At 36.8% G+C, this 115,937-nt stretch overlaps 2 protein-coding genes and 1 long non-coding RNA gene across 5 annotated transcripts; 2 read left to right on the top strand and 1 right to left on the bottom strand.

The window, feature by feature from the left end:
• Positions 1-6,556: 6,556 nt before the first annotated feature.
• Positions 6,557-35,261, top strand: LOC131168698 (condensin-1 complex subunit CAP-D2). Of its 3 annotated transcripts, none has more exons than XM_058091749.1 (17): positions 6,557-6,753; positions 7,151-7,473; positions 7,573-7,733; positions 7,846-9,034; positions 9,216-9,407; positions 12,306-12,968; positions 13,119-13,295; positions 13,811-13,878; positions 14,030-14,252; positions 14,336-14,435; positions 14,827-14,942; positions 15,071-15,128; positions 15,910-16,061; positions 16,176-16,377; positions 32,443-32,613; positions 32,695-32,779; positions 35,023-35,261. In XM_058091749.1, the coding sequence occupies exons 1-17, from the start codon at positions 6,621-6,623 to the stop codon at positions 35,024-35,026; spliced, it is 4,017 nt and encodes a 1,338-aa protein (XP_057947732.1). In that variant the 5' UTR covers positions 6,557-6,620; the 3' UTR covers positions 35,027-35,261. The 3 variants fall into 3 exon arrangements, with proteins under 3 accessions (XP_057947732.1, XP_057984308.1, XP_057947733.1); XM_058128325.1 differs by having other exon boundaries at positions 13,116-13,295; XM_058091750.1 differs by lacking the exon at positions 32,695-32,779 and having other exon boundaries at positions 13,116-13,295.
• A 1,439-nt stretch (positions 35,262-36,700) lies between these two features.
• Positions 36,701-115,060, top strand: LOC131167999 (pyruvate kinase 2, cytosolic-like). The gene is made up of 16 exons (XM_058127122.1): positions 36,701-37,008; positions 37,774-37,870; positions 37,964-38,061; positions 39,116-39,271; positions 58,529-58,606; positions 58,696-58,827; positions 59,971-60,051; positions 87,642-87,710; positions 87,899-87,988; positions 99,555-99,699; positions 99,814-99,902; positions 104,718-104,813; positions 104,913-104,980; positions 105,065-105,164; positions 106,709-106,765; positions 114,787-115,060. Exons 1-16 carry the CDS (start codon positions 36,943-36,945, stop codon positions 114,937-114,939), a joined length of 1,575 nt encoding a protein of 524 aa, XP_057983105.1. The 5' UTR covers positions 36,701-36,942; the 3' UTR covers positions 114,940-115,060.
• LOC131168000 (uncharacterized) lies at positions 61,818-65,069 on the bottom strand. The gene is made up of 2 exons (XR_009140200.1): positions 64,904-65,069; positions 61,818-64,074 (listed from the first exon to the last, which is right to left on the bottom strand). It is a non-coding gene; the product is annotated as an uncharacterized LOC131168000 (long non-coding RNA).
• Positions 115,061-115,937: the final 877 nt, after the last annotated feature.

Raw genomic sequence — 115,937 nt, 5'->3', positions numbered from 1 at the left:
GAAAGGGTGTATCCAACTTAGAAATGCCAGAGGTATGGACAAAGAAATGATGTGGGTTATAATGAAGGCGAATCCCATAGGACCTAGGGAAAATGGATTTAAATTAATATTACTTAATGATTTAATGCTTCCTTAGATCCTAAGTTTAGGTTTAGGGGGTTGTGATGATTGTAGGCTTAGGAAGTGGTTTGTGCTTAAAATGAAAATTGGTAGTATATGTATCCACTATACACTTTTGCCATACTAAGAATCATAAGATTAGAAGGCCAATTCAAAAATTAAATAAAATCCACTTTCAAATGTACTAGGCATCTTTGTTAGGTAAATATTTCCAAATGCTTAACCCATGCTTAAAGATAAAACATCTTAAGTTAAGCAATTGTTGTCCATTGCACAGAGATGAGCTTTAAGAGTCTATCGTATTCTATATCTTTAACCCTAATCTCATTAATCAAAATTGAGTCATCACTCTAGGTATAAGCACCAGTAATCATAAATTTCATAACTACTAGTCGTTGTAAATCACAACACCAACTGGTCACTGCTCCGGTTTTAACCATCCTATATGGGGATAGTGGTTTTGTGATTTACAACGATGCATCGCTAAACGGGTTGGGATGTGTGCTGATGCAACAAGGTAGTGTAATTGTTTATGCTTTTCAGAAACTCAAGGAGTATGAGAAGAATTACCCCACACACGATTTAGAGTTGGCGGTAGTAGTATATGCGTTGAAGATCTGGAGACACTACTTGTATGGTGTACAATGTGAGATTTTCATAGACCACAAGAGCCTCATATACTTTTACACATAGAAGGAATTGAACATGAGGCAGAGAAGGTGGCTGGAACTGATCAAGGATTACGATTGCACGATTAGCTATTATCCGGGGAAAGCTAATGTGGTAGCTGATGCATCAAGTTGGAAGTCAGAGCACGCGTCAGTTTCTGCAGTGGTAGGTCAGCATTATATCAGATGAGATCAGGAGAGTCTTGGCGTGGAGTTGGTGGATGGTAATCATCAGGCTTTCATTGCTAGCTTGGCGATTTAGCAGACATTATTTGAGAGGATTAAAGCCATGCAGGCTAATGATGCAGAATTAGTTGAAATTATAAAGAAAGTGTAGCAAGGGTTGGCTGCAGATTTTAACATCTCCGAAGGAGGTGTGCTGAGATTTGGGACCAGATTGCGTGTTCCAAACGATGAGGGGATAAAGAGGATGATTCCGGAGGAGGCGCATCGTTCTTTGTATACGGTACATTAGGGTAATACGAAGATATATTGGGATTTGTGTGAATCTTTCTAGTGGAGTGGCATGAAGAGGGAGATTGCTCGGTTTGTGGAGCAATGTCTGACGTGTCAGTAGGTAAAGACTGAACATCAGAGGCCGGCATGGCTATTGTAGCCATTGAGTATTCCAGAGTGGAAATGGGAGCATATTTCCATGGACTTTGTCACTGAGTTACTACCAGCACTACATGAGCAGAATGGCATCTGGGTAATTGTGGACAAATTGACTAAATATGCTCACTTCATAATGATGAAAATTAGCTACTCTTTGAGTTGTTTAGTAGGTTTGTACGTGCAGAAGATAGTCAGAATGCACGAGATACTGGTGTCCATTGTTTTAGATCGAGACTCGAGATTCACTTCTTGATTATGGAAAAGTTTGTAGGAAGCACTGGGTGAAGCTTACTTTTAGTACATCGTTCTACCCCCAGACTGATGGATAGTCAGAGAGGACGATACAGATCTTTGAGGATATCTTACAGGCTTGTGTATTAGACTTCGGTGGTAATTGGATTCAGTTTCTACCATTGGTAGAGTTTGCCTATAACAATCGCTTCTAGGCTAGTATCAGGATGACACCGTTAAAGGAATTGTATGGTCAAAGGTGTCGGTCTCCTTTGTATTGGGATGAGGTCGGTGAACGGTAGATATTGGGTCTCGAACTCATATAACAAGCATCTAATAAGGTTAGGTTGATCAGGGATAGGATTAAATCAGCTCAGAATCGGTAGAAGAGTTACATGGATGTTCGCCATCGTGAGTTGGAATTCAAGGTTGGGGGTAAGATATTTATGAGAATCGCTCCGATGAAAGGACTGATGAGATTCGGGAAGAAGGGAAAGCTGAGCCCGAGGTATATCGGACCATTCAAGGTACTTTAACGAGTGGGTCTGGTGGCCTACGGGATTGCACTACCCCCAGCGCTCTCAAGGATCCATGATGTATTTCACGTATCCATGTTGAGGAGATACATGTCGGATCCGTCACATGTAATTAGTTACGAGTCCTTAGAAATTGGGGATGCTTTGGTGTATAAGGAGATACCTGTTCAGATTCTGAACCGTAAAGTTTAGATGTTGTGTACCAAGGAGATACCGTTAGTGAAGGTATTGTGGTGGAATCACGCAGTTGAGGAGACTTTTTAGGAGTTAGAGACAGAAATATGCCAGAAATATCCGCAATTGTTCTAAGTAGTAGTTTTGATAGTAGGGTCGGTATGGGTATGTATGTATGTATGTAATACTCTATTATCATAGCAGTATTGTGTGGTTAGTCTCTGGGAGAGTATGTGATATTGTGAGCTCCCGAGATAGTGTATGTATGTAACTGTGGTATTCCTCCGCCATAAGTGAGGGTATGTATGTATTTGGGACGAGACTACTATGTGGGTGTCCGTTGACTCTTCCTAGAGTCGGGTATGCATTTGGGTATGTAGTTTAGTTGGTAAGTGAGAGATAACAAATTTCAAAGACGAAATTTTTGTAAGGAGTAGAGGTTGTAAGAACCCGACTCGAGATATGTAGATTGAATAAATAACAAAAGGGTAAAAAGGTAAATTTTGTAGGCTTCGTCGACGAAGCCATTGTTCTTGTTAACGAAGGCCATCGTACTCTTCGTCGCTAAAATTTAGAGTCTCGTCGACGAAGAAATACCGAATATGTTGTGAAATATCGGAATAGGGTTTGTCACCAAAGGAGCCGGTTCGTCGACAAAATGCATGGACAATTTATCAACGAAGGCGCCATCTCGTCGACGAAGGCGCCATCTCGTTGACGAGGTTTGCCTGGTCAAATGGTTTATAAATATCCTATTTCATTGCTTTATGGCTAAGTAAGCTAAAATTCTCTCTCTCTCTCTCTCTCTAGAACCAACGAGATCTCTCTCTCTCTCTCTCTCTCTCTCTCTTCAATTCTTCGTTGTTCGTCGCCTGATTCAACAATCCGAGGTTACTGCATGGATCAGGGGAGGAATCTCTTCGAAAATAGTGGACCAAATCTTTGTTTCGGGGATTTTCGAGTTTTGACCCCAAAACCGAGGTAAGGGTCCGATTTTAGTTTCGTTTCGGTTTATATGTAGTAGTAAGAATTTTAGTGAAGTATAGTTCTTGGATGTTTAGGTTTTGGTGTCTCGATTCATAGTTTTGGAGCCGTAGAGTTTGTATTTTGGTATTTAGGAAAGGTAAGGGGATTCTGTTTATATCAGTTATTTTTGGAAATCGTAATCGGTAAACATGTAATTTACGACTGTATGTATGTTTTGGTTACTTATTTGAGAAAATCTATCGAGTGAAAATGCGGAATTTTTGGGTTACAACTTTTGGGAAAATTAGGGGTTTTAGGTATCATCTTTATTTCTATTGGAAAAATTGTATGTTGTATAAAACTGTAGTATTGAGATGACCGTACCTGTATTTGTATTAAACTTACTCAAATAAGTGTGGAATGAAATGTTGAATGTAAAATGTTCCAGGGTTTTGTAAAAACAGGTTTTGTAAAAACAAATAGGGGCAGCTAATTATCGTATGCTAATGAGTATAGAGACATGATTTCAAAATTGTTCTAGGTTTTGTAAATCAGTTAGGAGCGGCTAATTACCGTACGTTGATGTCATGTATCAACTAATTATCGTGGGCGAGAGTGTCCGACTTTATATCCAAGGGTGTGAAATATCATTTGTTTTTTCCGACTGGTCACTGATGGGTGTGAGCTACACTGTACTGGCAATGATATTGCTGTGAGGCTTTAGTTATTGTAGGGTATCGAATGTTTGAGTGTGACGACACTGACCGTATGTTTGGTATCGTATGTATTGGAAAGGATTTATGAAAAATACTAGAATTGTATTGAACTATATTGTATTATGTTATGTTTTACGCCGAAATAACACTTGTATGCCACACACTGATATAACTTACTTTCTTCCTTACTAAGAGGCATCTCACCCCGAATATACAAATATTTTTTAGGTCCTTCGGGTAGCCAAAACTAACATCCTAGCGTCTGGAAGCGAGGGTGTCGTTTAGCTACGTTTAGTACCTGTGTAGGTATGAGTTTTGTAACCAGGTTGTCAGTGTTGGGTTTTGTAGACACCCGGAGTATGTATTGTATTTTGGGATGTTATTTTCAGTTATGTATAGACTCTGGTATTATATGTTGTATGTATAGAAAGAACATTTCCGCTGCATATTTGATGAGTATGAATATGTATGTGAATGTGTATAGGGTGTACGTGTACCCCACGGGGTCGGACCCTCATTCAATGTAGTATCATGTATATTTTAATTGATACAAAGACAAATTAGGTTACTACATTCACACCTGGAACCCATCCGCGGGTTCGGGGCGTGACACGACAAATAGAAAAAGGAAGAGAAAAATGGAAAAGGAAGGGTAAGCTAGAAGAGGAAAAGGAAGAGGAAGATGGAAGGTGAGTCTCTTCTTGCATTGGAATGAGGGGAGAGTCAGGAGAGGCTGAAAATTTTTTCCCTCATTTTCCTTCAATTTCCTTACCATTTTTTTTTAGGAAATAAAATTTCTTTCTTCCATATTTATTTTCCCTACCTTTTTCCTTTTACTTGTTTCCTCTGTACCAAACATCCTAACAGTTCTCCTTATCAATTTTCAAGATCCAAACAAACCCTAAAAGAAAAATAATTTCATCAAAATTTCAACGCCCATCATCAAATTTCAAGATCCAAATAGACCCAAAAAGAAAAAAAGAATTTCATCAAAATTTCTACTCCTATTTTCTTTTTATTTTTTTACTCTTTCCAATTTCATCTACGAACCATAAGGAAAAAGACGGAACGAGGAATTCTCTGTAGAATCAGTGGCTAAAATTATTGCATATTATTCATTTGAGGCAATTTGTTACTATTACCTATCGATAGAGGACGATTAGAAGTAGAACATTTGATTTGCCTTGGGAGACCATGGAAAAGGGAAAAAAGGAGAAAGAGGAAGGTGGAAGGGAAAAAGGAAGACAAAAGAGAATGAGGTAGACGACATATAGAAGAGGGAGTGGAAGATAGAAGAGGAAGAGGAAGAGGAAAATGAAAGAGGGAGGGGTCTACAAAAGAGGAAAAGGAAAATGTAAGGCGAGTTTGTTCGTGCATTGGAGTGAGGGAGGACCCGGGAGGGCCCGCTAAAATTTTCCCTCATTTTCTTTCAATTTCCTTACCATTTTTTTAGGAAATAAAATTTTTCTCTTCCATCTTTATTTTACCTACATTTTTCCTTTTACTTTTTTTTTTCCTCTGTACCAAACATCCTAACAATTTCATCATTAATTTTCAACATCCAAACAGACCCTAAAAGAAAAAGAATTTCATCAAATTTTTTACTCCCATTTTTTTTTTTAACTCTTTCCAATCCCATCTACGAACCATGAGGAAAGAGAAGGAAGTTGAAACATAACATACACAAGCAAAAATAATACAGCAGCATTTTGGATTGTACCTACATTGATAAACAAACATATATTTTAAAAACTCAAAATAATGGTATTTTGATATACATCAAAAATGGTTTCAAGAAAAAAAAAAAACAAAAAACCCCCAGGGTGTGGTTCAGGTGGTAATGTGGGTCGCGGGAGTGCCTCTCATGAGGCCAGGTGTTCAAACCCTCCTGAGCTCATTTTCACCCCTGAACTCCTGAATTTACCCTCCCTTTGGAGTTGTGGGGTCAACTTCAAGGAACGCAGGATTAGTCACGTGGACCGTAAAACGGACACGTGGATACCTGGTGCGTAATAAAAAAAAAAAAACATGGAATATTTTTAATAATTTTTTTTTTTTTTTATATCTTTTAGTTTTCTTGAAAAGCTTAACCAAACAAGCCATTAGGAAACTTAAATTACCCTAATTTGAAAAATGGAATTGGATAAAAGGTTAATGTTTTTTAAATATAGTTATAATAGTTGAAGAAGAAAAATAGTGGTAATTATTAGACAAATGCTCATGCAAAAAATTGGTCATTTAGAAATAATATTCTTAAATATTTTTTTTAGAATAACAGAAAATTATTGTTTTAAAACACAACACAAAATTTACTTTATAAATTATACTCCTTGATAATTATTTTTTCTCATGTTATTTCTCTCTGCCAATCAATTATCTGGGCCGGGCTTCTGCCTTTCACAACTGGACCAAGTTCTGATGTTTTCGAGGGCCGAGTTTGGGCTTAAAATTTATTAAAGATCCATTAAAATGCTCGGGCCCGTGTTGATCCGAATGCCGTTTGTACATTCCCGCTTCTTTGAGTTTCAGTTTCATTTGAAATTTCCAGTTTGAACGCCTCCTTCTCTCTCTCTCTCTCTCTCTCTCGTTCTCTCATGGCTTCGCACTTCATCTTCCCGAAGAATCTTCGCGCCCTAGAAGAAGAGCCCGAGGATGGCCGTCTCTATGCTCAAAACCCCTTCGCTATCACCTCACTTCCTCCCTCCGAACTCGCTGAATTCGTCAAAGGTTAGTCTTATCTTTCCCTGTTCAGCCGTCTGCAAACCCTTGAAACTAAATCCCTAATTCTGTTTAGTTCCCGAGGAGTAGGAAGAGAAATTACATCGAACTGAACACTCGAATTTTCGTCTGTTTTTAGTTTTCTCAGTGAGTTTGTGACTTCAAGTCAATTACTGTGTCTGATTGGCTAGTTCTAGGTTGGAATTTTGGTCACTGGGGCATTGTTGCTTATAGAAACGAAAGGCGCAGTGATTCTAGCTCTTAAAAGCAGGAAAATTATTTCCAAAATGTTGAACAGTTCGCTGGGAACTAAGCAGCTGAAAATATGATTTCAAAAAATCCTGCCAGCCCCTTCTTACAATCGTGCTCTGTTTTATATTTATTTTGTAATTATTGTTTGAAACAGGTGTATCCTTTGATCTATCTGACAAGGAGCTTTTCTGCATCGAAGAGCAAGATGTGTTTGATCGTGTATATTCATTAGTAAGAGATTTTTCAAGTCTCGGCCCGCCTTCTAAATTCAATCTTGTAGAGAGTCTTCGTTCAAATTTCAGTGTTCTTATTCCAAATGTTGATTCCCTCTCGCGGGTCCCCCAAACTCCGGATGATGATCATCCCACATTGGACCGGGTTGCCTCCCATCGCAATGCTTTCAAAATCTATACTTTCTTCATCCTCAATATTGTTCTTGCTGAGGAGTCTAATGCTAGTTCCAACAACCATTCTAAGGTAACCATCTCTCTCTCTCTCTCTCTCTCTCTCTCTCTCTCTCTCTCTCTCTCGTATTAGCCACTATTAGTTTCTGAAGGTATTTATGCCTGAGCTTAGGTTTTGGTGGGTACCCGCAAGAAACAACCTATAAATTCATGGAGTTGGGAGTCACAGAGGGGCCGGATACTAAACCTGATTGCTAATTCACTAGAGATCAACCTTGCGTTGCTCTTTGGGTCATCGGATCCAGATGAAAATTATTTATCTTTCATTATGAAGTACGTTGTATGGTTTTTTAATCTTCAATTTTGCAGAAATTTATATGCTGAATGGTTTTTTTCCCCTTATTTAATGATTTTAACTTGAGTTTGTTCATTTGGATTATTTTAGAAACGCATTCTCTATGTTTGAGAATGCATATCTGTTAAAAGACTCAGAAGCAAAAGATGCTTTGTGCCGCATAATTGGGACTTGTGCCACAAAATACCATTACACACAGCAGTCATGTGCTTCAATCCTCCACCTAATTCACAAATATGATTTTGTTGTTACTCACATGGCTGATGCTGTGGCGGGTGCTGATAAGAAGTATGCTGATGGGAGTTTGGCCGCCTGCGTCATTAGAGAGATTGGAAGAACCAACCCAAAGGACTATGTGAAGGATACTGTTGGAGCTGAAAATATAGGGCGTTTTCTGGTAGAGCTTGCAGATTGTATGCCCAAATTAATTTCAACCAACATTGGACTATTGGTACCACACTTTGGTGGAGAATCTTATAAGATAAGGAATGCTCTTGTTGGGGTGTTGGGGAAGTTAGTCGCAAAAGCATTTAAGGACATTGAAGGTGAAGTGAATTCAAAATCTCTTCGTCTTCGAACCAAGCAAGCCATGTTGGAAATCTTGCTTGAACGATGCCGTGATGTTTCTGCATATACTAGGAGTCGGGTTCTTCAGGTTTGGGCTGAACTATGCGAAGAACATTCTATTACAATTGGTTTGTGGAATGAAGTTGCGGTGGTTGCAGCTGGGAGGTTGGAGGATAAGAGTGCAATTGTTAGAAAATCTGCATTAAATTTACTTATCATGATGTTGCAGCATAATCCATTTGGTCCACAACTTCGAGTAGCTTCTTTTGAAGCAACCTTGGAACAGTACAAGAAAAAGTTAAATGAACTTGAACCAGTCATCACTTCAGAGAGTGTCTTGGATGGGTTACCATCTGATAATGATAACTGCAATGAAGATGGTGAGGTTGTTCATACAAATGCCGAAGGAATGACCAATAACCCGCAAGAGAGTATAACAGATAGTTGTATACCTAATACTGAAGATGAGAATGTGCAGAAGGATAGTTCTGTGCCAGATGTTGGAAATTTGGAGCAGACAAGGGCCTTGGTTGCATCACTTGAGGCTGGCTTGAGGTTTTCAAAATGTGTTTCTGCCACAATGCCAGTTCTTGTTCAACTAATGGCTTCATCTTCTGCCACTGATGTTGAGAACACAATTCTTTTACTAATGAGGTGTAAACAGTTCCAAATTGACGGTGCAGAAGCTTGCCTCCGCAAGATGTTACCACTGGTAATGTTTTGATTTTGATAGGTTGTGTTAGGGCATAATCTTCCAAGCAAGAGAAGGGACACAATCCATTTTTTCTAGTAATATGAAGTTTTCATTTCTTCTTGGTTTTCTGCTTTGCAATTTTGGTTCTTTATATATATTTGACTTTTATGAGTGTCTTTCCTATGTTGTCTGTTTACAGGTGTTTTCACAGGACAAATCCATTTATGAAGCTGTTGAGAATGCATTTATTACGATATATGTCAGAAAAAATCCTACAGAAACTGCTAAAAATCTTTTAAATCTTGCCATAGATTCAAATATTGGAGATCTTGCAGCTTTGGAATCCATAGTTGCTGCATTGGTATCCAAAGGTGATATATCTATGAGCTTGGTATGTTAATTTTCTCTCTTTCCATATTTTCTCCCATAAGCCAGTTGAAAGATGTTAGGCTGTTATATACGCAAGTTTGGACTCACAAATATTCTGTATTTGATGTGAAAAAAACTGATAATTTGTACTGTTGCCTAAGCCAACCATTCTAAAAAATTATAACAGATATTTCAGATTGGAATATTTCAATTGTCTGCCTATACATGATGACAGCTATGGAGCTCAAGCTTTATAGGACACTTATGCTAGACTACATGGTTGGCACTGATAGAAAATATTCAAGGATGAATTGATGAAGTCCAAGTTCTTATTGCTTTAGAGACACTGGGTAAAGAATAGCATTATGCAAGATTGCTTTTGATTTTTGGTTCTCTTTATTATTTATATTATTTATTGATTGTTTGGTATGTTTTATCTGCAGAGTAGAGAACAATATTGTTGCTTCTAATATTCATTTGCTGCTAGGTTATAGAGCTTGTTTAGGGGCCGTTTGGTATCACTGTCAAAAAATTGAGAAACAAAAACTAAAAACTAGAAACAGAAACTAGAAACCTAGAAACCAGTTACCTGGTTGGTTAACATTTATAAAACTAATACAAATTAAAAACTTAATTAAAAAATGTTTATTTAAATCTTTAAATCAAATAATATTATAAAAATATTATTAAAATAATAAAATTACAAATAATATACATTAAAAATTACTATAATAGAAACAATTTTTTTTATATTTAATTGTTCTATTTTCAAAATTTACTTTACAATAAAAAAATTATTGGTCATGATAATGAATAATAGTAAAATTATTTTGAAATTGACTTTATTATTATTTTTTGAAATTTATATATATATATTTTCATTATATTTAAATTTATATGATCATTTAATTTTGATTTTAATTTAGAAGTGTATTAAATGAATAATTTAATAAGAAAAGAACCACTTCTGAATATTAAAAGTTCTAGCAGCAGGTTTTTAAAATAGCTGAAAACCATAAAATCTGGTTTCCTATTTTTTGGCAAACAGCTGAAAACCAGAAAGAGATACAGAAAACTGACAACATAACCAAATGCGTTTTTATATTATGTTTCTTCACTGTGTAGAAACATAAATTGAAAATAAAAAACAACAATGATACCAAACATGCCCTTAGATAAAGAGTTTTTTTTTTTTTTGGGTAAAATGCATAGGTAAAAAGTTAATCTTTTGAGGCTTACTGTTGTTATTTTACCATCTTCTTAGAAATGTGCAAATAGCATTGACTCAATGGGAATAGTGCGAAAGGTTCTAGGTTCAAATAACAGGAGCTTCATGGCTCATGCAGAGGTAAGACTCTGAAGTGCACAATATGCTCTTCCAAGACCTATAGTGGGGCATGGGAGCTTTATGCAATTTTGATATTTTGGAAATTTTGAAGGTGGTCTTTGGTTCAATTGTGAGTGTTACACCCAACTTTGAGGTCAAAGATTAAAATCTTGGGAACAATCTCTCCATGTATGGAAGTAAGGCTGCGAATATCTTGACCTCCCCAGACCCAAAATGTGGTGTGGGAGCATTTTGGACTTGGTGGGTTTTTCCTATATCTTTCATGAAATTGATGAACAGGTACCGTGAGAAAGGCATATTGTAGGCAGTGTGAGGGCAGAGACATTTTTTCAAAGGATTATAGAGTTCAACAATTAGCCATGAAAATAAAAAAGGAATTCTTAAAATGGTGCAAATATTTTCTCAACAATTTTTACTTAATTGCTAGTGCACCTTTAAACAAGTTCACTGTTACAGTTGTTTAGTCTCAGCTACTAAAGATTGATAACTTTAAATGCACTTTATTGAAAACTAAAATTTTAAACTTTACTTGCATCAATTGGAGGGCACTTTTGGAAATTGGAGTCTTAAAATTTGAATTTGAATTTCTACAGAGGTGTTCATTAAAGACTTATTATTATTATTATTATTATTATTTTTGTAATTATTATAGCTTCTTTCGAGGTTTCTGGTTAGATAAGAGTGGTTATAACTTGGCAGTGTTGAAATGTTTGTACTCGATTTACGATTGGTTTCTTGAATAGATTCTTTTGATCAAGAAAATTCAGTGAACTTTGATTAGATTTCAAATTTAATTGACATTTGAATTTTAATTCCTTATTGTGATATAGTCTAGCAACCTCTTTGGTTTTCATAATTGCCACTTGCTGAAGGGTTTCAAAGACTAAGAATGATCATAAGCTATCATGGGGCCTTGAAAAAGCATAGGTGAAACGTGAAATGTATTGTGAATTTGTGATGAATTTAACCTTGAATACACCCTACACTATCAGCTTTAAATTTCAGGAATATGTGGTGTCGGCATATGTTGCACGCATCAACTGACCATATATCTACACTTGTATTATTATGTGCTATTTCCACAAAGTACTATTATGTTCTAATTCCACAAAAAAATACTGCTAGAAAGACGCGAGGAGTAACAGCTTTTCGTATGTCTAGTGCTTTATTTACATTATTGTCTTATAAGTAAAAGCTTAAGCTGTTAATTGTTATATCAAGTGGTTGTTTCACAAGCTGTTATGCTCGACAAAACTTTTTTAAGGACAAAGCAATACATAATGAGAATTATGCCAAACTTCAAAGCTGAAGTTCTTCATTAAAGCAACAATTTATTGCGTTCATGATTTGTGACAACATCACAGTTAAAAAGTTTCAACTGCACCAAGATAGCTGTTCTGTTTATATCGACCATCTGTTTCATTCTATCATAACTCATAAGCATAAAATTGTTGCTTATACTAGATAATCTTTTATTTCAATTTTACTCCTATATAAACAATGTTCTAGTCTAAGTTCTTTTCTTCCCACACTGTGAGGACTGAGAGGGTCAAACAAATATTTGTTTCACAGATAGCAGCCTTATGGGATTTCTTCTGTTTTAACATCAATGGAACCACTGGAGAACAAAGTCGTGGTGCTTTATCTGTCCTTTGTATGGCAGCAAAATCATCTACTACGGTTCTTGGTTCTCATGTACAGGACATAATTGATATTGGGTTTGGTCGTTGGGCAAAATTGGAACCTCTGCTTGCCAGAACGGCATGCATTGCTCTTCAGAGATTGTCTGAAGAGGACAAGACTAAAATGTTGTCTAGTAATGGCAACCGGGTATTTGGCATTCTAGAAAGCCTAGTAACTGGCTTTTGGCTTCCAGAAAACATATGGTATTCTGCTGCTGAAAAAGCCATAGGTGCTATATATGCACTTCATCCCACTCCTGAAACCTTAGCTGCTGACCTGGTAAAACAATCTCTTAGTTCTGTATTTGATCGTAGTGAAGGGCATGAGTTGCAAAATGAAATCAACAGCAGCAGCGCTGCTGTCCTTACCACAGTCCAAGTATCAAAACTCAGTCGATTTTTATTTGTTGTAAGCCACGTTGCCATGAGCCAGTTGGTATATATTGAGTCCTGCCTACGGAAGATCCAGAAACAAAAAGTGAAAAAAGAGAAAATAGGTGCAGAGGGTCAAAATGTTCAGAGTAATGGTACAACTCCTGTTGATGCAGCAAAGGTGAGATGGATTTTGCATGGTGCTACTGTCATTATTATTTTTTCGTGGTCATCATCATTGTTGTTGTCATCATCATTATGTCTCTCATTTATTCATTCATTTTCTGCTAAAATTTCCCCACTGAATTCTTCCTTTGTTGATGTCTAGCAGGACGATGGTATCAATGCCGAGCTAGGTCTCGCTGCCTCAGACGATGCCATACTTGATATGCTTTCAGAAAGAGCTGAGAAAGAGATTGTTTCTTGTGTTTCTGCTGAGAAGAACTTGATTGCGCATTGTGCACCTTTCCTGTCAAAACTTTGCCGAAATTTTAGCTTGATGCAGAAGGTGATTGCTTCATTATGCCCATGTCCATAATCATCATTCTTTTTGAGACTGCAAACACAAATGAAATAGTATTTGTCCTATGTTTGGAAGAGGTCTTGGATTTGGATTTGTGTGGATTTGGACAAAATGTAATACAAAATTGTATTGAATTTTGTCCAAATCCATCCAAATCCAAATCTAATGCCCAAAATCCATTCACTCAAACATAGAATTAGTCTTGACTTCCTTTGTCGCTTTAACTATCTTTTTCATTAAATAACAGGACATTAAAATGAAAAATATTTGGAGCCATGGTGTGTGCCCATGGCCAGTATTTTTGAAAGGCATGAGCTAATTTCAGAAACTTTAAATTCTTAAATGATTGTCTCTACTTGACAATAATATATGACATTAGTAATGCAAAGGAATTTTTACCTCATTAATATTTAGTCTCCGTCTCTCTCTCTCTCTCTCTCTAGGTCTGTATGTCTGTCAAATTGGGCAAAAAACTAACATGAGATCTGTATTCTTTCTAGTATCCTGAACTGCAGGCATCTGGCATGCTTGCTCTATGTCAACTTATGATTATTGATGCAGATTTCTGGTGAGCTCCTTGATTCTCTCTCTCTCTCTCTCTCTCTCTCACGCACACACATACACTGAGTCACGCACATATGTGTTCAGCCTTACTCTCTCATTTATAAAAGAGGAACCAAATATTGTTACTAAAACCTTTAAACTAATTGCATTTTCAGCAATTCAAATCTCCAGCTTCTCTTCACGGTTGTAGACAGTGCACCATCAGACACTGTTCGTTCCAACTGCACAATTGCTCTTGGAGATTTGGCAGTTCGTTTTCCTAATCTGTTAGAACCATGGACTGAAAACATGTATGCTCGGTTACGGGATCCTTCAGTTTCTGTGAGGAAGAATGCAGTTTTGGTGCTATCTCATCTCATATTGAATGATATGATGAAGGTATGAGAGGTGGGTCAACATTCAATATCCCTCCTCTTTTGTTGCTATCCTTTTAAGTGTATGTGTCATCTCTGTTTGACCAGGTAAAGGGGTATATAAATGAAATGGCTGCGCGAATTGAAGATGAAGATGAAAGGATTTCAAATCTAGCCAAACTTTTCTTTCATGAGCTGTCAAAGAAAGGTAAACTGCTATGGTGCCTAAAATGATTTTGTAAATTTGTAAACAATTATCATGTGGACCAGTTGTTGACTTACCGCTTGTGTTTGCTTGTTTTTGACACTCAAATTGACAAGCACAAAATTTTCATCATTACTTAATTCAAAATCAACAAAAAAATGCCTATTTTAAAGCCATTACTAGTATCACCACTTCTTAACTCTGTAACATACTTCCAAATACCATCTGAAAGTTAAAATAAAGATGAATTTTTTATTTGAGAACGGAAATTTCCATTTCCTCATACATGGACAATAGGTGAAATGTGATGCATAACAGTTAATTTTTTGATGATTATTACATGCTAAAACTTTTTCTTTTTTTTATTTTAAATTTTTAATAATGTACTTTACAGGAAGCAATCCAATATATAATTTGCTTCCCGATATCCTTGGAAAATTATCCAACCAGAATCTGAAGGGGGAGTCTTTCTGCAACATCATGCAATTCTTAATTGGTTCCATCAAGAAGGTATCGATTGTTCAACATTTTTTTTTTGTTATAAATATTTTAATTGCTTGTTGTGCTGTTTGTTAATTAAGTTGCAATGGCTGGAATTTTCTCAGAAACTATTTTGCATTATTTATATACATTTATAGGACAAACAAATGGAAGCACTAGTTGAAAAGCTCTGCAATAGGTTTAGTGGAGTCACAGGTATGTGCTTTTGCAGTTAATTTTAATCATATCTCACCTTATTTTCATGCTAATCTGGTGCTTGTTTTACCATGTTAACTTTTATTTGTGTGTTTTTTGCATGAAATGAGACAAAATATTAGGTTTCCTTGCTTGTGTCAAACTTTAGCAGATGCTTGAAGCAAATTTGGTTTATATAACTGAATCTGTAACAAATCTAGAACATAATTTTGCTGAGAACTTTTAGGTTAACTGGTTTGCTATGCTTCAATTAGGGAGGTCTAAATTATAAGTTGCATTGATTTTTAAAAAAATTACTAAGTTACTATTTAAATTCTTGCTGACCATTTGTGTTAATCAAATCAATCTTGTGTCATTTGATCCAGTTGAAAAAACTATCTTCAGATAGAGAGTTAAACACTAAATCTGGTCATAATACTTTTTCTGTTCCATAAAAGAAACTAGTCCTTCTACATAGGACTTCTGCCTATGTTAACTTATGTTTATCTATGAGGCTTTCTAAGATTCCATGGGTTGTATGCTGTGGCTGCAATGTTGTTTTGGAAGAGTTTGTCATTTGTAACCTTTAGCATGGAATGAGATAGAAGCTGCTGTCAGTTTTTGGCTTTAAATCATTGCTTTCTGATTTTCAAGATATTTTTTTTTCCCTCCTGTGCTAATTGTTGTTTAGGTCATGGCATCTGCACAAATTTTGGTGTTTCATATTTGTATAAATTTTTCTTATTAAATTATGATTAAGGGCAGTTATTGGTTCTTTGTTGGGACTACCATCTTGCTGCAGATATCAGACAATGGGAGTGTCTTTCTTACTGCCTCTCTCAGCTGGCTTTCACTGAAAAAGGGATGAAGAAGCTCATGGATTTGTTTAAAACATACGAACATGCTTTATGTGAGGATACTGTGATGGATCATTTCAAAAGCATAATAAACAAGGTACAATTATCCTCTTCATTCATTTTTTTCTTTTTCTTTTTCTTTTTTGCACCACCTTTTTTATGATTAAATATCTAATACATGTATTTATTGTTTCATACCATTATAAACCAGAGCAAGAAGTTTGCGAAACCAGAACTTAAATCATGCATTGAGGAGTTTGAAGAAAAGCTCAACAAGTTCCACATGGAAAAGAAGGAGCAAGAAGCGACTACAAGAAATGCTGAAGTCCATCAACAAAAAATTGGTAACTTGGATGGTTTTATGGTGGATAAGAACCTTGTAGAAGAAAGAGCAGAGTCTGATATTGCTGAAGGTATTTGCACTCAGCTGTGCATGGTTTGGTTTACTCTTTCGGAGCTTTCAAGTTTCAATCAAATTTTTTGCCCTATTTCCTTTTATGGTGGGGGTGGTTACCGGTGGTATGGTTGATTTGCTGTTGATATTTGATAGATGGGTAATGGAGATTTTTATTGAGTTTTGCTTATTCATTGGTATGCATGAAATTATTTATTAGATGATGAATATATGATTCGATTGTCTGTTCAATTTGAATTAAGTTACACTAAACTGGGAGACCAATGTTACCAAACACGAAAAATTGTGGTTCAATGGGAACAGGATTGTAGTACAACATATACTTTAAAATGTGGAATTAGGGGTATGTAATTATATAGATATATTGGTGACCAATATATAATGGCACTTGTATATTTTGGAGATTATGTTGAGGTTTTTCTAAATCTAGAAGACATTTCTTTTGTCAAATTTATTAATAATGGTGATAATTCTCCCTTTAAGTATTAAAAGAATGTTATGTGAAAAATATTTGATTTAAAATTTTGGATCATTAGATCTAGTGTTTAGGAATGAAATGCACCATGTTTTGGAACATTTTTTTACCAATTTGTGGTTCACTAGGGTGTTAGTGTTTTTTGATAACTATGAGGAGAAGGATGCAGGTCTACACATCCAAAATGCTTTTGAGTTTGTTTATGCTGGGAATTGTTTGAGATGTGTTCAAAATTCAAAGGATAATGTTGGCTTTTGAGCTTTTGTAGATTTTGAGCCTTTGTAGATTCAATGTTGTTATGTGATCAAATGAAGGTTTCATGTTGATTGTTCAACTCATTTCTTATATGGTTAAAAAAAAAGGGCTGCTCGGTGCACAATGGTTGCCAACCATTTTTCCCGACTGCAAATGGTTGACATACTAGACACCCTGCGTTACTGTTGTGAACCACTCTAAAAATTATTGGGCAAGTTATATTAGCTTAGGAACATATTTGAATATCCTACAGAAATTAGATTGCTCCGCTGACTTCTCTTGGGTGTTGTTTGTGCATGCATACGTGTTTAGAATTCACTGCAATGAATGCTGACATTTGGGAAAGTTATTACTACTGCAAAATATAGTAAATTGTAATGAGTGGTTTTCTGCCATAAATCATGGTGAATCAGATGACTCCCAGCTAGGAGTGTATTCGAGTCAACTTGAGTTGACTTAGTGGGATACTCAAATTCAACTCTTCTTGAACTCGGTCAAGCTAATAATCTTTGAACTTGAGCATTGACTCAAATAAAAGTTCTTAGAACTTATGATCGACTTGACTATGCCCCTGTTTGAAACCACTTAAAAAACTATATCTATTCAAAAAAGTACTGTTTGGCTTGCACAAGTGCTTAAGACATGATTAGTTTAAATTGGTCCAAATTGTGGGATCATATGAGCGTATGATCTTTCGTTTCCAAAATGATTTGGGATTCTATGTATATAATTTCAAATTTACAATATACTGTAGGATCATAGTAAGGTCGAGAGATCCGATGAAATTTTATATATATTTTTAATTCTATTGCTAAATTATTTGAACAATTCACTTGTTCTTGTAGCACACAACTTGTACAAGAAATAGCAACCTCGAAAGTGATTTTGTTTATTTGGTTGAGATAGAGATTAGTACCCCAATATATGTGAAGATTTGATGATAAATAATGATTCATAGAGCGTAATGAAGACCTTGATAATCTCAATGATGTTGATGAAGCAAATTATGGATTAAATGATGACATTTATAAGCTGTTAGGAAATTTAATACAAATATACCAAAAAAAACTTAAAACACAAATCAAATACAAACATGATTCACAATTAGGTTGAGACACGAATATTTAACTTTCTTTAAGGAGATTCAAGCCCTCTGCAGTTTTTTGGCTTGGCCCACCAACCAGTGTAGAAAAACTCCACTTGACTTATTACTCCCAGGGTACAACAACCCGATTTGAATTGTATGACTCTCTCTAATTCTACACAAATGGAATGTTGGTAGATCTAGGAACAAAAATCACACACAAGCAAATATAAACAAACAAAAATGGAACACCAGATTTAACGTGGTTTGGTCCAATTCGACCTACGTCCACGGAGCACACCAATCTCACTATAACTAGGAGAAAAAATTACAAGGAGGAGCCACTACTCAACTCAACTCTCACTCTCAACACAGATTACACTCTGTTCCTCTCACTTCTTCCCACACTTCTTGCACACAGATTACACACACACATCTCATTTATATTGCCATGGATGGGGGTGAAATTCAGCAGTAGGCGGCTTAATTTCAATGAAGTTGGGCTGGGTTGGTGGCCGCCGGTCTCTAAATTCAACAGAAGCGGCTGGGTTGGTGGCTGTCGACGTCTCCACCTTCTGCAGCTCAACAATCTCCCACTTGAAGACGGAGACACCATCTCAACTAGTGTATAGTTAAATGATGTGCTCATATCTATCTTCAAGCATGAAGACCAACTAAAGTTGAACATAACTTCAACTTCTCTGTGGTCACCAACTTCATCAACATCTCTGCTAGATTCCAGCTACCTTGAATTTTTTCAAGTGCCAGCACTTCGTCCTCTAATAGAAATCTGACAAAATGATAATGAAGTCCAATATGTTTGGTTCTGGAATGAAATGCAGAGTTCTTTGCTAGATGTATCGCACTCTGACTGTCACTATGCAAAACATTCCTCTTCTGTTTTATTCCAAACTCTATCAACAAACCTTGAAGTCAAATCATCTCTTTACTGACTTCTGTCACTGCTACGTACTCAGCTTCTGTAGTGGATAGGGCAACAATTTTTTGTGTCTGTGACATCCAACTAACAACTATTGTGCTAATAGTGAACACATATCCGGTGGTGGTTTTGCGGTGATCAACTTCACCAGCAAAGTCGGCATCTACATACCCTTTAATTTTCAAGTCTTCTTTGCCGAAACATAGATACTTATCAATAGTGCCATTGAGGTGTTCTGTAGCTCAATTATCTCCCACTTGAAGATGGAGGCACCATCTCAACTAGTGTATAGATAAATGATGTGCTCATATCTGTCTTCAAGCATGAAGATCAACTGAAGTTGAGCACAACTTCAACTTCTTTGTAGTCACCACCTTCGTCAACATGTCTGCTGGATTCTTGCCACCTTGAATTTTTTTCAAGTGCCAGCATTCCGTCCTCTAATAGAGATCTGACAAAGTGATAACGAAGTCCAATGTGTTTGGTTCTGGAATGAAATGTAGAGTTCTTTGTCAGATTTATCGCACTCTGACTGTTGCTGTGCAAAACATTCCTCTCCTGCTTTATTCCAAACTCTGTCAACAAACCTTGAAGCCAAATCATCTCTTTGCTGGCTTCTGTCATTGCTACGTACTCAGCTTCTGTAGTGGATAAGGCAACAATCTTTTGTATCTATGACATGTGAGAAAGCCGTGAACCTACTGAAGTTAGTTAATTCAGTTATTTAGTTGAAAAGTCAGCAGACAACTTAGCTTACAGTAAGCAGAACATTCAGCAATAAAATTATTTAGTCAGCAAGTTGTAGCCAGTATGATTCTTATTCAAAGTTCTGTTCAGTTTTTCAAAGTGGAATACAACTGTCATCCATTAATAGCACAGAAGTGAGCTATTTAGTCTAGGAACTTGTCATATTATTTGCCTTGTTTCTAGGTTTATTTAATGAGTTGTTAAGTCCTTTGAATATTAAAATTTCCCATCTATTCCCCATGTACTCTGCCCTATAAATAGTGGCCTTATCCTAGTCATTTTAAGTAGTGAAAAAATAGAAAAGAATCTCAAAATCCAGCAAAAAGTGCTGCAGCACTGTAGATTTTTATATGTGTAATTTCTTCATCAAGTCAGTGCACTAAAGAGGCATTTTTCAGTATTTTTCTTCTCTATTTTTTCTTTTTTTCTATTCTTCTGTTCCAACAAAATTTGGTATCAGAGCCATGTCGCCCAACACCTCTTCCTCTGCTAGAATTATGTTCAATTAAACCAAGTACCCATCTTCGAAGGAGAAAATTATGGGTACTGGGCTGATCAAATGAAAATTTTATTCATTGCATGAGACTTATGGGAGATTATTGAAGAATGGTATGATGATTCAACTTCAGTAAATGATGATTCATCTTCTACAAACACAAGCACAACAACCTCTTCTTAGAGATCTGCCCATAACAAAGAAAAAATAAAATAATGCTCTTGCTTTGAGTTATCTTCATCAAGGGATCAGCACGACCATCTATCTCCGTATCTTTGGCATTCAAAAGGCTAAAGACGTATGGGAAACACTGCGGAAGGAATTTCAAGGAAACAATAAAATAGTCTCGATCTGACTACAATCTTTTTGGAAAAACTTTGATTGCTTGGCAAAGAAAGATTTTGAAAGCATCAGAGATTTTTTCTCCAAGGTTGCTGAAATAGTCAACCAAATCAGAGCTTATGGTGATTGGATAGAAGAGAAAAAGATCGTTGAAAAAATTCTCAGAAGTTTACCACCAAAATTTGATCATGTAGTTGCAGCAATTGAAGAATCAAAAGACCTCTCAATTATGACCATGTTTGACCTCTGTGGTTCTTTAGAATCACATGAGGAAAGAATTAAAAGATCTTCAGGTCAGCCCTTGGAGTAGGCTTTTCAATCAAAGCTCAATTTGAACCGGAAAAATCAAGAGAGGAAGGGAAATTTTCAGCAACAAGACCAGTCTCAAAGAGGCTAAAAAAATTAGTCCCGCGGTCGCGGAAGAGGCTGTGGCAGAGGTGGGAATTTTCAGCCTCAAATGTCCGGCAATCAAGGACAGAATTGCATCATATTCAAGAAGTCAAATCACACCTCAGCTGAATGCTATTTAAGGTGTAGAAGGTGTCGCATTCCAAACCATTCAGACCGGGATTGTTGCATAAGAAGAATGAAAGTTTGGAAGCAAATTTCAGTAAGAAAAATAATGAAGAGCAAGTGTTTCTCACTTATTTCAATGCTGAAAGCAACGATGACAAGGTTTTGGTACCTTGACAGTAGCTGCAGCAGTCATATGATAGGTAACCGTGAGTTATTTGTTAAAATGGATGAAAATGCTTCAAATTCCGTTATTCTTGGTTATGAGAGATTTTTAAAAGTTGAAGGAAAATGTGTAATAGCAGTGCAGTCCATATCAAGTGAGCAAAAATTCATCCATGATGTTCTTTATGTCCCAAGTCTTGCTCACAATCTCTTAAGTGTGGGGCAGTTAATTCAAAAAGGATGTCAAGTCCATTTCGAAGGAAATGAATGCAAAATGATAGACAAGAAGGAGAACTCACTGATGGCAAAAGTTGAGATGACTGGAAACAAGGTTTTTCCACTCTCCATCATCTACACAAGTTCAGTGGCTTTGAAGAGTTAAATTTCAGACGAATCTCAACTATGGCATCTTAGATACGGGCATTTAAATCATAAGGGACTGCAGCTTCTCAAGAAAAAGGATATGGTTCGTGGTCTTCTCCAAATAAATCAAATTGAAGGAGTTTGTGAAGGCTGTATTTATGGGAAGATGCACCACCTTCCTTTCCCCAAAAATTCTTAGAGGGACAAAGCTCCTTTGGAGCTTGTTCATGCGGATAAATTTGGTCCCACAAGAACACCATCTCTTGGAAACAAAAGGTATTTCATCCTTTTTGTTGATGATTTTATTAGAATGATATGGTTGTATTTTATTCAGCAAAAATCATATGCCTTCTCAATATTTCTGGAGTTCAAAGCTCTCATTGAAAGGCAAAGTGGGCTGAAAATGAAGACCTTAAGAACTGATCGTGGAGGTGAATTCATATATCACCCGTTCATGAATTATTGCAAGAAGGAAGACATTCGAAGGCATCTAACAGTGAGTAGAAGTTCTCAATAGAATGGAGTTGCTGAAAGAAAGAATCGTACCATTGTTGAAATGGATCGGAGCATGTTAAAAGGTAAAGGACTTCCTAATTCTCTTTGGGTTGAAGCTGTATATACCACTATTTATATCTTAAACAGGTCACCAACAAAATCAGTGAAGAATAGAACTCCCTATGAGGCTTGGAGTGGGAGAAAACCAGATGTTAGCCATCTGAAAGTGTTTGGTTGTTTAGCTTACTCACTCAACAAAGCTCCTAATAAGGACAAGTTTGATCAGAAGGGAGAAAAACTTTTGTTTATTGGGTATAGCGATGAATCAAAAGGCTACCGGCTGCTGAATCCTGTTAATTACAAGCTAATAGTGGCAAGAGATGTCATTTTTGACGAAAGGGGGGTATAGCAGTGGTCTTCTAGTGGCCAGAACTCAATAAATATTCCAAATTTTGTGCCAGCTGAAGCAACAAGACCAAAATAAGCTATTGAATCTTAGAATCCAGCAATTTCAGACGCTAAAATTGCATTTGGGAACCTTAGTTCAAAATCTGAAAATTCATAAATGAAGGAACTTCATCCTCTTCACCTGTCCTAAGAAGATCTGAAAGAGTTAGAAGACCTCTGGAGAGGTATGGTGATTTTAGAAGCTATTTTTCTAATGAAAATTCTGAATTTGCTCTTTTCTCTTGTGAGCCACAAAATTTTGAAGATGCAGTGAAGGATAAAAAATGGAAAAAGGCCATGGAAGAAGAGCTGAACGTGATTGAAAAGAACAACACATGGAAGCTTGTGGATCCTCCTAAAGGCAAAGACATTATTGGTCTCAAGTGGGTTTACAAAACCAAGTACAATGAGGATGGTTCCGTTCAGAAGTACAAGGCCAGATTGGTTGCCAAAGGTTATTCTCAACAACCTTGAGTTGATTTCAACGAGACCTTTGCACCGGTTGCAAGAATTGAGACAATTCGGCTTGTACTTGCAATAGCCGCAAATTGGAGTTAAATGTGTATCAAATGGATGTTAAATCTGCGTTTCGTAATGGAGAACAGAATGAGAAAGTTTATGTTGAGCAGCCATGTGGATATGAAGTGAAGGGCAAAGAAGAAAAGGTGTATAAACTAAACAAGACTTTGTATGGCCTCAAACAAGCTCCACGAGCTTGGAACAGTAAGATTGATTCATATTTTCAAAATTCAGGATTTCAGAAAAGCTCTCATGAACCAGCTCTTTATTTTTTTTAAAAAAGAAATTGATTTCATCATTGTTTGCTTGTACGTTGATGATTTGATTTACTTTGGATGCAATCTTCATTTACTTGCTGATTACAAGCACTTAATGATGAAAAATTTTAAGATGACAAACTTAGGGATCATGAAGTACTTCCTCAGGATGCAAGTTAAGCAAGGAAGAAGGGAAATTTTCATTTCCCAAGAAAAGTATGCAGCTAATATCTTGAAGAAATTTCATATGAAGGACTGTAAGGCTGTAAGTGCTCCTATGGTTCTAAATGAAAAATTAAATTCTGATGATGGAGCTATGAAATTTGACGAAAATTAGTAGAGGAGTTTAATTGGATTCCTTATTTACTTGACTCATACTAGGCTTGATATTACACAAGTTGTAGTATGTTGTCTACGTTCATGCACAACCCAAGTGTACTTCATTATGCAGCAGCACAAAGGGTATTAAGATACCTTAAAGGCACACTAAAACTTGGACTGAAGTGTAGCAAAGTTTTTGAGTTTGTTTTGACCGGTTTCATTGACAGTGATTGAGCCGGATCAGTTGATGATCGAAAAAGCACATCGGTATATGTTTTCTACCTTGGAAATGGCATCATTTCATGTTGTTCAAGAAAGCAAATACTGTTGCCTTGTCATCTGCAGAAGTAGAATATATTTCAGCAATAGAGGCTGCTTGTGAAGGAGTTTGGCTGAGGAAATTACTTAGTGATTTAGGGCTGAAGCAAGAGGGTTCCACAACCATATATTGCGATAATATGTCAGCAATAGCTCTAACTAAGAACCTAGTTTTTCATGCCAGGACAAAGCATATTGCGGTCAGACATCACTTTTTTCGTGACCTTGTGCAGAAGGAAGAAATTCAGCTACAATTCATCAGCACTAATGAACAACCAGCGGACATGCTCACAAAACCTATTACTATTGAGAAGGTTTTGAAGTTTAGAGACATGTTAGGACTGACGGCTTTAGAGGGGAATTTGTGAGAATGCCGTGAATCTACTGAAGTTAGTTAATTCAGTTATTTAGTTGAAAAGTCAGCAAACAATTTAGCTTACGGTCAATAGAACATTTAGTAACAAAATTATTTAGTCAGCAAGTTGCAGCCAGTGTGATTCTTATTCAAAGTTCTGTTTGGAATACATCCATCATCCATTAATAGCACAGAAGTGAGTTATTTAGTCTAGGAACTTGTCATATTTTTTGCCTTGTTTCTAGGTTTATTTAATGAGTTGTTAAGTCCCTAGAATATTAAAATTTCCCATCTATTCCCCATGTATTTTGCCCTATAAAAAGTGTCCTTATCTCAGTAATTTTAAGGGGAGCCTGATCTTTAGAGAGGCAAAAGTGTCCGGTTAATAGTATTTAAACCACTTTGGCGCTGCTCATGTTGAAGCTTTGTAAAACATGACTAATGTACTTTGATTGAGATAATTGCAACGTTCCTTGTTGCTTATCTCTGGAGATTCGCATTCCAAGTATTTGCTTTGCTGAACTCATGTCCTTCATGTCAAACTCTTTTGACAATTGCTGCTTTAATTTTCTGATCTCTTCTATATCTGGTCCTACGGTTAACATGTTATCGATATATAACAACAAAATGATATAGCTAGACTGATACCTTTTGAAGTAGCAACAGTGGTCGGTGTTGCACTTTTAAAAATCATTCCTGCACATAAGACCGTCAAATTTTTGGTACCATTGCTTGGGAGCTTGTTTGAGACCATACAAGCTCTTCTTCAACCTGCACACAAGTTTCTCTTTACCTTTCACTGAGAATCCTTCTGGTTGGTGCATGTAAATCTCCTCATCTAGATCACCGTGAAGAAATGCCGTCTTCATATCCAACTGCTTGAGATATAGGCCATTCGAGGCAACAATGCTTAAGACTGATATGATGGTTGTTAATTTCACAATTGGTGCAAAGATGTCTGTGTAGTCAATTCCTTCCTTCTGTTCAAAGCCTTTGACTACCAACTGGGCCTTGTACCTCCTGGAGCATCATGCTCCTCTTTGATTCTGTACACCCACTTGTTATGAAGAGCCTTCTTACCTTTGGGCAACTCAGCTAGTTCCCATGTTTTGTTGGAGGTGAGGGACTTCATCTCGTCCTTCATCGCAAGCTTCCACTTGTTCGAATCTCCCACCTGACATGTTTCATCATAGCTTTCGGGCTCTCCTCCATCTGTAAGAAGTAAATAATCCATATACCTTTTATTTGGTACATGGGGCCGAAAAGATTTCCTAAGCTCTGAAGCTAGAGTAGGTGGCAGTGGTGCCATGATATGCTCCATTGGTTCCTCCTCCTGAAGATTCTCGGCATTTTGCTGTTGTGTCTCAACACCTTTTGGGACATCATCCATGTCTACATAGGTTGATTCATTCTGAACTAGTTCAGTGGGTTCTGTTGTGTGTTTGTCCTTGTACATCACCTTTTCATTGAAGATCATGTTTGCTTTTGATAACCTTCTTGTTTTCATCGTCCCAAATGTGATACCCATACTCATTTTCACCGTAATCGATGAAGGTGCATTTCCAGGACTTTGGAACAAGCCTGTTTTTGACATGATCACTGATATGCACATAAGCAATACAACCAAAAACTTTAAATGTGAAAGTCTCACCTCTTTTCCACTCCATACTTCTTTTGGTAGACGGTGGTCCAATGGTACTGATAGACTCCTGTTAATTAAGTACGCTGCTGTGTTGACTGCTTCTGCCCATAACTGCTTTGGTAAGTCTGATTGGATACGTATGCTTCTAGCTCTTTCAGTCAACGTTCGATTCATCCACTCGGCTACGCCGTTGTGCTGGGGCGTACTTGGCACATTTTTTTCCATCCTGATATCATGCTCATAGCAAAATTTCTTGAACCTAGTGTCTTCACACTCACCTTCATTGTCCGTTCTTAGCTTCTTGATTTTTAAACCAGTTTCATTTTCAACCATTACTTTCCATACCTTGAAAGCATCAAAGACATCCGACTTATGTTTCAAAAAGTAAATCCATACCTTCCGTGAATGATCGTCAATAAATGTCACGAAGTAATTTCTCCCGCCTATGGATGAGATGGTTGTCGGTCCCCATACATCTGAGTGGACTAGTTCTAGTCTCTCCTTATTTGGGGTATGGGTGTATTTTTGGAAACTGACACTCTTTTGTTTCCCGAGTATGCAATCCTCGCACATGTCAATCTCTACTGACCGTAGACCACTCAATTTTCCCTTTGAGTGCATCACCTTAAGTCCCTTCTCGCTTATGTGACCGAGTCATTGGTGCCAAATGTTGCTATCCACATTTCTTGCTGCAACTGAAATAGAAATGTAGACATTGGAGGTCAGATAAAGTGTTCTAGTCTTATCTTGTGCAATCGTTAGTGCACCCTTTGAAATCTTCCATTCATCGCCAATGAATGTTGTGATGTGTCCCTCATTTGTCAGTTGTTCAACTGAGATCAAGTTCTTTCTCAGGTCTAGAATGTATTTGACATCCTTTAGCTTCCATATGGACCCATTCATCTTGATCTTCACAATTTCCTTGTTGGCTATATCGTAAGGTTGATCATTGTCAAGGTACACCTTACTGTAATTGCTTGGTGTATACTCCTCTAGGCAATCTCTGCTGCAAGTGGCATGAAATGAGGCTCTGAAGTCTAAGACTTAAGACTCCTGCTTGCTCTCCAAAGAGCTTATCAATGCATCTCTTTTTCCAGAAGAAAAGGCGAGATTTGCTTCTGTCTTTGCCTCAGATTCTTTTCTTGGACCTTTGCTTTGATTTTTGTAATTCCTGGTCTTTCCACAGTTCCAACACTCAATGTTCTTTGTGCCCTGGGAACCTCTGGGTATTTTTGAATCTAGACAGCTTGGTCCTTGATCTGCTGCGATTGTTTGATTGCTCATGCCTGCTTCCTTTTCCTCGACTTTCCACGTTCAAGGCTAAACTTGAAGTGGAGGCATTATTTGACTGCATCTTGATCTCTTTCATCAAAATCATGCTAATGTCCTCGTCATACTTCAACTTCAATTTTCATGTGAAGCTAGTGATCGCAATAACAATACCTTTCCAACTCTCAGGCAACTAACTAAGAATCATTAAGACACAAATTTCATTTTCAATGTAATTCCAACTGAGGCAAGTTGATCTGACAGCTCGTTGAAATTATTCAGATGTCTACTAAAACTTTTACCTGCGAACATGTTCATGGTAAATAACCTTTTTATTAAGTGTACCTTATTTTCGGCCGATGACCCCTCGTAAATGTTGGAGAGCGCATCCATAAGAGACTTGGTGGTTGTCAAGTGCTTGATATTGAAGGCAACAGACTCTGTCAGCGTCATCCTGATGGCTTCGAGAGCTTTTTGATCAAGCAACTCCCACTCGCCCTCTTTCATGGATTCTGACTTTCCCTTCAATGGTAAGTGCAACTCCTTACCAAACAAGTAGTTCTTAATCAGCATCTTCCAGAAATCGAAATTGGTGCTGTCAAGCATATCGATCTTTGATCTTTTTTCGTTCGACATCTCAATCTGCCTGTCTAGAGATGGAATTAGCTCACGATTGGGTCCGGAACGACTGAAAACCTTAGAAATGGTTCAACTCGTTCAAAAAATGGATCTAAAATGACTTTGAAAAGCTTGGTCAAACTCTTCGGTCAAACTGATCAACTTCCGTTAAGCTTAACAGAATATTCTCCTCCTTAACAGAATATACCTGACGCCATTAGTTGACGCCGTTTGTTGACGTGGCAATGCGGGCTTGTTGACATGGAAAATGTAGGCCCCAATGCTGGCATGGCAACTGATTGGACTGACAGTGCTGATGTGGCACGGTGAGGTGGTTGGCTAACTAGGCGCTGATGACTAGACAAGATGTGGCGTGATGTGGCATTGCGAGGAGCTGATGGGGACGCTGACGTCACGTTGACGTAAGCTGTCTTCAACCTTGAGCCTCGTTGTGAGCTCACTGGCGCGTGGGAGTGCGTGAGACTACTCGTCGGCTACCGAGAGGCACGTGAAGGCGCGTGGAGGTGCGTGGCTTCAACGATAGACTGTTGAGGCGCGTGCGGGCTCGTGGGAACTCCATTCGACCTTCGGTTTGCCCCATTGGCTTCGTCTTGTCGAGAGGAACACATTGGTGGGCTCAAAACTCAGTTTTGAGATACTGAGTGGAGGCTCGGATCTAGCGATTTGGTCGGATCTGGTGATTTTGCTCCGTTCTAGCTTTGATACCAATTGTTGGGGGATCTAGGAATAATAATCACACACAAGCAAATATAAACAAACAAAAATAGAACACCATATTTAATGTGGTTCGGTCTAATCTGACCTACGTCCATTGAGCACACCAATCTCACTATAATTGGGAGAAAAAATTACAAGGAGGAGGAGTCACTACTTAACTCAACTCTCTCTCTCAACACAGATTACACTCTGTTCCTTTCACTTCTTCCCACACTTCATGCACACAGATTACATACACACACATCTCATTTATATAGCCATGGATGAGGGTAAAATTTTGCAGTAGGTGGCTTAATTTCAATGAAGGTGGGCTGGGTTGGTCGTTGCCCGTCTCCAAATTCAACAGAAGTGGCCGGTTTGGTGGCTGCCAAAGTCTCCACCTTCTACAACTTAAGATGGAGAAATCCAAAGCTCTATAAAAGAACACATTTCTTAAGTTATTGAACTCTCTAGACTTGTACGATGATGAAAATGATGTGAAGAGATTGGTGCGTAGAAATTATATTGTATCCAAGAATATAGGAGTTTATTTATAGGCACACTAGACATTTCGTTATCCATGTGCTTAATCAAGGTAAACTCACCTAAATGATTTTTGGATTTGTGAAATACATGAATGTTATGAGCTTCAACAACAAATACTTTTCAGCCTTGTGCTAATCCTAGTTTCATAAGCATATTTGAGAATAAAACCAATTTTCATAGAAAGCGGCCCCACTCTCGTGCTCACATGGGTGAAATATGTAAAGGGTGCTCGTGTAACTATAACATCCCACTCAGAAAGGATACGTATTTATCATTAAGAGTTTTAAAAACTCAACGTCCCTCGTTATAGGATAAACATACTTACACCATAGGGATGAGTTTAAGATAATAGTGCATTTCTTACGACCATTGTATAATTCGTTCTTTCATTGAGTCCAATTATAGAATCTTTGGACCTTGGGTTGGGTATCCTCATACGTGGTTCATGATTTTATATGCTTTAACTCCACCCCCTCGATGTATTCCAGACCCTTTCTCTTGCCAAGACCTTACTTAATGGATCTGCAATATTCTTAGTAGATCTTATATAATTTACATTAATGATGCCACTACTCAAATACAATCTCATGGTATTGTGTCCTTCTTATGGGTCTAGATTTACCGTGTTATAATAATGGTTATTTACTCTACCAATTACAATAGTGCTATCATAATTAATTAGGATAGGTGGTATTGAATTTTCCTGAAATAGAATTTCATATAGCATATTTCCTAGCTAACTTGCTTTCTCACTAGTTGATGCTAAAGCAATTAGGTTAACTTCCGTAGTTGAGTTAGCAATAATTGTTTGTTTTTTAGATTTTCAGCAGACACCACCACCACCTAAAGTAAAAATAGAATTAGTGATAGAGAGGGAATCACTCGACAAAGCATTTCACTTAGCATCTTAAAAACCTTCAAGTACTACATGATACTTAGTAAAAAACAAGCCATAACCCTTGGTTTTAACTAAATATTTCATTCTTCGCTCAAGAGCATTCCAATATTCTCTTCTCGGTTTGCTAGAAAATTTATTGAGCACCCTTGCATATTGTTAAAGCTTGATATACATTGTTGGCCCACAACCTAATAGCTTAAGCTATTAGTAAAGTGGTAATCTAACTTGGTATTAGAGTTGGTTACCAAGAGGTCCTAGGTTCTAGTCTTGTTGCCCATGTTTATTGTGTAGTGTTTAAAAAATTATTGTATTCCCTATAATGGGTGTCATCTATAGTGTTTATCTCTTTATATGCTGTCAGGCTGCACATGCGAGGGGGTGTTAAAGCTTGATATACATTGTTGGTTCCCAACCTAGTAGCTTAAGCTTTTAGGTAAACTGGTGACCTAACACATATGAAATGTAAAGTCTAGTTAAATCAATTGTATATCTTAGGCTATTGGAAATGCTACTATATTCATTTTGATTAGTCACTTCATTTTCACTCTTAATAGGAAATAAGTGATTACTTGAATCAAAAGGGGTAGAGACATGCTTACACTTGTCATAGCCATATTATTCAATATCTTCTCATTGTAATGTGTCTAATCAAGAAATATACCATTGCATGATCTTGTAATTTTTCATGCTTAAAATAACATTGGCTTCACTTGAATATTTAATCTTAAAATATTTTTTAAGCATAATTTTTGTTTTATTTATGACATGCAAATTTGAACGAAAAACATTAGCAAGTCATCCATATAGAGGCTAATTAATCAATTATTTTTCATATTATTGTTCTTAAGCTTTAATTGAGGGTTTTTAGGAAAATGACCATCAACTAAAGTGTTATATACAGAAGAAATTTAACTTACCTTATTTGAGTTTATCTTTTGGTGCATGTCCACCACCATTCAAAAGAATTGACCTTACCTCGTTTGATCACTTTCCATATCTTGAAGTGGACTCGCTTAAACCATAAAGGCTTGTTGAGATCTATAACAATTTCATTGGGTTTGTCAACTATTGGCTCAGTATTTTGAATCTCCTTAAAATTTTTACGAAATTTAATACAAATATAGCAAAAAAAATTTAAAATTCAAATAAAAATAAACACGATTCATAATTAGGCTAAGACACGAATATCTCGCTCTCTTTAAGGAGATTCAAGCCTTTTGTAGTTCTTCGAGTTAGCTCATGAACCGGTGCAGTAGAACTCACTTGACTTGTCTCCCCAAGATACAACAATGTTGATTTGAATTGTATTTGCACAAATGGAAGAGTCCAAAGCTCCACAAAAGAACACCTTTCTTAAGTTATCAAACTCTCTAGACTTGAATGATGATGAGAATGATGTGAAGAGGTTGATGTATAGAATTTATATTGTAGCCAAGACTCTAGGGGTCTCTTATAGGCACTAGACCTTTGTTATCCATAAACTTAATAAATAGGATGTATCTAAGATAAATAGATACACACCTAAAATCAAGGTGCACTCACATAAATGATTTATGGATTTATGAAATACATGAATGAAAGACTCAACTAAATGTGATACATTTCTTATTTTGAGGTACATGTCCTATCCAAAGATACTTTCACTCCATATATAAATTGATAACATTAAAATGTTAAAACACACTAACATAGTCATTGACTAATTTGTCTTAAGAATTATATTTTTTCTTAAATCTTGATCTTTTTGCTACGCAGACTCTAACATAAAGCTACTTTAATTGTGATTTTGTAGTTCTGACACTTATCAGCCAAGTTTCTAGCTCTTTACAGTTGAAAAATATTAAAACATGTGATATAGATGCATTTATTTACTAGTTTTGCATGGTTGGTAGAATCTTATTATCCTCCATCTTATCCCATGATCAATCCTCCTAGCAATATTATGCAGGTTCCTGATTATAACGACCTCGCTAAAAATTTTAAAATGTAATAAGCTAAGAAAAAAACTTGATAAAGTTCCCAGGCAACTGAAGGTGAGTATTCTGAAGTTCGAGCTCAAATCAAACTTGAGTAGAGTTGAGTTGAACTATAGACTATAGTGAGTTGAGCAGCTTGAGCTTAAGTAGACTCGACCCGCTTTTCTGTGATCCCATTCTGGTAGTAAGTTGTGGTGTTGGTCTCTTGAACAATAGATGTTTTTGTTTCCTACTTTGCAATACAATGTTTGTGTTATTTTGCTGCAAAAATGATGTTTAACCTTGAGTTTCTTGAAATGGGCCAGATGGGGAGGTCATTGATTCATCCATGGAAGGAAAGGAAGGCATCCAGTCGCTGAAAAGTGCATCAAAATCAGAAGTTTTTGAATCTGAAGAATGTTCGCATGCTTCCAGTGAGTTAACAGAATCAGGATCAGTTGACATTGAAGTTCAATCACCAAAAGCTTGTCCAAGAGGTAGTTTGAGCTCTGATATTTTTTAATATCAACAGTTAAAATTTGCATGGAAATCAATATAATGACATTTACACTTTATAGGGGCCTTGAAAACAAGAATAAAAAAGGCCAGCGCTAAACAGGATGCTCCTCCAACCACCAGAAGAAGTCTAAGGGTGAAGCAAAGGTAGGCTTCTCTGGAGTTAGTGAGAGTGTGTTAGTCTCCAAGTGTCAGAATTGAGCTAATAATACAATAAATAAAACCAATTCTTTCATTGAGTGCTTTAGAATGCTAGATGTGAACCAGAAATCTTTTATCTAATGTCCATATCATACATTTCATTTGTACCAGTTGAGTCTTGCAGTGTTAGAACTGAGCTAATGATACAATAAAAAAGCAGTTTTTTCATTGATTGCTGTACAATGCTAGATGTGAACCAAAGATGTTCTAGTTAATGTTCATATTGTGCATTTCATTAATACTAGTTGAATGCCTGTGCATCACATGTGACATTTTGATGCAGCAGAAAATTTGATGGTATGGAGTGAGCAATATTCAATTGATGTACTTAATTACCTGTTCAACATAGGATGACATCACAACCCAACATAAAATAAAATAAAAAATAAAGGCATACTTTTTTTTTGTGCAGGGAATTGTTGGCGAAGATTTCTTATAGAATAGGTTAGATGTGGAGTAGATGAAGATTATATAAATTTTGATATGGATGAGATGAGTTTTCAGCCCTTTGTATGGAATTTAGATTTCTTATGGGTGCAATATTAGCACATGCAAAAATTTCATTGCATGAAAATCCTTCTAGTGTTAGAATTTCATATTCGCTGAACATTAGGGATGTGACAACAGTTTGGTTAGGATTAAATTACTCTTTGGGTTATAAATTTAAATGTCCATGTGATTAGTTTCCATAAGAGAAAGCAAGGATATTTTTAGTCCAAAAAAATGCTTCATCGTGGCACAAAAGGTCCATATTACCACGACTCATGCCATGTAGAACAGGATCAAAGGCATCTTTGCCAATTAAACTGATTGCATTTTTTGCACTTTTATATATTATCTACAGATTTATTGGTGAATTTCACCCTGTTTTATTATACCTTTTAATGCTTGGTTCTAAGCAATGTTTTATTGATGAGGTATTGACACACAATTCATATTTTTATATTAAATAAATTAAGTATCAAGATGTTACACTAACAATATTTAAGGAAATATTATAAAGTATTGTACAATCTTGAATCAGTATATTAGACAGCATAATTAGTGGTCAAATTCACCCTGTTTTATTATACCTTTTTACTCCTGGGTTCTAATCAATGTTTTATTTGATGCTCAAAATGTGTTTTTCATTCAGATTATGGGTCCATGTGACCATGATTCATGAATTTATTTGATGTTCATAATGTGTTTTTCAATCAGACCGTAGGTCTATGTGATCATGATTCATGTTATTATTTATTTATTTATTTTATTTTATTTTTTACACTTTTATCACAAAACCCTCTTGGATTATGCTGGGGGAGATTTTGATGCCTGTAAAATCGACAATTTGAAGCATGGTAATTGGATACTTTGCTAGTGGCACTTGAACGCTACTTCAGGGCCCCACACTTTACATTCAACATTTGGATTATTGTTTGCTGAAAGCTGTTTGTATTGGTACTAGATGATCCTAAACTAGTCAAATAAAACTTCATTTGGCTTCTTGTCGAAAATATTCTTTGTTCTCTATTTCAATAGCCTTTATCATGTAGATTGCCTAGGTATGGGTTGTGAGACCCTTCAGTATAGCACTCTTTGCCGGCATGATTCTAGTGTTCCATGTAGTTAATTGTTTCAAAATCATATACATTCTTTTGCCTTGTTGATGTTTTGCACAAGGTAAGTGGAAGAAAAAGTGGTGTTACACTTGGAAAAAAAATTTCTTTACCTTTGGTTGCAACTTGCTATGATATAAAAGAAAAGGAAAGACTTAGGAAAATGATTTTTATAGAAGTTGCTTCAAACAAAAAAATGCCAAAATTGATCCATTTGGCCCATAAAACATACAGTCTTGTCTACTGAGTGATGAATGATATTGGTCTACGCAATTTCCTTGCAATTTTACAATAGCTCTGCCATACCCCAATCGGACTAAACAGCTTTTTGTTTTTGTTTCTTAAACTTTTCTTTTTAACACCTTTCTAAAATAACTGATGGCTTTTTTGAAACAAAAGTCTACTAGTCGGTAAACTGAGATAGTAACTGAGCTGCTGAAACTAATTGTTCGACCTCTCTTAATGTTAATTGCTCAAATGGCTCACTTGTTAAATGTTGTAAAATTGCTAGGCCAATTTGTGCTTCTTGCAAGGTAGTCATTTAATCTTTATGATTTAGAAAACTAAATTGGTTGCTTTATGGTCATGCAGGTGAAGGGAAGATGGACACTATTACTCATCTCTTCTTTTGCTACTACCCCCAAAGTAAATAATTCTTTTTCTTATAGGTCCGTACATGAAGCCATTTTGTATTGTATATGTAATAGCATGTGAAAATGTCCACACACAGCTTCTCTCTCTCTCTCTCTCTCTCTCTCTCTCTCTCTGTATAAGCATGGTCGAAAATTGAAATTAACGTAGTTATTGATGTGTTATCGATCGTTTTAAAACTCTTCATACAAGCAAATGGCCTTTTAACTTTTGATGCATAGGTCATGCCTTTAATTTTTGTTGGCAAGTTTAAAGGGGGTTACTCCATCTCTCCATTGAGAAGGAACTGCTAACACGCTTGAAGGCTTTTACAAGTCTTCTATGCATGAACTCATGGGATGTAGTATTCCCCTTCAAAGTTTTCTTTTTCTTTTTTCATTTTTATTTATTCAATTCCATTTTGTAGCATTTAAAGTTACAGAATTAATGAGTGCTAGTTCCAAAATTGTGAATGTATGCGTCATATCGAGTCTAGAATTTTGTCCAAGATGAAAAAAGTAAAGGAAAATTATATAGAAATAAGTTAAATTTTCTGCTATAACTTATAAAAATAAAAAATTACAAATAAATTCAAAATTCATGAAAACTAAGTCTCTTAAAAACTTATTGTTTGTTTTATTTTTCTTGCTTGAATGATCAAACAATAAATCGATTTTTAATATTCCTTTAATCCTATTTTTTATGTTTGACAATCGAACATTCAGAAAAAAAAAAAAGCGATTGACTTTGGGATGGTTTGTACGAAAGCTTTACAAAAGTAAATTCATGGTAGGGGGAAGAGCATGTCGGTTATGGTGGGGAGGCGAGCAGCAAATCAACTAATTTTCTCGAAATAGTTTTTTCTAAAAATTATTTATTATTTAGTTAATTTTAAATTTTTATTATTCAAAGTAGTTTGCCACGAGGGACGAGAGGTAGACCAAACCATAAGGATTCGGCACGCGGGTGGGATCTCAATTGACTCATCTACCCTTCTCTTCCTCAAATATCTTCCATCTGTCCACGCATATATAACCAGAACATTCAAAAGCAGCTTGCATTCCAACTGTCCGCCAGCTTCTGGTTTTGGAATTCGGCCCTCAAATTTACTATTATTCCAGTTACACCTCTTTGTTCATACTTAATTTTCATTTACGCCCTCCCTACACTATTGAATTTAAATTTGCACACTAATTAACTTAAAACTTTAAAACTTTTTAAAGCCCTATAAATGGCTCCATTGCTGAGGTTTCGAGATACAATTTATATTTTCAAATTAAATAAATTGTTTATCAAGGTATTTTTTTGAAAAGATATGAGAAAATATATAAATTTTTATGTAACTAGTATTTATATTCGGATGCTGCTTTCTTTTTTGATTATGTTTCATTTAAAATTTTTAAAATAAAAAAATAATGGAATTTAGTTTTATGTTTAGTTATAAAATAAAGTGAAAAAGAAAATATAATATATCACAAAACTTTAATTTTATACCTGTTCAAATATATTTTTTTTACCTTTTAATTATATAAGAACAAAATTTAATTTTAAATAATATTTAATGTTATAAAGCTAGAATAAAAATATATTATATTGTTTTATTTTGTATAAAATAATGAGAGAGGCAGCGAAATAGCATAGCATTGAGGTATTCGAGAATGGGAAGAGGGTAGTTGCCGGGAAATTGCTGACCAGAAAGTTGAACAGAGGAATGGGGTCTTCGGTAATTCCACATTGTCTGTGGACTCTGTCCAGCCTTGTCATAAATATCACTACCTGCTCGTTTCCTGTCTCACTCACCCGCCAAATCTCTCTCTCTCTCTCCTCTCTCTCTCTCTCTCTCTCTCTCCCTCTCCCTCTCTCTCTCTCCCACCGATTACAATGCCGGGTCAAATGGCGGTGGACGAGCCTCTCCGGCTCGCCTCTGTTCTAACTTCTTCGAAACCCGTGAGCTCTCTCTCTATCTCTTTCTCTGTTTCTCTGAGCTAATTCATAATTTGTACGTTTTTTTGGTTGGAAATCGCTGAAAGTCACACTGATTGCAAAATGGAAAAAATTTGTTTCAAAAATTTACAAGAAAAGCATACGCTGGTGGTTGATGTGATGGTCCAGGAGTAAACTCTGATTATTCGGGTGATTTGCAAATTAGTAGACGAGGAAATGTTGAAAGAATTCTTGCATATTTACGACTCAATCTCTTAAAGTTGAGGCAGCTCATCAATTTTGATCTTGAAATTCAGAAGTCAGGTTGAAATTTGTGTACTTTTAAGTTACTTGAAACACGACAAGATGTGAGGATCGAAGCCGTGCGCTTGGGAAAATGGCTCTGCAGGCAATTCGCATGTGGTTAATTCCTAGAAGAAAGAATTGTTCACATCTTCTGAGATAACTTGAAGATCAAAAAAGAAAAAATTCAAAGCAAGTGTTTACAATGATGCTTAATATATTTTAATGGCTAGACTATTTGAACTCAGTCTATAACTATTTTAATTGCGATTTATTTGAAATACTAAATCATAACGCACAACTCATACTGGCTGGTTCTAAACAAAACTAATAAAAGACTTCGATTTATTAGTCTGTGTCGGTTGTGCCTGTTTGTGTATTGGGTAATATGTAAACAATTTTTTAAGGTGTTTAATTTATTCGTCAATGGTGTGTTCTTGTTTTTTTTCTGGGCTCTCTGTTATTGTTGTCTGTGGAACTTTGCAGGGCTTTCTGCCATCACTGACCAAAATAGTTGGAACGCTTGGACCAAAGACCCGTTCAGTTGAGATAATTGAGGCATGTTTAAATGCAGGAATGTCAGGTAACATTTCATCATATGGTTTTTATGCGATGCCAATTGCAAGTTGCTGCACTTTTATTGCAGCATTTAATTTTCTCCGGTTGATTTTTCCAGTTGCACGATTCGATTTCTCATGGTTAGATGAAGACTACCATCAGGGTACCCTGGATAATTTGAGGATTGCTGTAAAAAATACTAAGAAGTTATGTGCTGTAAGTAATGGATGATAAAGACTTTGCTTCTGCTTGGTATTATGGCAAGATATAATTGATATTGGAAACTTGCTGTATATGCATGTTCTGCTATTTAAAAAGGATATTATTGGAATATGCCTCTAATAGCTATTTGATGAGATTTTAGGAACATCTTCATTTGTCAATTTTGGCAGATATTTTTTTTCTCATCTGTTGATGTAGGCCAACTGAAATGGCTAAACCACATGAAGTATTGTGTGTATTTGTGTGGTTGAAACACATTAATTTTTACTCCAAAGAATTTGGTAATTATTTCAATGTTGTGTTCTCCAAAGGAAATAGTTTGCCATTTGTTCATTTAATTGCATGAGCTTATGAACTCAAATTCATCATTATGCGAAGTCACAGAAATTTTTTTTTGATTGTTACCTAGTGAAATTTATTCAAACAGCTTGAGACCTTGTCAAGTCATGTTGCACAATTTTCACAATTATTGGGTTCATTTGGAGTTTCTAATCTTGTTTTGCTTTGCTTTTTGTATTATCAGAAATGGATTCTTCCATTTATTTACCCCATTGGTAAGGCTTTTGTTTGAGCTGGAAGGGGAATTTCACTTGATGTGATGCTATGCTTATCAAAATTGAAAAAGAGTAAGCATAGCACCAGAAAAAAAAATGGTGCTATTCCCATGGTTTGGTCCTTCAGAATTTGAGCAACTATGGCAAAGTTTGCTGCTTTAACAAGCTTTAGGAGAGAGTGCAAGTGTGCAGTCCCTGCCACTTGTCGCAGGCTCATTGTCCTTTTAACTACTACTTGTCCCAACTCCCAACCACCAATGTAAACATTTGTAGCTGAAAAATCTTTATTTTAGGCAACTTACAAAGCATCCTGTCTTTATTATGTGTGTGATCTTATTTCAATTTGGGACTCTTTCAGTAGTACACTATTTGGATAATATTGCCCAAGCTACTTCTATGGCGTAATTAAGAACCTAAACTTTGATGTGATTTTTCATATATTTCATTAGTGACCAAATTTCTCTATCAATATATCATAATATCCTTTTTTTCAGATAATGCTAGACACTGTTGGCCCTGAACTTCAAATTTATAATAAATATGGGAACCCAATAGAGCTGAAAGCTGATGATCATGTGACTATTACGCCAGATGCAACTAATGAGCCATCAGCTGGTGTTTTACCTGTAAATTATGCGGGACTGTCTGAGGTATGTTTTACACATGCTCCATTAATTACCTCTATTATTTCATTGTCATTTGTTTGTGATGCACGATGATGGAGAGAGATGGGAATTATGGCAAGATAAGGAGATGTGGAGATAGAGGAAATGTGAAGCAAAGAGAGGAAGAGAAATATGAGAGGAGATGAGGAAGAAGGGAATACAAAAGAAGGACAACCTCTTTAGGATCACTCAAACACACAAAATCAATTCATTATTTCCTCTCTAAAAACAATATATTCTAGAGCCTATTATAGACTAAATATGCTTGGAAAAGAAGGGAATAACTACTAATACCCTAAGATAGCCTATACACTAGTTTCCTAATAAAAAAACTGAGCAAAATATTCATAATATTGTCTTGAAGACATGGCCCTAAAAACCATAATTAAATTGGAAACAACAACAACAAACCAAGTCTCAAGTCCCATAAGGTAGGGCCAGTTACACGAACCCTTTTCTGTCAATTTACATGATTGTAAGAAATTTCCTCTAACAATTTAAGGGCTATTAAATCCTTACAATCTCATTCGAAATTATTTTAGATCTACTCCTATCCCTTATACTATCAGTAACAATAGCTAGCTCACTCCAAGGGGTGTAAGACCATAGCATTCTTATTCTCGACTTTTATTTATTTATAAAGAGCAACATTACCTTTTCCCATCTCTCTCATTGTTAGTTGTTCACTTATTGCTTACCTTGGCTAGACACTAAAAATTATGTATTAGGGAAATTTGACATTATTGCAGTTTAAGACCTTAGGATGTAATTGCATGCACGTGGAGAAAATGTGTATAGAGAAACAAAGTGGGATAATTTCATAAAAGTCACAAAGCATGGTAGTAATTCCAAAGTTGGGAAATTCTATAAATTTGTTAAAGTAAAAATAAAATTAACTGCTATTATATTTGTGTATTGTTAAACTTATTTAAATGTTGTCAATTGTTAAAGCTTGATATATACATTGTTGGCCCACGACCTAGAAACCCAAGCTTAGGTGAAGTGGTAATCTACCATGGTACCAGAGCTAGGGTTGTTAGGAGGTCTTGGGTTCTAGTCTTGTTGCCTGGGTTTATTGTGTGGTGGTTGAAGATTATATTATTCCTTATAATGGGTGTTATTTGTCTTTGCTTCTCTATCCATGTGCAATTAGGATGCATGTGCCGGGAGGGGGGGGGGGATTGTTTTAGAGCTTGATATACATTGTTGGCCGACAAACTAATAGCTTAAGCTTTTAGATAAAGTGGTAATCTAACATCGACTTTATAAATATCTTGAAATGTGGGAATATTATTTTTCATAGAATTTATTATGAAATTTGAGGAAATATAATATTTGAGGATAGATGTTCCATTCTACGCAAAGGATTTGATATTAGGGTAGTTTTAAAGGAAATTTTTGGAATATCTTAAGGGTACATTTAACTACATTTTATTTTATAATGGGTACACTAGGTTGAAGTGTTTCAAATGCTTAGATATAAATGATATTAATCTATTGTTATATAAATACATATATAATATAAATTAGCTGGTTTGGCTGTTTCTTGAAGATAGACATATAGAGAGATCCACTGGGGAAGTTGAGTTTATGACTCTTGAGAAAACCTGAGCCAATTAGTTGAGGAATATGTTCTCATATATTCCTTTGTGGGTAAAGCTAGTACTAACCACTTGTAGCTTGAGCAAATAATAAAGCCTATAATTGATAGAGTAGGCTTATCTGCCTGAAGCGTAAATTTGTGAAACAATTATTTTGCATGGAGTGGTTACTTTGAGGTATGTGAAGTCAGAAAGAAATGTAGCACATCCTTTGAGTAAGGGACTAATTAAAAACTAAGTAGAAGAAACATCTAGGGGATGCGTCTTAAGCCCTTAATATAAACTTGTAATGAAGGCAACCCACTTATGTGATGTAGGACAAGAAGCAAGACCTAGGAAGATCTCATTGGCGAACAATTAAGAAGAATTGGATCAAGGATTTTTGGGTTTAGTTAGTTGTTTATTGTGTATTTGGGGGCTTGTTTGTAGCATTTTTGTATTCTAGGGATGTGTTTGTAATGTAGTGTAGTTTTAGGGGTATGTGTAATTTCATGTGTTTAGAGGCTTTCTTAAATGTATTTTCCTTTCTTTTTTAAAAATGTTTTCCAAGTTCCAAATGGGACCTAAAAGAATTTTGTTCAAAAATTTATTTCACGTAGTTCTTGTAACTCAACTCATTTGCTTTAAGTGCAACTCAAACAAAAAGGTTTTGTCACCCTGTGCATTACTTCTCATGGTTAACCAACACAATTGTTTTTTTTTTCCATCTTTCTTCAAATTTTTCATTTTGGATCATGTGGGGATAGTTGGTATTTGAGTGTGTTAAATTGAATTGAAAATGCTACTTAATTCCTGCAATAAAATAGAGATATTTAACAGTCAAATAAAACCATTTTTCATGTTAAATCCAGGATTTAAGTTTTGGTGTCTTGGTTTTAATTAAAATCAAACAATTAATTTTATTCTTTTAATTTTGTGTTAACGCAGTCAATCAGTGGCTAGGAGTTACTTTTTGTTGTGCCGGGCACCTGACTTATGCCAAACACCAATGCAACAACTATTGCTATTGAATATATAACAAAACTAAAGCAATGCAGGAACTAATAAAAGACAGCAATAAAGAACAACACAAGAATTTACGAGGTTCAGTACAGAATTACCTACGTCCTCGGGCGCTGATGATCAATCCACTACTTCCAGAAAATTACAACTTAGGCAAATTTCAAGGTACCAATAGTAATTAGAAATACCTTAGAGTACAAATACTATTTTTAATTCTTCAAATGGGAGGTGTCATTACAAATGGTGAAGGAAGCTCCTTATATAGCTTCAAACTAAAAGTTTTAAAAAAAATTTCTACCAATGTGGGATAAAAACAACAATTCTCCACCTTGATGATAAATTCAATAAATTTTTCAATCACAAACATTCTCTGGAGTTCCACATCATCAGTGCCTTCCAAAAGTATTCATACTTGCAGGATATTGATTTAGTCCAAACAATGTTTGAACTTGATTGTTGTCACGATCTTGGTCAACATATCTGCAGGATTCTTAGCTGTAGCAATCATCTGAAGAAGTATTTTGCCTTCATCAATTATGTCCCGCATAAATTGAAATCGAATGTCGATGTGCTTCGTTCGTGCATGGTAGACTTGGTTCTTTGCCAAATGAATAGCACTCTGGCTATCACAGAACACAGTAATTTACTTCTGAATAACTCCCAAATTTTCAAGTAAACCTTGCAATCAAGTAGCTTCCTTAACAGCCTCTGAAGCTGCAACGTACTTTGCTTCTGTCATAGACAAAACAATAATAGACTGTAAGGTTGACCTCCAACTCATTGGACCATTAGCTAATGTAAATACATATCCAGTCGTGGATCGACGTTTATCCAGATCACCTGCAAAATCATAATCCACATATCCAACAACACGTTGATCAATAGTATTATTTTTCTCAAATACTATACCAACATCAATAGTTTTTATAATGTATCGTAAAATTCATTTCACAGCTTGCCAATGTCCTTTACCCGGATCATGCATATACCTCTTCACCATACTCACAACTTGTGAAATATCAGGTCTTGTAGAAGCCATTGCATACATCAGACTACCAACTGCACTTGCATAAGTAACTTATGACATATACTTACGTTCCTCATCTGAATTAGGAGATAAAGATGCACTAAGTTTGAAGTGAGGAGCAAGCAGAATGCTAATTGGTTTTGACTTCTCAAACATGCCAAAACTTTGTACTACCTTCTTAAAATACTGTTTTTGTGTCAAACTAACTCTTCCTCTTATTCTGTCTCCGTCTTTGCATATCTCCATGCTAAGTATCTTCTTTGCTTCACCAAGATCCTTCATCTCGAACTCTTGATTTAACTGACTTTTCAGTTTGTTGATTTCTTCCCTGTTCTTTGAAGCTATCAACATATCATCAACATACAAGAGTAAATATATAAATCATCCATTTTGTAGTTTGCGAAAATAAACACAACGATCATGTTTATTTCTAATGTATTTGTGACCAATCATAAACTGATGAAATTGTTTGTACCACTGTCTTGGAGACTGTTATAAACCATAGAATGATTTTCCCAGTTTACATACCCAATTTTTTTTTTAGCAACCTTAAATCCATCTGGTTGAGTCATATAGATTTCCTTTTTCAAATCACCATCTAAAAATGAAGTTTTTACATCGAGCTGAACTAGTTCAAGATCAAATTGTGCTACCAAAGGCAACAAAATTCAAATGGAAGAATGTATAATAATTGGAGAAAATACCTCATTATAATCAATACTTTCCTTCTGTGCGTAGCCCTTAGCTACCAAAGAGAATATTATTTTCATTTGGAAATCTTTCTTTCTTTGCATAAACCCATTTGCAATCAATTGCTTTCTTACCTTTGGGCAGCTGGGCTAGCTCCCAAGTTTGATTTTGATGAAGAGATTGCATTTCTTCATTCATCGTTTTTTTTTTTTTTTCCATTTGTCTGATTCAAAGTTTCTTATTGCTTCTTTGGAAGTGCAAGGAACATCATCATCTACAACTGGAAGTGCATAGGCCACAATGTCAGCATACCGAGTAGGTTTTCGAATTTGTCTTCTTGGCCAGAAACAATTGATTCTTGTTGCTATGAAGATTCTTGGATTGAAATCTCCTCTTCTTGTACATTGTTCCCCACTGTAACTGGAGTGTTACATCGAGTAGCCTCATTTTTTCACTGGGTCTCCCAAAATTGTCTCAACCTCCACCTGTTGTTGAATACCACTAATCTTTTCTTCAATTGGTGACTTCTTACGTATTGTTATCTTTATCATTGTAAGTCCATCAAAAGTCACATCCCTACTTAGAATCATTCTTTCTGTCTCTAGACACCAAAGACGGTATGCTTTGACTCCTGCACTAATACCCTAGAATATTGCTTTCTTAGCTCTAGGATCCAACTTAGATTATTTAACATGATAATAAGCAACAATACCAAATGCATGTAAAGAATCATAATCATTAGTAGATTCTCCAAACCATATCTCATAGGGTGTTTTTCCACCAATAGTAGATGACGGTAGACTATTGATGAGATGACACACATACCTAACAACCTCAGCCCAAAACATTTTGTCCAACCCAGCATTAGACAACATACATCGAACTTTCTCCAGCAAAGTCTGACTCATGTGTTCTGTCACCCCATTTTGTTGTGGTGTATTTCTAACTATAAAGTGTCGAGCAATACCTTCATATTGACATACTTTCACAAACGGATCACTTGTGTGTTCACCACCATTATCTGATCTGAGCCGTTTGATCTTTTGGCCAGTTTGAGTTTCAACCAATTTTTTCCACTTAAGGAAAATATCACACAATTCATTTTTATTCTTCATAGCATATACCTAAACTCTTTTGGAAAAATCATCAACAAAAGTGACAAAATAATGCATACCGCCCAATGAAACAGTTTTGGTAGGCCCCTATACATATGTGTGGATGTAGTCTAAAATACCTTCATTTCTGTGGGTTGCAGTGCCAAATTTCACTCTTGCCTGTTTTCCCAGAATACAATGTTCACAAAACTCAAGCTTACATACCTTTGCACCCTTCAACAAACCTTGCTTAACTAATTGTTGCAAAAAATTTTCACCTGCATGTGCCAATCGCATATGCCATAACCTAGTTGTATCTAAACCTGCATCTTTCTTAGAAACAACAGCTGCTGAGCCAATAACTGTACTACATTGAAAATAATACAAGTTATTTTTTCTAATACCTTTCATCACCACAAGCGCACCTGATTTAACTTTTAAGGTTCCATCTTTCAAAGTAATAGTGAACCCTTTAGATTCTAAGGCACCTAATGAGATCAGATTTTCTTTAGGCTTGGAACATATCTTACATCAGTCAAGGTTTTAAGAGTTCATCTTGACATTTCAACTGTATTGAACCTATTCCAGTTGTTTTGCAGGTATTATCATTTCTCACAAAAACAACCCCACCATCTAATTTTTCAAAATTAGAAGATCATTCCTTATTAGGACACATGTGATAGGAACAACCAAAATCCAAAATCCACTTACCATAGTAATGTGTCGAAGATGTTCCAACAAGAGAAAAATCTGAGTCACTTCCATCACGCTTGGCTATATAGGCATTAGAATGTGCTTTGCCCTTATTCTTTTGCTGCAATTTAGGGCAATCTTTCTTCCAATATCCTTTTTCATGAAAAAGAGCCATTCATCTTTAACTTGTCTCCCTCGAGATTTATTCCTTTGTCCGGGTTTACGACTTTGAGAACGTTCCCTTATTGTCAGTGCTTTTGCTACTGTTTCCTTATGGATCCTGTAATCCTTTTTTCTGCATTCAGTATTAATCAATGCAGTATAAACAACATCAAAAGTAACTTTATCCATCCCATATAATAAAGTGGTGGTGAGATGTTCATAATCATCAGGGACAAAATTTAGTAACAATAAGGCCTTGTCCTTATCCTTGACCTTTTCATCCAAATTCAACAAATCAGCCAAAATTTTATTGAAAGAATTTATGTGGTCATTTATAGAAATTCCTAGTTGATACTGGAAGCGAAATAATTTCTTCTTCAAATAGAGCTGTTTTTCCAAACTCTCGGTCATAAATGTATCTTCCAATGTCTTCCACAATTTCTTTGCAGATGTCTCCCTCGTGGTTCAAAATCACAGTTGCGGGTAACGTCGCGTGATGGTCGCGGGTGTTGCGGGCCGCGGGAGACACGGGTGTTACGTAATGGGAAGTGGGCGTAACGGTCGTGAATTTTTTTCACGCATGCATAACCATGCCAAAATTAAAAAATAAGCATGAAATCCATTAATGCATGTTTTTTAATGAATTTTGATGGCTTTTATTCAACCTACAAATGCTTTTTAATAGGTAATATAATTTTTATATTAATTTTGGTGCGCTGTTTACAAAAAAAAGGCATATTTTTTTATAGTTTGCATTACTTTAATGGGTAAAAAGATATAGAAATGTAATTAAAATGAGTAATCAATTAATTAAAAATGAGTCAATACTTAATATACACATACATGAATTTGAAAAATGATTGGTATCAAAAATCAATAGTTGAATACATGAATACAATTTTACAAATTTATAACATAGCACTTGTCACCACCAAAATGAATGACGTGGAGGGTCTTCATAATTTGCATCTCTATCTTGAGATTGGGATTGAGAATTATCTCTCCACCCTTGTGGAAATATATAGCTGAAGAAACCCATGTTTACGTCATTTTGTTGTTGCTCCTAAATATGTACTAGTGGTGAAGAAGATCCAACTGATATAGGAGATGCATAATCTCCTCCTTTACCATATCCTGAATAATATCCATAAGTTGGGGCTGGAGCTAGCTCTGGGTAGTGTGTAGAAGAAGATTCACTAGATCCTGAAATTCCTGATCCACTAGGATAAAAACGTGAGTCACGAGATGCATAATGTGGATATGGTGGATGAGATCCATATGATTGTGATAATGAACCATCTAAACCAAAGTCGCCAAAACTACGAACCAACTATATGAATCTTAAGCATAATCACTAGGGTCACCATTAGCACTCCCTTTCCTGGGTTGTGAAGATTGGTTCCCTGGAGGAATACCTAAGTCATAATTTTTAGGTATATCATGTAGTCCATAACGATTAGAAGGATATATATCCCTTACAAATGATGTCCCTGTGTCATATCCATAATCATATTCTACACCACCGCCATCACCACAACCACTACCACCTCCCCAACCCCAGCTCCAGCACCACTACCACCATCATCATCATTACTTGGTAGGCTCAAACCAAGATTGTCATCACTTTGTGTACGTTTAGGGCTTGAACTTGAATCATTATGCACGTTTATTGGTGGTTGATCACATCCTTCTGCAGTACCATCAACTTCTTCATTTAACCAATTTGAATTGTCCTGACCGTTGAGTAGTGGTGTCTTTCTCTCCTCTAACCATTGACTCAAAGGATCATGTTCTTAAAAAATGTAGTCCAAATTAATAGGATTGAAACCATCTTTAATTTCTTGTTGCCTTCTCATTGTAGGTCTTAACTTTAACGTCATGTTGTAATGTACGAAAACAAGTTTTATAGTCTCATGTAGTTTAATCTATTTCTTACTTTCGTATGGATGAGGCTAAAGGTGCTCCAATTACACTCACACTTCGAAGCTGATGTGGTCTGGCTAAGAACTGTGATTGCTATTTTTTGGAGCTTAGGAGCACACAAGCCATAATGAATCCGCCATTCGGTTGCATGAATAATTAAAAGAGTTTTATGTGAGTATAGCGTGTTTTTCAAAAGTCAAATTTGAACATAAAGAGAGAAAATAGAGCCATTCATCCATTATTTAGCTATATTTACCAGGATTTGTTTGTTTCACTGCTCTTTGAGTCAATGGGGTTCCAAATGTCTCCTGCCTATCTCAATATAGCAACAACTAAAAAAAGATGATTGTGAAATATAACTAATTAATTAGATGTATTAATAATTATTCTAGAAAGTATTATAGAACATTAAAACAATTCATTATTAAATTTAATGAAACCAATACTTATTTGATTAATAGCCCGAATTTGAGTATCTATATTAGGTACCAACTTGGTTATCATTTCTTTAACCCCATCCATGACTTCTCTAGTAACTTCAGGAGAGGGTGGGGTACTATAAAGAAATTGTGGGTTCAAAAAATATCCTAAAATTAAATTTAGAAACATTTTAATCAATAGATTTTTAATGCAACTATGCATAATTTAAAAGTTAAAATAATAAGAAATTGTATTTGATTTATACTTACTAGCAGTGTGCAAATCTTGGTGCAATTGAAAACTCCACCGGTTGTCAATAATTTTCCAGTAGTCTTTGTAGAATTGACAATCTTTTTGAATGACCAACTTCGCCCTATCAATTGCCTTGTATATGAAACCCATGGTTGGTTTTTCATTACCATCAATCAATTTAAGAACTTTCACTAAGGGTTCCTGCACTTTAATTATATCAGAGGCCTTTTGCCAAAACTCTTTGCCTAAGATAATCTTCTTCGAATCATATGCTGGGCCTGATTTTGCCATCCCAAACCTTGAGTTTTTCCGAGAATCAGATGTAAACATTTCCCTTAATGCTTGTTTATGTCTAACAATAGTCTCCAAAGCAATGAAGTTGGTGGCAAATCGAGTGATGGTAGGGCGAAGTAATTCTCTATTATTTGTCAATTTCTTCATGAAATTCACTGTTCATGTGTGGTTGTAAATAAAGGAGGTTATTGTTCTTGCATCTTCTAAGACCTTCTTCACGTTACTTTTCTTACCAATATCTTCAAGAATAAGGGTTATGCAATGAGTTGCACATGCTGTCCAATAGAGATTGAGCCTCTTCTGCATTAATAATTTTCCTCCTGCCTTTATTGCAGCTTCATTATCAATCACTACTTGGACAACATTCTCCTCTCCAATTTCTTCAACCACTTTGTCTATTAATCTGAAATGAAATTATAGATTCAATAATTACTACTACTTATTTAAAAACATTCAAGTTTATAATACTATTTGCATATACAATTAAAATTATAAAATTACTTGAAATATTAGTTAGCTATTTTGCTTGGCACATCAGAGGCATCAACTGACTTATGAAACATGGTGCCTCTATCGCAATAAACTAAAAAGTTTATAATGTGTTTTCTAGTTAGTCCTGACCAACCATCACACATAAGGGTTACACCTCTCTCCTTCCCAATTCCAGTAACAGAAGATATATAATTTTTCATTTCTTGATACTTTTGCTCCAAATAAATTTCAGATACCTCATAGAGTGACGGACCCTTCACCCATTTTCTAATCTTTACAGCAATATCAAGCATAGGTTGCATAAATGGAGAGTCAATTACATTCGCTGGAATCCGATTATAAATTAGGAAATTATAATCAGGAATTTTCCAATTGCTTTTCCTAATTTACTAAAACCGCACTCTTGCTTCTTTCTAAAATAGGATCCATTGCCTTTAGTCTAACTTCAGGGGCTTCGGGATTGATCCATTGTGGTCCACTACCTCCAGCTTCTCGACCATTATAAGATCGAGCTCCTGCTCTACTGAAACCACTAGTAGCACCTTTGCCAAAGCCACCTCCCTCTTCATAAATATTACCCCCTCCAGTTGTTCTTGTTCAAAATCTTTGTCTCTCTTTCTGTTGTTGCTATGATCGTATGCTTTCTTGTCGAGCAAATCTCATACTTTCTTCTTCCAAGTCTTTTTAATCGCTTAAATTCTCAAAACATCCACTAATTTAGGCTTCTGCTTCATTTTGCCTTTTTTGTTTCTCTTTTCTTCTCAGCATACTGTTGTAGATGTTTCATCATTTGTTCTCTGAAGCCAAAATCAAAGGGCTGTCGCCAGTGACTTGCGAAGCTGCTACAAGTTTGCAACTCCTACAAGGCTGCGAATGCGATTGCTTGAGGGGGTAGATGAGTAGATTTGATCTCACTCTTAGGCTTCGAAGTGAAGCCTTCTTATTTAGCTTCGTCCAACAAAAGTTCAAGGTACGATTTTTATTTTCCTCTTTGAATGTTAGATTGAATGGCAGATCTGCCAAGGATGGGTGGTTGGGAGAGAGGGAAAGTAGCGGAAAGCCTTGATTTAGGGATTCAGGAATCGTCCTTCGATTGGTAAGCTATCGGCCAGTATAACGGTTCGTTACGAATTGTAACGTTGGGTAACAATCGTTACGGGCCGTTACGGTTGTGAATTTTTTTTGCTTCGCAATATCGGTCCGTATTGGTTTCGGAGACTTCAATTTTCATTATGTAACAGCCATTATGCTACGTAATGACCGTTATTTAAAACCATGAGTTCTTTAGTCTGAAACAAGAGGGAAAAAGTAGATATACCATGTGTAGAGATGATGTCTATCTTGTCAGACAAATAATAGTGATAACTACAGTAAATTAAAAACATTAACAAAATAACCATATGCTTATCAGAAGCTAAGTCTAGAAGAATCATTGTCCTTAAAGCTGATTTCGGCTTACGGGGAGTATATCTTGGCGCAAGTAATCACCATAACACCCAGCGACGTGAGACACCTTCCCACCCCAAGAATCTCACTTTTGAGCTGTTACCTGCCTCCACAGGGCACATGATAATGAATACCACCCACCCCACCAGGAGATTGCTGTCCCCAGCATGTGTTGTCACCGCAGTTCCGGACGAAATCCAGCTCTGATACCATATTGAGGTTCTTGGGGGGGTGGGGGGAGGAGTCCCACATCACTTGGTGAGAAGGGTCTCGACTATTTATGTGTGTTTGGGACTTCCACCTGTCATGACACGTTTTAAAACTGTGAGGGTTCACTCGAAAGCTGCAATATCATGGCAGTGGGTCCAGCCATTACACACAACCTCCAGGATTTCTCTATCTTGTGTGCACTACAAGCATCAAAGCTATAGGATCAGGAGTGTCCAATTGCCCAAGACAAATGGATAAAATGATTAAGAAGTGTGCAGGTAGGCATCAGGTAGGGAACCACTTTGCTAGAACAACATAGAAGCAGGCTGGAGAAGGAGAGGAGAGGAGAGGATTGGAGTTGTCAGGTGGAAAGGGCTGGAGCACATATAGGCTGCAAGAAGTGTTGTTTTTATTCCACATTGGTAGAAAGCTTTTTTTAAACTTTTAGTTTGAAGCTATATAAGGAGCTTCCCTCACCATTTGTAATCACACCTCCCATTTGAAGAGTTACAAATAGTATTTGTACTCTAGGGTATTTCTAATTACTATTGGTAATTTGAAATTTGCCCAAGTTGCAATTTTTTGGAAGTAGTGGATTGATCGTCGGTGCCCGAGGAAGTAGGTAATTCTGTACCGAACCTCGTAAATTCTTGTGTTATTCTTTATTGCCGTCTTTTATTAGTTTATGAATTGCTTTATTTTCTTTATATATTCAATAACAATAGTTGTTGTATTAGTGCTTGGCATAAGTGGGGTGCCTGACACAATAATTGGAATTAGGGCTAGGTTGAATAGTGCTCATATGGAGGTGTTTCTCTGTTAGGATCCTTGATTCCATTTTTGATGCCTAAGAAAGACGTTGTCTCAGCGAGTGCACAGAGACCATTGCGACTCAGTCGCTCCCTGGAGGTCAACCTGGTCAAAGTGGAATTTCATAGGATATACAGAGTAGACACAGTTAGGATAAGTGCGCTATTCATCCTAGGCCTTCTTTTCTGTTGATTTGCTATTGGATATATAGTTTTGGAAGATGGCAGAAACTACAACCCCAATAGCTTCGTCATCATCTTCAAAGACGATAGCTAATGGTCCGTTTGAGGTGGAGAAATTTGTTCGTGCCAATAATTTTGGTATGTGGCAATGTGAGGTGATGGACATCCTGTACCAACAGGAATTAGATATTGCTCTGGATGATAAACTAGAGGGCATGGGTGACAAAGATTGGGAAAAGATCAATCATTAGACATGTGGTACAATTCGTTTATGGCTCGCTAAAAGTTAGAAATATTGTGTTATGAGGGAGACCATGGTTTTAAATAACGGCCGTTACGTAATGAAAATTGAAGTCTCTGAAACCGATAAGGGCCGATATTGTGGAGTGGAAAAAACTCACAGCCGTAACGGTCGTTACCCAACGTTACGATTCGTAATGGTCTGTTACGGACTGTTACACTGGCCGACAGCTTGCCAATCAAAGGATGATTCCTGAATCCCTAAATCAAGGCTTTCTGCTACTTTCCCCCTCTCCCAACCACCCATCATTGGCAGATCTGTCATTCAATCTAACATTCAAAGAAGAAAATAAAAATCGCACCTTGAACTTTTGTTAGACGAAGCTAAATAAGAAGGCTTCACTTCGAAGCCTGAGAGTGAGATCAGATCTACTCATTTGTCCCCTCAAGCAGTCACATTCACGGCCTTGCTGGAGTTGCAGACTTGTAGCAGCTTCGCGAGTCATTGGCGATAGCCCTGCAGCAACTCTGCCGCCTTCGCAAGTCGCCAATAGCCCTTCAACAGCTCCCTCTGCTAGTCGTCGCCACTCACCAGCGGTCAGCCCTTCGATTTCAGCTTCAGAGTTTGGAGTCATCCACCGTTTGTGCTTCGACTCCTTCGAGGCTCCTCTCTGTCTCAGCTCACTCCACTCTCAACTTCTCCACTCTCTAGAGCACGTATGAGATTAAGTTTAAGAGTCAAGACCCACTGGTCACTTAAACTTTTCATTATATTTTTCTTTTAAAAAAATTAAATTTTGTTGTGATTGTAACTTGTATCATGTAAGTTAAATTGAATAAAAAGAAAAAGTAATTTAATAGAGTAAAAAATTAGAAATCTATAATAATCATATGTAAAATAAATTTTTCTTAATTTATGATTATTTTAATTGTCTTATTTTTTTGAAAAGTAATTATGAAAATCTAGTTCCATCATATATTTCTTTTTTCTTAATATTTTTTAAGTTTTAAAACATCATTTTGACCTTAAATTTGAAATTAGGTAAAAAAATAATAATTTTTGCATGATCTATTTTTTGTTTTTAGTTATCAAATAAAGTAAAAATTGATAACTTAATAAACAAAATTTAAACTAAATAGTTAGTACATTAATAATTCTGATTTTTACTGCTAGAATTTTTAGAAAAAATTTATTTTAATCCATATACTGAGAAAATGCTTAAAAAGTTAAATAGTTAATTTGTATTGTATGGATCTCTATTAGTGATGTATATGAAAGTACAACAAAAGTCTTTTTCACCTTTAAAATTGCAATGTTAATTTCTTATAGTTATAAATGAAAATAAATTCAAGTTATAAAAAATAATGAAAATATATTTTTAAAGATAAAGGAATATATTTTTTTGTAATTATTTACACGCTTTAAAGATATGTATTTATTGAAATCCTTTCAACAAGAGAACACATCCCTTAAGTATATGCATAAACACTCTTATTTTACTTATAAATAAAATATCTAATATTTTATAATTTTGTTTTTTAAAATATTTTAAATAAACATTATTTACTAATTATATTATACCTGTCATTTTTTTTATAAAGGATGTAACTTTATATTTTCCCTGTGTTTTGTGTAGAAATCATCAAATCAAGTCTATCAAGATGCCACGTGAGAAAGGAATTGAGAACTTACCTAACAAGGATATTGGATGGCATTTTGGTACTGCGGTGGATGGTAATAGACATGTTATTATGTGTAAGTTATGTGGGAAGATAATTAAAGGAGACATTACACGCTTGAAACAACACTTAACACATAAAAAGGGTCAAGTAGCTGGATGCTCAAATGTGACCACACAAGTAAGAGAACAAATGATAAAACATCTATAATAGTATGTTGAGAAGAAAATAGATAAACAAAAAAGGAATGGACAAATTAAGAATTTGAAATTCCTTGATAGATTTGCCATGAACCTGGAAAAACAATAAAACTGGCATTATGATCCACAATTTACCAGTCAGTAGAGCAGGAGCTCGATTTTATAGAGGTTGAGAAGCTGGAGGTAGTGGACGACAATGGACCAATCCTGATGCCCCTGAAGCTAGGCTAAAGGCAATGGATCCTATTTTAGAAAGAAGCAAGAGTGCAAAACAACCAAAAATCAACACTAAGTTACTGAAAGGTTTAAGAAGTAAATTAGGAAAAGTAGTTGGAAAATTCCTAATTTATAATCGGATTCCAGCGAATGTAGTTGACTCTCCATTTATACAGCCTATGCTTGATATTGCTGCAGAGGTTGGAAAGGGGGTGAAGGGTCCATCACCCTATGAGGTATCTGAAATTTATTTGGAGCAAGAATATCAAGAAATGAAAAATTATATATCTTCTTTTGTTGGAATTTGGAAGGAGAGAGGTGTAACCCTTATGTGTGATGGTTGGTTAGGACCAACTAGAAAACACATTATAAACTTTTTAGTTTATTACAATAAAGGCACCATGTTTCATAAGTCAATTGATGCCTCTGATGTGCCAAACATAACAACTGAATATTATTTCAGATAATTTTCTAATTTTAATTGTATATGCAAATAGTATTATGAACTTGTATGTTTTTAATTAAGTATTAGTAATTATTGAATCTATAATTTTATTTCAGATTAATAGATGAGGTGGTTGAAGAAATTGGAGGGGAGAACGTTGTCCAAGTAGTGACTGATAATGAAGCTGCAATGAAGGCTGGAGGAAAATTATGCCCAATCTCTATTAGACAGCATGTGCAACTCATTGCATAGACCCTAGTCTTGAAGATATTGGTAAGAAAAGTAACGTGAATAAGGTCTTAGAAGATGCAAGAACAATGACCTCCTTTATTTATAACCACACATGGACAGTGAATTTCATGAAGAAATTGACAAATAATAGAGAGTTACTTCTATCTGCCATCACTCAATTTGCCACTAACTTCATTGCTTTGGAGACTATTGTTAGGCATAAACAAGCTTGAAGAGAAATGTTTACATTTGATGCTTGGAAAAACTCAAGGTTTGGGATGGCAAAATCAGACCCAACATATGATTCAAAGAAGATTATCTTAGACAAAGAGTTTTGGCAAAATGCCTCCGATAATTAAAGTGCAAGAACCCTTAGTGAAAGCTCTTAAATTGGTTGATTGTGATAAAAAACCAACCATGAACTTCATATACGAGACAATTAAAAGATTGCCGATTCTACAAAGACTATTGGAAATATTGACAACCGGTGGAGTTTTCAATTGCACCGAGATTTGCATGCTGCTAGTAGGTGTAAATCAAATACAATTTCTTATTATTTTAACTTTTAAATTGTGTATAGTTGCATTAAAAAGTTATTGATTAATATGTTTCTAAATTTAATTTTAGGATATTTTTTGAACCCACAATTTTTTTATGGTGCCCCACCCTCTCCTGAAGTTGCTAGAGAAGTCATGGATGGGGTTAAAAAAGTGATAACCAAGTTGGTTCCCGATATAGATACTCAAATTCGGGCTATTAATCAAGTTAGTATTGGTTCCATTAAATTGACTAATGGATTGTTTTAGTATTTTGTATTACTTTCTAGAATAATTATTATTACATTATTAATTATTTATATTTCACAATCATCTCTTTTTAGTTGTTGCTATATCGAGATAGGCAGGAGACATTTGGAACCCTGTTGGCTCGAAAAGCAGTGAAACAAACAAATCATGGTAAATATAGCTAAATAATGGATGAATGATTCTATTTTCTCTCTTTATGTTCAAATTTGACTTTTGAAAAATACGCTATATTGACATAAAACTCTCTTTAATTATTCATGTAGCCGAATGGTGGATTCATTATGGCTTGTGTGCTCTTAAATTCCAAAGAATAGCAATCACAGTTCTTAGCCAGACCACATCAGCTTCGAAGTGTGAGTCTAATTGGAGCACCTTTAGCCTCATCCATACGAAACAAGAAATAGATTAAAGTACATGAGATCATAAAACTTTTTTTCATACATTACAACATGAGGTTAAAGTTAAAACATACAATGAGAAGAGGCCAACAAAAATTGAAGATGGTTTCAATCCTATCAATTTGGACTACATTTTTGAAGAAGATGATCATTTGAGTCAATGGTTAGAGAAGAGAGAGACCACTACTCGACGGTCAAGATAATTCAAATTGGTTAAATGAAGAAGTTGATGGTTGTAGAAGGAGGTGATCAACCACCAATAAACGTGTATGATGATTCATGTTCAAGCCCTGAACGTACACAAAGTGATGACAATCTTGGTTTGAGCCTACCAAGTGATGATGATGATGGTGGTAGTGGTGCTGGAGCTGGGGTTGGGGAGGTGGTAGTGGTGGCGGCGGCGGCGGCGGCGTAGAATATGATTATGGATATGAGACAGGGACATCATTTATAAGGGATATATATCCTTCTAATCATTATGAACTACATGATATACCTAAAAATTATGACTTGGGTATTCCTCCAAGGAACCAGTCTTCACAACCCAGGAGAAGGAGTGCTAGTGGGTGACCCTAGTGATTCTGCTAAAGATTCATATGGTGTGGTTTGTAGTTTTGGCGACTTTGGTTTAGATGGTTCATTATCACAGACATATGGATCTCATCTAGCATATCCACATTATGCATCTCATGACTCACGTTTTTATCCTAGTGGATCAGGAATCTCATGATCTAGTGAGTCTTCTTCTACACACTACCCAGAGCCAGCTCCTGCCCCAACTTATGGATATTATTCAGGATATGGTCAAGGAGGAGATTATGCACCTCCTATATCAGTTGGATCTTCTTCACCACTAGTACATATTCAGGAGCAACAACAAAATGATGTAAACATGGGTTTCTTCAGTTATGTATTTCCACAAAGGTGGAGAGATAATTCTCAATCCCAATCTCAAGATAGAGATGCATATTATGAAAACTCTCCACGTCATTCATTTTGGTGGTGACATGTGCTATGTTATGAATTTGTAAAATTGTATTCATGTATTCAACTACTGATATATGATACCAATCATTTTTCAAATTCATGTATGCGTATATTAAGTATTGACTCATTTTTAGTAACTTTATGTCTTTAATTAATTGATTATTAATTTTAATTACATTTCTACATTTTTTACCCATTAAAGTAATGCAAACTATAAAAAAATGTCTTTTTTTGTAAACAGTGCACTAAAATTAATATAAAATTTATATTACCTATTAAAAAGCATTTTTAGGTTGAATAAAAGCCATCAAAATTCATTAAAAATCATGCATTAATGGATTTCATGCTTATTTTTCAATTTTGGCATGGTTGTGCATGTGTGAAAAAAATTCACGATTGTTATGCCCGCTTCCTGTTACATAACACCCGCATCTCCCGTGTCCCACGACATCGGCGACCATTACGCGACGTTGCCCGTGACCGCGATTTTGAACCATGAGAGAACTTGAGGTGGCCACTAAATAATTTCCTCTGGGTAATCTCTTACATTTTCACTCTGTCACTTTGATAATAATCGCCTTTGGTTTGTCTCTTGCTTTTTCATTATGGATCTTCAATCATCTGACTTGAAAGGGGTTTTAAATGCACTAAAACTCAAGTCTTTTTTGGGCTGTCATTCTCAAGAAGGCTAACAGCTGACTGCCTGCGAAAGAGAGGAGTTATTAAACCTTAGACCAAACACTTTATAAGCGTATATGCATATATTAGATTGTTACTCATTCTGTCATTGTCCCTTTAGATAGCTAGGGATGGTTGTCCATCTTAGAAATTTATTAAAAACCATTCCTGGGGCCTCACCTAACAAGATTAAGATTTTAAGTGAATTGATTCTTCACATGCTACCAGAACTTCTTTGCACAAAAGGTCTAGAGTCAGAGTCTCACAGCCTCATTCTTCTAAGTATAATTAAAAATATTAGCTCTTGTGTGGTGAGCCTGTGCTTTACCCACTCTCCTAGCTCAATGGGCTTTCATTGGCAGGGCATGATAGAGATATTGAAAGCCATTCATGGGGTCTTAGCTAACAAGTGAATCAGTTCTTTGATGGTTTCCTTAGATCTCTTTGAAGTATGGTTCCTTTTCATCAGGCTTCTAGAGGGGAGAACTCTAAAGCTAACTTTATGGCCAAAGAGTGGTCATTTCCCAAATGGAAATTATTTTGGGATTCCTGTGCCTCATGGCCACCCCATGACCCTTCTTTTACTAGCTTTTGTTTCTGCTTGACTCTCCTTTTGCATTTTGATCCTTTTCATTTAAAATTATTCTTCTGTTCTTTAGTACCTTCTCATTTTTTCTCTCTTTCTTGTATTGTCTTCTCTTTTTTCCGAGAGCAAATAATATACCCAGCACTTGTTACAATGGAAACATCTCAGCACTGTTGTGAAAAATCTGATATCTCTGTTTTGTTATATTTCTTGGAATACAATGATGTTTTTAAGATGTTATTTTGATAGGAGTATTTTTACATTGCCGACGCTGTGAGGTCAATATCCCCCTTCTCTTCTTTGATTGTTTTTCTTGGCTACTACAACTACTGTTTATGTTTTGCATCCAACATACCATCTTGATAGAAACATCGAAACAATTGCAATGTGTTTTGTAAAAGTATTTTCAGATCATATCCCTCTGATTTTTTTTTTAATCTGTTGTAATCAACATTGCTTCTCGTATCTGAAATGCAGAAAGTAAAGAAGGGTGATACTATTTTTCTAGGCCAGTATCTCTTCACAGGAAGTGAAACCACTTCTGTCTGGCTTGAGGTGAAAAGTGCACTTCTCCTTGCTTATCTATTGCTGTTCCTGGATTCTGTATCTCATGCTTAGTTTTAGTTCTATTGACAAATATACAGGTTCTAGAGGCGAAGGGTCCAGATGTCATTTGTATAGTGAAGAATAGTGCTATTCTATCAGGATTTATCTTCACCATGCATGTTGCCCAAGTCCATGTCAATTTGCCTACTTTGAACGACATTGATAAACAGGTAATAATTCCCTACTTGGCTTGCTATTGACTTGTTAGTTATATAGTTCTAGGTTGAAGCTTAAATTGAAAAGAATTCCTATTCATTTGCTTAAGTAGTTGGTATGAGAATTGTTATTTATAAAATTATCTGGTTTTCAATATCTATTAAGCTTTCATTTAAATATTTTGAATTTTTGAGTGGTATGGTTAGCAATAGTTTTAAATATCTGATGTGTAATCGTGCAATCAATGTGTGTAAATGTTCTTATCCTCTTCGGTGTTCATTCCTTTTCTCTCCTGATAATTTTTAATCCAAAAAAAAAATGGTTCGACCGGAAAAGTGAGAGGGATGCTGCTTAAGTTTTTAAGGTTTCAACTGTCAATTTTTAAAACAGTGGACAACATGGAATGGACGACTTTTAGGCCAATTTACCAAGATGAAATTGATTGCTGAATCATTTGTGGGCAACCTGCGTTTTTTATTTATTTTCCTCCCTGAAACTAACATAGCACAGATGGAGGAGAGCAGCACCTTCATTAGCATCATCTATAAATGAAAAAATGGGATGACAAATTAGTAATAGGATAAATCATTTGAGCAATACAACAATCATGAGCACATCATGAAAAGTTAAGATGATTTCGAAAAAAATAATAATTTTGTTTTCCCTTATTTTTCTGCCTTTAATAACAAATGGTAGCAATGTGGTTGAATTGACAACAGAGAATGCTTGCATAATGGATTTTGATATTTAAGTTTGAGGTACCATCTCTTGGTGAGTTTCAGAAGCAGATTGATCATAAGTTAAGTATATAGCAAAATCTTGAACAGTCCAAGAATTCTTTTATACAAAAACTACAAGTATAGCATTAGGAAGCATGAAAAAAAGACTGGTTTGATGAAATGATGTGCTAGTAATGAACAGGATATATGAATAGTTAGAAAACTGAACTTCATCAATCTTCTTCCATGTGAGAATTTAAAAAAGGTGAGAACTCCTATGTTTTGCTCGATTTTGTTCCTTTTTCTTGTAATTCTTAACCTTACATTCTTACTAGAAGAAGTTGAATGCTTTGATTGTGGCAATTCATGATAAATTTGTAACTAAATGATGTTGGAGGATAAAATTCGCCTCTAAAACTTGATTTGTAATTGTAATAGGTTATTTCAAGCTGGGGTTCACGGAACAATATTGACTTTGTTTCCCTTTCATACACCCGACATGTAGAAGATGTTCGAGAGGTCAGTGTGCTTGTTTTTGGTTTGTTGTTATTGTTCTGTTTTAGATTTTCTTTTTGCGTGTGTTATCAACTTGGAATCACTCTACTGCCATTAACACAATTGGTTCCAGTTTTAGAAATTTTATGCATTTTTAGTAGGATGTTGTTTTATTTATTTTTTTAAACTTAAATTGAGATTGGTCCCGTATTATTTTGTCAGGATGATATGGTATTTATAGACTATGTTGATGTTCCTACTTTGGAAAAAAAACTTGGAGAGATGTGGAGCACTATGTGGGTGGTTGATGACCAAAATGCTGGACTGAATACTCCACTTCTGTTTTAGTTGTGCATTGGGTTGTTAGTCCCAATGGCACAACTGTTCGACAATTTTTAATTTTTTGAGTCTTTTCACTGGAGTTTTCAGAACCACACAACACATACAATGCCTTTTAGAGATGTGTGAGGAAAGTTGTTCTGCATTGGAAAATTAGGAAATGGAAGATGTGTTCATAAGTGTGAGTTCTATACCTTGTAACTTATGGGCCTAACTCATGAATAGTCGACTTGGGCCCCCATAAGAAGGTGCTTGCACTCATGGGCGGATCCATTTTTGAGTGAGTGTGGGCTATGGACCCCACTGAATTTACAAAAAACCCCATATAATATTCACTTAACAGGCTAGACCAGCAAGCTTTTTTGGGGTTGCACCCACTCAACATGGGTTGAAGTCCAAATTAAGAAGATTTTGGGGGTGGTTCAATTTGAGTTATTTTGTTATAAGCCCTAATTTGAGATGAACCCTAAATTGTTATTTTTGCCATATTGATTCCATATTTTTATGGTTATACTCTTTATTCTAAACAAGGTTCTTAATGCATAGTATAACGGTTTTGGACCCAACTCCGGTGAGGTATTGTCCGCTTTGGCCCACTTGCCTTACGGATTTGTCTTATAAAAGGCACCTCACATAGTAGGAGTCCAAACCATCCTTATAAGCCCAAGATCTCCCTAATACACATATGATGTGGGACCGTGACGGACTATCTCATCCAATCTTTGACGCCCTCGTCAGAGTGGCTTACACCTCTATGTAGGATCCACCCACATGATAGTACTCTCAGGGTAGTTCTGATACCAAATGTAACGGTCTTGAACCCAACTTTGGTGAGGTATTGTCTGCTTTGGCCCACTTGCCTCATGGATTTGTCCTATAAAATGCGCCTCACATAGTTGGAGTCCAAACCAACCTTATAAGCCAAAGATATCTCTAGTACACATCCGATGTGGGATAGTGACTCGTAGCATTTCTTCTAACCAACCTTATAAGCCAAAGATATCTCTAGCACACATCCAATGTGGGATAGTGACTCGTAGCATTTCTTCTAAATTGATAATATATTAGTTTATGATTATGAATGAATAATTGTAAGAAGTTAAATCTTATAAAATAAAAAAAATAAAAAAAAGATGCATTATGCATGAGCCTCAGCTCTTTTTGATTGCTGGTCCTGGATCTGCCATTGAAAGTGCAAGGCTAGCTAGGCTGGTTTTAATTTCAATCTCTACTAAAATTTCAAGGCTTCAAAAGTAGGGAAGTTTCGATGGACATTTCAATGTTGATATCAATTTCAATTTTGATTTTAAAAATTATGAAAATATGTAGTAATGAACAAAAGCATGGAATTCTTTTATGAAACTTCATAAACTATTAGCAGATATAATAATGCAAGATCTATGTTGTATAGCTAGAGATGGAGAGAAGAAAAGAAGAGAGAAGATGAGAAGAAGAGGAAAAATTAGGTGGCAGTTTCCTGGAGTCTTCTTACAGCTCCAGGTCAGCCTTCTATATACTGACAAATATATCCCCACTTGCACAACCTAATTACTAAAATAACATATTCTCTTCTAACACTCCCCATTGAGGCGCATAAATATCACCTAACCCCATATTTATTATGATCATTAGACTTGGCAAACTTAAAATAAGGTTTTCGTGAAAACATCTCACTGATTCGCAGGTTTCATGAAGGGAGTCCTTACAACCAACACAACATCCCTCGCAAATGATTGCCAACTTCAATATGTTTTATCCTCGCATGAAACACTGGATTGCTCACAATATAACTGGCATCTTGATTATCACCAAACATTCGATCGTGTTACCAGGGCCAAGCAGCCACAAAGTTTGCTTTGTATCTGTTTGCCACTCGTGGGGCGAATTTCATCTTAAGGATCATGTTTCTGCAAACTTTGAAGCATTTAATTTCTGTTTTTCTAAAAACACCAAATCCAAGGAGGGGGGGGGGGTGTGAAGTGGATTAGTAAACTTTCATAATAGTAACAAAAAATTAAAGAATAGGTTCTTATTGCTTGAATTTAATAAAAATCAGCGAAATCAAAGGAGTAAAGGAGGCTGATGCTCAAACGATTTATAATGATTTGGCTTTATAACTAGGCTATAGATACCTGATTATTTCTGCCAGTAATCATAGTATCATCCACATACACAATGAGCAAAATCCTACTGGAAGCAGCAAGGCAATAGAGTGATCTGCTACACACTGCTCAAGACCAAACCATGCTCTGGGTGACTACTTTACACCGTATCAGAATTTCTTAGCCAACAGACTAATCCTAACTCCCACTGAACAAGAAGTACTTGTGGTTACTCCATGTAGATTTCTTGAAGATCACCAGGGAGGAAGCCATTCTTTCACATCTTACTGATGTGAAGGCCAATGGCCAGATGTAGCTAAAAAGATAGAAAAATGAACCAATGGCAGTTAGGCGACTCTATCAAAATAGTCCAACTTGAGTATATCCTTTGCCAACAACATGGGTCTTCAAGTGAACCACAAAGCCGTCAGGATTGACCTTCATTGTGTACAATGAACAGCCTCATCATAAGGCACGCATATCTCCAACCGTTGCAGCTTTCCATCCAGAGTAGGATAATTATTTAAACACAGACTTGGGGAGGGAAACATTGGATGAAGTGGTAACAATTGAGTTCTACGAGGGTGACAACAGACCAAAAATAGACAAAATTAGAGATTGGGTGATGGCTACAGGTGCATTTACCTCTCCATAAAGCAATATGAAGATCTGTATCATGGGAAATGGGATCATAAGACGAGGACACCAAGGGCGTGGCATTTGGATCTGGCAGGTGTTCTCTTCCTTTGAGTTGATGCTGTGTGTATTATCACGTCCCTAGTTTTTTTTGGCACATGACCAGCCGTGACTGCATCTAAAAACCAATGGGGTCATTAGGCCTAGGCAAGAATTTGTTTAACAAATCATCATTTGGAACCAAGTTAAAAGTCAATTAAGAGTGAACGTTGAAAACACAAAACATATATATATATACAAGGTATAATAATATAAGTTTTAGGACTAATATATTACAAATTAAATACATCTATGTTTTGTATGAGGTGGAAAAGTTATAAAATAGTATGTGTATCAAACATATTTATAAGATAAGGTACATTAAATATACACAGTTAATACAAATAAAATTCATAAATCATTTAAATATTATTTATTGTACAAATAATGATAATATAGACATGAATGGTTAAATAAAATGTTACTGTAAGTTTATTTTTTCATATAATTTCAAAAGCACTTGTAATAATTTTTTGTTTCAATAAAATAAAAAGAGAGAAATTTCACTTCACTCCTAATTCTCTCATTTGAATTTTGACGAAATTTCACTGTATAGTTAAAATTTCAACAAGTTCCGCTAAAATTTCAAGATTTCGATAAATTTTGGATGATTCGTTGAGATTTCGATGGAAATTTTGCAAGATGGAAATTGAGTGCCATTTTGATTTCGAAGGTGACGGAAATCGGAAATTTCGACAAAAAACGTTTTTTCATTTAGTAATCTTTACATTTGGCTGTACTTTTCATACAACATTTTCCAAAACTGAACACACGCTTAGTATCCTTATTGCCTTCCTGCCAACCTACAATACATGTCAAAATGGTAGTATCTTGGAGAACCTAACTAGTGGAGCTCTCCTTCCATTTGGACCTGAAATCATTAAGAAATAGGGTGAGCAATCACAAGCTCAGTAGACATTCTTAACTCCCCCTTATTAAAATAAGGATAACACATGATTTCTTACATGTATGCATGATCATAAGGTGCATGAACACAATTTTATTCAAAGCAATCTATTCATCTAAAGTGACCAATGCACAACATTCCAATAGCAGGCATTTGCACATTTTTTTTCCCCAACATAACAGTGCTGTCTTAGCAAGTACACATTTTATCTCAAACAAGTGCACAATTCCAGCTTGGCCAACCACAGCTTAACTCGGAAATTCTAGAAAGTGCCAAATTCCAGCTTGGCCAATTACCGCTTAACACGTAAATACTAACAAGTGCCAAATTCCAATTTGGCCAACCACTGCTTAACATGGAAATACCAACAAGTTCCAAATTCCAGCTTGGCCAACCACCACTTAATACGGAAATACCCTCCGGAGGTTTAGGGCCTTTCACTCAAGGGAGATACAATCCCTACTTGCTCAAATTCCACAATATCATAGCCACAACAACACATGGTGCCATCTATTTTACACAATAACAATTCAACATATGCATATACAAGTTTTGCCATAGCAAGTAAAACCATCATCCTTATGCGAGCTATCACATGAAAATTTCCCAACTAAACAAGATATGCAACGATGATAACCAAAGAAACATATATGTATTATGCAGCCATATCAAGTAATTAGAGATAATAAACTTAAATCTTCCTTATTAGGATTGAACTTTTATACAAGTTTCTACCCTTGTTTCCTTTAAATACCCAAAATCCCTAGGTGAATAAATGAAAATTAAGACCTACCTTGATTTCTGCTTCTTCAACTTAGTCTACGTTCCCCTCTGAATTTCCTGTATTTTCTCTGAATTTCCCTGATTTTCTGCAGGGTTATCTTTCTCTTTCTCTCTCTCCCCTCTCTCTCTCTCTCTAGAACTAGGGTTTTCAGCAAGAGTTTTGGGGTATTCTTTTTGTGTTCAGGATGTTCTGCAGGCTGGAAAAGTCAAGGCAGTAGCTGGACACATGGCAGGACCATAGCAGCTGGTGGCAACAGGGGTCCTGCAGTGCTGACAGCTGTGCACTAGGTGCCTGCTGCTGGTTTTTCAGAACAGACAGATGGTGGCTGCTGGTTTGTAGTGCTGCCAGGTGTCACACCTGTTTTCAGCATGCCCCATATTTTTTTTTCTCTCTGTGCCCCCAACTCTTTATGCTATTTATGTTTTAGCTTGGCCCTCATATTTTTCTTTCATCTAAGCCCCTCCTACCATCAATAAGTAGGAATTTTCAATGTCAGTTAACACAACTCAAATAAATGAATAACAAGGCTAGTATTAACTTATTTATTGAAAAACAAAGCAAGTCATGCTAATTTATCAAAGTAGTTTAAATTTACCGTGGCCTAAAGGGTATGGTTATTACATGTATACTTGGAGATCAAGGGTGATCCAAATGACTAGAAGGGTTAGAATGAGATGACAAGGTAGGAGGAGGATTGGGATGAAACAATGAAACACTAGACCAGGGTCCAAAAGAATGGGCAAAGGAAAGGACTCATTAAGGTCAACATGAGTTAAGGGGTTGGAATAATCTGGTGTAGATTTAAAGAATGTAGTGTCAGGAGAGAAAGAAGCAATGTAAATTAGGGCTATAACATCAATATCCCTTTTGAGTATAAGAGTAGACAAAAAAAAATACATTTGATAGCACGAGGATCCAACTTATCCACTATTGGACTTAATTGATGGACAAAGGACACACCCAAATATATGAGGAGGAAGTGAGACAAAGGAGCCTTCAAGATGATAACAAAATTGGGTATTCTACCGCCAAGGACATAGGATGACATTCTATTAATGAGAAAGCAAGCATTGAGCATGATGTCACTATAAAAATACTTTGTGGAATTCATTTGATACAATAAGGTATGAACTACTTTGAGGCATATATTTTTTTCCCTCTTTGTGATACCATTTTGTGGTGGAGTGTGGGAACAAGATGACAATGATACATTTCATCATTAGTCCTATGGGTAGTGAATTTTGAACTAAAGTACTCCTTAGCATTATCACTAGGAAGTATCCATGAATTAAATTGAGTCTTTATTTTAGAACAAAAGGTACAAAAGATATTAAGCAATTGGGAATGATCTTTTGCTAAATAAAGCCGAGTCATCCTTAGTCATTTTGCAAAAGTAACAAAACGCCTGAATCCTAACTTTGATGTGACATGACTTGGACCCCAAACATTGGAATGAACACAGTAAAGGAGTTACTGCTTGTTTAGTGACTTGGGAAGCAAACAGAACTCAATGATGCTTCTCAACTCAAAACTATGCATGGAACTTAAAGTAGGAACCAATTGTTTGAATGATGACCAAGGTGACAATGGGGTTGAAGAGTTGTAGCAAGAGCAGTGCAAACATTAGAAGAAGATAGTGACTCAAAGTGGTAAGACCCACCAACCTCATTTCGTCCACCAATTATCTTTCTCATATTCAAATCCTGAATAACAACAAAATTAAGAAAGAAGGTTATAGGAGAGTTTAGTGATTTTGTAATCTTACTGACATGAGATTAAAAGGGAATTTAGGATATACAAAACAAAAGAAAGAGAGACTAGCAGAGTAGGATTTACTATTTATGTTCTCTGAACTGTATTAGTGGATCCATCAGAAAGGGAAACTTGAAGTAGGTTTCCAGAATACTCGAGGGTAGAAAAAAGTTGGTTATACCTGCATATGGTCAGTGACTTAGTGGCGGCAGAATCTATGACCCAAGGTCGAGTGGGAGAGAACATTACTTGATAGGATGCATGATGCTGGAGTACCTTTATGAGAAAGAGATGCAATATGAATATATGCTTGTTGGGATGCTTGATACAACAGTAACCTCAAATACTCCTCTGAGATAGATATAGTACATTGTTTGTCATGGCTGTACAAATGGAGGTGGAATCTGTGGTCACTGGTGAGAGAAACATACTTTTGACATTCATGGACTCCATCCCAGCACCCGCAGGGAAAAAAAAATCATAAAACACTGATACAGCTGTGATACAGACCCAAACACATCACAGACAGATACAGCACTGCCACAGCCCCAATTACCACTCACAAGCAGCTTGTAACAACATCACTTAAAGAGGTTGGATCTTTGGACCAAAATCCATGACCCTAACTTGATATCATGGTTTATAGAGGGATTCAAGACGTGGGAGCAAATTGGATCTAAGAAAAAGTGTGACGTATGTGAAGATCTCAAAGGCTAAAAGGAATCGCCTTTGCTAAGATTTGACTAAAGTGTCAAGGAGTCACACTTGTGCGGCGGCAAGACTACACCAGGTCTACAAGAGCCATACTCATCCTTATCTAAGGAAACAATCAAATTTCTAACCTAGTGGTTAAGTCTTATGGTTCGAAAGCCTTTAATCAAACTAAGGTCGTCATTGAGGAATCTGGATTCAAACCGTAAGGGAGTTAAATTCATATTCTACTAGAATTGGGGGTAACTCTCATCCCTCCAGCATAATTGGGGTCTTGGATGACTCCACCCAACCGTATACTCAACAACCAAGAAGGGCAAACGCCCAAACCTTCGAGCTGAGAGTACAGAGCGACCTCATTCTTAAATGGATTATCCATGGGGCTTCTAATCTCATACAGAAGCCCAAGAAACCCCTCAAGGATGTCAAGAGAGTGCCCCTAAGCTCTCAGGGTGCTCACTTAGTACCCAATAGGATACCTAGGGAGGTAGGCTACTCATCGGGTGTTTCTCTAAAAGTCATGTCTCCGAAGCATTCTCATTCATATATGAGTTAACCACCAAGGATCTAATGATCATACATCTTGGTTTGAGAACACCACCACAAGTTCCACCAAATCCATCACATTGTCATAAAGACATACCAAAACCATGGTAACCAAAGTTCCCTCCAAGTTTAGAATCATACACCAAAACCATATGTCACAGTCATAGGACTAAGGCCATGACATTCCCCCACTCAAATTTATCAATGTCCTCGTTGATGAACATATACAATCTGAATTTCATAATCAAAGTAAGAGGCTCTGGAACAATCCATAATCCAAAGCTCTTCACAGTAGCCAGATTTGTCTCTGATCCTACTGTATGCTTGAACCCAATCTAATCCAAGCACTTATGCAAAACATCTTTGAATATCGGGCCTTCATCCCAACACAAATCAAAATTGAAAGTAGCTTCCTCTGAGCACCATACTTTGATCTCAAATTCTACCAGGACTTCCCACGTCCAAGATCAAACTCAACCATATGCCAACAACCAACCAACACACCACCGGTTATGAAGATTAACAAACACTTTGTCCAAAACTCAAACTCAAAAATCCTTGATATGAATCTATATTGCATCATTGTCTCTTAAAAACTCAAACTCTTACTAAAGTGAAAAAGAGCATTTGCTCACTCATTCACTCAAGAAAACCACTTCCCAAAGCCAAACTTAGTTTGAAACCAAGTGAAACTTATCTTAGTTTAGCACAAGGAGCAACCAAAACAAGAAACCATTCTCATCAACCCACAACTTTGTAGTTAACTAGTTGAGTAAGCCATCAACGATTGATACCAACATTTTGTTCCCAAAGTGAGCTCCCATCTAGGAGTCTTACCAAACACAACTCCAAATATGTCTCAAAATCTAGGGTTACGATGTCCAACAAGACATCTAAGCTCGTTTTTACCATACCGTTCCAAAGCTAAGTCCCACTTTAGGAGTCTTACGAGAAACAACTCCAAGGGTGAGTCCACACCAAGGAATCTTAGAAAACTCAAACAATCTCAACATCTGGGGTTCACAACCCAACAAACTCAGGAATACCACAATTCCGAAGTTAACCATTCGGCTAAAACATCCAACCATACGAATATGATCACCATGCCAAATTCCTTAAGTCCTCAAGGTTCAAGCTCATTTCACACCGCAAGCGACAATATTTAACATTAATACCCATCTTCCACATCCTTAGACATTCGTAGCTCAACCCAAACCAAAGCTTAAGGATCCCAATCACTTGTCCTATGACAAACCAATCTTAACCATAGTCATCGTGGCTAACATTTCGATACCACTACCCTCTAGCTTGAGTTCATGTTTTCATTTGAGAGGTGGCCCTTTGGCTCAATTATGCTAAATGAGCCTAAACAACAACAACAACAAATAGAAAAGGCCCTCTAGCCAAAACGGCTCATGTGCCTTCTAGCCAAGGTCTTAAATTTCAATTTCAACTCAAATTTTGAAGCTCCAAAAGTACAAAAATTGCAACAGAAATTTTGATTTTGATTTGAAAAAATAACGGAAATCAGTAGTAAAGCATGGAATTCTTTTTGAAACTTTAGAAATGGTTAACATACATAATAATGCAAGTTTTAGGACTAATATATTACAAGTTAAATACATTTATGTTGTGTATGAGGTGGAAAAGTTGTAATATAGTATGTGTATCAAACATATTTGCAAGATAATGTACATTAAACATATTTAGTTAATACAAATGAAATTCATAAATCATTTAATATTATTTACTATACAAATAATGATAATTTAGACATGAATGGTTAAATAAAATGTTGCAGTAAGTTTATTTTTTCATATAATTTCAGAAGCACTTGTAATAATCTTTTGTTTCGATAAAAATAAATAAAATAGATTAAGAGAGAAATTTTAGTTCACTCGTAAATCTCTCATTTGAATTCCAAGGAAATTTCATTGTATACTTAAAATTTCGCTAAAATTTTGAGATCTCGATAATTTTTGGACAATTTGTTGAGATTTCAATAGAAATTATGCAAGATGGAAATAGATTGCCGTTTCAATTTTGAGGGTGATGGGAACCGAAAATTTTGAAAGAAATTTTGACAATTTTGTGGAAATTTAGGACCATGCTTCCAACAACATGGTTCAAGTGCCCTCTGGCAAACTCATCCCAATGCCCATTGGCATGGGTTGCAATTAGGTCGAAGGGCCAACAACAAAAGCTGCTTCCATCAATTCCACAATTTTGATTTCCGATCTTGTTCCCACTAGAACTCATAATAAGAACATCTTAGGGTTCCAACGAAGTTCAATGAGCAATGTCCATGGTTTCCTTCGAGTCTATACCATGGGATACGTCACTGTTGTGACCAACACAAAGTTGCACTTGTGTGGCTTGAAGATTATCTATCCAGGGTGTTCACAACTCATTTTTTCCCATATATATAAGAATGTCACCTCTCTTTATGAATTTGAACTCCCCAAGTTCTGTGAAAGACACGCCAAACTTCTACAATCGTCCACTTCCATCAAATCTAAGAGTAGCACCTCTGCTTGTGGAATGAGGAAATCACAAAGTCTCAATGGATAAACATCCTAGCTCCAATGCCAATCACAATAGGATAATTCCCAAAGCATGGCCTCAATACTTGTCTCAAGGGAACAAGGTATTCTCATCTTAGTTCCTCTCAATCAACCTTTTTCCCTCATCAAGGATATAGGGCACAATTCAAGCATCTTGATATTCAACTGATAGTAAAAGTTGCTTCATTAATTGAAACAAGGTCACATGACAAGTTTGGACCAATAGACAAGAACCTACTCAAGGTAAATTGATCCTTCATCCGCTCAATGTCACAAACTATATTCCACAATCGAGTTGATACCCACAATATCAATCTCGTTTTCATTCACAGCTAAGAGATCCGCTCTAATACCAACTAGCATGGATGTGGAGATCTCAATGGTCAAAAGGAATCCCTGTCAAAGATTTTCCCAAAGTGTTAGGAATTCATGCCTACACGGCAGCAAGACTACACTAAGTCTAGCCCCGACTCAATCTCATCCTAAGAAACACTCAAATTTCTAACCTAGTGGTCATGTCTCACGACTTGAAATCCTTTGATCCAACTAAGGTCATCACTAAGGAACTTGAACTTGAACCATAGGGGAGTTAAAACTCACATTCCACTGGCATTGAGGGTAACTCTCATCCCCACAGCACAACCGTGGTCTTGGATGATGCTGCCTAACCGTATAGCCAATGACTAAGAAGGGTGAACACCCAAACCTTTAAAATGAGAGTACCGTGCGGCCTCATTCTAAAATGGATCATCCATGGGGCTCCCAATCCCACACAGATTACCACGACACCCATTGAGGATGTTAAGAGCCTGCCCCTGATCGCTCCTCAGCTTGCTCGCTTAGTACCCGATAGGATACTAGGGGAGGTAGGCCACTCACCCGGGGTTCGTCTAAAAGTCATGTCTCTAAAGCATTCCTATTCACATATGAGTAACCACCAAGGATCTAATGATCATATATTTTGGTTTGAGAACACCACCACAAGTACTGTTGGGATCCACCACAACATCATAAAGACATACCAAAACCATCCCCATGACAACTGCATAGTTGAATCCATGTTAACCAAAGTTCCCTCCTAGTTCAGAATCATATGCCAAAATCATGTGTTGTGGTTGCAGTACTATAAGGCTGTGACACAAAGTTTAATGACGCCTCGCAAGTCGTTGAGTGCAGTCAGGGCTGTCAGCCTTCAGACAGTGCATGAGGGTGCTTGGATGGGCTTCTGCTGATGGGATTTCAGGAGGCTGCAGATCAGCGATGTCTGTTGGAAACTATAGTGCTGCTTCTGCAAAATCTTTAGGGATTATTGTGGTTCTGAACTGGTAGTGTCATCCAGAAATTTTCTGGTGACTGCTGTGTTTTTTGGTGACTGCTGGAGCTGCTTCAGATTACAGTGCTGTAAACGACCATTCTATAGTGGCAGACTTGCATAGGATTAGAGGTTTAATGTCTTGGTTTGGCTGTGGCTTCAGCACTTAGGGTTTAGGTTTGGGAATTTGTTCTGACACCATGTTGAAAATGTTTAATAAATAAGAGAACCTAAAGCAGTGAATAGGTCTCCCTCTCTAATTATAATGTGTGTTATGTACACTACAATGACGTTCACTTGCTTATTAACTCATGCTACCTCACGCTTACTAACAGAGCTAGCAATAATGCTAAACAACTAAAGTAACCATGAACATACCCAAAATATCCAGAGTCAAGAAGATTGTCACTTAATTTGGAGTTAGTCTAGAGAAACATTTTTGGCACAGAATAAATAAAAATGTTAAATCTGGGTCACATGATATATCCAGATTCCATCTTCTAAAATATTTGCCTATTTGTTTTTGAACTTGTCGAGAATGGCTAGCTAGTATTAAAAGTAATCAGCATCTCTGTAATTAGTTTTGGCTTCCCATAATTGATATCTTTGAACTTGTTCAGTTGTGCCCAATGCCAGAAAAATGGTTCAAACAACTTTTGAAAGAAAAATCCCATCTTTCTTGAGCTTACTACATGAATCTTTAAGAGAGTGCTTGGGCATCAGCCTAAGAGGAGGGCACTACATGTCGCTCCCATGCCCATATCTTTTCTTTTAAGGTTCTTAACAGAAAAGAATGATATGAAACAGATTTGTGACAGTTCTTCATTCATTTCAGTATTTCACTAACCCGCATAAAACCATGATAGCCATTCGTCCTAGTTTTGACTACTTACCACATAAAACTATGATAGAAGCTGTTCATCTTAATTTTCACAAGTCACCTGTTCCTTCCTCGCAACTATCCTCCAATGAATTTTTTGTTCTTTGTTAAATTTCTATAGCTATTTTAAAGAAACTTACAGGTTCTAAGTTTCAAAATCCGATCTTGCCAAAATTTTGAGGATGCATTACTCAAATTTTCCTAATGATGAAATGTCATTAGCACAATAGCTCCTCATCCAATGGTAATAGATCTGAATATTTTGGATACGAGTGAATGCAAGATCCTAGAATTTGTCATGAATAAATTAGTAAGCTGTGTTGAATACATATAAGCAGAAGCTTTGAATCTTTATTGAATTGAATTGTTCTTATGTACATCCCAATATATAATACGATTACCTATTCTAAACAAAAAAACAATCCCCTTACTGAATAATATCAAATCCCCCACATTTACCCACTTTCTTAATTTGTGTATTATTTACAATGATACTTGGGATTGGGATTTTAACACTTCCTCTCAAGTTGGATCATAAATATTAATCATCTCCAACTTGCTAATGAGATCATCAAAGTTCTGTTGTCCCAACCCTTTAGTGAAAATATCTGCAGTTTGTTCCTTGGTAGGTACATAAGTCATACAGATAATCCCTTCTTCAATTTTCTCTTTGATGAAGTGTCTGTCCACTTTCACATGTTTAGTCCTGTCGTGTTGAACTAGATTGAGAGAGATGTTGATAGCTGCCTTATTGTCACTATAGAGTTTGATAAGAAAGTTCACTGGGACCTGTAATTTTCTTCCAAGAGTTTCTATAACCACAGTCCTTCACATATCCCTTGAGCGATTGCCCTGAATTCAGTTTCAGCACTACTACGAGCCACCACATTCTGTTTTTTGCTTCTCCAAGTTACCAGATTTCCCCAGAAGCATGTACAATAACCTGTGGTGGATCTTCTATCTTCCACTGATCCTGCCCAATCTGCATCTGTAAAAATCTCTACTTCCTTCCTTTCACATTTCTTAAAGAAGAGTCCTCTTCCCGAGGATCCCTTGAGATATCTAAGGATCTTGTACACGTAATCTAAGTGGGCTTCTTTTGGTGAATGCATGTGTTGACTTACTACACTGACTGCAAATGCAATATTTGATCTAGTATGTGATAGGCAGATTAGCTTGCCAACCAATCTTTGATACCTCTCCTTTTCCACTGGTATTCCATAGTCTTCAACTCTTTTTACCGCTTCCATCGGGGTTTCGCTAGGTTTGCATCCCAGCATGCCAGTTTCAATTAGGAGATCAGTAACATACTTTCGCTGAGAAACACTAATTCCCTTTTTCGTTCTCGCCACTTCCATGCCCAAAAAATACTGCATTTGTCCCAAATCTTTAACTTCAAATTCAGCAGCCAGAACTTTCTTCAATCTCTCCACCTCTACCGTATCATCGCTAGTCAGGATTATATCATCAACATACACTATTAGAATTGTTCTATTACCTCTTTCAGACTGCTGGAAGAACAGTGTATGATCTGATTGCCCTCGTCGATAACCTTGATTCTTTATTACTTTTGTGAATCTGTCGAACCATGCTCCAAGAGATTGTTTGAGTCCATACAAGGACTTCTTGAGTTTACATTCTCTGTTTCCTTCACCTTTCCCACTGAATCCTAGTGGTATAGTCATGTATACTTCTTCTTCTAACTCTCCATTTAAAAAGGCATTTTTAATATCAAGTTGTTGTAGTATCCAATCTAAGTTGGCTGCTAAGGACGAGAACTCGAATTGTGTTTAAGTTTGCCACTGGTGCAAATGTCTCTGTATAGTCAATGTCGTAAGTCTGTGTAAAACCTTTTGCAACAAGTCTGGCTTTATATCTTTCAACTGTTCCATCAGATTTAGATTTCACTGTGAAGACCCATTCATAATCCACTGGCTCCTTCCCTTTTGGTAGATTTGTCAACTCCTAAGTTTCATTTTTTTCTAGGGCTCGCATTTCTTCCATGACTGCCTCTCTCCATTTAGGTATTTCTAGAGCTTCCTGAATGTTCTTTGGTATTTTCATCCTATCAAGGTTAGAGACAAACGCACGATATCATGTAGACAAGCTTTTATAAGACATGTATTTAAACCAAGGGTATTGAATATATGACCTAGTTTGTTTTCCAATTGCAATAGGTAAATTGATATCATCAAATATAGGATTATCAGAAGAAAGCTTAATTACCAGATCGGGATTGGGCGTGGGTTCATGGTTATTCAGAGTCATCATCGGTTCCAACGCTCTTGGTGCCTCAGGTCTGAGATTCTCCCCGTTCTTTGTTTTCGGCTTTCTTGAGTAAACAATTATGTCTGCGTTGTTTTGCTCTCCTGTATCTCCCTCTGAGGTTAAGTGTTTTGTTGTGTTTGGCAGGTCAGGAAGTAATGCAATGGAAGGCTCGATAAATGGGTCAGGGAATGAAGCAACAGGAGGCTCAATAGGTGGTACTGATTCAGATGACGTAGATTCAGTGGTAAAGAGGTCAAGAACCTATCTTCACTCCATTTCTCCCCTTGAAGAGAGGGCCTTGGGGAATAAGGAGTGGTTTCAAAGAAAGTAACATCAAGACTAACAAATAGTCTTTTTGAGACCGGATCATAACATTTGTAGCCTTTCTAGGTAGGAGAATAACCAAGGAAGACACATTTAATGGCACGAGGATCCAATTTATCTCAGTGGTGTGCATGAACATGAACAAAGGCAGTACAACCAAAGATTTTCAACAGGAGACTGGAAGGGAGTCGAGAGGTAGGAACGTGTTCTTGGAATTTCTGAAGAGGGGTGACAAAGGAAAGTACTTGACTCGGCATTTGATTAATGAGATGTGTGACTGTTAAGAAGGCATCGCCCCAAAAATAATGTTTCATATTGGTAGTGAACATTAATGCCCGGGCTACTTCAAGTATATGTTCGTTCAGAAACCCCATTTTGTTGAGGGGTATCTACACAAGAACTCTAATGAACAATCCCATTTTCTTGAAGATAAGTTCCCAGAATGGTATTAAAATATTTTGTACCATTATCAGTATGTAAAATTTGAATATGAGTATGGAACTGTGTATGAATCATGGAATGAAACCTGATGAAAATGGAGCAGACTTCTGTTTTGTCTTTCAATAAGTAAACCCAACAAAGACGAGTATGGTCTTCAATAAAGGTAATGAATCATTTTGTATTGGTGCGATTGAGGGAATGAGAGGGACCCTACAAATCACCATGAAACATAGTAAATGGGCGAGATGGTTTGTACATGGATGATGGCAAAGAAGTACGACGGTGTTTTGCAAGCTCACACACTTCACATTGAAACTCAGAAGATATTTTATTTGAACAAATAGAAGGAAACAAACGTTTTAAATATTGGGAATTGGGATGACCCATCCTTGAATGCCATAACAAAAGTTCACTATCTCTAGAAATAGATGCACAATCACAAATTGCAGTATTACATAGTTCACTCAAGCTTGCCTCCTCAAAGTAGTAGAGTCCCTCATACGCCTTAGCAGTGCCAATCGTCTTCCCCGATGATAGGTCCTGAAAAACACAATGAGAGGAGACAAATTTAGCAGAACAATTTGAGTCTTTTGTTAACTAACTGATGGATAACAGGTTGCAAGATAACTTGGGAACATGTAGGACAGATTGTAAAGTTATAGAGTCAGATATGCGAATACTTCCTCTTCCAGCAACTGGTGAGAGAGAGCCATCTGCAATTTTTACTCTCAAATACCCAACATATGGTGAGTAGGATGAAAACCATTGATAAGAACTAGTCATATGATCAGATGCACCCGAGTCAATTATCCATGGAGATTTGTAATAGGATATAGTATTTAAAGTTGACAGATAATTACCTCGGTGAGCTAGGGAACCAAAGGAAGACTAACCCGATGTTTGAATTGACGAAATCATTTTATACAACTGATCTAACTGTTCAGGACTAAATGCACTACTTGAAGAGGTATTGGTTTTTTCTCCTTGTAGTTTTTCAGTTGACCCGTCAGTGTTAGCTTGGTTCCCACGATTTTTTTGGTATTGTCTCGGCTTCCAATTTGTCGGTTTTTCATGAATCTCCCAACAGGTATCTTTTAAATGACCTATTTTTCGGCAATGTTCGCCCCAAAATTTACCTTTTTGTGGCCGTTGACTGGATCCTCCTGGGCCCTTTGATACAAGGGCCGAAACATCAGGCCCATTAGTGTGCCCATCTATTTTTTGGGCAGATACGGCCATACGGGTACGGGTAGATCCTGCCCAACACAATCACTTTGGGGCCTCAGCATCACACACCTCCTGTTCTCCTCCCTCCTAACCTCTGCGAAGAACTCTCGGGTTCAAGGAAGAGGTCACCGGCCAAGGATGCGTCCCCTCACGTCGTCAAGCTCTCGATTCAGGCCGGCCAGGAACTCGAAGACCCTTTCGTTTTCGAGCCTCCTTCGGTGCTGTCGCCGGAGCACTCCCACTCCTCGTCAATGCTCAGGTCCAGCTCCTGCCAAAGATGGGTCATCTCCATGAAATACTCGGTAACGCCTCTCTCACCTTGCCTTATTTGCCACAATCGGGTCTTGATTTCGAAGATTTGCGAGTAACTCTCGACATCGGAGTTTGTCTCACGAATGGCGTCCCAGACGTCCTTTGCCGTTGGCAAGAACAAGTAGACTTTTATGATTGACGGCTGCATCGAGTTGACGAGCCAAGCGATGACCATGGAGTTTTTGGACCTTCATTTTTGCAAGGCTACAATGTCGGTAGAGTCTGGTTTCCTCCGTTCACTGGTAAGATAACCTAGCCTCCCTTTTCCTTCAATCACCAATTTTATGGATTGAGCCCACTCATGGAAATTTTTTCTATTTAATTTCTCCAATGAGAGTGGAAAGGCTGTGTTATCTAGCCCATTCGAACCCCCAACAATGTGGCCTCTGAGTCACCATCGATATTTGCAGAAGAGGTCGACCCTTTGCTATTGACGGTGCCGTTGGTCATAGTTAGCTAAGGTTGAGAAACCCTAGCTGTGATACCATGTAAGCAAAAGCTTTGAATCTTTATTGAATTGAATTGTTCATATGTACATCCCAATATATAACACGATTACTTATTCTAAACAAGGAAACAATCCCCTTACTGAATAATATCAAATCCCCCACATTTACCCACTTTCCTAATTTGTGTATTATTTACAATGATACTTGGAATTGGGATTTTAACAATACATCTCTATGCTAAAAGATACTTTTGTAAGCCTCCGAGATTCTACCAAACTTGGTTGAGTGGTGATAGGGACCAAGAGCCTTTTATATAGAATTCCATAAGTTATTCAATCCATCAAAGAGTCATAAATGCATACATATGGCCATCCCCTTCCTTCAAGGTGAATGTACCTTAATTAAATGTGATATATTCCTTAATGATACATTAATTAAGGAGATCATGACTTTGGCCAATGTATCTTGGAAGACTTTTCATTAACCATTAGACGCAACTTGGTCATTGTATGTGACCTTAATGATACGTTAATTAAGAAGATCATGAATTTGGCCAATGTATCTCCATTCTTCCAATGTATCTTGGGAGACTTTTCATTAACCATTAGACCCAGCTCCTGTCATTGTATCTTGCACAATAATAAATATGGTACTTGACTTTGGTCAATGTACCTATTATCCATTAATTAACTATGATATAGCTTAATTCTTGTTTAATTATTTATGTATGTAAATATACACCATATGTGATCATGAAGATCACACATGTATGTATACAAAATTCCAACAACTTGAAATCTTTATGGAAGTCAGGTGAACAACCTCGAGTTCAATACAAAGATTTCCCTATTTTAAGATGTGATTAGTTTATATGCATGCCTAATCATATTGTCATGAACGCATTCCTTATTTTAAGAAATCTCCTTATCTACCATCACACGACATTCAAATATCACACATTTCAACACCATTTCAAAATAGTAGTGCTCTCTTAAACAAGTTCCAATTTCTGTTATGGCTGACCACTGCTTGATGCAGAAATACCATCTATAGGTTTAGAACATTTACCTGAGGGAGACAATCCCTACTTGCTCAAATTTCGCAATACCACATGCACAAACAGTACACGGTACCACATCACATCCAGTTATTTCACACTATTGGAATTCAATATATGCACATACAAGTCATGCCATTGCAGGTTATTAAAGCAGTATACCCTTTCCATATAGAAAAATCTACGGTTTCTATTTTTCAATTATCTTATATATATCTATACCCTTGTATCTCTTGTAAAGAGTTGTGCATCAAAAAGATTTTTATCTTTCTCTTCCAAACTTAACATGGTATCAGAGCTTAGGGTTTCTTAACCCAATTTTCTTTTGTGGCCGCCCGTCGTTTTTTTTTTTTTCTAGTTAATTTTCAGGGCGCCTCTCTCCTCTTCTTCTTCGGCAGTTGGTTCAACACTCCGACAAAACTTTGGCTCTCAGCAGCATCCCTTAGTTAGTCTAGCTGTCTCTCGTTCCTTCCGGCGTCATCTCAGGCCTGATTTGTTTCTCCGGCCTCCCTTTAGTGTTCACATCATCTCATTTTTCTGGCGGCATTTTTTTGGCGTCGTCTCACTCTGCACTACGACTCTGCGAGTTGCCGACGCCAGTCACGCCACTACCTCTCGTTCCTCTTCCTCAGCTCCGACTTTCGGTTCCTTTGCCGCCGCCGTCGTCCGCTCAAGAACTTCAACAACAGCAGTACCCTTGTCAATTTCCTGGCCATCTCTCAGGTCTCTCACCTTCTCTGGCGTCGTCACCGTCATCTCCATCTTTTACGGCGAGAGCAGCAATGGCAACCCTCTCGGTTCCTTTTAATTTCAGTAGAAGCAGCAGTCTCTCATCTTTTCCATTTTTCAATTATCTTCCCTACAAGAACCTCCTCTTCCAAGGCTATCTCCCTAAGCCTGTCACCCTCAGCTAGACACTGCTGCATCTGCCGTCGCTCTCCGTATTCTCCAGCGGCCCTTCAAGTGGAGCTCCGGTGATTTCCAGCAGCTCAGGTGTTCGTTGGTCATCATCTCTCTGTTTTTTCGGCTATTCTCAGTTCCCTCTGTAACTCGCTACTCCAGCTGTCTTCTCTGACGATCCCGTATCAATTCCGTTCTCTGACGTCATCATCTTCGACATTATCTTTGGCGAAGTCTCATCTCCATCATTCCTCAGTTATTCGGTGTTTCTTTCCCATCTCCGACATCATCCCTCTCAGTTCTAGTTTGTCGTCTCGGCTAGTTTCTGTTTATAGCTTTCTGGCGATCCATCTCAGTAGCGTTTTCTCTTCCGACGCCCATCTTCTTCGGAATTTTTTTCGATTGATCATCTTCGGCTCTGCTCGCCTTAGTGGTCTCAACATTTCGATGGCACCTTCGGTTTCTCTGTTTAAACTCGAAGATTATCAAATCGAAGGTTTATATTTTTTGGTTGTTGCAATGATCGGATTTGACTAAATTCGGCGGTTTGACTCCTCTGAACTGATATGACGTTATGGAAGCATCTGGTTTTTCAATGGCGGAAAATATGGTTACAGGTTCTTCAACCTCTTCTGAGATTGTTATCCCTGGTCTCACTAGCGAACAATACCGTCAACTCTTGGATCTTTTATCGCCCTTGAACATCAATTCTGCTAATTTTGCTGGTAACCTTGCCTCTTGCCATTCTGCTTCTCTTTCTAATACTGAATGGATTGTTGATTCAGGTGCCTCCGATCACATGACTTCTAATTTGTCTTCTCTTGATAATATTCAGCTTCTCAATCAGTCATGCCCTATTAAGCTTCCAAATGGTGACATTGTTCCTGTAACTCATACGGGCACTATTCGATTTTCTCCTAATTTCTCTCTTTCTAATGTTCTTTATGTGCCTTCATTTAAATTTAACTTATTATCCATCAGCAAACTTACCACTGATCTCAATTGTGTTACTATTTTTTCCACTTTTTGTGTCTTTCAGGACCTATCAACAAGGAGGCTGATTGGAACATGTGAAGTATGGGATGGGCTTTACTACTATAAACCCCCCTCTGCTTCAATTTTCCACTCTCAACGTGTTTCTGATACTACTCTTTGGCATTAACGTCTCGGTCACCCTTCCATTTCATGTATTCCGAAAACCTTAAATATTTCTTCTCCTCATTTGCCTTGTGATGTTTGTGCTAGAGCAAAACACACTCGTTTACCGTTTTCTTTGAATACACATAAGAGCACATTTTGTTTTAATCGGCTTTATTGTGATATATGGGGTGGTTATCCTACAACTTCACTCTCTGGTGCACATTATTTTTTAACAATTGTGGATGACTACTCACGTGCTACATGGGTTTATCTTATGCGCCTGAAATTTGATACTTTCACTTGCCTTAAAAATTTTTGCGCCATGGTCACAAATCATTTCAATTGCACTGTTAAGCATGTATGCAGTGATAATGGTCGAGAATTTCTATCCACCCCACTTCAAACCTTTTTCCATGATCAAGGCATTTTTTACGAGCGCATGTGTGGATACACCTCAGCAAAATGGTGTTGCCGAGTGTAAACATTGCCACCTTCTTAATGTGGCTCGGTGTTTACGTTTTCAAGCCAATCTCCCATTTCCTTTTGGGGTGAATGCATTCTCACAGCTATCTATTTAATTAATCGCACTCCTTCACCCAGCCTCAATCATAAGTCCCCTTATGAACTTCTTTTTCAGAAACCACCATTGTATACACACTTGCGAGAGTTTGGGTGCTTGTGCTATGCCCCAACCACTTGCCAACATCGCAATAAATTCTCTCCTCGTGCTCTTCGATGTGTTTTCTTGGGTTATCCTACTCATCATAAGGCTTATCGTGTATACGATCTTGAAAACAAAAAAATTTTCATCTCCGGTGATGTCACATATCTGCCCTACTTTACTAAATTCCTCCCCAACTTCATAGGTTTCAAGATGTTCCTCAGGTACGGTTCATTGTCTCTCCTCTTTTTTATCTTATCATCGTTTCTCTAATCAACATTTGGCTTTTCTTTCTATCATGTCCCAACATCCCGAACCCACCTCATACTCTCAGGTTGTGTTGCACCCACATTGGCGTGATGCTATGACTTTTGAAATCCAAGCCTTAGAAACTAATCATACATGGGTTCTTCAACATCTTCCACCTGGCAAAAACCAATTGGCTGTAAATGGGTGTTCAAAACAAAACTTCGAGCCAATGGATCCATAGAACGACACAAAGCTCGCTTGGTGGCCAATGGCTACACTCAGGTAGAAGGTTTGGATTATCATGACACTTTTGCTCCTGTTGCTAAACTTGTTACTGTTAGGTGTGTTCTTGCAGTGGCTGCAACTTGGAATTGGCATCTCCTTCAATTGGACGTCAACAACGCTTTTCTCCATGGTGACCTCGATGAGGAGGTCTATATGCTCCCTCCACCGGGTTATTACAAACAGGGGGAGACTCGTGTTTGTCGTGTTCAGAAATCTCTTTATGGTCTTAAGCAAGCCTCTCGCAATTGGTTCTCTAAATTATCTTCTGTTTTACTTGCTGCGGGTTTCACTCAATCTCAGGCCGACCATTCTCTTTTCTCCCGTTCTCGGGGTCAGTCTTTTACTCTCATTTATGCTGATGACATTCTCATGACAGACAATGATCTCTCCGATATTAGCACTTTCAAAGTCATGCTTGCTCAGAAATTCAAACTAAAGGATCTTGGCAAATTGAAATATTTCCTTGGCCTTGAAGTTGCTCGTTCTCCCACTGGCATATTCTTAATCAATGCAAATATGCTCTTGACATCCTCATTGATAGCGGTCATCTTGGTGCTCGTCTTGCCCACTTTCCCATGGAACAAAATCTCAAGCTCAATAATAATGATGGTGATCTTCTCTCCGATCCAAGCTCGTTTTGGCGACTCGTTGGACGTTTGATATATCTCACCATCACTCGTCCCGACATTGTGTTTCCGGTCAACATTCTCAGTCAATTTATGCACCAGCCTAGATGGCCACATTATGATGCTGCTGTACGTGTTTTTCGTTACATTAAGACTTCTCCAGGACATGTCTTATTTTTTCCTATTGCTAACACTCTTCAAGTCTCAGCCTATTCTGATTCAGATTGGGCTAGTTGTCCCCTCACTCGCCGCTCCACCATTGGTTTTGTCATTCAGTTGGGCACTAGTCCGATTTCCTGGCGCACTAAGAAACAAACTACCGTGTCTCGCTCCTCCGCCGAAGCTGAGTACCGTGCACTTGCTTCCACTACATGTGAACTTACATGGCTCAAAACTCTTTTACATTATCTTGGAGTACCGCATTCTCAGCCTATGCTCTTATATTGTGACAACCAAACGGCTCTTCATATTGCCCAGAATCCAGTTTTCCACGAACGTACAAAACATATAGAAATCGATGTCACATTGTTTGTGAGAAGTTATGAGTTGGCCTCTTTTTCACTAAGTATATTCCTATCCACAGTCAGCTTGCCGATATCTTCACCAAAGCTTTGGGTCGTGATCATTTCCAAAATTTATCACGCAAGTTGGGCATTACGGATCTCCATGCTCCAACTTGAGGGGGAGTATTAAAGCAATATACCCTGTCCATATAGAAAAATCTACAGTTTCCATTTTTCAATTATCTTATATATATATATATAAACCCTTGTATCTCTTGTAAAGAGTTGTGCATCAAAAAGATTTTTATCTTTCTCTTCCAAACTTAACACAGGTAAATACCATATCCTTAACGAGGCAAACAGCCCTAGCAAATAAACTACAGTTTTCTAAAAATATAATGTGTAGCTATGAAACTAAGGAGAACACATGTGTTCTTTATACTAAGTAACCAATAAAAAATTTAGAAATTATTCCTTAATAGGGTTCAAATACATAAATTTTTTTACCCTTTTCGTTGAAAACTTCCATTTTTACCCAAATCCGTAGGTGAATAAATGAAATTAAGAACCTACCTTGATTATCAGATTCTCCAATTTATTTTGAGGTTCCTACGAATTTTATGTATTTCCTGATTTTCCCTGAATCTTGATTTCTGCATAGTTTTTTCTCTTCCTCTTTTTCTTTCTAGGACTAGGTTTACAGAAAAAAATTAATTGTAAATTACGCTGTTGCTGCTGTGCATGGCTGGAAATGGATCAGGACAGCAGCAGATTGCTGCAAGTGGCCCTGCAGTGCTGCCAGCTGTGCCAAGTTTCCACTGCTGGGCTCTGCAGCGTTGCCAGCTGCTGCCAGGTGCCACCCCTGGTTTCAGCGTGCTCCTCTTCTGTTTTGTTTCTATTTCTGCCTCAAACTTCAGTGCTATTTCTAATTTGACTTGGGCTTTCTGAATTTTATTTTATTTATGCCCCTCCTACTGCTAATAAATTAAACAAAATCCCATTGGTCTATTCAATTTATTAATGCACATAGGGTGTAGTGACCCAAATATTTGCTCTGATACCAACTGAGACGACCTGAAAACTTCTCTGTTACCAAAGTACTAAATAACCTCATTTTAACTATAATATCTCCAATATCAAAATTAAGATCCCTAAAAATTCTAAAACATTAAAAACATAACTGATTTAATATCTATGCTAAATAACTCTTCTATCCCACTCACGCTTCTGCTACGCTGCTCTAATTTCGGCTATGCTCCTCAAGGTATCTGAAATGTAAGATAATAATGGGGTGAAACACCTCTCCATAAGTATGGAGTAGATTATAATCAGTGTGTGGTTGACATGAGCTTCACAATGAAAAAATATATTTAATAACTTTAATAAAAATTGCATTTGTAAAATATAAGTCGCATATATAAATTAATATCCATGCTTTTCTCCTAAACATCATTCAGGCCTATTAAATGGCCAAAATCACATAAACATACAAATATGTACAAAAGAACTCCTTTTGGCCGATGCATGTCATGTTTAACCCCCATGATTGGGTTGTACGGCCCAAAGACTGGACTTAGTATTGGTTGGCCGACCAAAGCTAAATCAAAGGTTTATGTCTGTAAGTGCAATTTGCCTCACATCCGGGTCCGGAAACAGGTGTGTACTCCCCTACTCAAGCCAAATCCACTATCCACCACCAACACTTTCACAACAATGTGGCTGCACTAATACTCATCTGTAGCTACGGTACCGAGCATTCGCCGCATTCAGTCCATCAGGGTTCTTAAAACATAATATTGCAATTTATGCAACAACACAGTATAATGATCTCATAATTTTCTCAACATATAATTTGTAACCAAATCTCATCATTATTCCCAATCAAACATGTAATAAATATAACCCCATAAAATTCACAATAAACACGTAATAAATATAATACCGTAAAAATCTCAAACTTGCTCAATTATGCAATAAAATAAATTAACCGTATTCACGTCCTCAAATTTAATCAATCAAATCTGCGTAATTTAATTTAACTCAGGTATATATTTGAATAAAACCAATATAATTAATTTAAAAAACATAATTTAAATCAAATATAAAAATATAATTAAATTCACGTAATTAATTTAAAACATACATATTTTAAAATAAAATATGAACATGGAAATAATTAAATTCTCATACTCAATTTAAATCAAGCATATTTTAAATAAATTCTGACATAATCTAGTCTACTTAACCTAACCCTAGAGTGGTGTCTATGGCGTGCGGATGATGAAATTTCTCCGGTTAAATCGTTGAAGAGCGGAGCTGGGACCCGGGAATGATGCCCGTTCTTCAATTTGGCAGAGAAATGGAAGAGAAATTGAGAGAGAGAGAGAGAGAGAGAGAGTGAGAGAGAAACTAAGAGGGAGAGAGGAGAGAAAACGTGAGGGTTTCAATTTCAATTGAAATTGAATCATCAGGAAACTTCCTGATGATTCATATGTGTGTGTATATATATATATATATATATATATATTATATTATATTATTTAATTAATAATTATTATTAAATTAATTAATTTAATAATTTTTTTTTTTTACACTTACATGCATATTATTTTTGGGGTCGTTACATAGAGCTTATATAAACTCATTCAATACAAAAGCAAAAGCAACAATAATGCATTTTGTGGAAGTAATTTAAATTTACCATGGCTAAGGACATGGTTATCACATCCATATTACCGAACACATACCAGCAGGAACCTTATCATTTTCCCCTGGATGTAGATCCTTCCATTATGAATTTGCTTAGACTGCACATAGAAAGTTGATTGAGGCATGGTTCTGGTGGGTCATGCATGTAAGATGTTATCTGCAATTGGATTTTGCATTTTCTTTTGGTAAGGAAATCAGCAGCAGTGTCAGGGTTGGGAGAAGGGCTATTCAAAAGGACTTCTATTGTATGAGGAGCTTATATTGGCCCTTGGATGGTTGAATATGATGCACAGGCAGTACTGCCTTACTATTTACATTCAGTGAAAAATCTTTATGCATGTGCAAAAGCTGTGTTGGACTTAATCTTTGAGCTTGTAATAAGAAATTTGGATGCAGCATATGCTAAGAGAAAGCAATATTTTGCAGACATTGTTGGATCCACTTGGGGCCTTTGCCCCTTAATGCTGTAACCATCCCCTCAAAGAGCTAGTGCAATGCCATGTTGGAGTTTTTAAGTTAATAGATTGTAATACAAGGGAGATGGAAAATCTTGACCTACGATGGAAATTTGAAAGAAGTGGAAATGTGTTTATAAAGCATTTTCCATCTGATTATTTTAATTCTAATTTGGAGTAAGGCCTCTAATTCAGAATTAATTTTTTGAATTTTATAATTAATTTTTTCATATTAATTGGACGCTGGAAATAACAGTCTTTTTAAATGAAGTTTGAAATTTAAATGCCATAGTCAGGTCTATTTGAAGAGACACAACTTTTGAAGAATGGTGTGCATTGGAAGGGAGTATTAATTGTACCCATTTATGTTTATAAGGGTTCTTGACAAAAGATTTATTATTCCAAATTCGTCTCTCTATCCCTTATAATTCTCCATTCAAACATTCCTTTTCCAAATGAAGCTCTGCAGAGAATATTCAGGGCTGCCTGCCAACTTCTAGTGGTTTTCTTGTATCCTGGAGATGAATTGTATTATTCTTCTGGCGGCAAACTCAGTCAAGTGGGGGCAAATATCACCTTAAATATAGGGGTCTTTCATGCCTCAAAACCGCACAACTTGGTTCTGAATTTTTGCTCCTAATATCTTACTGTCATAATGTGCAATTTGCTAAATGCATGATATTTGCTAGCTGTATTTTGCTCTTATTGTGATGCTTTCCTTTTCGAGAGGCAGAGAAAGAGGTCATGAGGGCCCACAGATGTAGAATTACCATGATGGTTAGTGGGAGAGTTTCCAATGACACACTTAATTGTCTAGTTCAATACCCCCACACTGTTCTTATTTCTGCTTTTGATTGAAGGGCTATCTTCATTTTGATCCAGATGCTGAGAAATACCTAGAAGATTGGCAAGTATGATATTTTTAGATCTATGTAATGCATTAGATTACAGCACTTTATTTTTATAATTTGGCAGTTTCCTAAAATAAGCATCGTTGCATGTTCTTCGACATATCAACTCGTATGTTCCTGAAGTTATCCTTCATATTTTGGAGGCCAACGGCATCATCATGCATATAGATCTGCATCTAATTGAAGTCTCTTTTCCTTTTTTCTGGTTAACTATGAACAATGGCTTATATAATGCATGGGAGTCCATAAAACAGGAGTGGGAATATGAGTATTCTCCACCATGCCTATGAACACCTAAGGTTGGGGGTTAAAGGTGGTCTTGATCCCAAGTCTCTAGTACAACAAGAGACGTTACCAGATGGCAAGCTGGAAGCTTCCAGTAATTAATTTTAATCATACAAAGGAATGCTTTGCTCTTTAGAAAGATTTCTAGAGCTGATCTCACTCGTCTGTTCTTTAATGCAGCTTAAAAATTTCCTCAAAACACAAAATCTGCATGAAACTCGAATATTTGCCAAAGTTGAAACAGTGGAGGTGAGTGGATGCATTGCAATTGCTACTACTTTTGTGAACCCAATAATGGTGCTGTAACTTTGTTATTAATTTAGGCACCAGCAGTCTGCCTCCCAGTAACTTAATATAATTAGTATTCTTCTTGTCTTTAAATTCCAAGTAAAAAAAATTAATGATGTACTAATAAAACGATTCTAATATTTTTCCAGGGTTTGAAACATTTTGATGAAATCCTTAAGGAAGCAGATGGTGTTATTTTATCTCGTGGAAATTTAGGAATTGACCTACCTCCAGAAAAGGTCAGGACTGTTACTCACATTTATCACCACTAATATATGCCACTATTAATGTTTTCCTGTAACTTGGTTGTTTAAGGATGACATTTATTCTTTTGACCTATACTATGCACCTTTATTTGTCCATATCAGCTGTTTCTATGTCCTAAACATCTGTACATAAGGGATACTTGATGCCTAGAGATGCACCTGCACAAATATGCAGGCTCAAAATCCATGAATATCTTGAAAATAAGCCTTTTTTTTTTTTTTTTCCTAACTTTATTTTGAAGTCAAACACTAACCATGTTCAGGTTTTGACTCAGACTCCAGATGGTTGATCTGTTTCTTTCAGTGGTCTATGAACACATCAATGGTAGTGTAAACAAGAAGAAACCTAGCCTTTAAGCACCACTAGGTGGGATCGGCTGCATGAATCTTTTTCCGCCAATTTACATGATCATGGGAAATTTCCTTCAACAATTTAAGGACTGTTAAATCGTTACTTACTATCTCATTTCAAGTTATTTTAGGCCTGACCCTATCCCATCATAGTAAGAAGTTCACTCCTCCTCACTAGTGCACTATCTGACCTACATTATCTTATCTTCTACAGGTTCTATGCCTATTTTACAACAAATATGTTCACTCCTTAATTTATCTTTCAACGTTAAAACACTCATCCATCCTAGCATTGTCATTTCAGCAACTTTCATTTTTTTGGTTATATATATATATTTTATAATAAAAGATTGTATATTAGATAGAGAAGGAGAAGTTACAATGAAAGAGGACAAGAAATCCACTCCATAAAATAAATAAAATAAAATGAAATGAAATGAAAAAATAACAATTAAACAAGAAACTCCTTCTTAAATCATAATTCTCCAAATACTTAGAAGTTAGCTCACTCCTTTTGACCCTTCTTAATTCTGTTTTGACACAATGCACTTCATTTCTCCTAGGATCACAAATCTTAAAACCAATTTATCTATGAAATCTTGAACTCATAAATCCTTCCTTAAAATCTACTCCATTGGTGTTTATACTCGTCATCTGCACAATCTTCTGACGAGAATAAACATTGGAACCCTTAGATCCCTTTGCCTTAAGGTCTGAGGCATCAGATATCCTGCCCAAAACACTATCACCTTTGTAAACCTTTGCTGCAGCATGCTCTTGTCCCTCTGCAAAACCAGAATCTTCAATCACTTTTAAGACTTTTATTTATTTCCTTTTTGTCATCAACAGACTTCTGAAATTGGGCTGCCGGTTGCCTGTAATTGCTCCATGATATGATCTTTTTCACATGAATCTTGGGGAACTGGAGAGAGATTTTGGCCATTGTTTATAGATGAATGACAATCCATCTTCCCTATTTCTCCACCTGCGTATTGGGGCTTGAGAGGGCTTGCCCATTATGATTGGCCCAATCACCCTTTCCCTTAGGCTGGGCATCTGAAATAGGGCGCTGAATACTGTGGGCCTGTTCGATTAATAAGCTCATTTTATATAAAAAAAAGAGGCTCCTTCTTTTTCCATTAACTTGCCGAGATCCAATACAATAACTAATCAGACCAGCCGATACTTTTTATCCTCCTTTCCCCTACCGAAACCCTATTCGCCTCAACTGGAGCTGCAGCATCATTCAAAACCCTAGCTGCCATTGCAGTTTCAGCAAGCCCAACTACATGAGCAATAAAAACATGCATCTTTGACCTGAAATTTTCTGGCACCAGATTCCCTGCCATCTTCAACCTGAGCTCAGCCCCACATCGGATGCACATGTTATCTATCCCATTCACAACAACCTACTTTCCTGCTTTCATAGCCTTCTGCTTGACCCTGCCTTCCCTTTCAACACCACTTGAGTCCACTATCTGGGCACAGAAGGGCTCCCCACACCTGTGCTTCACAATTGACAGCCAAACACTTTGGCTAGTTCGCAGAACTTGCTGGCAAAGTTGCACCAGCCAACCCCTTTTGTGCCACCAGGAATAAACACAGAGAATATATCTTACTATTCCATCCCATCCCTAACTCATAAAACCTCCCCACCCTAGTCCACTTTATTGACATCCAATACAGCATATTCCTCATTCGGACCTTTCGAGAACCCCTAACCAACTGAATGAAATCTGGAAGACCATTGGCAAACTAGAGAACTGCCTTTTTCAGAAGTTTAATCCGTCTATTCTGAGTGGGATTTTTCTCGAACACGAACTTAAACTGGATATCTCTCACCTTGACCAGTCTCAAATCAAATGTCTTCCCTTCGATCTGAATCATGAACTTTGACACCTCCATCCTACATTTGAAGCCATAAGGAGATTTATGAGGGAGAGACATAGAGGGGAAGTTGTTTTGCAAAAGAGAGGAAAGACATTGCAAGAGAGAGCTTGGTATATCTTCAAGAATGCTATTTAACCATGTGGCAAACTAAAGTATGAAACTGCTTAATTAAAACATACCCGTTTTTGGCTATGTTGTTTCTTGATTGTCTAACATTCTGATCCATATAGCATAGGTCTTACAACCATCCTATAAAACTTTTTTATTTTATTTTTTATTTTCATGGTATTCTATGATCACACAACACATCCGAAGCACTTCTTCATTTTACCTACCCTACCTTAACTCTAGTTGTAACATCTTCTTCTAGTTATCCTTCATCTTGCAAACTTAAAACAAAATCCATTATTACTTCATCCCTTTTCCATTTTTCTGTTGGTAATGGTTGCAATAAACTTGCACTTGATGTCCAACTTTCACTTGCTGACATTTCGTCATAAAATCTTTCACTTCCTTCTTCACACCTGTCCACGAGAATTGCCTTTTCAAATCTCTATACATCTTATGGCTACCAAAGTAATGTGCCTCTTGCAATACTTCCCATTTCAAATCATGTGGAGCACAAAGTCTGCCCAAATAACGAAGTCCTCTATTAGAAGATTTTGTCCACCCTTCAGAATGTATACCTTCCTGAAACTGAGGATTCTGCTGTTGTCCTTTGATAATTCATTCTAAAAGTTGGCTGTGCCATTAAGTTATATACACAAACCTTGTCTCCTAAGGGGTTGTTTGCAAGTTAAAAGAATCTATAGTTTTCAACATTTTCCACCATTGAACTTTCAAATTTTGTCAACGTGTATTGGGACTTCCTGCTTACTGCATTGCCTCAACATTTTCTTTACTGGGGTGATAATAGAGTTAAAAATTATAATCTTCCAAAATACTCCACCCACAATACTCCAGCACTACCTTTGCTTTAAATTCAATTCCTTCCAAGTAAAGAAATAATTAAGGCTTTTATGATCTAAATACACTTCAAATTTGTCTCCAAAGGTATGATCACCATAATTTTAATGCAAATACAACATCATCTAATTCCAAGCCATGGGTAGGATAATTGTGTTCATGAGGCTTTAATTGTCAAGATCCATTTGCAACCTCCTTTTCTTTTTGCATCAAATGCACACCCCAACCCATTCAAGGAAGCATCTATATATACTACATAATGATCCTGGCTATTGGGAAGAACTAACATTGGAGCTGTTGTCAATTGATGTTTCAACATTGTTTACATTCATCAATCCGCACATATTTCTTTCCTTTCCGTGTCAACTCAATCAATGGCATGGCTATTTTGGAAGATTTCTGCACAAACCTACAACAATACCTTGCCAAACCCAGGAAAATACGGATTTTAGCCTCATTTTGAAGAGTTTTCCTACTCAATACAACCTCAACTTTAGAAAGATCAACAAATAACACATTTTTGTTTATGAACTAACCCAAAAATTTCACTCTAGTTGTCCCTAACTCACATTTCTCTCGTTTAGCATGTAATTAATGCTCTCATAATGTGTGTAAAGGCAATAGAAAATGTTGCTCACGCTCTTCCGAGTCTTTGTATATATCAAAATATCATTGATAAATACTATAATAAACTGATCCAAGTATGGTTGAAAATTTATTCATCATACCCATGAAGATTGTTGGTGCATTGGTACCTCAAATGGTAACACAAGAAACTCATAGTGCCTGTAACTTATATGCCTATACTGTGTACGAGAATGCAGTCTTTGGAATGTCTAATTCCCGAATTCTCCATTCTACTTGCAAGTCAATCTTTGAAACATATTGAGATCATGGTCTTAAATTTCAACGAAACTGTCTAAATTTCCATCAAAATTACAACTTTCCATCACCCTCAAAATCGAAATGGCTATTGATTTGCATGTTACATAATTTCCATTAGAATTTCTTTGAATTGTCCGATATTTATCTAAGTCATTTTAGCAAAACTCATCAAAATTTTAACTATAGAATGAAATTTCCTTGGAATTCAAAATGTGAGATTTTGACGCAAAGTGAAAATTTTCTCTTAATTTATCTTATTTTTTGTTGAAACAAAAAATTATTACAAGGGCTTTTGAAATAATATGAAAAGTTAAACTCATGACTATTTTATTTAACCTTTCATGTATAAATTGTCATAATTTGTGTAATAATAATATTTTGATTTATAAATTTCATTTATATTAATTGAATATGTTTAATCATGGTCTTAAATTTTCATGAAATTGTCAAAATTTTCATTGAAATTTCTACTTTTGATCACCCTCGAAATTGAAATGGTACACAATTTTCATCTTGCATAATTTCCGTGAAATTTCAAAAAGAATCATAAAAAATTTATTGAAATCTCGAAATTTTAACTATAGAATGAAATTTCCTTGAAATTCAAATGTGTCAATTATATGCAAAGTGAAATTTCTCTCTTAATCTTATTTTTTGTTCAAACAAAAAAATTAGTGCAAGGGCTTTTGAAATTGTATGGATAATTAAACTTACAACAACGTTTTATTTAACCATTAATATCTAAATTATCTTTATTTGTATAATAAATAATATTTAATTGATTTATGAATTCCATTTATATTAACCGAAGGTGTTTAATGTTCATACTATATTACAACTATTGTGCTACATAAGGAAAAAGAGTATTTAATTTATAATATACTAGTCCTAAAATTTACATTCTTATGTCTATTAACCATTTCTAAAATTTCATAAAAGAATTCCATGCTTTACTACTAGTTTCCATCATTTTTTTAAATCGAAATTGAAATTGACATGGAAATTTCCATACTTTTGGAGCTTTGAAGTTTTAATCGAAATTGAAATTTAAGACCATGTGTTTAATACATATATTACAAATATGTTTAGTACACATGTTATATTACAATTATTGCGCTTCATACTCAACATAGATGTATTTAATTTATAATCTATTAGTCCTAGAACTTACATTATTAGGTCTATTAACCATTTCTAAAGTTTCATAAAAGAATTTCATGCTTTACTACTAATTTTATGTTTTTTTTTTTTTTTTTTTTTTTGCAATTGAAATTGAAATTCCCATCGAATTTATGTTCTTTTGAAGCGCTTCAAAATTTTAGTCGAAATTGAAATCTAAGACCTTGGGTAGAACACAACGAAGAACCACAGGCACATAATAACTCAACGGGAGCTATAGACCATGGTCTTAAATTTCCACGAAATTGTCAAAATTTCCGTCACCCTCAAAATCGAAATGGCAATCGATTTTGGTCTTGCCTAATTTCCGTCGAAATCTCAACGAATCATCCAAAATTTATTGAAATCTCAAAATTTTAGCGAAACTTGTCACAATTTTAACTATACAATGAAATTTCGTCAGAATTCCATTTTCGTGGAAATTTTTGATTTCTCTCACCCTCGAAATCGAAATGGCAATCGATTTTCGTCTTGCCTAATTTCCGTCGAAATCTCAACGAATCATCTGAAATTTATCGAAATCTCAAAATTTTAGCGAAACTTGTCACAATTTTAACTATACGATGAAATTTCATTTAGAATTCAAATGAGAAATTTAGGAATGAAGTGAAATTTCTATCTTAATTAATTTTATTTATTTTATCGAAACAAAATATTATTACAAGTGTTTTTGAAATTATATGAAAAAATAAACAGAGTAACATTTTATTTAACTATTCATGTCTAAATTATCATTATTTATATAATAAATAATATTTAAATGATTTATGAATTTCATTTGTATTAACTGAATATGTTTAATGTATATTATCGTACAAATATGTTTGATACACATACTATTTTACAACTTTTACACCTCATACAAAACATAGATGTATTTAATTTGTAATATATTAGTCCTAAAACTTATATTATTATGTTTCTTAACCATTTCTAAAGTTTCACAAAGAATTCCATGCTTTACTACTAATTTCCATTATTTTTTCAAATCGAAATTTCTGGCCAAATTTCCGTACTTTTGGAGCTTCGAAATTTGAGTCGAAATCGAAATTTAAGACCTTGCTAACATTATGGCTGGCAGCAACTAGAAGCAGGTGTATGCAAGGCCAGGAAATAGTCATCAAACACCAATTAAAACCAACCTGAAACTGATACAAGATTGCAAGCAATCAATAACAAATAGATGCAGCATCAAAACAGCATCATCATGCGACAAAACTAGCCTGTGGAACAATGGAACAGCAAAAGCAGTATACCAGAAATAGGGTATAACTGACCTTCACATCAGCAAATGGCCATGAATGCTGTACGATGCTGGACAGCCTAAATGAAAGGAAGAGTGTTCCTAAACAACTCTCAAACCAACCAGAAAATCTGATCTGAGAACTGAATGCAGAAAGATAAGAAAACTGAAAAACAAAAAAGAGTATCAAAATCTACTTGGATAAATCAGATTTAGAGAAGAATAATGTTCTGATACCATGATGTAAATTTAGAGATGGAGGAGATAAGAAGAGAAGAGGAGAATAGGAAAAGAAAGAAGAGGAAAAATCGGTCAGCTGTTTCCTGGAGCATACGTACAGCTCAAGGTCTGCCTTCTTATATATTAATAATAAAAAAGGCACAAAAGAGAATAATGCCCCACTCAAATCACATAATTAATAAAATAGCATATTCTCGTCTGATATATTTAAATCATAACACACTAGATATTCATAAATACCCTATATTATGTGCATGCCTATGTGTCACGGGCTAAGCTTGTTCAGGGCATTATGCTTGCCTATGACCGCTTATCTCGTGTGTTTGGGATGGGTTTCCATCATGTAAATACTAGTGTAGGGTTATTTTCTAGTATTTCTTTCATTGTAAGCCAAATAAGGCAGTATGACTCCTCGGTCACTTTGATGTTTCCTAGTGCTAGAGTGAGAATGGCCTAGAAAGCTCTTTAAGGGAGGGTGAGTGTTCATCAATCATTGTAAAACTCACTAGCAATTGTCAACGTGCTTAGCCTACTTGCCTCCCTCGCTAAGTACAACATGTCAACGGAGGATTTATTAATGAATTACGTTTGCTTCAATATTTACTGCTTGGTTGCCACGGCTTTCATGAATTGATTATAATTTCCGCTGCTATCTGATTGAATGTTAATGAAAGTGCTTCGTGGATGAATGTTGGTAAACAAAAGGCTGGCTAGTTAAACAAGAGTGCTTTAGCTAGCGCCGCACGGCCCTTCACAACGGTGTGAAAAAGGCGGACCGTGACATTTGGTATCAGAGCCCAAGTCGGTGACACTTGGTGAGAGCCCAAGGTTGAGTTGCTACGTGAATTCGATTGCCTTCGTTGTTGGGTTTGGAAAGCTTTGGTAAGTGACCATGGCACCAAACAATGCTGAGAGGATCAGCGTGCTGGAAGCACAGGTTGAAGAGTCAACCAACACTATGGCCGCGGAGGTGGCCCAGATGAGAGAACTTGTTGATGAAGTGAGGGGATCACAAAAACATCAAGCAGGTTTGATAGGCGACATGTCAGAGGACTTTCGCCACACTGTGGAAACTTTGCAAGCCCGGATGGCAGATCTGGATGCAAAGGTAAATGTGATGGTTCTTGCTATGGGGAACTCCAACACTCCGGGAGTAAGCAAAACCAAGGTGCCAGAACCCAGGACATATGGGGGTGCCCGAGATGCCAAGGAGTTAGAGAACTTCTTGTTTGATGTGGAGCAGTACTTTCGCGTTGTGAGGATGGCCTCAGAACAGGCAAAGGTGGATACTGCAACCATGTACTTGGTTGGTGATGCCAAACTGTGGTGGCGTACCAAGTACAGAGAAATTGAAAATGGAAGCTGTATGATTGATAGTTGGGCAGACTTGAGGAGAGAGCTCAAGGCCCAATTCTTTCCTGAGAACGTTGAGTATAATGCAAGGAGAAAACTGAGAGATCTCAAGCATACGGGGTCAATCAGTGACTATGTGAAACAATTTTCTGCTTTAATGTTGGATATTCGGGATATGTCGGAGAAGGACAAGTTGTTCTATTTTCTAGAGGGGATGAAACCGTGGGCAAGAACTGAACTTCATAGACAAAGGGTTCAAGACTTGTCAACTGCACAAGCGGCTGCAGAACGCTTGACAGACTACGCTGGTGATGAGACCACTTCGTCCAAATGGTTTGGCGGAGAGGGAAACGGTGGAAAGTCTTTCAAGAATGGCAAACCCAAGAGTGGGGGAGCCGACCCTAATTCATCAACCTCACAGGAAGCTTCGTCGTCTCGAGGGTTCAACACACCCAATGGAAAGGGGAAGAGTAAAATTGAGTGTTTCTTGTGTCGAGGTCCTCATCGAGTTTTTGAGTGCCCTCACAAAGCATCACTTAATGCCTTACAGGCTTCTATTGCAGAACAGGCAGTGGAAGACGATGGGGAAGAGGATGATGCCCCGAGGGTGGGTTCAGTGCGGTTGGTGAACGCATTGGAAAAGCAGGCAAAAACACCGAAAGTTACACGAGCAAAAGGGTTAATGTTTGTGGACTTGAGGATAAATGGGAAGAGTACTCGCGCTATGGTGGATACAGGAGCTACTCATAATTTTGTTTCGCAGTTGGAAGCAGGAAGACTCAACTTATCCTTAGAGAAGGATACAGGACGCGTGAAAGCAGTTAACTCTGTAGCCCAGCCTACTCTGGGAGTAGCCAAGCAAGTGGTTATAAAGCTTGGACAGTGGGAAGGTCATGCGAATTTCACAGCGGTGCCATTGGATGACTATCCAGTTATTCTAGGAATGGAGTTCCTAATGGGGACGAGGGCAGTGCTGATGCCTTCGGCTGGTTCCCTGTGTCTGATGGGAGATCACTCATGCATGGTGCAAGTCGTTGCAACGAAAGGAGACGAAGGGAAGTCCCTTTCAGCCATTCAACTCAATGAAGGATTGGGTAAGGGTGAGCAGACACGTCTAGCCACGGTGGTGGTAGACAAAGAAGTAGGCCAAGAGCTGGAGCCTACGCCCATCCAAGCGGTGTTGGATGAGGATAAGGAGGTGTTGCCGGATAAGCTGCCTCACAATTTGCCTTCACGACGGACTGTGGAGCAAGAGATCAAGTTGTTATCAGGAGTGAAACCACCTGCTAAAAGGCCATGTTGGATTGCGCCTAGAGAGATAGTAGAGTTGGGGAAACAGCTTGATGAAGTGGAAGCGGGATGTGTTCGCCCTTCCAAAACACCGTTGGGAGCATCGGTGTCGTTTCAGAGGAAACATGAAGAGCATCTACGGAAGGTGTTCGACAGGCTGAAGGGAAACAGTCTGAATATGAAGAAGGAGAATTTCTCTTTCGCTCGGCGGAGCAACAAATTCCTTGGTCAAGTCGTTGAACAAGGTCGTATCCGGAGGGGTATGGAGAAGGTAAGGATGATTCAAGAACGGAAGATCCCCACGACAGTGAAGGAGTTGCGTTCCTTTCTTGGCCTTACTAGTTTCTACAGGAAGTTCGTTAAGGGGTATTCGCGGAGAATGACTCCAATGACAGGACTACTGGGGAGGTATTATTGGCCGCACACGCGGGATGATGTGGTTAATTATACCAAAACTTGTCTCACTTGCCAACAAGACAAGGGGGAGCGGAAGAAGTATGGTACTTTCATAGCCGCACCAAAGTACTGTTCGGCAGAGGGGACGACACAATTGTTCCTTGTGACTATTGTGAAACTTTGGGGTTTTCCCCAAGTTATTATTTGTGACCAAGATTTAATGTTCACTGACAACTTCTTAACAGAGTTTTTCAGGATATTCAGGTCACACCTTGACATCTCTTCGAGTTATCATCGACAGACAGACGAACAGATGAAGAGATTCAGAGAGCTACTAGATGAGTACTTGCACCATTGTGTCAATGACAACCAGAAGAATGGCGTGCAACTACTTGATGTGGCTCCATTCTGTGGCAACGCCGAAAGGCGCTCAACAACCAACAAGAGCCCTTTTGAGCTTGTTACAGGCTAGCTGCCGCTGTTACCTCACACAGTGGGCGAGCCGTACAGATGAAAGAGTCCCAGGGCGTACATCTTCACCAGCGAAGGGAGAAAGAATGCAGAGTTTGCCCAAGCCTATCTGGAGAAAGCTTCTAAGCAGATGAAGAAGTGGGCAGATCAGGAGAGAAAACCGCAATTTCATGTCAATTGCCTCAAGCCATTCAACGCCAACACCAACGACCTGAGCAAAAGTCAGTCAAATAGTGCAGAGTTGAAGACAGTGCAACCTGACAGACATGATGTTGAAGAGATCCTTGCAGACAGAAAGTTCCAGTCCTCAAGGAAGAAGCGGCAGAAGTTCCTAGTGAAGTGAAAATGCCTTGATGATACAGAAATCAGCTGGATTTCTGCGGAAGATTTGAAGTCATTCGTGGACAAATTTGAAGTGTACCTATCGCCAAAAGTCTACGAGGACGTCGACCGCATAAGTGGGGGAGAATGTCACGGGCTAAGCTTGTTCAGGGCATTATGCTTGCCTATGACCGCTTATCTCGTGTGTTTGGGATGGGTTTCCATCATGTAAATACTAGTGTAGGGTTATTTTCTAGTATTTCTTTCATTGTAAGCCAAATAAGGCAGTATGACTCCTCGGTCACTTTGATGTTTCCTAGTGCTAGAGTGAGAATGGCCTAGAAAGCTCTTTAGGGGAGGGTGAGTGTTCATCAATCATTGTAAAACTCACTAGCAATTGTCAACGTGCTTAGCCTACTTGCCTCCCTCGCTAAGTACAACATGTCAACGGAGGATTTATTAATGAATTACGTTTGCTTCAATATTTACTGCTTGGTTGCCACGGCTTTCATTAATTGATTATAATTTCCGCTGTTATCTGATTGAATGTTAATGAAAGTGCTTCGTGGATGAATGTTGGTAAACAAAAGGCTGGCTAGTTAAACAAGAGTGCTTTAGCTAGCGCCGCACGGCCCTTCACAACGGTGTGAAAAAGGCGGACCATGACACTATGGTAGACCCCAAGATCTTGCTGAACGTGATCCCCATCCAGTGTAGTTTCAATATTTTTAATGCCAAACAATTTTGGAAATTGCTATGTGAATAAGAGAATATTTTGTGTATAATTTGTTAAGCATGGGTTCAGTATATTATTAGCATAATTTCTGAGGAGTTTTTAATAACAAAACAATAAGTAAACATATAACTTTCCGCATGCAGAAAATTATGACCATTGTTTTAAAGCACTGATCCATGTTGATGTTGTGAAATTGGTGTTAATGTCTCTTTCTGTAGGTTTTCTTATTTCAAAAGTCTGCTGTGCATAAGTGCAACATGGTTGGAAAACCTGCCATAATTACTCGAGTGGTTGATAGTATGACACAGAATTTACGACCAACTCGTGCAGAGGCAACTGATGTTGCTAACGCAGTTCTTGATGGTTTGTAACTTGTTGCATTCAAACATTATTTGTTTGACATATACTTACCCACATACACATATATCCTTCAAAAAATCACTAATACTGATACTTTCTTTTGATGTTCTTTATAAGGAACCGATGGTATATTATTAGGTGCAGAGACAGTTCGGGGCCTCTATCCTGTTGAAGCGATAAAGATTGTGGGCAGAATTTGTGCTGAAGTAGGTATTTGTATTATTAGTCTGGGAAACACTACTGTGATGATTTGTGTGAAATATTCTCATTCAGAAACCTTATTTAGAAGAAATGTATGAAAACTGAATGCCAATAATGCCTTTAAAAGTTAGAATTAAGAACCAACGAGATAAATGGATGTGGACAATTTAGTGCAAGTGAATGGGACTATATTGTCCAATTAAAGCATCAAATCATATGCATGACTAGCCAATAATCACGCATATCTGAAATTTTTGTTGAAATTCCACTTTCCACCCACTGAAATTGAAATAGCAGTAAATTCCTTTAAAATTTCCATGAATCATCCAAAATTTGTTGAAATCTTGAAAATTTTGCCACTTTTAGAAAATTTGACTTGAACAAAATTTCCTTGAAAATGAAATTTGGGATTCAAAACCCAAAAAAAGAGATTTCCCTCACAATAAATCTTTTTTTTTAATTGAGACCAAATATTTTTTGAAGAAGGATATGAATGCTAGCTTTCAACTAGATTACCACTTTACCTAAAAGCTTAAGCTATTAGGTTGTGGGCCAACAATGTATATCCAGCTTTAACACTCCTCCACACATACAGCCCGACAGGATGTGGAGAGATAAAGACACGGTAATATCATCCATTATAGGAATAAAATAATTTTTTTATACCACACAATAAATGTGTGCAACAAGACTAGAACCCAGGACCTCCTGGTAACCAACTCTGATACCATGTTAGATTACTACTTTACCTATATGCTTAAGCTTTTAGATTGAGGGCCAACAATGCATATCAAGCTTTAACACAATCTTTTGGAATTTTATGCAAAAATTGAACTTAGATATTAATATTAACTGCAGCATTTTATTCAATCTTGTTAAATCTTTATATTCATTGTTAACCCATAACCTAATAGTTTAAGCTTTTAGCTAAAATGGTATCTAACATGGTACCAGAGCTATGGTTACCAGGAGGTCCTACATTCTAGCATTGTTGCCCGCGTTTATCGCAAGGGGTTAAACCTTGATATATATTGTTGGCCACAACATAATAGCTTAAGCTTTCAGGTAAAATGATAATATGTCTAAATTACTTGTGTTTGCATTATAATTAATATTTAACTGATATATAAAGTGAAATTAGGAATAGCTTCCCAAGAGGGGGGGTGAATTGGCTTTTAAAAATTTCTTTTAATTCCTTTTTAAAATTCTTAAACTTATTTTATTTCTTTTAACCAATTCGTGACTGATTTGTTTAATTTGTTAAGCACTCAAGAACTTAGTTTCTTTACTTAATTTTTAACCATACAAACATCCAATCATTCAACCAAACCAATCAACTAAAATTAGAAAGTAAACAAACAAGCAATACACAGCACTTATGTAATATAACAACTCAAGATGGTTGTTTGTTTATATTTTCCAAATTTGAACCAAGCCCTGTAGTGAATGAGAATTTATGTTTGCTGATGTAAAGCCCTGTATAGATGAATCAAATCACTTTTTCCAAATATTTAGAACTCAAATAAACTCTTGGTAAATTTATCTTTGGGATGTTAACCAAGTAACGTACTTCCGTAAGGTTTCCGCAAGATATGGCGTAACCAACGTACTCCCTTTTAGTTTCCGCAACTCAAATCAAAATTAAACCTTAAGTTTGTTTGATTTCCAAATATTACGTAGTATATATGATTATCAAATAAATCATCCATGTAATTTAAATATGCTGAAAATAAAGTGTAAGGGAAAAAAAGAATGAGACGGAAATTTTTACGAGATTTGGCCTATACCCAGCCTACGTCCTCGCCTTTGGCAAACTACCAAAGGATTCACTAGTTCAGTTCCGTTGACGGGTGGAACAATACCGATTACAACACTCCTTGGTTAAGGCTAGAGTCCGCATTCTCCAAACTATATTCCCTCTTTCGGTCACTCCTTACATAGGCTAGAGCCCGTCTCTCTAAGCAATGTCCCTTGGCTTAGCCAACGATCCAAACGACCCTTGGAACGTCAAAGAATTATAAGAAACACAAGATAAGATCTGCGTACAAGTATACTCTCTCAAAGAGCAAGTTAGTACAATTTCAGCACTATATACTTTGAATGTAAAATATCAATATGAAATACAATGAAGCTCAAGTGTAGAATTCACCAATATTCTTCTTAGAAGAGGATTAGCAGTAGGAATTCAAAGGAGGAAGAATTAGCACTTCAGAATATCTCAGTAAAATAGATTTGCAATGAGTGAGCAAGAGAGCTTTTGAAGAACAAGAGTGCTTTCAGCTTTACAAGCAGATTTTTCAATTCTTGGATGAGTTTTGATTTGCAAAACCATGTATTTATAGGCTTTCAAACTTGTTTCCATGTTGCAAAAGTCTCCTTAGAGAGTTTCCCAAGTTTTTAGAAAGTTTGGAGCTCAAACGGTTATATTTTAAAATATTAGAAGTTGAAAAACTTTCCCGTTGAACAGTGTTTAGATGACTGAAGGTTCGAGTTCAGTCATCTAAAGTTCTTGAAACCCCTTTAAAATAGAACTAGATACAGGGTCAGATGTCTGAAGTCAGAGTTCAGACGTCTGAGGTTCAGGTTCAGATGTCTGAAGTTAGAGTTCAGACGTCTGAACTGCTACTGCCACTTTCTGTCTTGTTCTCTGACAGCAGTGACCCTGCTTCAGTGTTTTAGCCATAACTTTTTCTATATAACTCCAAATTAGGTGTTCTTGGTGTCAAAAGAAAGTTAAGAGAAAATCCTACAACTTTCATGTTGACCACTTTTTAAAATAATGAGTTTTTGATAGAGAAAAATTCACCTCAATGCGGATGTATAAAAACTGACAGCAATTGGAAAAACTCTTTTTGATGCTTTTCATTCCAAAAATGATTCTAACCTTTTTAAAATAATTTTTGACTTTATAAAAATATTTTCCAGATATTTTAAAAGGTATTTAGGTCTAAGAAGTTAACTTAAGGGCTTCAAAATATTTCAAATGATATTTTAAATATTAAAGCACTTACATGAAAACTTCTAAAACTTTTCTCATTCTAGGTTCTTGAGTCTTCATGTTTTGTCCTTGGATTGAGTCCATCTTTTCTTCAAGCTTCCATATTCTTTGAGCTTTCTCACTTTGCCTTTCTTTGGCTCTTTTGACTTTAATATGCCTTGGCTTTCAACAACTCATTCATGTCCTCATATTCTTCAAGGTTTCATATATCATCTTTAAATCCATGCTTGGGCTCTTTTAAGCTTCATTTGATCCTAGTGGGCACTTTGACCTTGCTTTCTCATATATGAGCCCTGAAACAACATTACTCACACAAATATGTTAAATTCTACTTGTTTGTTAGCATCAAAACAAGATAACAAGATTTTAAGCCTTGTAAGGCCAACATAAAGATAATTATATTAGTTGATATACTTGAAAAAAATATCCGGAGAAGATAATGATCCTATTTGACCGCTGTACATTGCTAACATTAGGAAATGGAATACTTAACCTTAAGTAGCTAAAATGTCAATGAATCACATCAGACAAATGGATCCTGTAGAAAGTTCATATATTCCTAATCTCCCATAAAAATATTATTGTACTGTCCTTAGTTACAGTTATTACACCTTACACACTGCATACCTGTCATTGATGTGTTTTGTTTAAATTGTTTTGGTTCTAAATCTTGCATTATGTCTATTACCAGGTTCTAAATTTTCTTTAAGAATTACATGCCTCACTACTAATTTCTATCATTTAAAAAAAATACTAAAATCAAAATCAAAATCAAAGTGGACACAGACATTGAAGTTCCCTTTGAAATTTCCGTACTTTGAAGATTTGTCTGAAGTGAAAATTTAAACCTTGTGCATATCTACCCAAGTGACTGCTGTTTTAGACATTATTTCTTGAGTTGGTTATGCAGACCCTCTTAAAGAAGAACTCATAATTCTATTCCAAATTCTTTTCCATTCTCCAAGGCTTAGGAACGCTTGGTTCTAAAATTGGAAACAGCTTAGAAATTTAAGCCTCAATAGATACACACTGGTGTTACAGTTACATTCTTTCCTGTAAATTACAGAACTAAAGATTTACGGCCCACTATGTATGGGCTAAATTCAAATGATATGAATTGATAGCTCTGATTGTGTTACTCCATGATTATTCTGTGATCCAGATGGATAAGAACCTTGTTGCAGTGAATACCAAAAGGGGCTCCAATACTGCACCTGAAAATAGTTACTATCATTCAGCTGCATAAATTACATGTTTCAAAAAAATCCATGCTGCTTATGGGAAGGCCAGAAATTCTTTTTAGTGCATCTTTCTTTGACGTGCTATCACCATTCCCTACATTCTGAACTGCACTTTTGTGGCTAATAGTTGGTCATGCTGCTCACTGCCACGATTTTTTTCATGTGTGTTCTTTTTTAAAAACTCTGCCTTATTATTGAAGTGCTATTGAAGCAAATGCCCCAGCAATTAGGATACCATCACCATTTGTCTCCTGATCCAGAAGAATAGTTCTTGTATTTGTTTTTTTTTTTTTTTCTTCTGGTTTGCAAGAAAAAGGTGTTGGGAACCCCAAACACTGATTTTCCTATTTTTTCTCATTGAACAGTTAAGTTAAAGACAATAACCTCCTTGTATGAGCATTAAACGTTAATCTCAAAGCATTGGCTGTAGGATTATCTCAGGTGATATTAGACCCACACAAGTTTCAAAACATCTGAAATCTGAAAGAAAATTTGTATCAATTCCCAACATACTGTACAATTTTTACATAAAATTAACAGTATACTGTTCTCACTGATATGAACAGATGCTTCATTTGTAGGCTGAAAATGTTTACAATCAGTCACTTCAGTTCAAAAGAATTGTCAACCATGTTGGGGAGCCTATGTCTCAGGCAGAATCAGTTGCTTCATCTGCGGTATTTGAGATTTTCATCTTTTAATACATACAGATTTAACAACCTTCTCACTTCTCACTAAACAACAGGCCTTGTGTTTGTTATTCATCTCCTTTACAGGTACGTGCTGCTATTATAGTCAAGGCTGCAATCATTGTTGTCTTTACATCATCTGGTGGAGCAGCAAGGTGCTTCCATGCACACTTACAAATAGGAAGTAAAGAGTAAGGATTTGAAATAACTGGCTGAAAATGTTAAGTTTGTATTGACAGGTTGATTGCAAAATATAGGCCATCAGTTCCAGTATTGGCTGTTGTTGTTCCTCGACCTAGATCAAATTCATTGAAATGGACATTCACTGGATCATTTCAGGTATGTAAATATCTCTTCACCATGTTTAGGGCCAAACCATTTCTCTCTCTCTCTCTCGCAAGCACGCGTGTGTACACACACATTGTTCCAAATTTGCCTGCCCTCTTTTTACTGATATATTCAAAGAAGCAGAGCACACAACAAGGGGCCTGCGAACCTTATATCGGTAGCTAATATGGGTTGGTGAACTCCTGTAAAAGCACCAGGAGGTCCAGCACTGAAGAGAAAAGCAACACAATGAAGATCACTCTATCCCAAAGCAAATGGGAACTGAATTATCCCTAAAGATCCTCACATTCATTTCCAACCACATGCACCAAATAATAGCAAGAAAAGCGCAACTCCATACAATCCTGCAGCACTTCTTCTGCCTTAAACTGATAACTTAAGAGATACAACTCCTCCACAGAGTTCAGACCCACCCAACTACTTTCAAATGCTATAAATAGAATTCACAACTGTGAGAATAAGGGCCGTGCAAAAAAAATACAGGGACTATTGTCACTGTCTTGCTTACACAACACAAAAGTATCAGATGATGAAGCCTTATTAGGCTTCCTCATCTATAGACAGCCATTGGTATTTATCTGTTTGAATCATGCACCAATAAAAAGCCTGAACTCTGAAAGGAACCTTAGCCTTCAAGATAAACTTTTCTAGAGGGTAGGAACTATCAGCCAAAGCCCGGCTAAGATAAGCATAAAAGGATTTATGGGTGAAATTACCAAAACCTTCAGGACACAAAAGCCTCTTGTCCAGAGAGAAGAAAACACGACAGAAAGAATATAAATCAACGACCTAAACTAAACCACCTCTCTGTCATTGAGATGAAGAAAGAGTAGAAGATTCCAAGAAGATGCAAAAGCCATCTGAACCATAGAAGTTAGAAATAAGAGTATCATGATTGGTAGAAAGGTGATATAAACGAGCAAAAGCATCACAAAGAGAGACATCTCTTTTGTGCAAATTCTACCATTATTGAATTTTAGAACCATCTCCCAAACGGTTGCAAGTCAGAAATAAAAGTGGGATAACTATGAGAGTTAATTTTGCTGGATTGCTTTATCTAAGTACTCATAGTAAGTACTTACTTTTTAATACGTTCTAAATGGGGGCCTTAGTTTCCAAAGAAAAATGACATAACCGCTTCCCCCTTAAGGAAGGCCTAAATAAGCCTAATGCCACTCATGAACATTACAAAGCTAAAGAGGCAAAACAAGAGAAATCCTGCAAACTCAAACTCAAGCCAATCAAACTAGACTCAGACAAATTAATCTTCAGTCCCAAAACAATTTGATCTTCCAAACAGTTCAAGCATTTTTAAAACCTCCAAATCATCCTTCAAAAATAGAATAATATCATCACAAAGCTACAGGAACCAAAACCTCCTCCCCACCAACATTCAACCCATCCACATAACCCAAGGCCTCATACCAAGTCTTATGTTCATTCATATTCAAACAAGACAGCTATTCCAAGAATTTAATGTTATTTGTATTGTTAAAAATTTATGTATTTCTAATAAATTGCCTTCCTTGATGCAGGCTAGGCAATTACTTGGTTTCAGAGGAGTCTTTCCATTTTTGGCAAGTCCTGATATGGTAATGATTTCATAGCATTTCTCCTGAATTTATGCATATAATGTGTGCCCATTAGACATAGGTTTTGACAACCTACTCATATTGAAATTCAATATGTTGCTTGGTCAGTGAGTTGTCTCTATGATGTTTCCAGTTGGAGTCTTCAGCCATTAAAATGGACGCTCAATTGATTCTTTCAAACTACTGTCTTGGTGACCAAAAAAATAGATCAGATAAGAGTTTTAACCCTAGAATTGCACAAAATCGAAGTTGACATATGTCCATTTGATTGATGGAATGGGTAGAATATCAAAGTGGTGCTTTGTAACAGCTTGAGATTTTAATGTATCTTCTTGCTGGTTTAACTAAAAATTTGTTAAATTTAGACATATTAGATAACACCATGGTGGGTCAATTTCCTATAAAAATGGGTATGAAAATTCAGCCAAACACATATGTTAGAGGTTATTTATGTCTTTTAGTATTATTGTTAAATTTGTTAGTATGTTAGTGAGAGTTAGTAAGGTTATTATTGTCATTAGAATGTATTTGATTTTTATTATAAATAGAGGGAGAGACCTATCTTCAAGTTGGATCATTCATTTAATCAAAATCTCAACATGGTATCAGAGTGTGACTCAGCCATCGCTGGAAAACACCTTCCCATCAGTGCCCTTCTCAGATCCATGTCCACCCTTCATTATTTCACAAAACCAACCATATCCCCAAAAAAAAAACCCTCTGAAGCTTACTCTCACAAAACCCCACTGCTGGCAAGTGCCCCACATGCTGCCATGCGCCAGCCAAATACTGGCAGTGCCAACCCCACGCGCTGGTGCATGATTGAGTTTCCAGCCACTTTTTTTTTTTCCCCCTTTGCCATGTTCTGATTTCTTTTCTAGACCATAACATCAAGCTGTTGGGCATGTTTTTTGCTCAAAGATCCAATCTTTTTCGACCATGCACTCATGGTAATCCATCAGTTGTTGTTTGGTGTTCGTGAAGGCTTCTTTGTGAGTTTCTTGGAGCAGTGTCAGTGTTCGTAAGTATAGTTGTGAGGCTGCGACAGTGCTCTATTAGTTGGTAAGTCATTCACCTTGTCTGTGGTTGTGTAAGTACTTCACATCGTTTGTGATTGTCCTAATTAGTTTTGATTGTTCTTCTTGTTTGACATTGGTATCACTGCTAGTTTGTGAGTGTTGGGATGGAGTCTATGAATCCCAAAAACATGTTTCCTTCATTGTTGACGCGGATAAAAACTCGAAAGTTGGATGAAAAGAATTATGTTCAATGGTCTAAAGCTGTTTGGGTTTATTTAGCAGGATTAGGAAAATTTAACCACTTGCTCCAATCTGATCTTTCTGATAAGAAGAGAAAAGAAGTGTGGATTCAAGAAGATGCCTTGATTGTTCCCTTCTTGTGGAATTTGATGGAGCCACATATTGCACGGATATGCATGCATCTAGATATTTGCAAGGAGATTTGGGATTGTGCCAAGCTTCTATACTCTAGTAACATTACACATATGCATGATTTATCCGAGGAGTACTTTCAGTTACAACAAAGAGATAAGAGCATTGTAGATTATTTTGGAGAGATGAAACGTATTCATGAGGAGCTTAATGTCATGCAATCTATAACCTCCGACATTCGTGAGATGTAGAAGCAAAGGGAGCAGTTGATATTTTTTCAGGTTCTAGTAGGCTTGAGACCTGCATTTGAGGCAGTCCAGTCCCAAATACTTAGTAGTATAGAGTTGCCATCATTTGCCGATGTTTATTTTCGTGTACTTCGTGCTTCCTTTAGTAGCACACATTCTCCTACTCTTGCATTTGGCTCTGAGTGGACAATCTTTGCTACACAGGGTGATTCTAGTTCTCCACCCAACAGCTGCAGAAGTTATCGAGGTGGTTTTTAGTAGTCATGGTGGTAGAGATGGACGAGGTAGAGGCACCCCTCGCAAGTGCACTCATTGTGGAGGAGGTAATCATACTATTGAGCAGTGATGGGATCTCCATGGTAGATCTTCACGTGTTGTCAATGCAGCCACCACTGATTTCACACATTTGGGGGTAGCCAATGCAGCCACCACTGATTTCACACATTTGGGGGTAGCCAATGCAGCCACCAATAACTCCACACCTTTGGGGCCAAGTGGGGGTGGGGGCGGGGCGCGGGGGGGGGGGCAAAAAACAAAAACTATGTCAGAGAAAGAGTATTTCAAGTTCCAACAGTATCAAGCATCACAACAAAATTCTCGTCCCAATGCATCTTTTTCCCAAACAGCTCCCACAATTTGCTTGTCATCTAATACTTCCTGTCCTAGTCCTTGGGTCATAGACTCTACTGCCACTGATTATATCACTGAAATATCTAATTTCTTCTCTACTTGTCAGTATCCTGCAAATTTACCTTGTGTTACCTTTTTTGATAGATCCACCACTGTCCTCAAGGGAATTAGGACTGTAAATCCAATTTCTTCTATTTCTCTTCCTTTGTTTTTGTATATTCCCAAGTTTCCTTTCAATCTTTTGTCTATTAGCAAGATTACTAAATCCATAAATTGTTCAGTAACATTCTTACCTGATTTTGTGGTTATTTAGGATTTAAAGACGTGGAAATCAATTGACGGAGGGCGTGAAGCTAGTGGACTTTATCACTTTGAGCTGCTATCTCCTTCTATCGCCTGCATTGTTGCTGCCACAGCTCTCCAAATTCATTGTCAGTTTGTCACCTTGGTCATCCTTCACTGAAAAAGTTGAAACATTTTGCTCTTGATTTGAGTTTTGCGTCTAGTCTTGATTGTGAGTATTGTCTGTTATGAAAACACCATCGTGTTCCTTTCCTTCCCTAGTCAATAAACAGGCTGCAAACCCTTTCATGTTAGTCCATTCTCATGTTTGGGGTCCTTGTAGAGTTATGTCCAAGTTGGGTTTCCGATACTTTGTAAACCTTTGTGGAAAAATATTCAAGAATGACTTGGCTATATTTACTAAAAATCATTCTGAGTTATTTCATATATTTTGTGCCTTTTGTTCTAAAATAAAGGCTCAATTTGGTTTTCCAGTTAGAATGCTTCGAAGTAATAATGCTAAAGAGTATTTCAGTTCACAATTCACTACTTATATGACTCATTTTCGTATTGTCCATCAATCGCCCTGTGCCCACACTCCTCAATAAAATGGGGTTGCAAAGAGGAAAAAAATGACATCCTTGAAATCACTCACAGCTTACTTAATCAAATGCATGTACCTAAAGTGTTTTGGAGTGATGTTGTACTTACTACTTGCTAACTAATCAACTAGATGCCATCCTCTGTTCACAATGGGTAAAATTCCCTACCCAATTCTCTTCCTAATTTACCTTTATTCTTTCTCCCTCCTCGTACATTCGGGTGTGTGTCTTTTGTTCATCAAGGTGGATAAATTGGATCCTTGTGCTATAAAATGTGTCTTTCTAGGCTACTTAATACTCAAAAGAGTTATCATTGTTATGATCTTGTGCTGCATTGCTTCTTTGTTTCTAAAAGTGTTGCCTTCTTTGAGTTTATACCTTACTACACCCAGTCCTTGAGTGCTTCTGAGCTCAATGAATCTCTTCTTCTACCTAATCTTCAAGATTCTAGTTTGCTGTCCTTGCCCTATCAACCATTTGAGTCTCCATGTAGTTTAAATCCTTCTCATCGTCTTGATCATCCTAATTTGTAGGTAAATTCACAACGGAGTCTCTAAGGAAGAGAGTACCATCTAGCTTCTACTACCACGCCTTTGGTTTCCTCATCTAATATCTAGTGATCATATTTCCCGTGATGTTGATCTCCCATTGCTGTTTATAAAGGTAAATAAACATGCCAAACGTCCCATTACCAACTATGTTTGTTATGAATTCTTATCACCCTCCTATTATTGTATTGTTACTACTCTATTATCTATCGCTGTTTTGAAATCTGTTTCAGAAGCCTTAGCCCATTCTGGGTGGAGGAATGCTATGGTTGAAGAGGTGAATTCTTTATAGGACAATGAAACTTGGGACTTAGTATCTCTTTCTCCTAACAAGTTTGTGGTTGGTTGTCATTGGGTATACATTGTGAAAGTCAACCCTAATAGTTTTGTGGCTCATCTGAAGGGATACACTTAGGTGCATGGTTTGGATTATTCTGACACTTTTTCTCTGGTTGCCAAACTTACATCAATACGCCTATTCATCTCCTTGGCTACCACTTGTCATTGGTCTCTACATGAGTTAGATGTGAAGAATGTCTTCTTCATGGTGATCTTGAGGAGAAGGTCTATATGGAGCAACCACCTGCATTTGTTGCTCAAGGGGAGTCAAGCTTAGATTGTCAGCTTAAGAAGGCACTATTTGGTTTAAAACAATCTCCTAAAGCATGTTTTGGTCATTTCAGGGTTGCAATACTTGAATTTGGTCTTCGACGGTGTGCAGTGGATCATTCCGTGTTTTATCATCATACTTTATCGGGTAGGATCCTTTTTGTTGTGTATGTGGATGATATTGTTATCAAAGGTGATGATAAAAGTGTTCAAAGTCTCAAACTTTTTCTACAAACTAAGTCAAACCAAAGATTTGAGATGATTGAAATACTTTTTGAGTATAGAAGTATCTAGGTCTCATGAGGAACTATTTTGTCATAGAGGAAGTATGTTCTTGATTTGTTGGATGAAATTGGATTCTTGGGATCCAAACCACTTGATACACCCATGGATCCTAACAAGAAGTTAGTGTTGGATATGGGTGATTTGTTGCCTAATTCTGGAAAATACTAGAGACTTGTTGGAAAGTTGAATTATAGCACAAGCACTTGATCAGATGTATCTTTTGCAACAAGTGTTGTGAGTCAATTTCTAGATTCTCCGATGACAAGTCATTGAGATGCAGTAATTAGCATCTTAAAATATCTCAAAGGTGCACCTAGGAGAGGTCTTTTATATCATGATCAGGTTCATACTTATATTCATGGATATACATATGTAGATTGGGTTGGAACGAAGATCCAAAAAGGATACTATATCTTGGTTGGCAGTAATTTGGTTTCTTGGAAGAATAAGAAATAAACTATGGTAATTAGGTCAAGTGCTGAATCAGAATATAAAGCTATGGTTCATACTAGTGAACTTGTCTAGTTGAAGAACATGTTGGAAGAATTGGGTTTTTCACATTCTCAACCTATGAATTTGATATGTGATGATCAAGCTGCTCTCCATATTGCCCCCAACCCGGTCTTTCCTGAGCGGATGAAACACATGGAAGTTGATTGTCATTTTTTTTTAGAGAAACTTGTGCAGAAACTCGTTACTACCGCTTATGTGAAATTTGATATGCAGCCTGCTGATTTGTTTGCCAAAGCTTTGGGAGCTGCTCGTGTTAAATTTATTTGTAACAAGCTAGGAGCATATGATATGCTCTAGCTTGAGGGGGAGTGTTAGAGGTTATTTATGTCTTTTAATATTATTATTAAGTTTGTTAGTATGTTAATTAGTTAGAGTTAATAAAGGTATTATTATCATTAGAATGTATTTGATTTGTATTATAAATAGAGGGAGAGACTTATCTTCAAGTTGGGTCATTCTTTTAGTAGAAATCTCAACAACATACAAGAATATGACCAATTTATGAACCGAAGTCTAAACATGATAAAAGTGGTCATTGTCTTCCTTCTACCAATGAAAAAAATGGAAAAGTGTGAGAGTAAATCCTTATACCAGGTATGGCGGCTGGGGGGAATCTATAATACAGACTAGCAGTGCCAGGATGGGGAAGTTCATATTTTCAAGGAATGTTAAATCTAACATGAAAATGCTTGTTTAGAGTCTCAGGAGTCGCTGATGTCCTTATTTTACAAAAGAACTCAAAAGTCAAACTAGTCAACTGTTTTGATTGTACTGCCTGATGGTCATGAATGTACCAGAGTTGAGATGCTAATGAGGCCCAGCTGATGAGGTTTGGCACCTGAAAGAATGCCTTCCAACCCTTTTTGAAATTCTCTTTTCCTAGAACTTGCATCCACCAGTTCTATGTACAGATAATTTTTTGTGGCTTTATAGAAGGGGCTTCTTGAGAGGGGAGGAAAGCTTGCATTGTACACAAGTAATGAATGTAGTTGATAGGGCGTAGACCTAGAGGCAATCCTTATCCAGCATGAAGGGTTTCTGGTGAAGATCTTCTGGGGGCATCTGGGGGGAATGAGAGAGAATCCAAAACGAGATATGGGAAGGAGTTTGTATTTATTGGTTTTGAAGTATGCGCATCACCTGCCAACGAGTAAATACGTCACATGGAAATGTGACCAATGAGGAGTTAAGACATGGTTATAAGCCCACTTGCTAACTGTATATGACACATGGCCAGGATTTAGCAGCTAAAGAAGCCATGTGTTATGAGTGACACCTAGCAGACGCATTTAAGCAGCTGAGGAAAATGTTCAAGGCCTAAGGGGGACTGCGCGTCCATGAACGAACTTCAATTTGAACTCTTCAAGCCAAAATGCTTCATATATGAGGACAGGATTGATAAGGATCCTGCCACATATCCCCATGAGCGATTCCAAGCATGCCACACCGGCCTTTTGCAGAGGTGCTAGCATGAACTAATATGTAGTTGCACTTAATTATACATTTATATGGACATAGGTCCAAAATTGGAACAAAATCATAATTGGGACAAAAGGCAAATGTAGGCATCTGCAGGGTTTTTTCAATTCATAACTTCGTAGCAATGTTCCCACTAGCTCCTTCAGGCTTGAAACATCATCTTTATACTTTTTTCTTTCTTTTTAAAACTAGAAACAAACATCATGTAAGCAGAAAGTGTAAAATGCCAAACTCATTGTAGTAACAATTTTTTAAAGTACTGACTTCTGGTTTTTGACAGATTTCTAGATTATAAATGTTTCACGGGCAGATTTCTAAATTATAAACATTTCACATTCTTTTGTTTTGGATGATTAATATTTTGGAGCAATGTTTTAATCCAAAGTTATTTTGCAGCAAAGACATGAGGTTGTAATATCCTTCTTATGTTCTGCGTGCTTGCTAAAAACCTACAAAATTTATACCATGCATTCTGCAGTCAAGAGACAAATTCATGCGATGCGTGAAGTTGAGCTGAGGATGCCAGGATAGATTATTAGTAATACAAGACAACGTTGAACAAGACATGGATACCTTCATGAGATTATATAACTAGAAACCATTTAGGACAAGATGAAAGAAAACAATCTGGGTGCACTGAAGATCAGCCAGAAGGATTGAATTGATTTGGGGCACCAAGAAACACAAATTTTGATGATATTGATGCAAAGAGATTTTTTATGTGGGGGCCAAATAATATTCATGAGCATACAGCAAATGTTGCCCAGCCTGCATTGAGTGCTATGACAGACCCTTCCTTTTTTAAGGAATCCAGGTATGGAGGTTGGTACAAATTATGGTTGACAGATATAGAATGAGTTGTCAAGCATGGGCTTTCATGAGCTAAAGCCAGTAATGTGAGATTTTTTTTTCAATGGGTGGGGACTTGACATATCGGCTTGAGAAGGCACAAACAATTAATAGTATTTGGGAAACATGGGTGCGTATTCCATCAGTGGACAGGATTTAACCAAAGGTTACAAAAAATTCTCAATCCTTCTTTAGGTACTGCTGGAACTCTTATGAGGTTTTTGGGCATCCTATGGAGTTGACTTCGTGGCATTTTGTCTAGCAGACTAGGTAAAGTTTGAGATGAGACGAAGCATCTTAATGTGTTTTCTAGTGCATATTTTCCCCCTCTCTCTCTCTCTCTCTCTCTTTCTCCTTGGGCAACATGTATTTGAGCTCAAATTGTGATAGAAACAAAAGCTGGTCTCCTTGAATTTTATTTAAAAAAATTTTAATGGCTGAAGTAATAAACAATATTATGTGCATTAACCACTCTTGTTATATGATATAAATAATTATTCATTTTTGGAATAATTTTAGGGTGATTAACGTGTTAGTGTATACTGCAAATGTAATTAATTATATTCTTTATTTTATTTTTGGCAGGCTACTGCACAAGGCTCTGGTGAAGAACCAAGGTTGAAATTGGCCCTTAATTATGGCAAATCTGTGGGATTGCTCAAACACAATGACCAGGTTGTTGTGTTTCAAAAAGTTGGGGACTCATCAGTTGTCAAGATTGTTGAGATTCATGACTAGGTTATGACTTACGATCGAAAATCACCAGATTCCTTTTTTCTTTTTGTATTTGCAGTCAATTCCACTACTTTTCTGGTGTACCTCCAACCTAATATTATATTTATGTTATGTGTATTAGAACGATTCAGCTGCATGTTCCCTGCTTCATTTCTATGAGTATCCCCTACTGAAGTCAAATATAAAACCAGAAACCTCTGCAAAAAAAATAAGTCATTTGGCTGTTGCCTGGATGGAATTTAGTGTTGAAAAATTTTCAAAATCATTGGTCTTTTTCATTTCGGGTTTGTTAAACCTCATAACACACTACACTATTGAGAAATATATGGACAGCTTTATCACATTAGAAAATTAGGGAAAATAAAAGATGCATTTATAAGTGTAAATCTCCCATACCTGAACTTATGGAGCCTACCCTTGGATGTCTCACTTGGTCCATGCACATGCACGGCATTGGCAGTGGGTTGTACGGCGTTAGTGGCACATTGCATTTTGTCATTTTAGTGGTGCCCTTTACATCCCTGCATTGTAAAGAGCTTTAAAAAAAACAAAAAAACCCTAAACCGAGAGAAGCCTTGTTAACTAGGAGACAACTTCTATACCTAGCGCAAGGAAGACACCAAAATTTTTTGAAACAATGTTTTACTCTTAAATCTAACTTCTGTCACACAAGATGTTGAAGCATTTGGAGAAATAATGTACCTATGAAATCGATTCACAGGCTAGGATAGTGTCACGAGCATTGAGGTGAACTTTGAGGTGCTTGCCATGCATTGCAATTGTGTAGCCACAGGATAGCGATAGCAATACTTTATTGTTGATGCGAGTCCTGAAGATGGGAGAAAAAAGCAACCCCTTGAACCAAAAAAGGAGTTGGGAGGAAAACAAGTAAAGGTGGGTGAGATGGACTTGAATCACTGTACATTCTGGCTCAGAACTCTTACCACAAAATAAAGCTGCAAATTCAAACTTTTATGCATACTGACTTGCATCAGTAATTT

This window comes from Malania oleifera, chromosome 11, assembly GCF_029873635.1.
Source record: "Malania oleifera isolate guangnan ecotype guangnan chromosome 11, ASM2987363v1, whole genome shotgun sequence".
Lineage (NCBI taxonomy): Eukaryota > Viridiplantae > Streptophyta > Magnoliopsida > Santalales > Ximeniaceae > Malania > Malania oleifera.
Note: the sequence above shows the minus strand (reverse complement) of the source record. Positions and strands in the feature narration are given on the sequence as shown.

Bases quoted from the DNA above. Each gene is read 5' to 3' on its own strand.
- LOC131168698 (XM_058128325.1), top strand. From the start codon at position 6,621: ATGGCTTCGCACTTCATCTTCCCGAAGAATCTTCGCGCCCTAGAAGAA. The intron at 13,879-14,029 runs GTGAGCTCCTTG...TTGCATTTTCAG, and splicing joins ATTATTGATGCAGATTTCTG to CAATTCAAATCTCCAGCTTC. The intron at 16,378-32,442 runs GTATTTGCACTC...GAAATGGGCCAG, and splicing joins AGAGTCTGATATTGCTGAAG to ATGGGGAGGTCATTGATTCA.
- LOC131167999 (XM_058127122.1), top strand. From the start codon at position 36,943: ATGCCGGGTCAAATGGCGGTGGACGAGCCTCTCCGGCTCGCCTCTGTT. The intron at 37,871-37,963 runs GTAACATTTCAT...TGATTTTTCCAG, and splicing joins TTTAAATGCAGGAATGTCAG to TTGCACGATTCGATTTCTCA. The intron at 106,766-114,786 runs GTAATGATTTCA...TATTTTTGGCAG, and splicing joins TTTTGGCAAGTCCTGATATG to GCTACTGCACAAGGCTCTGG.